The sequence below is a fragment of the Odontesthes bonariensis genome, chromosome 16, assembly GCF_027942865.1.
Source record: "Odontesthes bonariensis isolate fOdoBon6 chromosome 16, fOdoBon6.hap1, whole genome shotgun sequence".
Classification (NCBI taxonomy): Eukaryota; Metazoa; Chordata; class Actinopteri; order Atheriniformes; family Atherinopsidae; genus Odontesthes; species Odontesthes bonariensis.
The window spans coordinates 13242047-13349126 of record NC_134521.1 but is presented as its reverse complement, the minus strand read 5'-3'; the positions used below and the strand labels follow the sequence as shown (position 1 = coordinate 13349126).

General features: G+C 39.0%; 2 protein-coding genes across 4 annotated transcripts; one reads left to right on the top strand and one right to left on the bottom strand.

Moving 5' to 3' along the window:
• Positions 1-7212: 7212 nt before the first annotated feature.
• Positions 7213-93796, bottom strand: LOC142401059 (roundabout homolog 1-like). Of its 2 annotated transcripts, XM_075486294.1 has the most exons (30): positions 93736-93796; positions 87896-88024; positions 86857-86949; positions 65785-66111; positions 30971-31128; positions 28013-28133; positions 26244-26382; positions 26025-26152; positions 22966-23090; positions 22696-22867; positions 19278-19483; positions 19118-19199; positions 18849-19017; positions 18568-18734; positions 18306-18427; positions 17198-17432; positions 16887-17008; positions 16613-16784; positions 16231-16428; positions 15468-15494; positions 14742-14781; positions 14396-14550; positions 13911-14270; positions 13701-13817; positions 13472-13607; positions 12293-12849; positions 11485-11625; positions 11185-11403; positions 10940-11094; positions 7213-10778 (listed from the first exon to the last, which is right to left on the bottom strand). In XM_075486294.1, the coding sequence occupies exons 2-30, from the start codon at positions 88002-88004 to the stop codon at positions 10764-10766; spliced, it is 4767 nt and encodes a 1588-aa protein (XP_075342409.1). In that variant the 5' UTR covers positions 88005-88024; positions 93736-93796; the 3' UTR covers positions 7213-10763. The 2 variants fall into 2 exon arrangements, with proteins under 2 accessions (XP_075342409.1, XP_075342410.1); XM_075486295.1 differs by lacking the exons at positions 86857-86949; positions 87896-88024; positions 93736-93796 and adding an exon at positions 82983-83514.
• Positions 93797-98920: 5124 nt separating this feature from the next.
• LOC142401058 (protein phosphatase 1D-like) lies at positions 98921-106399 on the top strand. 2 transcript variants are annotated; one of them, XM_075486293.1, is made up of 7 exons: positions 98921-99564; positions 100170-100398; positions 100516-100640; positions 100736-100917; positions 101767-101994; positions 102299-102386; positions 104195-104278. In XM_075486293.1, the coding sequence occupies exons 1-6, from the start codon at positions 99072-99074 to the stop codon at positions 102380-102382; spliced, it is 1341 nt and encodes a 446-aa protein (XP_075342408.1). In that variant the 5' UTR covers positions 98921-99071; the 3' UTR covers positions 102383-102386; positions 104195-104278. The 2 variants fall into 2 exon arrangements, with proteins under 2 accessions (XP_075342408.1, XP_075342407.1); XM_075486292.1 differs by lacking the exon at positions 102299-102386 and having other exon boundaries at positions 104195-106399.
• Positions 106400-107080: the final 681 nt, after the last annotated feature.

Sequence of the window (107080 nt, the reverse complement as noted above, 5' to 3'; positions counted from 1 at the left end):
AGCTGACCCTGACCTTTAACCTCCTGCGTGAAAGATGTGAAAAGACAGTTTCACCTTTGAGGATGGTGGTCTGCTAGTTTGAGCATTGGATTACATGACATGTCCACGAGAAATGATTCAATATGAACTCACTTATGTTAACCAAATTCTAGTGAGAAACAACAGATAAGCAAATTCTCATTTCCTCCACGACAGAAACAGAATTTGTAAAGACCCTCAGTGAACTCAGTTATTCCAGTGCGCTTTTAGGTTCTGTCAACTATATATGGACAATTGAAAATATTCAAATGAAATCATTTCATTTTGTCAGTGTGCACTTTAAGACCTATATTCATTCCAGGTGTTTGACTTTACATGCACTGGTAGTGCTTTCGCGCAGAGCCAATAATAGAGAAAAAAGATGTCAGACAAATAAACATGGAATATAAAGGTGGATATCGTGATTGCAGATCATACAAAGCTTCAAAGTTTATTCTGGCATATGACTAACATTGGGAATCCCAAACAATGCTATTATATTTCACAGTATGAGACTCACTGTGTTCAGTAAAGTACATTTATAGTTCAGAAATACTGTACCTTTCAGTGGCACTTTATGCTGATTACACAGTAGGCTACATTTCTTTATCACCATGAAAATGGGAACTAATCACTCGCTTTTTTATATATTCTGATTCAGCATTAGCAGAAACAGTTTCTGAAATTGAAAACATGTGGTGGACAACCTTTTCAGTATAATTTTCTGTAACCTTGCCTCAAAAGGCAAATTGTGACTTGTGACATTTGACTAATTGCAACATTCAAACAGTGGTCTACATGCACCCCACCTAAGACCACGAGTGCCGCTCTGTGGCACAGATATCCCGAGGCTAAGCCAAAGGCCTGTGGTCTCACAGCATTCAGCTCCCTCGGTGACCAATTTATTTTCATCTTGTTCACCCCGGTGGTTTGTCTAGATCTTTTAGGTTGCCACTTCACATTGTGCTATAGATATGAAGCAGTGAAGAATTTCTAGGAGGTCTCTGATAGAGGATGTTTGAGTAAATACAGATCCCTGATGCAGGTCTGGATCTTGGATAATAAAACTTATATTTTAGCCTTTCTAGTGAGAACAGGGCGTGCACGGTAGTGTGGTTAGGACTGTTGCCTCACAGCTAGAGGGTTCCTAATTTGAATCCCAACTGGGGCCTTTTCTGTGTGGAGTCTGTATATTCTCCCAGTGTAAGCTCTGGGTACACTTTCCACTGTCCAAAATCATGCATGTTAGGTTAATTTGTGATTCTAAATTGATCCTAGGAGGGAGTGTGCACATGCACGGTTGTTTGTCTTATTTGTCTCTCTATGGCCTATGATGGACTGGCGACCCAACCAGGTGTGCACTGCCTCTCGCCTAATGGCAGCTGGGATTGGCTCCAGGTGTGTCATTATAGCATTTTTTTTATTTCAAAAGTCTTCACAGATTTTATTGGGTAAGTTCAGGGCTGCAGAGAGGCAAATCCAGTTCCGATACCCTCTTCTTCAACAGCCAAGTAACGTGTGCAGAATGTGGTTTTGCATTATCTTACTGATAAATACAAAGACATCCCTGGAAAAGGTGCTGTCTTCAAAACAGCATACAGTGAAATTTTCTATCACAGAGCCTGGCTTTTGCACATGTTGCTTATAACTGTCCGGATGGTCCTTTTGGTCCTTAATCTGGACCACGCAGTTTCTATTACTTCTATAAAAGATGGGTGTGAGGGACCGAGCCGGCAAAACATGAGGACACAGAAATGATTTTCAAAAAAGAAGGGGTTTATTCCCAAAAAAAAAAAAAACTTTAAACAATAGTTTACAGGGCCCTTAAAAGAGGTCAAATGAGGAAACTTAATTCAAAGACAAAAATCAAGATTTTAACATAACCTTAAGCTAACAAACAAAACTGACATGACACACAAGAAACAAAGGGGACTTAAATGTTGGCTGATCAGACCATGACACACTAAGGAAGAGGGAAGGGAAACATCAACATAAATTTAACTAACAAAAGGAAATAAACACAGTTAGCTCAAGAATAAACTTAAATGCCTAATACCTAAACCAAGTCAACAAAATAAACAAATCACAAAAGCAAAAAGAACTAATGCAGAAATTAAAAGACTCCATAGTCTTCCCCTCATAGTTGGTATCACCCAATCAATCTGGGATTGGAGTGGAGTGCTTATTTTCAGCCCAGTCCAAGCAACTGTGTGGCTGCAGGTGTGGCCATCACAATGGGATATTCTGAATCACTTAACCACATGATCCATTCCAGGTGCCTCTTAGCTCAGAGAAGTTAACGCTACCTCTGGACAAGGACATACATACACAACATAAAGCTCATTTGATTTTTTTTAAGCTACATTTTTATGGATATAATGTTTTACTGTAGTGCTTCACAAAGGTTTCCCATAGTATACCTTGTTCTTGTGGTTATATCAGCTGTTAATGAATGATGGTTCCAAAGTGTCCACTTTCAGCTGTGCACCTTTGTCTTTACACACAAATATTCTTCCAGATTCCTTTAATCATTTAATCATATTATGCTCTGCAGGAGGTATATGCTCTTTTATTTTTACGTGTTACAGGCCTGGTAGGCAGGAATGGATGTATATTAGAAATCAAATGAAGATGAGGAGACAAAATAATTTTTATTCCTACGGTCTGCAATGGAATAAAAATGTAAATGTAGGAATAACTGTGAATAAGTAAGTCAGCACCTGTGTTTTTTCTTAATGATTTACATGCTGATTATAGAGTGAACCAGAGTGAACATTTACTTGAAAGCATTTTAAAGGGGATAGACTGATAGAGAATCAAAATCGTCTTTTTCACGTTTTTGGTGTTAGTTCTGAGTCTCCCCGCTGTGGGGAGTACACACGCCGTACCAGCAAGTGTCAGAACCTCTGTTTCAAGTACTCCCCTTTTTTGAATATCCCCCAGAATATCCCCCAATCTGTTTTTGTGAAAAAGTGATGTCACTTTTTCAGCAATCGCCCCCCCACACCCAAATCCACAGCCACCCCGTTTCAGACACGCCCCTTCGGCGAGAAACAGGAACTGGTGTGCCTTCCAAGGCTGTGAAAGCGGACTACGATCCCGGAAAGCAATGTTCGCGATCAATGGCTTTTATTTATTTTTAACAGCATCCCCAGTACATACAACCGCCGACTTTTCCTTTGCTGTGCGCATTTCACGGAGTACAGTTTCACAAAGCTTGCACGATTCCGAGCAGGCTTCAGTCGGACTTTTGCTCAGTAGAGGGTCAGTTCCGACAGGGCCAGACAGACTGCAGCGAGCTGTGCGCTCCGCTGAGAAGGTGATCGGCTGCACGTCTCCAGGACTATGGGGCGAGCAGGTCGGATCACAGCTGACCCTTCTCTATTTGCACCACTCCCCTCGGGGAGGAGGCTTCGGTCCATTCGGACCAGAACCTCCCGTCACAAAAACAGTTTTTTCCCCCTTGCAGTCGGACTTATGAACACTTCATAATCACCTCATAACCTGCCCCAGTCACTTTACCATCATTAAAATTGCACTAATGAAGCTGCACTGTTGTTGCTCTGTATATTGGATACTGTGTATTGTTGTACACACCTTGTACATTTTATATTCATATATTTTTATTCTTTATTTTTTATTATTATATCCTATGTTACATGTTTGCACCTTACGCCGCAGCAAATTCCTAGTTAGTCACTAACAATGGCAATAAAATGAATTCTGATTCTGATGAGCTTTCTTTTCAGTCAGTGTATTACTCTATAGCTCTGTTTTCAGTGAGAGCAAGGGCAGCCAATCAAGCATCGGCAACCGAATAGCGCCAACACCTACCTGCATTTCATAATGAGGTTGCCAGATAAGCTCTGAAACGACGCCAATAAGGGAAAAAGACGCATTCTAAACCCAGCATAGTAACAGCTGTTTCAGAGAGCCTTTTAGGGAGGTTCTGAGCCATTACAGACCCAACCAATTTTTCTTGGGCTACATATCACATCACAGAACAAGGATTAATGCCCCATTCAACCATTCTCTATCACCTTTAAACAATGCAACTGAATATTTTGTGGGTAAATGGATACATATACAAAACAGAAAAATTTGCACAATTACAAAGCTCTAAAATCATTATAATGAAGAAAACATCTTTTGATGGGGACAAACTATTAATTAAAGGCAAATACATTTGGTTGTACTGGCTATATTTAGCTGTTGTAAAAGTGAATTCTCATAATCTTCATACCCTCAAAATGAAATGGGTGCATCCCACTTTTGGCAGAATTTCCCTCGTCCTTTTTTCAGTTGCTTTTTGGCAGATTTAATCATTCTTTCATTTATCTATTTCGTGACAGCTCTTGTTGCAGACTATAGTTGAAAATCTCTTCATATAATTTTTATAAGCAACTGTCAGATTGTGACAGTGTCCTTATGTTCCCGATGCCAAATGAAGACATGTTATCACTCTCTGTGCCTTGAGTGCAGCTTGCTGTTTGCTTCTCATCTGCCACAGTAAGTCGTCTCTTGGCATTGTAGGAGCCAATCCCTGCTAGTTCACGGTCAACAGTGATAGTGACAGACAGTGATACAGCTCCACAAACAAATTTGAGTTTACCTTTGTCGTGGGGAGCTTTATTATCTCTGACACCTCTTAATTCCTCACCAACTGCCCATTTTAAGAGAAAGTAATCTTCCTCAAACACAACTGCATTAAATTTTATATCATTTGTTTGCCTGTCTTTACTTGCATCCCTCTCAACTCGTAACTTCTCACTTAACACCATCGTTATAGTATTCTCAAGTCCTCAACTTTGGCACCTCTCTTATCACTAAGGATGTCAGTGAGAGCTGAGAAACGCAGCCTATCTCCGACACCACCTGTTTATTGTCACTCTGTGAAGCTGTTCTCGTTGCCTCAAGACTTCTTTGCTGCAACACCCCTCTCTTCACTTCTGCAGTAAACCTCATTAAGTTTGAAATACTATTACCTGAATGACTGCATGTTCCTGTTTAAGAGGTCATCTCCGAAACCTGCAATGATTACTACAACAAGTGTGGAATAATACAAGGCTGTATCTCAAAAAGTTGGGATATTCAGTAAAGCATAAAGAAAGAAAAATAGAATTTGTAAATCACTGCAGTCTCAATTGTGTTCCGATTAAATTGGTGTTTTGATAAGAGATAGAATCTTGGTCAAAGTAGACACTTATTCACAGCACAACAATAAACCATTCTGCCTCTCTAGATGTGTCCCCTTATAAAGAACTGTTGAACTGACAGCCATCAATTTAAATTTTCCTTTCAGCCTCTTTGCAATTTTGCCACATTTGCCCTCCATGCTGTGACTGCCTTTTTTGTCAACAGATTGCAGGGAATCTGCTGGATAAACACAGCAAAATTGAAAATGAAACTTGCCAGTTCATGCTCGCACATGCGCAAATACACACGCATGCACACACCGTATCTTAGAAACCAAGGCAAACACTTAAATAACCCACTGCAGTCAGTTGTCCTTGAAAAGGAAGAAAGAAGAAAAAATGACAAGAGGAACAGCATCCATTTATGCTCCTGATAAATGGTTTTCCTGAGAATAAAAAAAAGGCTAAGTCTCAATAAACTAAATCTTAGTTTGGTTGCAGTGGAGTTACTGGAAAAACTAACGAAAAAATGCTTTTTCCATATGTTAAAGTTATCTTCAAATATGCTCCGCCCAGTTTTTCAAACTTGAAAGTATAAAAAAACTCTCCTTACTTTGCAGCAATAAAAAAATGACCTTTTGTTGAATAGATTCTTGATTTTTTTTCTTTTCGTTGCGTTATCATGGGAGCACTGAAGTGGACATCACCTCCATGCCATTTAGATGTACCAGTCAAATCACTCAAGCTTGAAGTGATAAGTGGACAAACGGGGTAAAAAGAAAAAAATAGTGTCACAGCTATTGACAGGTGTATAACTGCAAAGGAGGTCAGCCATTTTTCACAAGTAGGACACACGAGATGGCCTTGCAGCTTTTATTGAAAGAGAGGCCTCACACCTGCTGTGACTCCTCAAATCCCATAAATGCGTCATTTTTGTGTTTTATCAAAGGTAATTGCACTCGAGAAGTATGTTTTTGTCTTCACAGAAAAACATTATAAATGTTCTGTTGTCATGTTGTTCTTCCTTCCTTTTACTTTTACTCTTTGCTTATTGCATTACGTGTAAAATGTACACCGATAAAAGAGTTTGTAACTTAATGAATTTAGTTTTATTAGATACACAGTAAAAGAGATCATGAGGAAACATGAGGTACATTACGTCAGAGTAATTGGAGATGTGGTGTGTTTCTAAATGCGGCGTTTGAATGAGTTTCTTACGCATGAGTGTGTGCACAGCCAACCTTTAACCATGTGTGGGTTTTGTTGTGTTTTGGTTTGGAATTTTTACTTTTGATTTCTTGGGTTTATGTCATTTTCTGTGAATATGACTAATTCAACAAGGTTAGTCTTGGTTCAGTTGTGCTGTTCCTTTTATTTTTCTCTTGTTCTGTGTTTTGATTTCTACTCTCCTCACACACCTGGTCAAAGTTGCCAATTACCACATCTGCACTGCTTTAGTGATCACTCCCATTAGTATCCTGCCCAGTTTATTTCATTCCATGTTGATCACAGAGTGTCATGCCTTCAGTGTGCTACCTTCTATACCTTGCCTCCAGTGCCTTTGGTTTTGTTTGTTAGGGAGGTTTATTAAGGTTGTGGTCCATCTATCTGCCTGCTGTCTGCATCCTCCTTTAAACGCAACCTCACAGCAAATAATTGAGTTAGCATGGAAATTTGATGTACTGATTCCAAGAGACTTGTTTCTTGTTTTTTCTTTATCATTTATTTTTTTTTTTTTTTAGATGTCGCTAATGAACATGAACTCCATAGGCACAAATCGTCACAGATCCTACAACTCATGCTTGAAAAAATGACCTCCTATTGTCTTTTCCTAAGCTCTTTTTCCTCGATCTCGAGGGAAAATGTCATGGGGTTAAGAAAAGATAGTAGGTGAAATTTGTAAGGACCTTGGAAAAGACAACCATGCTGCAATACTAATCCAACCACTCTTTCACTAAGTTGTGATCTGGGTTTGCAGCACTGAAAATACAGATGTTACAATACAATTTACAATATTTAGATATTTTGTATAATGAATTCTCATCACATTGTTTCACAAAGGTTATTTTGTATTAGAGGTCATTAAGAATTTTACTTTATTATCAAAGTTTGTAATCAAAATCTTCTTTGAAGGAACAAGTGAAATCTATCTTTTTCAGGATTTGAAGGCTGGTTTCTGAGTATCTGTGGCTTTCAAATGTAGCTCCTTAATCACTGTATCAGCAACTTAAAAGGAAAGCTGCAGGCTATCAGGTGATCTTGAAAATAGCTGCATGTATTCTATAGGATTCATATTCTTGTACCGCACAGCTACATCATTAAAAATAGCATGAACTATTCTTTTCACCTGTAGGTTGCCCTTAAAAGGGGGCTGGAGTGCACGACAGGGCAAAGCACTGTTGTCTCCTGACACTATGACCCCTAAGACAATACAACATGGAGGTGTTATTCCCATGTTAGTTTTTCAGTTAAGATCATTGTGATTTCACTTTTTTTTTTTTGTCTTTATAGAGGTACAAAGTGGAGATAATGGTGAAAAATAAAAGCTGTGCATGGTTACTGAGAAATATGTGCAGCAGCAGCTTCATGTTCATACTGAATATTGGATTTAAAGAGTAGATGGGATGGTAACTTCATCTCCTGCCTGTGTAACACCAGGTTGTGTGCAGTGTTTCGATCTGAGAGACGAGTCCAGAACAGAGCACATTTAGGTTGTGATCATTCCTTTGTTTGAGTCTGCTGGGAAAACAACCTGAAAGGTCACAGCTCCAAGAGTAGCCACTGCTGTGTGGAGCCGGTTCAGGGGGAATCACAACAATCAAAACAAGCTCCATATTCAGGTGTATAATGTTTTCTTGTTGGAATTTCAGAAATAAATTACACATCATAAATCATCACCTTCTTTCAGTTTTCTGTTATTTTCTTTTTGCCACCAAATGGGTCAGCTATTCAGAATATACCAGGTGATATGGGACGAGAATTCATTAGTTAACCTGCATATAAAACAATAAAAAATATTTCGGAGAAAGTTTCATTGTAACAAAAGAGGCACACATTAAATCTTTTCCAATTAATTCCCTCTATTCTAAGAGAAGTGCTTTCTTTTAATCCTGTAATTCTGAATTGACTTTGCTTGTTTATATTTTTAAGTGCAGTTTTCAGATGTCCTCCTTTTTTCTTCTTAAATACAACTTTTTATAGACTACACTAAGGAACCTGAATATTGTACACATGACTGAAGAGGAACAAAGTTGTGGTGTGTATGTGTCATGGGATTAAAACCTTTTGAGGTCTCTTCAAAAAGTCTGAAGCTGCTTGAAATTAGAGAAATGATGTTCTTCAGTATGAGTATTGGCCAGATTTTGCTATATCTGACTCTAATGGTCTTTTTTTTTTATGAGTTGTAGTATAGCTCACATATTATTCAAGAAATTAGATCATAGATTATTTGTTGTTGCTTAAGGTACAGCATTATTTATTAAAAAAGGTATGGTTAAAGTGACACATTTGTTTCATATGACTTACAGAATAGGGAAGGACAAAAAAACAAAACAAATTCTACAGCACAGTCTACATTCCCTTAGTTTACTTGAAGCTTGACCTGACTTTCAACATTTCTTCTGATGAATTAATTTATTCTAATTTAAAGCATTTCAAGATTTATGGATCTGAATATCTACACTGTATGCACAATGTTTAGGCATATGAGTAGTCCAACCTCTTCATTATTTTTAGGTACATTTTCCTAATATAAACCATATAGTCATGAATACCTCTTATATCCAATAATTTTCAGGAGATATATATTTTTGTAAAGTGAAAGATTGTGGCCTGAAGTACTGGATACCTGATATTAAGGAGTCTAAAAGAGAGGTTTCACTGGCACTGGAAGGTCAAACTATAAAATACCTCCCAGACAGATGGAGCAGATGTGAAATAGCTTTACTAATAAGATGCAACCACTGGACAATCAACAGGGTTGCAAAGACATTCAAGTTGAACAGAAGCTGTAACCTTACTGTCATTTAGAAAAAGACACGTCTATTAGATCTTTTCAGTTTAAAACAAATGAAAAATCCACTCCCAAACCTGTTGCCAGTTTCCAGAGCATGTTTTGCCCAAGCAATGGTACAGGAGGAATTCTGAAGCAATAAGGAACAATGCTCCATCCAGTACAAGAATTGTACTGATTGGTAAACAATCAAAGGCCTCAACGGTGAACCAATAATGGTCCCGCCCTGTTCCTAAACTGACAAAAATCATGCTAAGAATTTGTGAGCCCTTCTCAAACAACAGGGGAAGAAATCATACCTCACTGACCAGCATTTGAAGCTTCTCTGTTTATGTAGAACTTGATTGTAAACAGTACCTGAAACCTCATTCTGTCTATCTATTTAGTTATTTGTTGTAGAATAAATGAGGGAATTTGGAACAATTTCTTGTTTTACTAAAATGATGATGCATAGGATTCCTGCTGACTAACAGTTGCCTAATAACAATAATATTCTGAAGGAAAAGACTAAACTCAATTATTGTAAACAACAAAAGGGTTCAAGCACATTTTGGACCAAGTAAGAGCACTGTAATTGTTCGATAATAACATTATCAAACAAAAACAGTGGCTGTTGCAGCCACTTTTAGTTTAATCATATGTATTTACAAATTGCAACCCAAGCTAATTTATCTCTTAAAGAGATTTCTGGTTTTCTTCTTGTTTTTTTTTTAAACAAAAATCCAGCCCCACCCCTCAAACTGTGACCAAAGTCAAGGAAACACAGGGGCAGAATCAATTAACTCAGCCAAGAGAAACAATAAATGGAACCAGTCCATGACCAGACTTTTCATTATCCCAAATGAAAGGCAAAGCAGTAACAATGTTAGGCAAAAACCCCTTACTTTGAATCATGCAATTTTCTCAGTACACACAACAAATAGCTCAAATCTGAATGAAAGCAGCGCTAATGCACGCAACTGAATGCACAATCACAATTAACAATATTTTTCAGGCTGAAATGAAGTGATTAAAATGTTTAACAAGACTCAAATGATTGATTTCCTCCAGACTGGAATTCATTTAACATTGACTTAGAATAAAATTAAGTGATTGTGCTTTTATAACCAAAGTAGAACAAATAATACAAAGACAGGTGTACATCACTTAGAAAACATGAACACTGTTATATAAAATCTGAAGCACTTCTGTGGCAGTAAACAATTTACGATGGCTGGTAATGACTGCAGATCAGTTACAGTAAAATAACAGGACAACAGACAAACAAATACCATGACAACCGCATCAAGCAGTCACCATGAGCAGAAATATTTTTTAGACACTCACAACCGCCATCAAATGTGCATTCATTATACTTTACTGACCAACCAGCAACTCAGTATACTGGAAGCTGGTCACCAAAAAAAGCTAACAATAAACAAGTCCACAGACTTAAATATGAGATTACTTTTTCTTTTTTTTTAACACCTAATGAGAAATCCCAAGTAGAAAACAACATTGTGCATTGTGCAGTATTTTTTGAGCCTTGAGTTCATGTTGTAAAAGCCAAACTCCTTTGAAGCAGCTGCAGAATATTTCTCTTGTGCTCACGTCGCTTCTTAGTTTTTCAGGAACTGTTAAAAAAATAACAGAAAAAAAAAAACTGTCAATTTCTTTCTGTGCAATTCATGTATTAAGACTCTGTATTAATGTGTCACAAATACATTCACTATAAAGACATTGACACAGAAAATGTGAGAATATATCTTGTGGTGTAGTTCCTGGTTTTATTTACCTCCTCCACCTGTCCTGTAAGGGCCATCTGCTGTTCTCCCTGTTTGACCCGTGTGTCCCCACATGACTGAAAGCTGGATGAATTTGAACTCGGCTCCCTCTTAGCATGACCCGATGTGAAAGCAGGACGACTGTACAGAAGAATGTCCCCAAATTCTGAAGGACAGAAAGTAAAAACATAAGTTGGCTTAGCATTTAATTATTGATTGAAAAATTCCAAAAGGAGCTTAGTAATCCATTGAATACCTGATTGCTGTCGGTTTTTGTTATTTCCTTTTCCTGGTGGAATCTTGTTCAACTCCTGGCACTCTTTCTTTTCAGATGTACTTCCTCTGACCCTGTGAGTCCCAGCGCTGCCTCGTCTACCCCGGGCCTCCCCAGAGCCCATCCGTGGCAGTGTGGCTCCCCTCGCTTTGTAGTCGGCACGGGACATCTGGTTAGTGAAATTCAGAGGCATGCAAGAATCTGGAGACAGAGCAGATATTTAAATGTTAGAGCTATAAAGAGATATCCAGTGACAAATCTTCTTCATGGTTCTGTCTTTACCGTCATTGAATACATCTTTGGGTTGGTAGCCTTGCTGACCAGAATGGTTCTGTTTATGCCTTCTGGGCCTTTTATGTGTTATTGCAGGACTCATGTTGCTGTCTGTTGACATTGGACTGCTGGCTCTCTGATGCTGCCGGCCTGAAGTCATCACACAGTTGAAACACAAACGTTGAAAGTACAAAATACATGTGAAAATAATCTTACAGTTCTCAGATTACAAAGATGTAAACACAGTTTATCTGATCTTGCTTTTATTTACTTTTGATCATTTTTTATGAAACGCTATCCACATAAATAACGTATGCGCTGTTATTTAGAATGCTGATGATGAGAGTAAAAAGAAAACACATTTCCTTAATTAGTTTCTGAGACGACATGGTCTGTTAAAGATGGAACGGTTTAAAAGCAGATGTGTTTAGGCAGAAAGGATGGTGTACATCTGAGATTTAAGAACCACTTTTATCAAGCCATAATATATATGTCACTGAACTGGATTAAATCACTACGTAAGAAATATTCAAGATTAAAAATTCCTTTTTTAGCTTCTTCGGAAGCACTGTAGCACAATAATGGACCAATTGAAAACCTCCCTGGTAGATCCTGTTAAAAATATGCGCTTTCATTTCCATTTACTTTATCAATGTCTGGAAAAAGGTATATTAAAAACTCACTGTCACTGAGGAGCAGCAGCAAAACCTAAAACATTTAAATGTTTTTGTTTTTTTCACTCTTCCGTAATTGTATTATCTTACTCCTGTGCAAAAGAAACAAATAAAGTGGCACACAAATAAGATTTCCATCTCACCGGACTCCTCTTGGTATCTGCACATGCGCAGGCCTATGATATCCCGTGAAGAGGCGACTGCCTGGTTGAAATCGCCATCTGTAAAGAAAGATCCCTCTGAGGTGCTGACAACACTGGACCTCCCTGATGAGATGTTGTCCTCCGATGCTGAGCCCCAGCTGTTAACCATAGACCCCGTGACTGATCTGTCCAGGTCCCCAGTGCTGGAGGTTGGGGTCTGCTGCAGTCCATTGAGCTGCAGCTTTTGTGGAGAGATGTGGTGCAGCTGGTGTTTGTGTTTCTGGTGGTGGGGTTGGCTGTAGAGATTTTCAACCAGCTCTGCATCTGTGTCCTCCTCGACCTCTTCTTCATTCTCCTCCTGTTCGTCAGTGTCCACGCAGAGGGGGATTGAGCTGTACGTGTGTGTGAGATGTTCGTCTGCATCATGCAGGCCATTTCTCAGGTCTCCCTGTGACAATGTGGCAGGTGGGTGACCACAGCACACTTCAGTAGGGGACGAGGCGGCTCCTCTAACTGGAGGCGTGGGGCAACATTCTGTTCTCTCCTCTGGATCAAAGCTGATGAGAAAAGGACTGACATAAGGTCATGTGTAAAAGGAATGAGAAGTGCTAGCAGTCCTGACATATTAGTCACAGCCCATTAGACATAAATGCAAACTTCTCACCCTCCCATCAAAACACTCCATCATGGGAAAACAGAAAAAACAAACAACCACTGCTCCACAAGGTGAGTAATAACTTTCTCGAATGCAGTTCATGCACTTATTGCACATGTCATGAAATAATTGCAATTATATAAACCTGCTATAGACTATCTGACAACAACACAAATATATCATTGGTTTGGGTAAGTGTTAGATGTGACAATAAGATCTTGTTTTGACAGAGAGTTTGCTGTATTCACAGCACATCATAATTTAATCTCAAACGGTTGCTTTATTTTTATTCATTCTCACTTGATGGACAACCTTTGGCTAACGAGCATCCTAATATCTGCCAGCTGTAGCTCACCATGACACATTCAGAAGTGTTGCATTTTTTATCTTATGCGTGTGTGTTAGTCGGGGCAAAGTAATCAACTTGGCACAGACAGAAATACTCGATATATTTGGGGTATTTTGAAGTGCACTATTTATACATTGCCTTTGAGCTCCTTTTGCATGTTTTCTCCTTTGCTTACCTCCTTTCCATGGGCAGACTGTACTCATCACAGTCCCATGCATTAGCATGAGGAGGAGACAGGACTTCCCCCCAGCCTACTGCATTATGTTTTGGGATCTTTGGGGCCCGCATTCCTTTCTTCTGATTTTGACTCCCTGAGAAATAAAAAGTAAACATCAAGGTCAGCACAGACTTACTGTTTGCTATGTTAATATTAAGTGCTGTGAGAGAATAGTTGATGGCACCACCTGAGGTGCTGCTGCTGCCTCTGTCTGAGCTGTGGTGTGAGCCTCCTGTGCTGTGATCGCGGGTCTGGTTGTATGGGAACGTTTTAGGGTGGATCATTCCCTCACTTCCTTGGAGATCTGAATACAAAGCAGCATGCAAATTTGCAGCAAATTTCTTTGTACATGTAAAGTATGAAAAGCACAAATTTAAATTCAAGTTTACTACAATACCTTTAATGTTTTGCTCAACCATGTTGTATTGCATCTGTGCTGCCATCTCTTTGGGTATTGGAGGCAGGCTGGGGGGCTGTTTCCAGCAGGGTATATCCAAAGGTTCCACTATAGAGCTGCCAGTGGTTGCCTTGTTCTTAATGCTTGCCTGAATAAGCTGTGTGGTGGCATATGGAATGGGCTCATATGTGGCCGCTGGATCTCCTCCTGGACTTGCATAGCCGAAGTTGGAGTTGTTGAATGTTTTAATCTCACCGAGCTTGTTGGGGAGATCCACATCACTGTATATGGCTGTCTCAGAAGCAAGCTGTCCCCCTTTTTTGTTTTCTGGATGGTTTCCATAGTTGGCTATGCAGTCGGCTGAGTAGAAGAAAACAAATCAGCAAACGAACAAAGCAATAACACAGGAAGTCTTTTTTCTTTTTTTTTCTATTCACACAAGCTGTATCTCAGAGGCTATGAGATTATCTTTGCTTTGTACTAACCTGGTCGGCTGTATGTTGTCATATTGCTGTCACTGGTGCCACTTCCATTATTACAGCAGTTGATGCTACAGTCCTTATGATTGGCACATGCACTTGGCCAATTGTCTGGCAGCCACAGCTGGTTTAGTGGTTCGCCCATGCTGAGAGGGCCAGGTCTGCAACGAGGAGGACCAGAGAGCTGTCAATCAAAACCTACCACCTTTATATACCAATAATAAGTGAACATTCTGTGGATGCACAGTAAATGTTAAGAGCAGGGAGACATCTCCCCCTAGTGTTTCAAGACTGTAACTACATTTCTCCTGTTGGTCTTTATATAACACAAAGGGACGGAAATATCAGTCACCTGGCAGCACCGCACACAGATTCTCCTCTTTGAAATGCGACTGCAAAGACAAAGCGAAAAAAGATTCAGCTTTGGTGAGAAGACAAAAAGAAGAAGAGCCAAAGGAGGATCTGTGACAGACAGCTGGGAAGTCTGAGCAGAAATCCAAAGACAAAAGTCTCAGCATACTTCAATGAATGCTTCCATCCATATATGCAAATATATGCAAAGTCTGTCTGGTTTAATTGACACAATACTTTACCCATCTCAGTATACATGTACCACTGATTTTAAAATAATTTTTCAAACAGTTTCTCCTCCACTAGCAGTGAAATATGACATAAACTGAACTTCCATATTGTCCTTATCAAAGCAAATCAACTTAACCAACGAAGGTAGTGGATTAGGCACAAAATAATCCTTCAGATCTGTATGCAAAATATGTCAAAACAAATCCCTTTCTGCTACAGAAACGGGTCCCTTTCTTCCTGTTTTCGTTTGTTGTTTTCAGTGTAAAGATGTCAGGATGGTTTTAAATTCCAACTTCTATAGTCTTTACCATTGTGAATCTTTCAAAATTCAACATCCATATGTTATCATTTCCACAACAAAATCACTCAGTGAATTGCACATACCTGCTATAATTGTCCAAAAATATCATAAAATATAACATTCTAATAATAAAAATGTATTTACTACATACACAAATTAGGACAAATATCATCAAATAAACCAGATAGAACTTACCTGTGGGTGTGAAGGTAAATGATGGGACTGTAGGAAAAAAAAAGGATAAAAGGCTTAAAACCAGTTGCACTAACATTCTGGCATGAGATACTAATATAGTATAATGTATTATTAGAGCATAAACTTTCATAATTCCTTGCTTATATTCATGAATACCTCTAGTATGTGATGGGCATCTCGTTGTTAAACAATTCTGAGGTGTGAAGCATTTCAATAATTTAATAAGCATTTAATAATGTGTCAATGCTGACTCTTTGTCTTCAATGTCTTCAATTTCAGTGTCAAGGTAATGAGGGTGTGAGGCGACCTGACAGACACACAGGTGGAAAAACAGCAGCAATATTGTGGCATACAGACGTGGTCATGGCAGGTTGACAGGCCTCTGCCTCCAAGTCCCGTGTTATGTCATGGAAATGACACTTTACAAATAAGTGATTAAAGGTCAGTCTTTGAATGTCTGGGCAGTCTCAAATGCAAATTTGTCTCTGAGGCCTTTTTGTCAAAGAATGGTTAGACCCGATTTTTTCACCCTTTGATGTGATCTGCTTATTAGCCATTGAAAAAATTATTTAATATCACAGGAATGGTGATTGCTGCAGTGTAGCTACAACATATAATGGCTTGATCACCTCTATAATATACCATCATAAAAACATAATAACCTGCTGCTTTTTTTCTTTTCTGTTTGCATCTACTGAGCCAATAAAGGTCCAAACATACATCTTTGCATTAACCAGTCTATAATATTGACACAGTAACACACCCTTGCGGATGCCAGTGTATGTGCTGCTGAGACCACTCCTCTTCTTGCGATGACGGTAGAGCCACACACTGAAAATCATGAGAATCAACCAGCAGGTGGCGCCAATGCCAACAATAAATGCTGGCTGCTTCACCACATCTGAGATATGTGATAACGTGTCTCTTTTGTCACTGATGTCCATCATCTGCCCTGCAGAGTCTGTTCAGTAAAAGGAGAGAAATATTGATGGAGAAGCAAAGATACAAGACCATTTTTGAAAATTTGAGAAGCTTGCCAGCAATAGATTAAACACAGTGTCTGTACAGAGGCTCTGAAACTTCACAGAGGCTTTCACTTACAGACAGCTTTCAACACAACTTCTCAATTTGGTGAGAGCTGTTACCTAATTGAAAGAAAGTAACATCACTCTTGACTCCGGGTCCAGCACCATTGCATGCTGCGACCTCTACACTGTAACGGATTCCTGGTGCCAGACTGGAAATAAGCACGGAGAAGATGGAACCATCCACAGACTGGTTTACATGGTAGCGGCTCTCATTACCCAGGCACCAGATCTGCCAAAGGACAGTGACATGACAGTGTTTGCCTGAAGGTCACATCCATCAATGCAGTCTCACAAAGATACAGTTTAAATTTAAGCTGTTTTGTTTTTGTACCTTGTATTCCTGAATGACTCCCACCTCTTCTGCCTCTGGAGGTGGTTTCCAGGAAACAAAGATAGCAGTCCCATTGGCATCACTTTTTGTGACTGTAACACCCTGGGGGGCTCTTATAGGGGCTAAGACAGTGATGCATAAAGTTAACCTCGTACACAATGAGAAAGTCGCATTTGAATTGCTGATATGCACTTTAAAAAAAAAGTCAATGTTTTGCTTTTGTATTGCCACTGACATTTACAATAACTGAATGACACTAATTCCACTAATGTTACTTGATATTTAAAGAGAATTGTAAAACAAAACTATACCTTCGTCCAATGTCTTGACGACCTTCACCTCACTGTCAGCTCCCTGGAACTCATCAAAGAAGGGCCGCACCTTAAACTCATAGATGGATCCTTTCTTTAGGTGACTGATCACCACTCCATTCTCCTGTGGGGCACGTACCTCCAGGACACTCCACTGCGCCTCAGGGTGGCCATGATCAGCAGATACCCTGTAAAGCACCTTGTAACCCTGGATGTATGGGGACTGCTGCTCAACCTACGGGGGGGATGCAGTAGCAAGACATTCTGCGTTAGTGTAACATGTGTAAGCCATGATGGGCAAGTAGGCCACAGGGTTTGAGTTAGATCAGTGTGTGATCACAAAAGTATCTGAATGTGAGTTCAACATACATCTGAAAGGTTAAAGCCCCATCGTGTGTGAGAGAGAACATCCTGTGGGAAGGATCTGTTAAAACTCATTAAATCAGTTTTCCTATTAACTTTTCCCCATGTATAAAAGTGAACTCACTGTAAACCACAACATGAGGCCATTAATGATTTCCACACAGAATGGTTTGGATGGGAAATAAGATAGAGTTTCCATTTTAACCACACTATTTTGGCAAAGGGTGCCTGAAAGGTTTTCTTTAGAGGCATTTCAACAACAAATAAAGCACATACACTGAGTTTGAAACAAAGTGCAATAAATTACTAATTAATTTACAGTGCCTTAGATTTATTCCCTGCCAACTTATTAGCAGATAAGCTTATTATACAGTGCAGCGAGAAAACCTACCAGTGATGTAATTTCTACATATAGAAACCAGGGGTGTTTCTTCTAAACTATTTAGTTAGGGCAATTCACTGTAATTTGTGCTCTCTATTTTTTTTACTTCACAAAACATAAGTTTGCTGTTTAATTATATGTTTAATAAAATCTCTGTCAGCACTTTCAGTCTTGATTTTTTTTCCTAAGACCTGAGGCCAAAACTCTTGGCTTTTACATCATTTGCTAAAGTGGGAGATATGTTTACATGTACTAGCACATTTGACCTTTCCCATACTTATTTAAACTTTGACAACCATGGGTTTACGCAGTGGTACAACACTGAGCATATGCAGGATGGTCAGTATGGAATTGTGCCCTTACCGTCCACTGCACTCTGACAGCAGAAGATGAAAGGACGGTCAGCGTGTGCAAATGGATCACAACATCTCCCAGTTCTTTCTGGATGTGACGGTGGTCCACCCCCTGCATGGTGGAAGTGCTGTCTATGTGTATCAAAGGTTGGAAAGAAGTCAAACAGCAGCAAGTATTTATTCCAACTGAAATCAACATGCAGTTTTTCTGCTGTGTCTGTTAGTTGTGTAGCGATGAAGAAAGAAAGGATTGAGGGAGGCCCCACACTGACCCTGTGTTCTGACAGAGTCAGAGATTGGACTGGGATCACTGAGGCCATGAGGATTCACTGCTCTGACCATAAAGAGGTAGACAGCTCCAGGCTTCAGGTTTTTAAGGACAAAGGTCTCTGCCTTCACATGCTCTGCTACGGTCATCCATCTGTTGCCTAAAGTATAACTGCAGACAGAAGTGAGATAAAACATGACTACAAGGGGCATTTCTGTTGACATATGTGACACAAAGTGATTTAAATTATGAACTCCACTTTACATGCGCAGATAGATGTCTAACCTGAATGCCTCAATTAGGTAAGATGCAGGCGATGCCCCATTATTGGGGCTGGGTTTCCATGACAGATTGACAGATGTGCGGCTGATGTCGCTGACTTCAGGTTTAGACGGAGCACCGGGAATCAGACTAGTGTCTGTGGGAGGACCCGACTGAACAACAATTTCAAATGCTGCCATGGAGACACAAACAAATGGATATAAAAAATGACAATGCAGCACTCCTCCTTGTGTATTACCTTCTCTTGCTGTGTCTCCACATGAATAACCCACCTTCTACTTGCAAGTGTGCTGTCCAGGAAGCCTCTCCACTGGGACTGGAAGCAACACAAGTGTAGAGGCCTGAATCTCCCAGCTAAGGAGAGAAGATTCAGTGGCACACATCAGTAGATTGGCTTCTTCTTACTAACTGCAGCATTACCTCACCCCTTACCTTGGCATAGTGAATCTTCAATGATCCTGTCTCTGTTAGGGACATCCGTGTGTCCACTGGAGACACCACCACACCATCCTTCTTCCAGTGGACTACTGGAGGTGGTGTTCCAGCAGTTTGGCAATCCAATACTACAGTGCTGTCTACAAGAACAGTCTGATTGATTGGACCTTGCCTAATGACAGGAGGGGGCAAGTCTGACCCAACTAGTAGAACACAGAAGTAGGGAAGTGGAGAAATAATGGTGTTAATGTTTCCCTCTAACCCCATGAATAATATACACAACATTGCAAATTTAAGTGTGCTGAGACTGTAACTCATTCACACTGAAAACAATGTTAAATATAATACTGCAACAGTAAATCTGCAAACAAGTGAAAAAATGTAAAGGTAAATATAGCTGCCAGTGGCAGTGATCAGGGTCCAAGCATTGCTACATTGTTAGCGTGCAGATCTTGGTCACTGGAGGATTTTAATCATGGACCTTTATGTGTGGGGAGGAATATTTACAAATTGTAGCATCCATCCATTATCTTGCGCTTATCTGAGGTCTGGTTGCGGACGCAACAGGTTCAGGAGGGAAACCCAGACATCCCTCTCCCCAGCTCCTCCTGGGAGATCCCAAGGCATTCCCAGGCCAGAAGGAATATATAATATATAATCCCTCCAGCGACTTCTGGGTCTGCCCCAAGGCCTCCTTTTTTTTTTTTGGTTTGTTTTTAGTGTTTTTTTGCAGGCATGTCCAGCTATCTGTATCATGAGAGAAACTATTTTCCATACACCTTCTCACAAGGGGACATTTTAAAAGCTTTACAATACGATACTACTTCATTGTCAGTTGTTGTCATTATCATTAGCAGTAGTATTATCAGTTAACTTCACAGTTTGGATCTGGAATTGATACTTATGCTGGTGGTGGTGGTTAATTTAGTGTACATAAAGCATCAAGTTTTTATTATTCCTTCTCTTTCCCTGCATGTCCTTGTCTTTACTTACACAAGTGAGGGCATTGAGAATGGGGGGAAAAAAACTAAAAAACAATCATAAACTGTTAAAAGCACATGAGGGCATCAGAAATTGGAAGATGACGTTCAGAAAAGGTCAATGTTATAAACTGAGAGAGAAATAAAAGTAAGAAAGATGAAAGTCGAGAAAATTAAAATGAAGTGGTGAAAAGGGGCAGAAAAAGATAAGATGTGAAAGATATTGGGAGGAAAATTGGTAAAGCAGGAGAACAATAAGCTTTAGTGGCTGTGCAGGCAGTGGAGGAAAAAGAAATCAACTTTTCCCCTCCAGCGGAGGGCAACTAATCATTCATTGGGTGGAAGGTACTGCTGGAGCCGGATCCAATCATGACAGCAAAGCCCAACTAATAACAGTTCCACTTAGATAACAGAGCTTTCACTCTTACACACAAACCCTATGGATGAGTGCGAAGGGTTTGGACTGATAAATAAAAAAAAAAAAACACCCCTCAAAAAGGTGTTGGAAACATGCTCTGAAAACTGCCAAAGGTAAAGTGTGTAAGTTATTACCATACAAATGCACCACTCTAAATGGGGATGAGAGGAATATAGTAGATGGAGGGAATTTAGGGGAGGGGAGAGAATAGATAAAGTACAAGACAAAGACAGCTCCATCCAGACACCCCAAAAATAACAAAAAAAACCCACTACCCCATACCCCCAAACATATTTGTTATGTATATATGCAAAAAGACTGTCCTGCAATTGAGAAATCCACTAGTAGACGATTATGTTTTAACAAAACCTCAAGCAATTGTCTCCATTAATATAATGTACACTGCACAAGGTTACATAGACACGAGTATTCATTATCACATAGGTGTGTAATTACTGGTGTGGGCCTCCAAGCACAGTTAAATTGCTTTTCTAAAGCAATTAACATAATTATTTTATCATGTAGGATTTGGATTTGAATCCCCTCAGAGCACTTTTCAGAGTTTCTAAAAATCACATCATATGTCAATCATCCAGTCTTCACCCATAAATATATGTACTGAAATAGAACAAAGACGATGCTGCATTACTGTAAACGAAGTTAAAATAGATTGTAAAGTCAAGTAAAACAGAAGGTACATCCCCTTCCAATTTGAACGTTTTGAGTATCTGGACATGATAAAAGAAATTATTTGTGCTGTACAATCACCTTTTAGCAGCAAGACATTGTGGAGAACAATTCACTGAGGCTTGTAGGCATTTTTTATGCACAGCTCTCTTAAGGTCCCACATCACTTTAGTCAGGTTGAGGTTTAGACTTTGAATGGGCCATTGCACCACCTTGATTCTTTTCTTTTTCAATCACTTTACTGTAGTTTTGCTGATGTGTTGCCCTGTTGCATGGCCCAATGTCAGCCAGGCTTTATATGTCAAAACAGATTGCCTCCCATTTGAGTCCAGAATACTTTGATTGACAGAGAAGTTCCTGATCAGTGTAATAACTATAAATTCCCCAAATCCCGTGGCAGCAAAACAAGCCCAACTGATCACTTCTCCGCCACTGTGCTTGACAGATGTTATAACATGTTAGGAAAGGCTTTCTCCCGGCAATCTTTCCAAACAAGCCATACTTGTTCAGTCTTTTTCAAAATATACTGTCATGAACTTTAACATGCTGACTGAGGCCTGGTGAGTCTGAGATGAAGCTCTTGTTTTTGCTCCTTTTTTGGGGGGTTAACTTGCTGAGATGTTTCCCACTGTTGAATAATCTTTCTCACTGTAGATTGATGAGTTCAAATTGGCCTAATAATCCTTCCCCTACTGAAATGCTCCAGACCTGCAAACTGCTAAAACCTATTTTTTATAGAGGCTGGTGATAATAATATAATGTTGTGAATTTAGCAGCACCTAGCTGTTATCTACACTCTTGATTCCTGTGAAGGCAGTAGAAGTGCAGTTAGCTTCTGATACATTGCTTCTACCTTTTGGCTTAGATTTCCTTAACTAAATACTTACACTACATAATATGTCATGTGTTGTAGTTTATATGAAGTTGCATTTATCTCATTTCAAAACCTGGTTGAGACCAGATTTTTGTATATTACCTAATGATGCATAAAACCGTAGAAATGATAAGGGAAATACTAAATACTTTCTTTATCACATAACTAGAGATATTGATAGATTTCTATTAAATTTTCTGAAAAGATTTATATAAACAGGAGGGTTTTAAAAATATTTGAACCCAACATTTGAATAACATCTGGTGAAATGTCTCCCCTTACAATGATCAAGATCAACAATGTTACCCATAATTGCAACCACAGCAAAAGTGTAGCCTTTAAAACCTGCAAATAAATGAACACCTCAGCTGCAAAGTGGTCTGTTCAACCAAAAAACAAAATAATGAAGCTAGAAACCCTCTCATCAGCCCTCCATTTATTCTTCCCTTTACTCACTGTCTGTAACCTCCAGCAGTGCTTTGGTGATAACACTGCCAGCTATGTTGAGAGCCTGGCAGCTGTAGTAGCCGGCATCTGAGCGATGAACATCCGTAACAGTCAAACTGCCTATCTGGGATACAGACAGGCGGCTAAAGGGCTGTGGTGGCTGGTAAGAGAACAGAAGACTCTGGAGAGAGGACAAAAAAATCTGTTAGAATCCACTCATTATCTGCATTAACATTGAAAAGGGATTTAGTGTGACGACAGAGCGGGGGTCAGTTTCACCTCGCTGCCCTCCCTCTGCCAGAAAATAGCAGGCTGTGGGTTGCCAGTGGCCTCACACTGGAAGGTGACCGTCCTGCCCACTGACACCACCTGGTTCCTGGGGCGTATGGCAAATGCAGGGGGCACTGCAAAGGAAGAGAAGCTCTAATTAACTGGTAGCCTCACACATGTTCATCTTTTGCAGTTTTAGGACATCTCAGTGTGTATAAAAAGCAAAATGAATCGGTCCCAAGTGGCTCTGTAGCAAGACAAAGTCATAGTTTACCTTTTTAAATGGAAAAAAAACAAGCTAAATATCAATCATTTACCCACACATAACATGAATTACATACTGTAGTGGTGGATGGAATTACAATGCAGATAGGACAGTGACTGAGGTTCATGATTTCCTGTTGTTGTCTGATGGTGGATTAGGGATGGATGACAACTTACCAGTATTGACTATAAGAGAAAGAACACACAAAAGAGCAGTGTAATGAGTAATCATGTTGAATAAGGGGATATGCAACTGTAAGGATGCACTATACAGTATTGGAACATGCTTGGATGGGGTGAAAACAATGGAACTGGTTTGAAGGGCAGAGATTAATGATGGTATAATGGTATAATAACCCACACCCCTGTCCAACATCCAGACCAAAAGCAGCTGCAGTTTTCAGCTGTTTTGCATTTGTTTAAGGTCAGTTTACCCATTTTTGTCATATTCTAACCTCACTTTAGGGTTGTTGTGGTTATTCTACATCCCTGAAATGGTTTTGTGACTCTTTATAATGGCCTAGTTCATTTGTCTAGTTTAATGTCTCTTTGCAGTCATTTCACTTCTGTATCGCATTGCAACTATTGTTGTCTCATGTGACCCTGGAGCTATTTGCATGTGGTTTTTGGTTCTTGTTATGTACATATTTACCAAAATAGTTTGTGAAAATAAATTAATCTCTTTTAAGTTGGCAATTGTATTGTTAAGTATCCAAGTGAGGTCATTTGCATCTGCTGTGTTGGTTAAGACAGAGCGTAAAATGAGCCTGTTGCTTTGGATCGGGTATTTCCAATATTTAGGAAAAAAAAGAAAACACTACAAGAAATAAAATGCTGAAAGAATTTAGATTCATCAACACTGTCTTCTACATTTGAATAATTCCCCATAAGGGCAGCTTACACCATAAACATACATACATAAACATGTTTTCATATTCTTCATCAAATGAAACATTGGCCAAAGTACTTAATGCATTCTTTGTTTTTTTTCTTCAACAAAGGGAAGTACTGGCAAGCATTCGTTGTTTATAGCTAAGAAACAAAGCATTGAATTATGACTTCACTGATTATGTTACAATATTAGATAAAATAACTGTGATTGTAGGATTAGCATTAGTTAAAATGTAAATAGAATAGAAAATGATTATTTCTCATTATGTTTATTCAATTTATCAAACATATCCTTTCAGTAGAAAAGTGGTGGAGTATGCATTAATGAACAATGTAAGTGACACTAGTTTTATTGTGGATGACCAACTCTGTCTGTTCATACATTTTTGTATAAGAAGTAACCTGTAATTATTTTATTCATATTCATATTATGTACATGAGAGAGGATTACTTTTTTAATTTAAAAATTAACACATATCTTCTTATGTCCCAAACACCATAGAGCCCTGCTCCACAATCACAATCTGCCACAAAAACACCCACAACAAAAACTAACAACCCCAAAAACTAACTTGAAAAACTAACTAAATTTGATCCAGTAGACTTGCTGAATGTGCAATATGCGCAATTGCTAGTTAAAGTCAAAGACCCAGCAAACATCATGTGGACTATTTTTTTAATGAGGACTTCTGAGAGGAGAAGGGGGTCTGCTGGTGCTCAATGCAGGAAGCTGCTGCACTAAGTAAAAAATGGATTGAATTTCTCAAAAGATAAAAGTACTTTAGTATGAAACTCTACCTTTTTAATTAAGCTAATTATCTTATGTCATATATATACATCGAGGGAACAGATTACACTCATGTTAAAATTGTATATCTAATTTATTCTTTTTAGTTGAAGAACAAAAGAAATGTGTCTGATACATCATCTGAACTAACCTGTGGAAAATGGCTACAACTAGCATGAGCGTTGTGAATGAAAATCAGTTGTTAATCAGTTACATAAAGGGGTGCAAACTGCTGTATTTCCCAGGACAGGAAGGATCGTTTTTTATTTCCACTAAAGCAAATCATGACGTGTTCAGAGCTGAGAAGAAATCTACAAACTAGATTTACTGTGTATTGAAATGATAATTGAAATGATTTGCTGGCTGAACGACTAGTTTGGGACTCACATGACATAGCTATGTATCATTTTAAACAAGTTTCAGTTGTTCAATATTAACCAAATGTTTCAGTACACAGTAGAGTAACCATGCATATTTTAGTTTAAATAAACATAAATCCGCCCGTTTTGTTTCATCTAATGACATAGACTCTGCTCCTTTGGAATTTTCTTTTTTGGCAGAAAAGGAAGACAAAGTAATTGGAACCATGTCACTTCCCAGCAAGCAACTGTTCTTGCCTTACCTTTAATTAAGTCCCACTATCCTCACAGTATACTTCTCCCACTGCTTCACAGCAATGTGTTTAATTGTATAGGTCTGTATGTGAATTATGAGATGCCTTACTGCTTATTTCCCATCACTAATCTGAGTTATAAAGGGTGTCATTGTGGTAGGACAGCTTAGACCAAACAAATCCCTTTTCTGTAGTCAGGCTAGTATTTACTTTGCACATTGTCTTCAGTTTACAGAGAACATGGCTTTAAAATGCACTACAAACAAACTCCTGCAATGTCTTATACAACTTTTTGTTTAGAAATGGTGACTGCTGCAGACGTTCTATGACCTCCAGCAGCATCAAAGTCACTCCCAGCTAAGTTGCTACCCAAAGACGCAGGACTAGGCCTGTTAGGAACAAATTTCCCATATACATTTCCCATTCATAATAAGGGAATCTGTGGCTTTGGAAAATATACATAAGAAGGTACTGTGGGCATTACTGTATAAACAAAAGTTGATTTTCACTGACCGTGTATAGTGAGGGTGGCAGATGCTTCAGATTTCCCAACCATGTTCTCCACCACACATGTATAGGAGCCCTCATCTGAAGGGGTAACTTGACGAACAATCAAGGTATGGTCCTCTAGAATTTCAGACCTGTGGGTGGGACAAACACTCAAGGATGACACAAAAAGCTGGAACAAGAGGTTTGCATTGTAATTTACTTTAGAATGCCACTGTCAGTTACCTGCCCTTGGGCAGGTCAGAATCATCTTTCCTCCAGCGGACTGTGGGAACGGGGTCTCCTTGAACCACACAGTGGAACTCCACATTCTCATCTGCCAACACCACTACACTGCTGGGACGCTTCACAAAGGTCGGTCGCTCTAAAGGGCAGTACAGCAGCCAGAAACAAAAATATCAGCCGAATCATTATTTTCATCATGCCGACAGTGGTGCCAACAGCATAGACCAAAAGTCTGAGACCACATCCAAAATTAGTCATATTTTGATATAAACATGAAAAAAGTAAACAAAGTGAAACTATTTAAAATGAAGAGGATTGAAAAGGACCATTTAAAATGAAAATTTTAAAGCAGCATTGAGATGATAGACGGATTGGATCAACAGATCACAGCCTTGCTTATTTCCAGCACTACATTACAAAAGAAACTAGTGAATGGTAATAAAGAGCTGGATCAGGCAGGCAAAAAGAGAGCAAACCATCAAGCTTTCGTGTCAGTGAGAGAGAAAAAATCAAAATCTTAGATTTGCTTGATAAAAAAAGGCAAAAAAGTGAGTGAGTACAGACAAAAGAAAACTGTTTGGTACTAACATTAGAAGAAGAGTAGCATCTCTAAACCACCTCTGAGAAAGTGACACAAGGCCACATGCTTAAGTTTATGCCAGCAGTTCAAAGTGGATGATGGGGAGTCTTTTGAATTCAAGCTATCTATTTGATGCAGAGCAGTGATACTGCTATGCCCCCAATGAAACATAGTGAGAATATTCAATTAGGGTTGCTGTGCCTACTTGGGAATTGAAAACCTCACCAGAAATTGACCAGCCTGACCAAGGAGAGGTAGTACTTCATTATTCAGGGACATGCTGCATCTTCATTCATATTGCAGCAGATAAGTCCAAACACACCCATAAGCTTTATAGGAAGTACTTGAAGACCAATATAAAAGAAAGAACTATGGATGTTATGGGATATTATTCAACATACAACTGACCTCAGATCAATAAGGAATAACAGTGACTGTCGAATTTTGCAAAAACTCCTGCAGACCAAGTTACAACATATGCTGAAATTTACATTTTACCTTTCACTCCCAGAGATGAGATTATTTGTAAATTGTATGAAATCATACTGGAAATAATTCATTCATTCTACAGTTCAACTAAATAGTACTGAAAAGAAGTTTGTGCTTTGTAAGCCGACTTAGTGAAATAAATAAAAATAAAAATGATGGAAATTCACAATAAGGTAATTTACAAAGTCACTTATTATGGAAAGCTTCTGGAACAGCACGTGTTGACCCATCTCTGTGTTCAGCAAGATTACTCTTATAACCATGAAAGATTCTGAGGTACAACAGTGTATATGTGTAACCCAAACCAAGGTCATCTAGCCACTTTATACTGATAAGAGCACTATTGTGATGGAAAATGTTACGAGAACAAGTGGTGGATAGGACTGAGAATGGAGGGTTGAATGAGGCATTTGGGGTGGGGGAGTGAGAAGGGCAGCTCAACAGGGAGCTCTTACACTGAAAGGTTATAACATTGTTTGCAGCAGAGGTAGACGTTCAGCACTTGTTGGGTGGGAAACCTCTCCAAAGCTGCCAGGCTGGACGGCAGTGCTACATAATCAACATAATTAATAGGTTTTTATACCGTGGTGGCAACATTTTCAAACGGTGGATTGGAAAACCAAACCATATGAACTGAGAAATTAGACTAAGTGAAGCACTTTAACGTTGTCGATAGAAATAAAAAAGCTGCTAATATTACCTAGCACCGTGAGCTCGGCAGTCTCACTCTCCCTCTCCCCGACCATGTTCGTGGCAACACAAATGTATTTCCCTGCATCACTCTTCCTTGTGTTGGTGATCATCAGCTTGCCACTCCGGATCTAAAAGACAGCAGAAAAGAAAAAGAATATGTTTGCACAGTTGTATTTGCACAGCATCTTACCATCCCAGAGTGTATTGCGTTTATGAATTACTTATTGATACAGAATATTCATAAGGCATGTAAAAAGCTGGCTTCAATTAGAAAATTGTTTAAATGTTCCATGGGTCATATTTTTAATGCTTAGATCTTTCCTTTCATGTGTGATGACACCTGCATATATCTTTGGCTATCTTCCCTTTAAAAATAAACATTGTATGTGCACCTGATGGCATGACAGCTAAATCTTACGGACAGAATGTGTACTGCCTTTCAATCTGCATAGAAGGTGACCCATTATAACATTACATAATTCATATCTTGTGCCGCATAAGAACTCTAGGAACAAAGACACAGCCTCTTTGTAAAGATGCTCCTTAGATGTTCTGTCAGCCTTCTTTGCTTTTCCAAGCTTTTTACCTTCTCTATAGATGCATAGCTGAATACTTACAGACAGGCACACCCACCCACACAACAAAGAGGTTGAAGACATGTGCACTCCATGCTGTTTTCAGTATTTTCTATCCGCCACACACTCCCACAGACGATGTCAGATGTCTTTATAGTGCTTTGAATGCAAGCTTCTGTGCTGACAGTTAGCGGCTACCCTGTGTCTAAGGTCATATCAGAGCAGCGGTGAGTAGATGCGCAACAGCAGCCGGGAAGCATGTTGATCTGAAGACCTCAGAACAAACACAAAGCCGCTCCTTGCGTCTAAAACCTTCGAAAATCTTCTCCCAGGAATCGGCTTCAATTAAACTTTCGGCCCAGTTATTGTGCTTTAAGGCTGTTGCTTTCCTACCCACACTCAGCTATAGACAGAAGCTATTCATGTATACCTGCAAGAAGCACACAAAGCAGAAAACAGCTCTGCCTTTTCTTAGGAAAAGTCAGGGGCCAAGGCTGCCTGCAGTGTTGTGTCCATAAAGCAGGGAAGGTGATCCAACGTCATGCTAGACAGCACCCGGCTTAGTGCTGGTAGGCACCCTCCACTCACCAGCTTTCAGACAGACCACACCATTAAATTGCTGCTGCAGGGATGAAACCAGCAGTCTCTCATTTATTAGTCAGTCTCCTCCTGGCTAACCTTCCACCACAAGCATCTCATGCCGTCCACCAAATAAATTAGAACCAAGAGTGACCTAACTGCCGCTGACATTCCACATCTGTTGTAAATGATGTGGTTTAAAGAGGAAGATTTAAGAAATTATTGTGTGATTTGTTCTTGTGTGTACCTCCAGTTATCACAAAGAGCACGGAGGGTCTGGGGGTGAATCTTGAAGCAAGTAATGAATTCAGCCATTTCTGTCAGCAGTCAGTGAATTATTCGACGTTTGGACTTGCACGAGGGCCAAAGCAAATGCTCAACCTTTGAAAACATTTTGTCCAGTACATTTGCACATAAAATACGTTTGGATGAAATCAAAGCACAGTTTTGATTAAGATGACATTGGAGGGAATAGCATGAAATATTAAAAAAAGGGAACCTATGACATAACGACCAATTATATAGGATTCTTTTTTTTTTCACTTAAATGTCAATGGGGGCTGCATGTTGGTGTGGTGCTTATTGCCATCGTCTTACTACAAGAGGGTTTCTGGTTTGAATCCCAGTGTGTTCCTATCTGTGTGGATTTTGCATGTTATCTCTGGGTACCCCAGCGTCCTCCCAGCATCCGAAAACATGCATGTCGGGTTAATTTGTGATTCTAAATCGACCCTTGGAGTGAGCGTGCATGATTGCTTGTCTGTGTGTGGCCCTGTGACAAACTGGCAAGCTGTCTAGGGCACAATGGCAGCTGGGATGGGCTCCAGAGCCCCCTGCAACCTTGAATTGGATTAAGCAGGTATAGAAAATGGGTGGATGGAAGGAAATGTCATTGGCTCCAGTTCTTTTCCTCGTATATTTTCATTTCACAGAGTAAGCATGCGTAAGTTTTATGACATGCATTTTTGATTTTAGGTTATTGAGGTAACTTCACTTAAAACCTGGACAAAGAAATCTGTGTCTCTGATTCATCGAGCATTCTCAGGAACCATGGCAATGTAATAACTGTCCCTTTGTAGCCCAACAACAAATGCTGTGCCAGTGATGTGTTGCCAATAAAATATTTCTCAGGGACCACATGATGACACCAATGTTACTGACTCCTGTCATTCTCCTCTGCAACTTTATCATTTGCAGAACAACTAAGTTCAGCAGCTGAACTTGGTAGTTCTTTAATAACCATTAACTCACAACATATATTCAAATATGATTATTAACAATCAATACTACTCAACAATATTTGAAGTAGCTATGGATCATTTATGGTGGACTTCTTTGTTGCTTTTTTTACAATAATTACTGTTTTTGAGTAAATACCCATGGCAACAAAGATCTATTTCCATACATAAAAGATGATGATGAAGGAAAGAGACAGGCACATGGACAGTACAAAGCAAAAAGTAGCCTTTGTATTTCCTTCAGAGGACCGCCCCGCCTGCTCTGATCTGTTCCTCTCCTTAAATCAGACGTAGTTGCTCTGTCCATCACCGTCCCCCAGAGACTACCTGTCACTCCACACGATTATTGAATATTTTCCTGCATGTCCCCAAGAGCACGCACACTCATATAAACAAATCAAACACATGCACAAAAAAGTTTCACTATATTGTCTACAAAATATTACTGATCAATCAGTCAATCAAAACCAAATATAGTCGATGTAAAAATGACTGCTTCTGCTCCTCATATTTGAGGATTTGCCATTTAAAATGTGGGGATATGTGTAATGTGGTCAGAGTAGCATGTTTTACTGTGATGCGTTCGTCTCTGTCATCCAAGTTGGCACCATCTCTCCTCCAGGAGATTGTTGGTTCGGGATGTCCACGTGGGGGTTGGCACTCCAGCACCGCTGGCTCTCCCACGGCAACCATAACATCAACGGGGTTCTGTCTGAAGTCATCGCGTAAAACTGGAAAATACATAGACAAACAGAACTGTTATCAAAATAAGCTAATGGTTTCCTCGTGTGGAGATGTACTTATTGTGTAAAACAATGTTTTTCAATGCATATGGGACTTAGTTTTTATAGCTTTCACAAGATAGAAATGTAAGCCTGTATATGCACAAACAATATGACAAGGTAATTTCCTTAAATGTTAGCATGTTTGCAAATATAAATTATGTGCTTGTAACATGACAAATAAGACTAGAAAAAAACATAAACTAAACTTAAACCAGTTGAAAATATAATATTTGTTGAAAATATGACCTTTTTAGTTCTACGTGATGGGAGATTGATAAAGTTTTGCTTTCTTACTCTGTCAACTTTTTATCAGTATTGCACAAACACCCACCCAGAACACATTATATATGATACAATGCCAATTTTAGCATCCAATTATTTAGCAGCTGTGGCTCAGTGGTTAGAGTCAGTTGTCCAATAACCAGAAGGTTGGTGGTTCAATTCCCACTCTCACCACTCAAAAAGATTGGTGGAACTGGCAGCTGGAAAGGTGTCAGTTCACATTGAGCAAGGCACTGTGCCCCCATGCTCCCTGGGTGCTGTGAATGGCATCTGTCTCTATGAGTGTGTGATCATGTGCATGAGTGTGTCAACAGGTGCCAACCTGGATGGATTAGAAGTGGAGGGCAAATTTCATGTGTATGCATGACAATAAAATTTAATCTTAAATACACTTTACTGCAGTAAAGCTAAATGAAAAACTCTAGTGGACTGAGGCTGCAACTCTTCATCTTTACAAAACAAGTAGCCAATAAATTGAACGGGAGACAAAGCAAACTTATTGAGAAAAGAGTCATTTCTGGCAATTACAAACAGCTCTTTTTTGTTTCCACAATCAACAGTACATGAAGGCTTTCAGTGTGCAGCTTCCTGCACCAAACATCTTAAAGAGGAGCAGATCATGGCTACATAGTTTACAGTAGCATATAACTATTACAAAAAAATGACAGCAGTAAAGGAAATGGAACTGAAGGGTGCAGACGAGAAATGGGGCTGTCTTTGCTATGATTTCTACTCCTGATGAGGTGAACAACATGTGCCAATGTAGACGCCTGAGCGTGAGTGACTGCTGTTAAGCATTCCCAGTCTTAAATTACAAGAAGGGCTTAGAACCCGAACAAGCCAAGGGACTTGCGCCAAGACAGAGCGAGCAGAACTCAGAAGAGCCGAGTTGGGGTGAAAAGACAGGAAACAATGAGGAAAAAGCATAATCACTCCCAGATGGTAGCAACCCATTCACCTCTGGCTACGACATTCTACATAACACTGGGCAATGAAGCCAGAGACGCCTGATGAGCGCTGTGGATAAGAAAGAAAACATTGAGATGACCCTCTAATTGGAACTATTTTGGGCCACACAGCCTCTTTGGGCTCCACTCTGCTGTGTTGCCCTTCTGATCCTGTGAGCACAGTTGTGACTGACTGACTACAGTTGAATGAACACTGATGGGAAACAGCTGTCTGACAATCCCACCCCCCACAACCCTCAACACCACCATACACACACATCTCCCACCCCTACACTGCCAACACCATCATGTCACATGATAAAAGACCTTCCTCGTGGGACACAAAAACATGGCTGAGGTTACCTCAGACAGGAAGAAACCGAGACCATCACGATTCTGTGCACAGTGTGTACGTGCATGTTGATTGATTGACTGATACCATCTTATAATTCCAAACGCAATCAAGTTACACATCTGCTTTTACTATTGTGTGAGGCCCAACTGTTTCCATAGGATTTGAAACCCTGGATTATTTCCTCAAACCCTTTTGTTGAAGATTTATTTAGTTGATAGCGCTGTAGTTAGTGTAAGAAATAAAAGGAGAGAAGAGGTAGGATTAAAAGACAAGGAAGGTTGTGACTGAAAGTGAGTAAAGTTCTTGTAAGTGTGACCGTGAACTAAAAAACGTTCTCTGATATTTGTATGCTCTACTAATGTGCAGGGCAAGCATACAGACAATGTAAATCTGTTTGTACTACAAGTGACTGTTTACGCTCTCAAGATGGAAATGAATCTGCATACTAAGTTATGACAGGAAATCATAAATGCCCAAGTAAAAACCATACAACTTACACCAAAGGAAAATACTTATTCTCAGAACCTAAACTATGCTGAGACTGCATTGTTTGCTTGACAGTCTGCAGTTCCTTTTGCATTCAACAATTTCTTTCTGTTCTTGTAATCATTTGGCTAAAAACTGTTTGTATGTTTTCTATTCACCTGTAAATGTGTCCTGACAACGTATTTCCTCACAGTGATCTAACTGGAAACCACTGTCTTGCCTTTAATCACTTAAATCAGGAGCACTTGTGAAGCAAAATATGTTGTAATGGAGATAGAAGAATGCCGATTTACGGGACAAACCCCATAAATAAATCCTGATTTATCATGTCAACTATTCTCAGCATGGATTTCATTGAGCAGTCATTAATATTTCCCTTGTATGCATCTACTGATTTTAAACAAAAACTGAATCTTTGTTGTTTTCCAGTCTTCCTCTCTTCTCTTGCATCTGCATTTTAGGGCTTTGCACATCATGTCTCTCTTGATATTCTCAAATCCCACTTGTTTATTTCACAACTTTCACACACAAGAATTTCACATGTTTTTGTACCCATTCATAGCCAAGGTTCTGGGTTCAGTCAAACACAACTCCACAGCTTCTGAAGCCAACCCAGCTTGCCTTTTTAGCAGGAGCTTTGCACCTCTTGCTGTCTTCTTTTCTCCCTCCAGATGAGAATCTCACAGCTAACTTCAAAGCATCAGCCCTTGGCCTCTCTAGTCTGAATCTGACAGAGTTTGACTTGTTGTTAGTCCTCTGGAGCCTGAGCCACAGCTTGAAAGGCCTACTGCAGCCAAGCTCCAATAATCCTCTGCAGAGTCCAACTAGACCAAAATGGAATACAATCATACCCCACAAATAGGAGTTGGGTGTGGCACACACATATTCCATATCATATTACATTAAGAAAAGCCAGAGATCTCTTTTGTCACGACGGTCTGAACTTAACCTGCTTTGTAACTTTATTTTGTCTTCAAAGCCATTACTACACATTCAACTAACAAATTTAGGTGATTATTTTTGTGTTGCAAGTCAAAAATCAGAATTACTGTAAGGTACTGATGGTTTATTACAAAATCTGATAAAAGCAAGGCAACAGCTGTGTATGGTTCTGCCTTGCATATTGTAAAATTGAATGCAACTTATATATATCCACTAAAGCAATTTTCTCCTAAGTAGAACACCTTGACATTTCTGCATCATCACTTTGAGGCATCTTATGCTTTCTTATGTCACAATAATTATAATCAGACCATTCCATGACAGGTAAGTCTCTGCTAGCTTAATGAATGAAAACTGAAACTATGTTTTTTTTCACAGTGAGGTGGGAGCTTTACTTGCTGTCAATTAATAATTGGAATAATAATAACAATAATAATCTACTAAACATCTAACTAATTCATCTCTCTTTGTGAAAATATTTTCATAGTTTTGTGAGGAACAGAGACGTGAGATGAATTGTTCAATATTTCTCAAATACAGACTTTAGTGTTGAAAGTTAGGTAATAAAATTGGTTCCACTATCAAGTCTGTTATATCAAGCTTGCCAGCAGGTAGCTTGCTTAGCATACAGGGAATAAACGAGGGAAACAAGAATCTGGCTTTGAGCTAAAACAAACAAACAAAATGCTGACCAGTATCTCGTAATCTGACGTATGAATATCTGTTATTCTATTTGTAGCCTGTAAAAACTCATATGTAAATAAAAGATGAAGTTGTGGTTTAAAGGAAAATTATTATGTTTTTCTTGTACATGTTACAGAATGGTTTGACTCGGAACAGCTTTTCCATGCTTTGTTTTCTTTACAGAGAGTTACCCCTCACTGTGTGAAGCTGCGGCAACTTGGACAAGACACAACTTTGCTGTGTGTGTGTTTATTACATTGTATTGATTTAGAGGAAGTGGTTTGGGCATCTGATTAGAAAGCCTCCTACTTAGCTCCTATTGAAGAAGACCCTAGGGCAGACCCACAACTCTTTGGAGGGATTATATATACTCTGTGGCCTGGGAACCCCTTGGGATCTCCAATGAGGAGCTGGAGAGTGTTGTTGGGGAGTCAGATGTCTGAGTCTCTCTTTTGGACCAGTTACCTCTGCAACCTGACTTTGGATGGATGGATGGATGGATGGATGGATGGATGGTTGATATAGTAGATGCTTTTATCAACACGAGACATGGAAAACATAAAACCGAGTGTGGGAATTTAAGGCTGATTGATGGTTATATTTTGATATCCAAAAACACATGGTAAGGGTTAGAAAACTACATATTGTCAAAGACTACAGTTTAATACTCACTACACAACATAACTGCTGAAGAAATGCTATCTCACATTTTTGGTTTGGCTTGTGAAACTACTATGTACTGGACATGTGGATAAACGTTCCTATTTCGCAATTTCTAGAGTGGAGTGGGCTGTTCCAAAACATATTTTACTCTAATAAACTGCCAAAGAAAAAAGACATGAACTTCACACGTGAAACTAAGTGGGTAAAAATTTCTCATGACTTATGTTGACATTAGCTAAAGTCCTCTATGATTTGCTAAATACAAGTTCTCTAAGAAAGACAATTTTTGTCCAGCTGGGCTTTAAGTCTCCAGCCTCACCCACCACTTCAAGTTCCAACAGGAAACAGTAATGAACAAATGCTGATTCTGAGTCTGTCATTATCCATCGTTTATTATCTGTGTATGCAATTAATGGACACTGTGCTGAAGAATGATTTGACAGAATCAACTGAATGCCATGTTCATAATATTCCACTGGAACACAATACATTATTGATTAATGCATGTGTGATATCAGTTAGGTATTCGTATATGTCATGCACACTGGCCTCCCCTAAATTATTAAATAGTGAGAAAAACTAACAGTTCACTGATATGGTCTCAAAAAAAAAAGAAAATGATAACAGGCATAGCATAAATCTTTTTTCAAAAAACACCTGCCCACATTGTCATGTTCATTTAAAGGCAAAATTGTAGCTATTGTATAACTAAGTATAACTGTATTTTTTTTTTGTTGACAATATCTAAATACCAAAATCTTAAATGACAGCTCAACAAACTGTTACTCTGTAATTAAGGCTTAAGTAAAAAACATTGCACAATTCGGACATTTTTCAAGTGAGAATTAGTCCTCTTAAATAAGATATCTAAAATGTAAAATGATATATAGAAAGCTGACTGTGAAAATATATGAACATAACAAATACCTACAGCTAACCCTAAAAATACAGCTATCTGTCGATCCCAGCAGATTCATGAAATCCTTGACTTTTCTCACAATATATCTCCTGACCTCTCCCTACCCCCTAATTCTCTGCGTCTATCCACATCACCCCTCCTCCATCTCCTCCTCCTCTTGCTCCTGAGGAACTGCAGTCTGGAGAGACAGAAAGCTGCAGGAGAAACAGCTGCTCCACAGAAAAACCAATATGTGCAGCTCATATGTAATAGTTGGTCAGATACAGGAAACAAAGAAAAAGAAACAAACAAAAACGCACAACCAGGAGGTCCAGTGGACCCTGCGCCCCTTTGCAGGCACCTATATAACCATTAACGTAACATGAACTGCAACCATGCAAATCTAAAAAGAATAAATACATTTCCACACATAAATTAAAATACATGCAAAGCTCAGACTCATAACTATGCCACGTGAGATTTGTAAAACACACCGCATCCAGAAGACAGTGCACTCTGCTTATGAGGGAAACAAAAATTCCTTGCCTGTCCTCCCCAGGCTCCCCTATTTGAAATTCATTTTCCTCAAATAAATCATTACTCAAACAAGTCCCGGGGCAAGCAGACTTTTCTGCCTGCGAGGCTATAAATCCATCTTATGTTTGGAGAGCCAATTAACTCAACACAGTGGCTCACTTATTGGGTTAAAACTTCCAGTTGTAATACTTGTTGGGTCTTTTAACTCTTAACTTCTTCCCTCTCGGTTTCATAGAACAGACTTCTGTTTAGTAACAGTGTAGTATGGCTACAACCTCACAGATAGATACCGTTTGTGAAAGGTGTGTTGTTGTTTTCCTGTGTCATATGGATTTTCCTTTAGGTACATTTATTTGATTTTACAATTTCTTTCCAGACCTTACGCAAGTTAAAAAGACAAAGACTAGAGAACATCAGTCTGACAGAGGAATTATTGCTCATCTATCAAAGGATTTCTGTGTATTGTGGTGCTGTTGTGTGAGTGCATGGATGGATGCAGTGGTTCAGCAGTTTTTTGGAAGTTTTGACACTCTAATCCTGTTGATGTACGTGCAGAACATATCACTCGTGAGAAGCAGATACTAAAACCAGCTAAAAGGATTGTGTAACCTCCATTTTAATCTCCTCTTCTCATCCTATCCCTCTGTAAGAGGAAAAGTATTGCTGGGAATAAGGAGAGGGTAGATATGAAAAGACAGACGGCCATGAAGCAGATTAGAAGAATTAGTGAGGTGGCAGAAGAGCCGGGTGAAACAGAGGGTAAACAGCTATGACTCGGTGAATGGTTGTGTTTTCCTTCTCACGATGCCTGGAAAAAGTAGATTTTTCTTGTTTTTCTCCAGAGTTCAAAGCGGAATTTTATATTAGTGTTGTCAAGGGCTAAATTTAGTTGGCCCACAGTGGAAGCAGCAACACATGAAAGGCCCCACATTAGAACAAACTCAAACAAGTAAATACACTTGCTCTTTTGTTTGCAGTGTTCTTATTGGAGCCATTCGCATACAAAAGGTAGGCTTTTGTACTCTGGAGAAAAAAAAACAATAATCAAGGTCACTCTGTACTGTGAGCTCTCATTTCAGCCAGATTACACAATTACACCAAAGACCCTCTCTGTATGCTGAACTGTTATTAACCTAACAACAAAGATCATACCGGTTACCTGAGAAACTTACAAGTCCAGAATCACACCCATGTGGATAATGAAAGGAGTCTAAGATAAATATCGCAGGGATCAGATGATGTTGTGTTTAGATCTGAAAAAGACTTACAGATACAGTCATTTCAATCATCCCATCAAACTCTGCTAATTCTCTCTGGATACCAGAAAGTAATTTATTTGCCATTATGCAATTTGGAGCTTTCATTATCAGGAAGTGTTAACATGTTTAAATGTAGGCTTACAATACGTCATCATATGCTATTGCAACATCATAATATGGTTTTACTGCTTCTGGGCTGCAGGTGAAGACTCATTGGTTTGTAATGATCTCTATCATATCTGGGGGGTTTTCAGACCAGTCTCACATGATGACATGTTGTAAGTACCTTTGCTCAAATGCGTGTGTCACAATGAAACCAACGTGGCTGTTATTTTGCTTTGGGCAGCATTCAAGCTAAGGTATAGCCTGTGGCCGTGTATTTTTCAATATTTAAGCCATTTATTTTTATCCTTAACACTCAATCTCTAGTTTTAACCTGACCCAAACTAACCAAACCTGAAAGTGAAAGTCCGTCCAACCGCTTGAGCTCGATTTGTTCACGTGACACTGAGCAATAACGTGACAGTACAGCACCTTCTGTGACCATCCATGTATTTTTTGTGTATTTTTCTGGGTTGTCTGTTAAGTTTCCTATTGGTTTAGCCTCGCCATTTCCTCACCTTTCCTTAGTTCCCTCCTGCCAGTCGTCAGCTCCACTCCCTTCACCTGTATCAATCATCCTCAGCTGTACCCACTCTCACTAATCACTCTCCCCACAGTATTTAGTCTCTCAGTTCTTTTCAGTCAGTGTCAGATTCTCCGTCAAACTACCCATGATTTTTCCCGTCTATAGATTCAGCTTCCTTGTTTTTGTACAGTTAAGTTTCCGTTGTTTCTTCTTTAGGTGTTGTTGTTTTTCTAGTTTAGTTGGTTTAGTGGTTCTCCAGCAGTGGCTGTGATTTTCATTTATATTCATAATAAAGCCTTTAAGTTTTCCTCCTGGCTCCTGTCCTGTGTCTGCATCTGGGTCCTCCTCCTTTGTCTCCATTGCCAAGCCTTGACACCTTCAGCCTCTTTAGAAATGTTTTTGAACATCTTATAGTTGTGCAACGAATAATAAGAAAGCATGTACATCAGTACAAAAACTCCAGGTGCGGCAAATCATATCCATGTTGAAATTTCAAAGGAAAATGCAGGCTTGTTACAATTTTGTGCCCCAGAAACCTTTCAACCTTCATTTTGAAACTGGAATGTTTTGTCTTTTCGACCTACGTAGCTACGACTCATTCTGCAGTAATACTGCATAAGGTCATCTACACAGGTGCAATTGTGTATATGTTCAACCCAGACGTTCCTACAATAAAACAGACAGTCCATTCCTGTAACGATGACATTACATGCTAAGGAAGGGAGGTTATAATCTCAGTTGAAGTCATTTGAATGTGGGAGCAAACTGAAACGCATTCTACTCGTAGCAAGTTGACCTAAATGAGATTATTTCTGAAGAAAAGGTCAATTCAATAAAACAAAATAGTGTCACTAACTTAGCAGAGTTATTTCCTCAAGCATATACTGAATATGCACAATGATTTAAATTATTCAATGAGCAAATCGCTTTTATGTGTATTTTTTTTTAATTAAATCAAGCTTCCATTCATCAAAACAAATGAGGAGAGAGTTAATCAGACCCAAAAAAGCAACTTGGGCTATCTAATAAGTGTAAATGCATTCAGGAAAGTGTTTCCTTCCTCAGGGCACACAATGACTGTGGAAAGACAGAGTTCTCTGAAACATTGTAGAGAAGTAAAACTGACTAAAGATATCAAGTTCCCATCCTTTGAATTCTCTACACAATCTTTTATTTGCAATGACAGAGCACTCATTGTGGCTTCTAATAAAGCAAGCTTTGTATGATTGAATCTAAATGAAAAGGTTTACGTATGTGTCTGGGTGTTTGTTCTTTAAACACGTTGTTTTGTAAGTATTCTACACTTTGTAGATCAGAAGCGATTAACCTGCATATTATCCTGAGTACCTGCCTTTTATTACAAAGAAACATCATTTTAAAACTACCATAACATCAAATCTCAATGAAACTGTAATTTAGTTAAACCAGACAATGCGGTTTTTATTTCTTATTTTGTTGGTGTTGTTTAGTGTTAATAGAAGGTAGAAGAGCAGGACCCAAGAAGACTGGATGGATGACACTAATGAGCTGCAGGCACAGAGAGGTGTTCAAAATGGTGTTGATAGTAGCTGGTTGAAGTGGCAGTAAAGAACAGGTTAAAACCACGGCTGTGTCTCAGAGCACAGTGACCTATATGATTAAATCTATACAATCAGCTTCCCATTGGGACATGACCTTTTGCCTGGAGATGGCTTAGAATCTTGTCCCGTGGCACACACGCATTGCTTTATTACTTCTGTGGCCTATTCCATCTGTGAATAACAGCCAGTGTGTATGCTGGCAGAGACAATAAGGATATTTACTGGTTGTCATTAAGTCAGACTAAATCTCACTCTCTCTAACACTCACAACAAAAGGCAGTTTTTGCAGTTGATTGTCATCGAGAGCAGACACCTGAATCCTTCAGATAGCAGGAAGTGCATTCCAGTGAGACTGGGAATCGTACAAAACCAAATCAAGTCCTCTTCTTCTCAATAATGAAGAGAACTGGAGGCAGTAGAAATGTAGTCTTTTCACTTTGGGGCAAGAGTCGCTCTCATGAAAGCCGAAACGCCACACACACATCACCCTTTAACCTTCTCATTAGTGTAATCCTGCATGAGAAGAGTAAATTGTCATGAATAAATCCACTTAGAAGCCAGTGAATGAAAGACTTTCACTTTGAGATGCTTGCATTACCATTTCAATAAGCATGCCACGCTGCAAAACGTTGGCAGTGTTTGACAGCGTAATTGGGAACATTAACGAGTAGATAAAATATGGTTAGCGGAGGGAGGTGTGGATGTAAGTACGTGTGTGGGTGTGTGTCAATTAATTTTTTTGAACAGGCAAAAAACACATTTGTAGATTTTTCCACTAATAGGGCTAATGACTCCCCCTGAAGGAATGAGATTGTGAGAAAGTCTTTGCAGGCTTTGTCTGACAAAACAAAAGAACTGGAAAGCAGACAGTAGTCAGACCTTGAGACAAATGTATTCCAGAATTGACCAGAGAAACCTTTGTTTAAGCAGAATGACCTCGGCAATGGTGTTTGGAGAATCTCCTTGGGCTAGGCTGAGTTTTAAATAAGCAGCTTTCATGAACTGTACACAAAAAGAAAAGAGGGGCAAACTCCAGGGTATGTGCAATTACACACTGTAGACAGGACATAAATCTGACGCTTACTGGGTCACTCTTTGTGTAAATGAGCATCTACCTTAATTCCTACCTGGCCTTTGTGGAAAAAGACAGAGTGGATAGAGATAAAAATAATAAAGTGGAAAACCCAGGAGAGGTGCTCTAAGAGAAGAGTGCACACAGGTCATGCAGGAGGAGGAGGATCTGGAAGAGTTTGTGGTGGCAAGGGAAATATTTCAACAAAGAGGAAAGTCGGCAAGACAAAGACATACATACTGTAGAAGCATGGATAGGTACAGAAATGCAGACACAAAGAAACAAAGAGCTACAGTGAATGCAGCACTGAATTAGACTCTCAACAGTTGCTGTTGGCTTTAAGGTGAGGCAGGTTCCAAAATACATATCTTATATGTTCACAAAAACACACACAGCGCACACATTCATAGTTATAGTGTTCTGCATCTTAATGGACCCCAAGGTGCCTGAGTCTCTCCCTTGTCATCAATCTGAGAGACAACTCATGGCCCAGGAGAGAAAGAGGCTGTGAGCGAATATATAATGCTCTCCAGCAGGACAGAAGGAAGAACAACATAAATCAGGCAAAGATACCAAACAGAATCATGGAAGGTTCTCACATAAATGTTTGAGACAATGGCATTATATTTCTAAGGCATGCAATGCTGATTCACAAATACACATTCAGCAGTGAGATACACAATACAACAATGCTTTTATTCAAGCTGGAAAAAAAGATATGTTGTGACGGGGAAAGATGCTGACATTGCAGGTGCAGATATCAGAATCCCACAATAGATGCAACATTATATATATATTACTGCATTGTGTGAGGTGCGATACAGATGATAAAACGTGCAGCACACTACAATACAGTCACTCAGCCCCTCTGAAAACAGTTCTATCACCTTTACTCTGCTCTAAGGATCGCAACGAAAAATGAATGACTTTTATCCAAACATATCACGAACGTATCACTGCACTGTGAATGTACACAAGAGAATTTTAAGGGATTTTAAAATTAATTACTCCATAAATGCAGCATACGCACTGTTTCATATCATAAAATAGCATTGGAGCAGTAGTCCTTGGCACTTACAACCCCTTCAAGTCGTGGAGAGGCTTTAAGACCAGTGATTTAAAGAAGGAACAGAAACAGAAATCTGCTAGAACGACAAGCTTGTTTGGTTTGGACCGAGCTGCACCAGGGAGGAGTAAATGGGAAGGGAAACGAATGAGGGGTGAAAGACGAAACTTTAATGATCCCTCTTGGGAAATTGGGCCATTGCAGAAGCAGAGGGAAGAGTATAGATAAGAATAGAGTAAATGAGGGATTCTAGATGATACAAGTAATTAACACAAGGTAAACACATTAAGGATAAGTGCATAAGTCAACCTCAAAGTAAATGAAAAGTCAGATGAATGAAAACACATCCACATGGAGATGTTTAAAACATCAAGATTGCATATGGCATAATGCAAAACTGCAGAGAAAGGAGGAGAAAACAGATTGAGCAGAGGAGGGAGGAAGACCTGGCGGAGTGAGGTTCAGCCCCTTAACTGGTAGGAAACGAGGTCTCTGAATAAAAACTTGTCACAAGACAGAGCATGGCTCATTTTTCCTCTACTCGCACCGTACATTTCCCCAGAGTAAGTTGACTGACGCTAGCGCAGAACTGTGCTTCTTTCAGAGTTTCTTCTTGCTCCTCCTCCCCTTTGCACTTCCCCTTGACTTGTCACCAGCCCCAGCTGTCTGTCCTCCATCCTCTCTTGTGTATCTGCTTGTTGCTGGGACAACAAACTAAACACCATCTCATGATTTCCAAACATAACAACTGTGCTTAAAGTAGCTCCAACTGCGCACCTTCTTCTCCATCGTGTTTTTTTTTTCTTTCCTCAAACTGGTAGCCTGCAGCCCTTCGCTTATTTCTGCTTGTTGGTCTTCTCCCTAATTATCTTGCACGGAGGACAAGGTAGCCTGAACCATCCCCCACAACACTACAGCTCTGGAGCTGAGAGACCCCAATGAATAATTTCACGTTTTTCTAGCCTTCTCTGTCTCTCGTCTTTAAATTGATTATTGTAGAGAGAGCTCAGCTAAAAGAGCAGCCCACTGGGTAATTTGTCTTTCTGGCGATCAGAGTCCATGCACTGGTATGGGGGAGGGAAAAGCAGAGGGTTTGAAATGATATGCAAAGGAAAGGTGAAAAAACATGATTATATGAAAAAATTGATATTGGATATTTCGCCCGCCTTGTCTCTGATAGCTCATTCCGTTTGATGTTTTGGTCAAAGCCAGAGTTTGGAAAAGTGGACATTTGCATGCGATCATGTTCACTGAAAAGTGAGCAAAGTGAGAGGAGTACATCTCTGAGAAGCATCTATAATTACATGAAATACTTTACAAAAACACAGCTAATACAACCTTCCCTCTCTCCCATCTGTGTTTCTTCAACAAATCCCTATCACAAACACTGCTGTGGCCCCAGCCACAAACATTCATCTGTCTGTATTCAATTCTGTGTAAATATGACCAACTGCTGTATGATACAGGCCTCCAGGTGTTTTCAGTCTCCATGGTTGTGTCACTCACATAGGTTGGATTGCAGGACTCAATTGGGAAAGTTACTTAGCACAAGCTTTATCATTCGAGGTGTTCCATTAATAAGGTCTGTTGAAATGCTTGCACCTATCCTGAATCAGTAGTCATTACCATTCAGTGACTCACCTGACTGAAGGCAACAAATTAGAGAGGCACGTCAGCAGTGCATGTCATTCGGTAGAAGTACACAAACACTTACGGTTAACTGTAATGAGATCCTGAAAACCACAAACTTTCCCTTTTTCTTACAGGTTGCAACAAGCAACTTTAATTCTCCACCATCGCAAAGTAAGCTGATTCAGCCGCCCACCAACTCCTCTCATCTCTCCGTCTTTTCCTGCATGTACAACACACCCTCATCACTTTTCTTAGCCCCTTGTGTTTTCCTGTCTCCCAACTTCAATCTCTACTTACTCTCATCTTCTTTGTTTCCTCCAAGCCATGCGCTGTCTCTCAAGGCTTTTACTCCTCCCCATCTCCTTTCTCTTCTTCTGTTTCAAACATGCTGTAAAGTCTTTCAGCAAGGCTACATTTTTTTCCTTGGTGATTTTTAGGCCTGAGCTTTCCGTTTTCTCCACCAGTCCTGTTGTGCATTCTCCTTCCCCCATCTCCAACCCCCCACCCTCTTAATGGATCCCATGTCAGCAGAATACCAGAGTAAACCACACAACTGCACTGCGGCTTCATGTCTGCCTCTGCCTCAACATCTCTCTCTTCTATGTATGAAAAAAAGACAGAAAAAAGAAAAGGAAAACTGTTGGCTTGGCATAATTCTAATATTACTAATTTTTCTGTCTGATACAGTCTTTCACTAATAATAAGCGCAAATGCTACAATGTTTTTCATATGAATGTTTTGCAAACTGCTGAAGTTTGACTTTCCCTTGTCTATGAAGCCATGGAAGCTATTATTAAACTTGATAATTACCAAGGTCTTCTCTGTTCCAACCAAACTGCTGCTATTTCTTGGAGACTCAGCGCTTTCTGGGTGAATAGGAAGATTTTTTTAATTTACTTTTTTGTGGAATAACCTGTATCCCTCAGGAAATAACAAGAGAAATGGGCTTTATGACCAATTCTGTCTGCTAGAAAGGATGTTAATGTATCACTAATTTGCAACAAATGTGTTTTGGTAGTGACAAGATGCAATCTGGATAAAATTTTTTATCAAAATGACGAGGAAGCATTATTCAAAGTAATCTTGTGGCAAGATGTTGTAAATGACTATATCTACAAAATAGCTAGACGTGATTAAATTAATTGATGTTGCACTGCAGGTACTTTGTTGAGGTCAAAAAAGATTACGGTATGGTTAAATAATTAATTGCACTGAATCTTCTCAAGCAATCTGAAACACTCACAAATACGAGATGCACAATTATACACCCATTATGCATCTTAATATTATTTCTGTCTGAATAAATCTAATCCCCTTCGAGGTTGAGTGCATGACAAAAAAGAAACTCCTTCACACTCAATCCATTTTCATTTTATCAATAAAATGTGCTCTAGCTTTAACCGAACCTTTGATCAAAAAAATACATTTAAATAAATCAGTTGAATAGTGTGCAGAGATAAAAAGAGTGCTAATAATTTCCACCTGAGTGGAAAATATGTGCTCTCTTCTCCTTCAGGAAGCAGTTATCAAGTCTCAAGTACCTCTCTTCCACATCAGCAACTTCAACCGGTGATAACTTTTTTCAAAAGGTGTGAGAGCAAACAGCAGGTACTCAAACACCACACTGAGTCCGTGCCTTGCTCTCTTATATGGTGGAGTATTGAGCTGGTTGTAGTGGAAGTGGTAGTGCATGCAGGGGGCTCACGGGGACAGGTGTGATAGAGGACCTGATAACGGACTGACAAGTACAAACTGTCACATCTCTGCTCGGCTTTGCACTCCACAGGTACACGGTATCCTAGACAAGCCTGGACAGTGACAAATGGACCCAATTTCCATTTATTTATCTATGTGTTGTGTGGACCACAGAACACATGCTGGCCTGCCCCCCCATAAATCTTTATCCTGTTAACACAACTCCAGTAAAACCAACACATTAGCCCTCCCAAGCAGCAGACTAATCAGGCATACCGCCACACAATGTGTAAAGAACACGAACACATTTGCTGTGAAATTACTGACAAAATACACATCAAGAGGACAATTATAAATTCCATGCAGACAAGTGCCTTTATACTCGTGGACATCTGCACACACAAAGAATGCAAAACAGCATTTCCTTCTCAACAAATCTGGAAAGCAAAATGGAAGGGGTGCACTCAGGGGATAAATCTGGGGCCAAAACCACCTCACTTATTACACAGTAATAGGCTTCTACTTTGCGGATAGAAGGAGGCTGGAAAAAGCTTTGGGGAGCGATGGGGTCATGGGGGAGGGAAGGCACACATTTATACTGTTTAGATTTGATAAGGCCTGGAAATTGCTGAGTGAGGCCACTTTAACAAAGAGACAAGCAGCCTGCCGGTCTGTCACAATGATTCCAGCAGGGTTGACTCAGTGAGGAGGCCTCACATGACATGATGACCCCTCTGCTATTAACCCTGCTGATATAGCTTGCCTCATATACAGACACCTACATCATTAGTGGCCAATCTGACTGCCCCATCTACACACACTCACATAGAAAAAAAATCTTTCTCTTCAGTCAAGCTTTCCCACTAAAACTTCTGCAGCACCAATCACACCCTCTTTTTGCTCATGGACATTAACATACTCCCCCTCGAAAAAAAAACCCTTTCCCTGCTGATTTTGTCATATTACCTGACAGAACACCGACAGATTTTTATGCTCTGTGCCAAGCAGTCAGTGGTGTGAATGGCTGAGCTGCTGGATTTAATTAGAGCTGCGCCCATATGGATTAGCAGACAGACAGGCACACGTGTAAGCACCAAGTATGTCACATTCCCAGCTGATCAGCTCTTAACATTGCCCTTGGTGGCATACAAACACAGATGCACACATGAATACACAGCAGAGGGAAACAAAGATGGTGGGGGACTGAGCAGCTTTATAATCAGGTGATTTCTTTGCTGTAGATTTAATTGGTTTTAGCAGCAGTGCAAAGAAAACTTTAAGGTTGGCTTGTTACACCATGCGCATAGAGACAGCTGCTCTGATGGGCAGGGGATGGGGGGGAGCAAAGTGAACATACTGCTAAATAGATTATTTTAAAAAGCAGCCAGGTTGATAAACAGCATACTGTCATCCTGGCAACACAGAGAACCAGATGGATAGAGGGACACCCAAACACTTGGGCTGCTTGCACAAATTCATTCCAACTGAAGCCTTCCCAAATGACAAATTTCAATCTGGGGCCCTCAAAATGATGTCAAATATTTTTCAGTTCTAATCCACACGTTTGCATGTTTAGCTAATTCATTTTTCTGCTGTGTCACCCATTGTCTCCTCAAGCTGCTCCTCACTTCACAGATATTTGTAGCTGGGGCTTCCACTTATTTGATATATACTTTTGTTTACTATACATGTGAGTGTCTAAATGAATAGAATGAAGCAAAGTTCTATGATTCTACGATATTTTAGTTTAGTAATTTCCCCAGATGCCATAAATATACGTTTTAATTATCCTTACATATATAGGGCAGTTGAGAGGGTTGACGAAAAGACAGGATTGCTCAGACCAATGGCGCACTAGTATTTGTTCATATGGCTTCCTCCACTAAGGTGTCCATTTGTCATCTCAAGCCTAGAAGCCAGATTATGCACTCCTCCTAGAATTAGCTTCACTGATTGATCTGCTCTTTGAATGGACCATGCCATTTCCTCATTTCTACCCAACAATACCCTCAATGCCTGAGCGTAATGGAGTCATCAATGATGTGTTACAGACTGAGAGAAGGGCTGTAATAGGGTAAAAGGGTTTGCTTTTTCTTGACTCTTACCATGGCAATTGAAACTGAAGTATGCTATTTAGTTTCAGCTGTATAAATGGTGAATAATGCATATCGATTTGTGCTATGTAATGTGAAGGTGGTTAAGGCATTTATACAGCTAAGCTTCGTATGAATAAAAGGGTAATCTGTTGCAATTATGGATGGATAGCTTATAATTAACTGGCTGTAATCCTTCCAGCTGTCACCTTCTTAGTTGACTCAGCACTGACAGAGAGCGAATAGAAAGCCTTCTTTTTTGAGAATAAAATGAAGACATGTCCTTCGCATAGGGGAAAGGATCGGTGTTGAGTCGAGGTCATATTGCCCCGGCTTTAGTCGTACACACTAACACAATAAACCCCCGACGTCCACATCCTACCAAGGTTTTTTGTCCATCCATGGCTGACTTCCACTTTTTTAATCTCCAGTCGCTGTCTCACATGGCAGCATGTGTCCAAATTAATTGGTTTGTTACTGGACGCATAGTTTTCTTCCGCTCTGCTTGATATAAATATGCAACAGCTTGGGGGTTTGAATGAGAAGTGGGAGGGCAACATACCTTTTAGTAATTTACAAGGCAAGCAACAGTGAGCTTTACTGGGACTGAAACCCTTGATTAGACCCAGTAGGTGTCTATGCTGAGGGTAGCCTTTGTTTAATAGCATCCACTGAGGCATACTGACATGCATAGGCTGTTAAAGTCCTGGTGTTTGTGAGTTTGTTGTTCTGTTCAGAAACCAAGTGGGAATGAAAAGGGAGGACTATTAAACATGGTAGACTGGATATGCTGTTAAAAATGTACAGCACATTTCCCACTGTGAATGTTCGTTGGAGTGTGAAGTTTCTTCCAATTCTTCCTCTCAGATACAATTCAACCCTAGTTTTAGGAATTATCTAGGAGTGATGCTGCTTTTCACGATACATAATTCTAAGGTAGAAGACATTATCTATCATAGCTACAGTGTGTGCACTGTATGCATATAATTTGAATTCCCATCCACAAACTTCCCATCCTCCACATCAAATGTGATAAATATAGAACAGCTTCTTCTATGATTAACGGAGATATAAAACAACTTTTTTAACTGTAGCACAAAGAGACAAGATGGATCGATTTTACCAGTTTGCAGTATGGCTGGTAGCTCACTAGTCCACCTGTGTAGGACTGACTGTCATGGTCATAGTCATGCTCATCAGGAACTGTTGTCCACCACTGTCCTCACTGAGGATAATCACACTGCTACTAGCAAAAAGAGTCAATCTAATGATATTTTCTGCCGTACCTTATAAGGCCCTTATAAAACTGACTTATACTTGTCAATATTTTGGTGCAAAACAGATATCAGATTTCTGCTTCTTCTGCATTAGTGAAATGGGGGACCATGACATACTGATGTCAAGTGGGATACTGAAACAAGACATTCATGGAATAGAGTGGATAATTTCACATTATTAGAATGCTACTATTCCAGCAATTCTAGTGAGAAGAGATGTCGAACCAATGGATACTTGGAAACCCAACATCTAAACTAACTAAGAAGCTATTTCTAACCCAGTGTTCTAATATTTGGAAACTGAATCTGCTATCACAGCTACAGCTTGATGAGGTACAACAAAGCTACTATGGCAAGGGGGAGCCAGGATGACAGGTCAGGAGGATACATCATCATCCCCACCATTCGACAATGGGTACTAAGCCCCACTAGAAAGCCATGATAACCTTAAGACAAGGGCAGCTTACCTAAGATGGAGGATCACGGATAACCTGGATTCCTGGAGCCTGCGTGGCCCTTTGCCAAGGCTAAGAGACAAAGTACGTTCTGAAATTCTGCTACAAGATGTGAATGGACCATCACAGAGACGACCAATAAACTAATGTAAACCACAGCTGCAGTGATTCTTGAAATACTTGGCTACAAGATGAAGTAGCAGTAAGGGGCAGTACCCCCTCATGGAGACAAAGGTTGGAGGCCAAGATCAAAGCTACACAGAGGGAGGTTAGCCAGCTATCATTCAGAAAGGTGCAATGAAGAGGAAACTCTCTGAAAAATACAACAAACTCCCCATATCTGAGTCACTGGAGACTGCCAGACAATGACTCACTACTCTGGCTACCCACCTATGAAGGTACACTAGAGAATCTGATGCCAGGAGATTAAATAGGATGTTCTCCAACTAACCTTCCAAAGTGTACCCCCAGTAGCAAAGTAAGAGTCTCATAAGATCAGAATAGACCCACTCAGGGCTGAGACTGAACAAAACTAGAAGAGCATATGGTGAGAGAAGTATCACGTAACACCAATGCTCCATGGCCAGCGGATCTGAGAGCTGACCACAGCAATCCCCCAGAACAGGAACCAGTGACTATCACAGTGGCAGACATCCTAGAAAGAGTCTGAAGAATGGAGAGCTGGAAAGCACTGGCCCTGACATGATACACACCCAGTGGCTAAAGAAACTAACTGCACTCCATTAATGCCTTGCTGCAGTGGTACCAGTGGTAATCGGAACACTGCGGGCGGTAACTCCCAAACTGGGGGAATGGCTCCAGCAGATCCCGGGAACAACATCAGAGATTTCTGCCCAGAAGAGCACAGGTCTAGGAACAGCCTCTGGCATAGAACCCGAGCTTGAAAGAAAAGGTACTGCCCACAAGAAAGCCGAGAATACACAATGATTTAAAAAAAAAAAAATTATAAACCAATATTATATTCTGAACAAGGTATAAAATATAAACTCATCTGGAATTATTTTGCAGCAACCTTGCCTTAAAAAGGTTGGAGTAAGCCATGTTTACCACTATGAATCATCCCCTCTTCTTTTAACAAACAGTCCCATCTTCTTTTTAAGTATCTCTTACTTGTTCAGCCTATGATGTTGTGCTGCCATCTAAATCAAGATAAGCTACACTTTCTCATGAAATAGTAAAAAATTTTAATGTTTTCTGGGCTCTATTCTAAATGAAATACTGTTTAATGAAATGTGCAAATTGTTCTTCTTTTAATTGAATTTAATTTAACTTTTGTGGGATTGGGGTTGTACATGGAAGTTTCAAATGCATATATCTTTCAAGAAAGTGTCCCCATTGCTCTGTATTATTCAGAGAACTATTTAACCTGAATATTGTGATATCTCAAAACAGGGGTGAGTGAAACCAAATACTATACATATAAAAAACAAAACTACCTACATGAATAGATACCAAAACACGACAGAAAATATCTGCTCTGTTTGGTTTCGAGTCAGCTGCTTTTTTAGGTCAAAATGAAAACGATAAATGACTGGCTGCAAATCTTCTACCGGCCCGGTCCAGCTCAAGCATAGCACTAACTGCAAAATATGCCCTGAAGAGACACTATTCAATTAACTCAAACCAGGAGGGTGCGTGGACTGTGGAGTCAAACAGCTAATCAAACAGATAGGATTTCATACATATCTGCAAGTTAAGAGTGGATATTCTCATTCTTTGCCCTGTCTTCTATTTCTTCTTCTCTATCCAACACTACCTCCATTCCCCATGGCAATGTGAGGCGGACAACAGAATCTGCTCTATTACAAAACCTCTAGAGATGTCTGGCTTCTCTGCAGGCAGCAGAGGTACAAATGGTGAAACACATCTACACTCATAGCAGACACTCATAGCAGACACACACACAGTGGATACCTCTAGTCTGAGACAATCAATGCCAACAGAAAGCAGCAAATATAGAGCGGGGAGAGTGGTTGCATCTTCTCAAATAAGAAAAACCCCAGGAAGGAAATACTGAAAAGTCTAAGATTTATAAAAAAGGAAAAATAATTCCAACGTTATCTGTGTATTTCTATACATATTATCATTTATTGTGACCGCTTATCAGAATTATACCATGTGCAGGAACTGTGCAACAAATGTGAAGACAAATCAGCAAGTGTATACAAATCAAATGTGCTCCAAAAAGCATGCATGAAAACCTGAAACTTATTCTAATATGAAATATTTTTCTTTAGCTTTTTAGAGCTACTATTGCTGAAAGAAATACACACAACCAAAAACGATGACACAGTCTATTTATAAATGGCACTTTGTGTGAGTGAGAGAAAATAGGTGACAGCCAGAATGGAAGACATCAGACTGACAGCATCCTACATCATAACCACCGTCTCTACACACACTCTCAACAAACCTCAAGGAAAAAACTGACAAGAAGTTCAGATGTCCAATGACTATTAGTGCAAAAATGTCCTCATCTGTCAGAAAAGGGAAACAGTTAGTGAGCCAGCTGTCAATTAAACAACCACTCATTCTGAGACGTGTCTTACCCTCAAAGTATAGACCGGGCAAAACAGGTGTGTCTGTGTGTCTGGTTGTGTGCGATTTATTTCCTGTTGACATTTTGATGGGAGACCTTTAGCGAGACATTTCTCCAGGTATATATGACATTTATGTATTTGGTAAAGGCACATAAGAAAAAAAAAGTACCTCCACTAAAATGGCAGCAGGCAATAAAACAAAAAGACTGAATATTATATGCTGGAATTTACAGTTTTTCAAGGGCGTCTCAGTATGGATTTTGAGCTTTCCAGGATTAAGCAAGTATCTACAGGTTTGACACTATGACAAACAGTCACAGGCTGCTGATCAACACAAGATGGACACAAAAAAAAAATCTTATGGTGCTATTTTAAATGTCCTTAGTAAAAGGAAGGGGGATTTGCAGAAAACCTGGTATTTGATCAGACTAATTATCAGCATAGCGATGAATCCTGGCTCACTTCACTGGCTGCAAATTAATTCAGGGAGCCTGTAATTAGCCAGTTCTGCTTGAAGGCCAAGAACAGAGCCTAGAAAATGATGTGCTTCTTATCGGTCTGTGAATCTTTCATGAGAAAATACAAACCTGCCAGGAGGCGGTTCACTTACAGTCAATAAACTAGCAAGGTGAAAATCAGACTCACTTGTATCATAAGACACTTTCAGACCTGCAAAGTGTCAATTGCAGGGTGAGATCTCTGAGAATTAACATCTCAATTAAATAACGAAGGGGTATACTGCAATGACTCTTGTGCATACAGTCAAAGCATTAGTCAAACTGTAAATTGCCTCAGATGTGTTTTTAAGGACATTTCTGTTGTAATGATTAAAAGCAAACCAAAGTAGCGCCCAGCAGCTGAGGCAATTTGTGAATTCAGTTTAGAAAACACACCACCTCTCATTCATCTTCTATCAAACATAATACAGCTCCAGGTAATAGTGGTGCCATCAAGCAGAGAGCTTCTAAAGCTTCATTTTTTTTCCTCTTTAGAAAGGTTTTGATGGCCATGCCATTATTTTACATAATTTACAAACACATAGCTTCCTTAGAAATTATCTGTTTTAGCAACAATTTATTTCTTTCTCATCGTTTTATATGAACAAAGATAATTTGACATGATGTATTTGTCTATTTTTCCACAATTGAATGAGAATATGACATATTCTGTATCACAACTTCAACCAACGTGGGTATTATGTCAAAACATTAGACAGTGTTTATTGAGCCTTGTCATGTAAAAGATCAACAACAACAAAGCAACATTTTTGTACTCTGTTCCCTAAAGCCAGGAAGGAATTAAGATATTTGCTATTTCAAAATGTGGACAAAAAACAGACATTTTACATCTATGAAACTCTCAAGCAAAGTAAGTAGTAAGACAGATGTCCTATTTTCAACAACAGGTGGCATTTGTCTCATCTTGCATTAGTTGACTGACACAAACAGCCAGTTGTTCATCCCTCTGACCTCAAAGACCTGAGGCAGTCCCATCATCATTAGACATCTCCGAAAGCATAACTATGTTAGAAAAGGGAGTAGTGCTAAGAGGCGTGCATGACATCGACTGCCTAAACAGATAAAACTAGTTAATGATCAGATATTGGGCTACACGGGTCCCCTACCTTTCACTGGATGATCTGATAGATTAGCTGTACACATTCACTTGTCTTTTGCATGTGTGTCTCCATGTTAAAAGAAAAAACGTTTTGATATTATGCATATATTTCAAATTGACAGAAAAAAATGACCTACAAGTGTGTTTATGCATTCTTCTTGAGAAACGCTCAAGAAGTTATCCTATTAAAGCAAACAATTAATTTCAGTGGCATAACAGCATAGTTTTCATGCTTGATTGTTACAAATTGCCAGTAAATTGGTGTGATGAAAATGAGTTGAATCCTGACATGCTTTGCATAAACTGGTATTTAAAATATGGGTGGGGAAGAGACAGTGATTTATGTTCTCAAAGTAGTATGGTAGAAGGTATATTATGTGGTTTTATTATGTGTGTGGAAGGGAATGTGTAAGTGTGGAAATGAATAAGTAGTCCCAATGCTGAGGGCTATATCACTCTGAAAATCCTTTTAATTATCTCAAGTCCCTCCTCTGTGTCTCTCTGTTTTCCTTTGCATCTCAGGTTGATTCTCGCTATCAGCTCCTTATGTCTCATCTCATGCAGTCTGTATTTGTGCCTCTTTGTAATATTTCTGCAATAGTCTTGGGATGTCTTGGAGAAAGAGCAAAGGGAATTTTCCACTGAGAGAAACACAGAGAGGATGGCTAACTGCGAGTAGAGATTTACTGGCAGACTAAGTTTCCATAATGAAATATTTTATCTTTTCATATTTAATGGTACTCAAAGATAAAATACCATCATATATTTGAGATTTCATGGGATAGATGATCTACTTTTAAGCAAATATTGTGATTAGGTTTGTTGATTCTTGTACCAGAAGGGTTGTACTGAAGAGGCTTCTACTTGTTCTTATTGTCTTAATCTCACAAGAAACATCTGATGATGGAAAGAAAAAGATATTTAGTTTATGGGTGTAGGAGGAGGAGGATTCCAGTTAAACAAACACAGGTTTTGAATATGAGTAATTGTTCCATCAACACATATGAACACAATTAACAGAAAAAAATATTGATACTGCCAATTTTAATTTAGCAGTGTCAACATTACCAAAGGCTGTTGATGTTCCAAAGATAAAAGGCAGATGAAACAGCAAACTGGCACAGATTAATTATTTTCCAGGTTCTAAAATACTGACATCAACAATGAAAATGTCTCCCTTTTATTGGTTATACTGTAAATCATTGGGCACTATGTAGTTCAAGTTCAACTCCTGGCCTGAGGCCCTTTGCTGCATCTGAGTTGCTAAGCATCATTGTCTGTTGGTCTAATTCCCAAATACCAACAACAAGACAGTGGAAAGGAATGAAGAGCCTGGAAAAAGACCACCTTTGAAGACCACCTTCTCAAAACCCCATTTAGAGAAAGTTCATATACCTTTAACTTCTACCTTAACAAATGGAGCTTTGACTTTGGCTTTGAATCTTTGCAAATTGTTAACAGTCAGTCTTTTTGATTTTGTGTCTGTTCATTTCTGTTGACAAGACAGAAAGAGTACAATTTGTGTGGGACCAAGACTGCTAACTAACATACTTTGGCCCATTATTGTGGTATGGCCTCTTTTTATACTGTTGTGTTACTCTTCTTTATCATCACTGGTTTGCTGTTTAGACTGTTTAGTAAATGTCCTGGTTTTGTAAAGTTAATTATTTAGTCGGTAACTCTTTCTCTTGCTGTATGTCAGCTGAACAGCTGAATGAATAAATGTTTTGGCATAAAAAAATCCAGTAATCCAGTAATATTTCCATAACAGCGCTGCATGTTGGTGTGGTGTTTAGCAAGAAGATCCCTGGTTTGAATCTTGGCTGGGGTCTTTCTGTGTGGATTGTATGTTCTCTCATATGCATGCATATCCTCGCTCTAGATACTCTGGCTTCCTCCCACAGTCTAAAAACATGTATGTTGGGTTTTTTTTAGGTATTTTGAGTGAGTGTTAGTGTGCATGGGGGTTTGTCTTATTTGTGACTGTGTTTGCCTAGTGATGAACTGACAACCTGTCCAGGTTATACCTTGTTTGCCACTCGGTGGCAGCTTAGATAGGCTCCAGCCCCCAATGACCCTGAATAGGATACAGTGGGTATGGAAAATCAATGAATGAATTTCTATAGCATCATAATACCGTAATTCATTACTAAGAATGTCAAAAAAAAAAAGTAATAATAATGATAAATGCAGTGTTATACTTTACTTGAGTATTCTTATATGTAAGATTTTACCACATTGTGAAATATTGCAACCATTGAAAAATATTACTGATGTTACTGTTTACCAGCAGTATACACCTCATATAGTGTAATGCTGCTTCAGTATGAAAAACACAGGTACACCTTTGCTTCACTGTCTGCCTCAAATGTGTACAGACAATTTGCATATACAGTAGTGTGCATGACAAATTTACAATGGGAATTACATTACTGGTCATCAAAGCTTTCAGGAAGCAACTTCAACAACAGCAGCTCCTTCATAAGCCTGTCTGCTCATTCAAAAGTATCCCCAAGGGAGAGAGAGGGTGCATTGCTCCAGAAGAGAGAGGAGGAGGACAAAAATGGCAGAAAATAGGGGATGCAGAACTGACAGCCAGGCAGGCACAGGAATGCATGTTGTGCCTTGAAACTGTTCATCTCATTATTCAGCTTTCCATTGAGAAACCACCCCTTCTTTGTCCCCTAGTTTGCTACATGTTATAAATTACCACATCTGCAGCCCATTAGAGAAGATAGCAGAATCTTTGGTTGTGGTGGGTAAGCAGTATGAACAATACTGCATAAACAGCCGATTTCTCTGCTGCTGCATCAGCAATTATTCACACCTTACATAGCATCTGTCTGTTCTATCTGGTATTATCTCTTTTAAATACTCGATTGCTACTAAATCTCAAGTCATTTTTTTTTATCAGCTACATTATTTATGAGTGTTCTGTGTCAGTGCTCAAGTTTGAAATACATTCATCAGTATAGTGAAAATACTCATGTATATAATCATGTTATCCGCTGTGATACAGAGTTTGCAGTGTGTATGAAATGGAAAAGGTTCTGTTTATGCGGTTTTAGCAGATATGAAAGAGCACACTAAAGGTATCTTTTTTTTTTAGCAATAACTGAACTATATTGAAAGAATCTGTTAGTTTCAAGTGCCCTGCCACAAATATGTTTAAAAGCAACTAACAATATGCTGAATTTTACAGCCTTTTAGTTGTCTGGTATTTGAAATAATAGTATATATGTTTGGTAGAGAAAGAAACAAAGTGCATCTTTAGAATTAAACATCTAGTAGATTTTAATTCTAATAGACTTTAATTAGCTTCATGATAGTCCAAAATGTTGGGATTTTAATCACAAACACCAGAATTACCCAGTGCACCATCTGGAAGAGTGTTCATTTTTCATTTTCATGCCTTGAAGGGTCTGTCAGACTTGCACTGAGAATTTTTTCTTCATCTTCTTCTCTTTTTTTTCTTCACTTCGACTGGGTGATGTGATACAGTTCAGTGCAGCTGAGAGAAAGCCGGTGCAAAGCTTTGGCAAATGAAAACTGACACAAGGTTGAAAAGAAAATGCGAAACAACCTTTGACCCCCACGGAAGTTAGCATTAACCCAGAGCCCCTATGAAGCTGGTGGGTGCTGTTGACTGTGACATTATGGATTGACAGGCAGAGGATGGATAACACTAATACCGGAGCAAATTCAAAACCATTCCTCTTCTCACAGTCACAGCAGGATTAGTCTACTGCTGTAAGCCTTTAATACATCTACTCTGACAAACTCACAAGTAAGAAATATGGGGCACACAAGACACATTTTGTTTATGTCAGTACACTGTTTGTTGCAAGTTTTGACTTTGTGATGGGTTTTCACTGTTAATTAATTTCAGTTGTTAGAAACAGTTCTGCAGCTTAGCACATCAGTGCTGATTACTTCTCCCTCCGGGAAGTTTCTCTAACCACGTTACAAATCACTAAAAGAGTGGGCGAGAGGCACATGGCATCCGGGTAACCTGACACAGCAAGCATGGAGTTTCATCGGAAATAGATAAAAATTTAGCCGTATTACTATTCTAAGGGTGCAGGGAAACGCAGCCAGCACCAAAGTTCAGTGCTGAGCGGGAAACAGAGGGAAAGATTTAATGTCACTGGTACATGGGCTGATCCAAACATTATCTTACTGGCAACAATCAGAGCTGAATACATTAAAACAATAGCATGATTTGGATGGGGGAGGAGAAGATATGGAGAGATACCCAAAGCATATGCTTAATGTCACTCACATCTGGATACCCAGAAGCATACTGTAAAAAAAAAAAAAAAAAGGAATTATTTTTGAACAAAGAGTTTTGTTGATCTAAAGCTCTTCAGCTGTTGTTGTTCTCTTGAGGCATATTATCTGTCCAATTAGCAACTTAGGGCGTGCTCACACCTGTAGTTCTGTTTCTGGTCCAGACAAGACAGAAACTTATTTATAATTTACATTGTTGTTCACACTGGCATGAACGGATGCCCGATAGAAGCCAGTAATAACGTTACCCTCTGACTGGAAAGCTTCCCTGAGGTGTATTTGGTTGACAGTACTTCCAAACTTCCACCAAAACCTTTTATCTCGGGCCGAATGCAATTGTTAGATTCACATAGGATATATCATGCAGTTATTTTTACTGGCAGAGATTTAAAAGATTTATCAAAAAATAAATAAACCAGAGCCACAACTGCAATCATATTTCATTTAACCCACATAATACTTTGTTTGGAAGCAGACTTCAACTGTTCAGGAGGATGGCAGCGTCTAAACTTGTTCAAATAAGAGAAAAGTTGGCACACACTCTACGCTTAAATATATTTGTGGGGGATTGCCATTGACAAAATTGCATTTCCAAGCACCTAACTCTAACTCAAATCCTCCCAACTGAATTCCTAATCCTAACCATTACACAATGCTTACCCTAAGCCTGACATTTTGTGGAGTCAAGAATTTTTGGTCCCAAAAAACTCCCAGGTGTTGGACCCTAATGAATAAATACATACACAAAAAGCCAGAAAAGACTACTTCATTTCTTAAAGTATGTTCAGATGAACATACTGATAATTATCACACATACAGCGATCCATCCATCCATCCATTTTCTATACTAACTTAATCCAATTTAGGGTCACGGGGGGGGGGGGGGGGGGGGTGGAGATACACGACCATGCACGCTCACACTCACTCCCAGGGAAAATTTAGAGTCGGAGTAACCGGAGAAAGGCGGCGGTGCTAACCACCACACCACCGTGCAGCCCACCTACATTCAACATATTTTATGTATAAACAATTAAACAAGCTTTCTACAACGCATCTAAAAATTCTGTATTTTGCTGAAGAAAATATGTAAGATATTAAGTGGCTGTAATGTGTGGTGTAATTCTGCCAATAAAAGGGAAAAGATGCGAAGGTCGGTACTTTCTTCTCAAGTTATCCAGCATCTGTTGTTTCAGACGATATAAGTCACATATGTATGCAGCAAAATTCTGTTACAATACACCTTGCACACAGACACACGAAATATGAAATATTAAATTTAAATTCAGATTGTATTGCCACACACTCAGGAGCCATATGGTCTTTGTCAGAAGCTCTTGAATACTTCTCCTCTCTTCGCCCCTCTGCTGCAAACCAAGCAAACTCTTTCCTTTTTGTCCTGACACTGCCACAAATCTAACTCTTGGAAATGCTTAGCTGAGGGGAATATAGTGACTAGAATTGTTTAGACAATACTTGCAGTGCACTCGCCCTAGTCTCCAAACTGTAAACACAAACCAGCTGTCCCCGGAGTGTGATACTTATTCACTGACTGATCTAACCATAGGCCAACTGGGGGAGAACAAGAGCGGAAAGCAGGATGAGGAACAAGAGGCTCGGGCAGCTTTATATACCGTCAAAGACCATTGGAAAGACATACTGTTATCTGACTTTGTTTCTGGCCATGAGTTACAACATTTTAAAGCTTGTCTATCAATCCTTGTCCATATGTAAAGAAAATGACAATTTCTCTGAGATGTACTCCCTCACTGGCACTTAAGATCTTTTATATTGTTTATCCTGAGCGAATGCAGACAGGATGTTGTCAGCAGCAGTGACAGCCGCTTCAAGTGAGAAAACATTGGTTAAAGGTTAGGGGCAGGCAGAAGGAAAATTATAATTTTTCTGATAATCCACGTCTGTCTACGTTGCTACATACGTCTTCTGAACCCACCTGTTTTCAACAGAGGATTATAATTAAAGGCAGTTGGACTGAGAAATCTCTCGGGTTGATTGAGCTACGCATAACACATGATCCACTTCAGAGAGCACGATGTTGACTTGGACATGTCCATCATGTTAATGCATTCAAATAATTACCACAAGCCTTCACACGGCTTTCACCGGCTTTCACTTTTGAAAAAGAAAACAAAAAGAAAACTAACACATTCTGGAGGAAGCAAAAAGTGAGAATAAAATTCCATCTCCAAACAAATTCATATTCATGGGATATGTACATTTAAACAGATTGCAATGGTTAGTATAAAATTTGCGCCTTGCAGAATCGTGTTGTTGTAATATGTGTAAATGTGGTTCTTAAAAAAAAGGCAATATCTAAAAATCTTCAACACCAACAAGATAATGAATTTATAGTTGTACTAAAAGAGCATAATGATATCTTATTTTAGACATTTGGCCAAAATTTATTGTTATATTCATGGTGCAAAATACATTTGATTATGTGTTTTGTCATAAATGGGCTAATGAGAAAATGTTAAAATCCACATAAATTTAAGTTACATTCGGGTCATATATTTAGCTTTTATGTATTTTATTCATATGGCTGAGACACAGGACTCAAACAAAGTTAATTTAACTTTTTTTCTTTAACATTTTTTCTTTCTTGTTTTATTTTGGTGGATGTACAGCTGCTGTGTGGCTTGTGTGAATTGGGTCCAATGTTTCCCTCTGCAACTAAAGAATAGTAGTAGAACAAAAGACTCAAAACCTACATCTTCTTTCCTGTCACTCAAGAAAAACTATGTGAGACATACAGCAAACCCCTCAGAAGCTAATACTTAAGTGCCTTTGATCACAACACCAATAATGGTCTCTAGGTGCTGGCTTCACAATATCACTGACTCCACAGACTTCAAGCGAAGGTGCTTTCGCTGATGTTCAACTAACCTGCTCACTACCACAATCCGCCTTTAAAAGCGCAGATAATGGTGTTTATTAGTGTGCACTAATAATAAAGCAGACCAACCGTATGAGGGATGGCGATGACTTGCAAAAACATTTGTAATTTCAACTTTAATTATATTAAAAAAGAAATTCCAAAACAACATTTCTGAAACTCTCTCTAGGGCTGTAGGGCGAGCCCCTAAATTCACCTCAGTCCAGTGCGCACCAGACACCTGCGCCCTCTACTTCACATTTCCAGCCAGAAGAGCACATCTCAAGCGGAAAGTGTCTCGCTGTTATCTGCTTGTCTGTACAGCAACTGCTTAAAGAGACCAAATCAATTGTCTTCGCATTCTCCTGAACATCTCCGGTGTTCATGTGTGAAAGCAACTAAAGTGACAGGTTTCAATTTAGCATCATGAAGTAAACTGGTTAACATTATCTGTTGTTATCTGAGGGGACACCAGCAACTGTAAAAACAATCTGAATTCATATCTGTTGATGACTATTATATAAGTTAACATGGCTAATATTTACCATGTAATAAAGTGCTTTCCTATAAACTACCTGAATATACAAGCGGAGGACTCGGAGAGCGCATTTTTCTTTTTTATCAACTTTTCTCTCTACACTCAATTACATGACGCGTAGTGTGGCCATGTGTTTGTCTTACCCTGTGGCTCATTACTTCATCACTGCTGTGCTGTGGCTAAACCTTCAGCCCTGCCATGAGCCTGACTTTCCTCTAGCAAATGGCAATGTCCAATTAGTTTAAGTGTAACATTTATTCTGTTCTCTTACTGAACCTAAAAACAGTTCTAGCATCCAATAACCTTTGGAGTACACAGGCTGTGACTTTGCCCTCACCTCAATAAAGCGTTCCATGATTGAATCAAGTGGCTCAGGTCAACAGGACATATGTTCATTTCCCAGGGTCCTCCAGGGTCCCCGCAGGCAGAAAAATATGCTGAGTGCCTCCTGTGACATTTATTGGATAGGAACTATATTCTATGTCTTTTCTCTCCTTTTTTATAATTTCGTCTCTTTCGCTTCCAGAGAGGGCTCCATTTTTCTGTGTGTTTCTGTGTGTGTAGGGGTACGCTCGTGTGTGTGCATTGTGCGTGCTTACACAGTATTTCAACCCTCTGGTCACCCTTCAGGCACCAGCACATTCTACATCTGTCACTGCCTCAACGACGTCACCTAAATTTTCTACCGACCATTTTCATGACTGTGCCTTGAAGAACAGATGCTTCTTCCTCTCTGTCTTCTGTCCCCGTCTGTCTCTGTCACTCCTTTCCTGCTCACATCACTTTACATCTGTCAGCCTTCAACTGTCTTTTGTCAGCCATCCTCTCACTTCTCATCATCTCCCCCTTGCCCCAGTCAAAACAGCAGCGGTAGGAAACATCATGATTCAGTAAATTCATGTAGAATTAAGTCAAGGGTTTTTAACTTAATTTTCCACTGTAGCTTTCACATTTATTTTGTCCATAAGAGATCAAATGACTAATCCTCTGATGAATTCTTGTCAATTTGCTGCTGCGTCTCCCCGTCATGGGTAGCTGACTCGATGAACTCATCCCGTTATTTAAGCTGACAAGTCATTCATGACTACCAATCATGTAAATGCATTGCGACCTGTCAGTGTTTATTTTTAGGAAGAGGTGCAAAGCATAGAAAATACCCTCAATAAACTATGACCATTATACCTTCACTGCACAGCAAGTGGTGCTTCGTAAACTGTGTTTAATGAGATTTTTTTTAAATAAACAAGCTATAAAACTGCGTAATACACTTCTTATGAGAAAATGCATGATACAGTCAATATTAATTCATAATAATATAGATCATAATTGGGCAGAATTGGTTTTGCAATAGTATTCTGGCAACTTTTCTGACACAACCATGTTTCTCAGCCATTTCATTACATATAATTTGACATAATCTATTCTTACAATGAAGTAAACTGGTATTTCAATTTGAATGGTAACAGTCAAGTTAAAAGCAAACACAAATTACAGCCGCGGTGAATGTAAATGTAGTTTGTTTTATACATTTATGTTCATAAGCGACAGCATTAAACTGATCAAAAAGTTCACGGCCCTCATCTAAAAGCGGGTACATTTGCCCACGAACAAATGTTGTCACTTTCATGGGTTAAATTCATGAAATGGTAACGCATGTGTAGGCTGTTAGTTGAACTCCATCAGAGATTGTGGGCGCATGTTTAACAAATGCAATATCACTGCGTAGTCACATATTTGAGCCTTAAGCGCTGCCATGATAAAAGATGGCTTATGGTGCAAAGGTCAGGAGATCACCATAAAATGTAGGATGCATGTAGACTGTAGGATGTATTTGATGAAAATAGTGGACCTACCACTTGACAGACTATCGGGCAAACACTGCCATCTGTACTGCAAGTACACGATACAATGCAATGATGATAAACATAATCATGAATGGCCAATGCTTTATAGTTTTTGCAGTGGGATTTAACAGACATATAATTATGAGTAAACATGTCCAGTTGTGAACATGTCGCCTTCATCTCCGAGTGAGCACTGTGGTTACTTCACCATAAAAGTTGGATTATCAATCTTTTCAAGTCTTACCATCAACATTAAGATGTCATTTTCAGCACCACATAACATTAATGGATGAGAATACACAAGTCGATGTGAGACTTGATCTAGACAAGGAATTTCTCCTCAGAGGAAGCCTGTTGATTTGGTAATTACATGGATAGTACAGAAATGATTAAAACTACTGTCCTAACTCTCCTCTTCAATATTTTATTTGTTTATTTATATATTGGTCTGTTTGTTTGTTTGTTCATCCAATAATTAATTGCTTCACCTGACTGAAATAAATACAGACAAAAAAGTACAACAAATGTACTCGATTGCCTTTTGGCCCACATTTAAGGTTGCAGCAAACATATAGAAAGTAATATTTTAAACCTTTCCCATCTGGTTTGTATGTTTTACACAACCACAGCTTGCTTGTCAGGCTAACACAAATTGTCATTACAAAACTGCATGTAGTGTGAAGGGTTTGACCTCATGTGTTATACCTCACTTGATGCAAAGTCAAACATTGCAAAAATACCATTCATGTGCCGTGGACCTCTCCATCACTGTCGCTGATATGTTTGAATGAAACAGTGAGAACTAGTAACTTAAAATTAACCTCTGCCTGAATGACAGAATACTGTTGCTTTAACAGAATACCCCAAGACTGAAAATCCATATGGAATAGTGTACTTATTGTGGCATGAAGTATGCATAGGCTTATCATAATAATGTGACTGTGTAAGACTGTGTCTTGCAGAAAAATGAAAAAAGATGCTATCACTGCTTTATTCCTAGAACATCATCGCATAATTTGCCTGTGTGATTTTTGAGTGATGAATAACATGAATGTAACCTGATGTTGATTTCACAATGTATGGATGGGTTATTTGTCAAAGCAAATTATTCAACAGTTCTTTGGTACCAGATGATAACCAGAGCGGGTAAGTAATTACAACACTAGATAAAATGATCATACCATTAACAAGATGAAAAAAAAGGTTGGATACAGCTACCCACAATTAAGGTAAGTCCTCCTTTAACTGCTCCCCAGCTCCTCAGTTCTCTTCACCTCAGCAGCATTCGCCAAAGGCTGTTCTGTTTTACCATCTAGCCCCAGGGTCACCCATGAATCTGTGTGACCTCTGAAGGATGAAGGAAGGAAACATAATTCATCCAGGCAGCTTCAACAAGTCTTCTTTGTGTTCCTCCTCGACCTTAAAACCTGGCAGTAAATTCAGCAAACTACAAGTAATAAACTCTTTCCCTGGAGGGCTTAGCTTCTTCTGGTCGGAGTGCTGATCTAGCATTACCATGATACCATCTGACCATCTCCTTCATTATAATTCAAAAGGTAAAAGTTATACTGGAGGGGCATTATTATTCCAAAACCTTGATCCAAGCATAGGAGCTTGATACTGGGTAGGGCACTGCAGGCTGACACAGCTGAGCGGAGTGGGTGAGGTCATGGCTGTGGTTGTTAACCCTTGTCACCAACACCTCCTTCAATCAGTGCTGTTTTTACACATGTTATTATCCAGACTAATCTCCGTGTTTTTGGATTTGCAAAACCTGTGCTCCCTGGGGATTCACACACCATCTGCACTTACCTTATTTTGATGGTTGTTAGACCTGACCTTTGCTCTTTGCCCTCTACACAGGCTTCATTCCATCACTCTAGTGAACATACACACACACACACACACACAAACACACATACAAATGTATGCTTTGTTGCTGCATGCAACCTGATGGATTTCTGACATTCTGCAGCGAAAGGTTGTTTAACTAGCAACATCCCATACTTGACACTTCAGCAAAACTGTCACCTGTTCCAACACACTCGCCCATTGTTAAAACCTCAGGACTGAAGCAGACACAGCTGTTGCATGTCTGACAGGGAATCTCCACCTGTCTCTTAACCATAAAAAAAAAAAAAATACCAATTTTGGAACAAAAGGTGGAAACAAAAGCTGGATTTACGAATTACCTATCATGGTTTATATGTAGTTTCTGGTGCCTACACCCTGTTGGAGTTGGTGTGTGTCGCATCAGTGGTAACATGATAATCAACATAAACACACCAACATACAAAGCAGAACTTACTGGCTACTTCCAGGGACGCATTGTGACTGATCGCCTGGCCCAGATAGTTTCGTGCCACGCACACATAGCTGCCATCGTCTGGCTTGCTTCGTCGTCCGTGGATGATGCGTAAAAAGAAGAGGGATCCACTGGGGAGGAGCATACGATGGGAGCGAGGATTGTCACGGTCTGTCTCGACACGCTCTCCATCTTTGTACCATTCCACGGTCGGGGTTGGACGGCCCTCTGCCTTACAGTTGAGAGTGGCTGGCTCCCCTTTGGACACGATGAGGTCAGAGGGGTGCTCCACAATGCGGGGAGGGAAGTCTTCCTGGCGAAGACGAGACCCTGGAAAGGAAAATAAGTGCACAAATGGTCATGCATTCTCATTATTGACAAACCTGCAAAATGCCTACTGTACATACAGTATCTGTGGATATGTACATCTATGTAAGATACTTCCTCTAGGAGATTAAAAGTTCCATTCAAATTATTATTATTATTATATTATCCATTGCTGAGCAAGTACCCTGAATCAACAATAGTCCACTTTAATGATGTAATTACCACAAAAACACAGGCCCTCATAAACTGTGTATATTTTGTTGCAGCCGCTGGAAACCTGTGAGGCAATGGAAATTCACAGTTTTGACATGTGAAATCCTCTGGAATTATTATCTTTCCAAACATATCTGTCATTCAAAAATGTATTTGTGACATAGAAATATGCAGCTTCGGAACTGCAAGAATGAATTATAATGGGATTATAGTATTATCTAAAGTTACACTAAATTGTGTTTTTTTTTCCTTTCATAGACTTAAATACAGAAATGGTACATGTAAGGAAGGTATACAGTTACATCCCCATTTTTTGCTTTATGAATAGCCAGAGAAACAAATGGAAAATATAATATTAACTCTACATGTTGTACTGTGGTATTTTCCCCACCAGCCTCGTAGCTCTGGGTGTTGTATCTTGCTCATTATGAACAGGGCAGCAACTCTCCTCTGTATGTGTATCTCTATCATTTGATACACCTTTACCATTTGAAGCCAATTTCACCACAAACTTTAATAAGATGTGGAATAGAAATCGATAACTCTAACCACACTAACACAAACAACCACAAAATCACCTCTGATCCATGATGCACCACTGAGACGTCAATCAAGCTACTCCTCTGAAACAAACTGTGTAAGAATGAGTCCCAGTGAGGCCGAGGACAAAGAAAACCTCCCTAATGAGTTCCAGGTACACAACTCCAATGCCTTGTTTCATCTAACATTCCATTCATCCCTTTCCAGCTCCCTAACACAGCCAAGCTCACAGAAAACACCACTTCCATTCTTGTCCACACAAACAAACCATCATTTGCTCTCGTTCCTTTTCTTCCCTACAGTATTTCTCCTTTTTTTTTTTTTTTTTAAATATGGGGAGGATTCTAGATCAGATCCCTTGCAATCGTAATAGTGCCAGAAACTGCTAAAATCAAACCATTTGGAGAGGACAGAGATGGTGGAGAACACGTGGCTTTAATATCTGTCCTAACACTGCTATCTACCAACATCGTTTCTTTATTGCTTTCACAGAGTTTCAAACACTAGCTTTCACAGCCTTCAACAGGTCTCCCTGTAAAGGGCCAATGGCTTCGTAATAAAGATAATCACCACCATGTTAGAGAATGATATGCTCCAACATATTTGCTGTAACCAAGAAATTACCTGTTATAACACAATGTGTGGGGTAGCACCTCATAAAGTGAAATAGGATTGTACAGTGGTAGAGTTTTAGGTATTTTCACAAATCTAAATTTAGTATATTTTCCAAAAGCTTATGAAAGAAAATATTACAGGAAAAATCCCCTAATTAACACCAAAAGTCATGAACAATAGATATATGGGAGCGTATCATTAAAAAGTGAATGATATACTGGCATTTGTATGTTTTTGCAACCAAAAGTTATATATTAAATGGATGGTGGCATGGGCACTGACATGAGCACTCCCACAGCGTGAATCTTACTTAATTGTTTTTTTGTTTACCATTCACTCCCTTCTCTACTTTTTTATTAAGTGTTGTCAAGTTATTGATCCAGCTAAAAGCTCACTCTAATGAATGTAAAAGCTCATTCTAAAGAATGCTAATGAATGCAAAGTTTGACCAAAGTTGATATTTCATTAATGAATCATTTAGTCTACAGCAGATTTCTAACTGTAACTTAACTTTAACTGTAAGCTGGGGTCTGTGACAATGACACCTGATTTGCAGACTCCTATTCAAATCAAATCTTTCAGGCATAAGTTTTGGAAATGCGTGTATTAACAAGAGACCATCACGGCAGTTTTGTCCACAGTCGTGTTTGATTGTGCATATACTTTAACTTTGATTTATTTGGGCTTTGGGATTTATTTAAGATTGTTTTTTTCTTTCCCATTAAATTTTGATCTCCACCAATGGACATTGGCAGTGGATTACTGCTGTGGGGCTGCCCTGTGAGTCTTTAGCAGTGATCTGAGGACAACACTGATTATTATATGCTGTCAATGACAATGTGACTACATTAATGTTTAGTAAGGATAATGCTTTCAATGACATCATCTTAGAGTAGGATGGCGGCACACGTTGGCATTTACCATAAACCAGAGTATGTCTGTGGCTGATGGGAACATCATGGGACATGTTTTTCAGTACAGTGATAGGGATTAACTACATAGAATATGGAGGAATAACCTTGGGCATCATGACTAAATAAAAACAAGTGGCACACTGACCACTCAATTTCTTCTTCAAATTATTTTTAGACATTTTTAATGCTACCTAGTTGCCAGAAGAAAAATAACCATCCACGTTTAAAAGAACCACAAGTTATGTCAACATTTCTGTGCGAAGATGAGGCCCTTGAAGAGAAAAACTGTGCAGAAAAGGTGACACATCTTCCTTATTGTCAACCCAGCCATATGCCTACAACACATCACTGAAATACAAACTGTATAACAACAAAGAGCCCCAATGAACTCTATTAGATAATCCCTCCATGAAATTTAAAGTGCTATTCAAAAGGGAATTAGGTGTGGTGCATTATTATTGCTATGCAATTACCCTGAATTAACAATAATCCACTTTGATGATATAATTACCACACAAACACATGCCCTCATAAACTGTTTATCTTTTGTTTCAGCAGTTGGAACCTCCCCCATGAGACACTGTAAATGAAAAAAACAACATTGACATATGAAATCCTCTGTCTGGTCTTCAGAAATGTATTTGTGCCATAAAATCCAGCTTTGGAATAATTCAATGATGTTCCCATCAGCCACAGACATATTCTAGTTTAAAGTGTGCTGCCATCCTAATCTAACATGATGTCATTGCAAAAGAGTTTGTGTTACTCCCACGTTTGAAACTTTGTAAAAAAAAAAATATGCATATCATAGTGCGTGTGCATATTGTGAGATGTGGGCCCAAATACAAATTAGGAATTGGTGGAGGACTAAAGGTTGCTTTAATGAGAAAATCTAAAACTACAAACCAAGGACACTGCGAGGCAGGAATTCCGCATTCCCAAATAATTCAAGGGCATGGACGGCAAGAACAGGTATAAACAAAACATGAAATAATGCATGAAACAAAGGGAAAGATGCGATCGAGAGATCCAGCAGGGAACAAAGAAAACTCTAGACTGTATGAATATGAAGGAGAGTATCGACTAAGATGACACAGATGTGGTGGTCAGTAACAGAATCCACGTGTGAAGCAAAGACAGGAAGCAAAATTAAACAGAATGCAAAAAACAACAAAGTCTTACGGAATAAGATAGGAAGTAAAGCTAATTCACTGCCAAAAATGTTTTACTAGAAATCCAAAAACAAAGAGACAAGGTCAACGTTATTTCACATCAAATCATAATCCTTTCCTGACCCAAACCAAATCATTTTTGTGCAGAGGCCTTATTAATTCATTAGTAAGCAGTAAAGACAAAAGAAAATTAAAATAAACAAAATAAACAAATTGCAAATATATAAGACAAATCCAATTTTACACACTGTCTGGACGTCCAAACAGGTATAAGAATAATACAAACAAGACAGGCAATGTGGCCTTTAGTCCCTGTTTACAGCACACATGCTGCTTTCCTTGTTCCTAATTGTGTTGGGCTGATGCCCGGGGGGTCCATGCAACTCCCTAAGCTCCCTGGCATTACAGAGAGGCAGTATCAGCCCACCACAAGTGGTCCCCAAAAGACCAGGCTTTATCTGCAAAGGGCCAGCAGCCAGCATAAAATCAGTATGTAAAAACATGTACACAGGTGCACAATGGAGTACATACACACGCACCAAAGGTTGTTTGTAGCACCTGCGCACTCACATTTTTTTCCTTTCAGTCATTCCTGAGGCAGCCCTGTTGTCTTATGAAGATTTATGTGCAGTTTTGTCTCAAACACTGAAAAAGGAGTTGAGTCCATTTTCTCTATAATTGTGTGTCTCTTGCATTCATGTAAGAATCAAATGAAATGCCCAGAAATACAATTTCAAAAAAGCCCAAAGACGTTGGAATGAGAAATTTCACTGTAAAGAGTTTCGCTGTAACCAATGTCAGTATTTCCTGCAATCTATTTTTCCATTTTATTGCTGTATTATATCAATCAGGTTGATGTACTATTATTTTAAAGTTTATTCATAAAGAATTACAAAGTCTGCCTACTCTAAACAAATGTAACTAGTGCATTTCTAATTAATCATACTGAGTTATCTTACTGATCTTACTGTTATGTCTGTCTCACTTCTTTGAGACCAGAACACCAATGGGAATTGTTACCAATCCAGCAACCCCTTGTGTGAGTGTGGATGGGAAAAAAATACTGTATTACACTGATGAATTACAGTTGTTTATTGTTATTAGTCGACTGATTGTGTTAGCTCTGAATTTTCCTGCCTTGCTTGTAAATTAATAGCTAACTTATAAATATGATGAAATATGAGATACTGATGTAAATCCACTGTAAAATGACAGCAAATCCTTAAGTGTAGAGTTTCCAAATTGTGAATATAGAGGGCAGAAAAGAAGGCAATGGCTGCTAAACTATACGAGGAGACACAGTGGAAAAAAAGAGGTAATAAAGGAGGAAGGAGGGTGCTTTAAAATAAGCTGACCCCAGAAATTGTAGAAGCACAATGTAAATGCGATTCACCTCAGTGTTGGTGGTCTTGTATCAGCCCACCCCAGTGTCATTTACAGTACAATGCTATCTAGAAAGAGTGCTGACATGGGGCCACTATAACCGCTTGGACTCAAACCAAGGTTATATTCTGTAAGAATATCAAATATCACGACCGAATGAGCTTGCTCTGTGATGGGCACACAGGCACACAGTTTTAACTCATCAGTTGGAAACTTGGGTTAGAGTTTCCAACTCAGATTCATGCCCAAGGTCAAAAATCTCAAGATGCAATTCCCAAAGAATGTGCATAATTTTCTCTTTGTGGTTTGTGCGAACAAGAAAGCAACAGAAAAGCAGTTGGTGGCAATTACTGTATGCTGCAGACATAGTGTCATCCTTTGATGCTGCAGTAAGCTAACTGAAACAAACAGCTTACTTAGTGATTCTGTCACCAAGATGACCAGAGCCACAGTTATAGCAAATCTCCGCCTAAAGTATGTCAGGATTTCTCGTGTATGCCATTTTTTCAGGAGCTGGAGTCAGGAACAGCTAATGAAGGCAGGCGGATTTTGTGAGAGGCTTAAGAATGTGCAATAAATGGAACAGATCTGTCTTGTTAAGGCAAACCCTGTGTCTCAGTCAGTAAAAGTAATTTAGTCTTCTTTGTGACCCATGGGCTTGATCGTGGATCAAAGTACATACTTTTAATAGCAATACAGAGATTTCCAAAAGGCTCTCTAGTTTAAATTACATCACATTTGAAGAGACAGCAATCCATGGTGGACAGCAAGAGAAGATAATTAAACAAGATATATTTTGAGACTTACAGAGCATTTGAGAGACAGCTATAACAAGAAACACAAAGAAATAAATAACCACAACTACATCAAAGTGTTGCTCTGAAGGGGAAAAAAATTACTTGTAAGTAAATAAACTCTGAGACACTACTGAGATAGTTTTAAGATTTGGGGAAAATAATTAGAAAATACAAAAATATATATATAGATAGATCTATGTGTGTATAGATCTAAATATATATACATATATATGAAGCTCTATATCAAAACAGGCTATAAGACATAGCAGGGACCTGTTTATTAAAACTGTGAAAGCTTCCCAATAAATTGTCACAAGCATACAAAGAAATGTAATCAAATTCAAGCCAAAGCAATTTGTCTTAATGAGATTTGTTTCAGTCACAGTAACCCTGCTTTTATCTGTTTAACAAAAGTAAACCTAAGATTTGCTGTTGCAAATGATGACATTTTGTAGCATGTGCAGAGCTCCTAGGCCCATTTGAGTCAGTTGAATGTATACATGTAGGTGAGATTTGATTCCTAACTGCCTTGTCTGGGTGTGTTAGTCCAGCTTTCAGCTTTCTTTGGTTAGACTAACCTGTAAATAACAATATACATTTTTAGAAGTCCAGCTTTGGTCTGACTAAAACTAAAATATTTGTTTCTCGTGTCATTTAAATATGCAGATAGTGTTGGTACAAATTCTATGTCTATTCTTGGTTTTTGCAGTCAGTGTAAGCTAGCTAACTGATTGCAAGTGAAAATGTCCCAAAAATGATAATCGTTTCTGTTGCTCATTTCCTGTAGAAACGCACTCCAATCTCACACACTTATTCATTTGTAAAGTAAAACACAAAGAGCCAATAAATACCAGACATTCCTTCTCAGGCTGTATAAACTACAATTAAGTGGAACAGATGAACACTGTCATTCACCCAAGAATGTGGAGGAAGGAATGTGAGTGTGTTTCTGTGTCTGTGTGTGGCCAGGAGAAGGTGCCTATTTATACTATATACTTATATTTTTAATTTCAAATTGCTTTTGCACATGTGGTTTAAATCATAGGGCTGTTATGAACAACTCTAGTTTACTATACTGTAAATCAAAGTTTGTCTCTTCCGCCGCCCTTCCAACAGCACACTGCAGCAGAGTGAGGCAGTCTCTGGGGAGGCGAGCCAAGGTCATGGACATGATAACACCTCCCAACTGCAGCACCCAGATGTTCAGGGCAAGATATGAGCTGTGTGAAAATGTAAGCAGGGGCAATAAGCTTACAAGCTTACCAAAAATTGATTTTACTTGATGCAGACTAACAAGTGTTCTATAATTGATTTATTTTTAAATAATATTTATGAATCATATTTTAACATTAAATACCAAACTCTACTGGCTTTAAGTCGCTAATTTTAATCAAGTTTTTAAGCTTTATCTGTTGACCAAATCCGAATCTTCTTTTTTTACATTTCTGCCACTAAAAGACTCTCTGAAACTCCTTTGTGTTTATATTTATATCTATATCCATTTATCTATCTATCTGTCATGTGTTTCTTTTCAAATACCGTTTTACTGTACTGTAGCATAGGATATGAAAAAAACTTTTTGTTTGGTTGCCATCTGTTAAATGCTCACTGGAAAGGTAACAAGCAATTAGGTCCCCAGGGCATTCTCGAACCAGAACATTGCTGGTGCGCGATAAACATCTGAGCCAAGTAGGTCACCAGGACACTTTAAATGGAGAGTAAATCCATCAGGCTGCCTATGGCACACAGGGAGGGCCAAACATTGCATCCTTTGGGTGATATTACTGCAATTTGTACTAATCTAAGATTATTATGTTTTCTAAATTGTGAGACATGTTCTTAATTCAACCATGCACACATCGCAGTGAGCTGCATTGCTGGCAAAGTATCCTTGGCATATTTCCAGCCATAATGTTTTCCACATTCTGATTGCACATTAAGCTGTATTTTTCTTCAATTCAGTGAGCAAAGGTGAGCTGAGGTGGATGAGAATCATTAGCTCACCTCTTGCATTTGTGATGAGAAACACAACCGCATGCAAAGACCAGCAGCCCTTCTTAGAGGTTTGTTCTCACTCCATTACATGTTCAGTGGGAAGAAAAGTGGCTGTATAGGACATTGATTATCACTCAGGCAGAGCTTGGGAGTAAATCTTCCAATAAAAAAAAAAACAGACAATCACTTTTACAGAGTTTGTTTTTCTGAAGAAATACATCCACAAAGGGTTGCTGTTGCATGCACTGATCTGACACGGTTCGATATAGCAAAGAAAATGTAAATCACAATTTGACTGACAGTTTTAGGCCCTATCTCCACATCATTTAAAGTGCAATGTAGTCTATAGTGTTAGTATAATCAAGTAAACTGAGTACATAATGCACTGGATGTTTGATCATTACTATATTATCATGTTTGCTCTATTTTCTTTGCGGCATGTAAGTTAGAAAAATGTTATTTCACACATTTCTCACATGCTAAAGTAACTCAATCAATTATGAATTACTATATTATAGCCCGATGCTGTGTCATTACATGTACCATGTACATTTAATATCTGCATGACCTAAATTTATTTTGGTCCTAACTGTGCCCCAGGTAGTGGAAGCCCAGATGTGAACTTACTGGCAGAGTGTGAGCTGATCGAGACTGAGCCCTGAGCACAAAACTGATATATAAAATCTGTTCAGCAATGTCCCATTTCATGTATGTTATTTTCTTCTTCCACAACATGGATACTTACACAATAATCTCATCATTTTTCAGCAATATTTACCAGCCGACAATGTGCACAGCCTCGTGTTTTGTCCTGCACAATAATTAGAAAAACCAAAATACTTAATCATGGTTTGGTGTAAAATACAGACTTTCAAAACGCTGCATGTTCCTCATCAAGTATCACTATGTGATGAAGTGGAAGTAACGATGCGATCTTCTGGCAAGCATAACCGCAGGCCAATTTACCATTAAAGTGGCATGCAAATTGGTTAGAGTAGGGGTAAAAATACAGAGCAAAGAGTTAATACTTCAGTTTACATTTTATAAAAAGATAAATAAAAAAAGAAAGAATGCAGAAAAAATCATAAACTTTCCAGGTAATGTTTTTTCATTTGGATGTTTAATGTATTTTTAGAGTATGGTATTCATCACCTGGTAAGCCTAAAGAGGTGTCTGTTTTAACACAAGCCATTATATTCAATCATGTCATTTCAATGTCTGAACCTAACCAATTTGTTTCTGATGGCTAAACCTAACCTTGTAGCTCCTAATTTCTAAATGTACAAAATATTGGGCTAGATGAGAGATAGATGTGGATGACAGATGAACTTGGATCTCCAACTGGACAGCCAGGTGTACTGCAGCTCCAACAACAAACTCCTCTGACCTTTTTTGCTGGGAAAATAAAAAAAGCTTTGCAGACTGTATTTCTTTCTGCAATTGCTTTTGTGTCTGCAAGGGCGAAAAAAGACAGAATTCGGTGTCCCCAAAACACAAATCAATAGAATAAGGTTTGTGACAGTTTCACAGCCTCTCTTAAGTCTAAGTTAGCCTCTCTTAGCTTTGCCCAGTTACAGGAAAGTGGGTAAAAAACCTGCTAAACACATCTGATATTAATCCCAATCTACATGGAAAATATTATATTTCCATAATTTAGAAAATATTCTTATTGGCTTTCTACCTAAGATATAGAGAAAATATCAATCTGATCTCATCTTTGTCTATTTCACATAAAGTTAGACCCAGCAGATTAGCTAACACTGAAAAGAAACAACTAATTTGACCAGAGATAACAAACCCCTTAAATATTCATACATATAATGGACACAAAAAACAATTCCATATAGAACTAGCCAACAGTCTCATGAAAAAAGGATCACAAGATTAATGTTTACCAGGCTTAATAGGTGAAGAAGACTGTATTTGGAGGTTGACTGATGTGGTGGATGCCTGACCTGTAGTTGTACCTCATCCACACCAGTACTTTTTACACTTTATTTGATCTAAAAATATACTTTTGTTTTCACTTGGGTAGGTCTACACAAATACAACCAAAGTGTGGCGATTAACTTTTTTTAACTAAATTTATACACAGATGTGCTAGTACTTTGTATATTTGCAAAGTACTGCAGAATTTGCATTCAAACATTTCATTTCTCGAAACGGTTTTAAATCTTATGGTTGCATTGTGTTTAAAAAAGAAATGTGTGACTGACACTTTGCTACACTGATTGAAAATACAGACTTGATGCACTTAAATTAGCATTTCAAAACCACAAATTTAAGTATAATTTTTTTTAATTAATTAGACTAGCAAAAATCAGACTAATACGTATAGCGAAAAGCTTCATTTTCAAAAGTAGTGCAACAATGAGCAACATCTTTTGATGTTATTCTTCCAATAACACCTGATTAGAGTTACAATACAGCTGTTTCTGATAGAACATTTACTGATTTCTTTACAGCAAAACTGCTTATGTCAAACTCTCGTGTCATCGTATTCATAGTAAATTACTTTTCAGTTGGTTTTATAGCTGGGCCTTTTTCTTCTTTTCTACGAAAAGCAAAGAAAGAAATAAACAGCTGACCACTTAATAAGCTTTTATTTTTTTTTACAGATGTTCAGGTGATTAAATATGGTCATATGACTGGAATGGGAGAATTTATCTGATCTGTATGAACATCTTTTTCTTTGGCTCCATTTGTGGTGCTGTTGATCACACATGTTGCCACGGGCTCTGTGGTTTTTCACTGACGTAAGGTACATGCCTTGAGCCTTTACTCTCTTTTTGTGGCACTCCTAAAATTCCATAAAGCCCAGACTGTTTGCAATATGATTAGCGTTTATGGGCCCAACAGTTTTTGTATGCTTCTATATTATTCATTAGGTAAGCTGCTTCTTTGTGTGTTGAAAACCTTGAGATGTGACGCTCTTCTTGTGGAAAATAGGCTCTGTTTGACTGTTGATATGAATGCAGTCTTTCCATCTTTCAAACAACAATAAACCAGCTTTTTGAAGTGAGTGAACCACTGCAGGTACTTCTGTTGATTGGTAGTAAAGCTTTAATCTGTTCAGTTAGTTCCTCTTGCAGTGGAAAATCACAGACAACTCAAACTCAAGATGAGAGCAATGACTGACTAAGGTTTCATTTACTGTCAGTTTTCATACCAATTCAGAGCATGAATGAATTACTGCATTTTACAACACAACAACTAAAGCCTGCAGATGTCCCTCCAGTGCTCCCCTCTTGCCAACACCTTGATGTTGATCGTGTCCACAGTTTGTTTCTTACTTATCTCACTAACATGGTGCATAATTTCAAAACCTGTCATCATGCCACACTAATTATCTCACACAGTACAGCCGAAAAGAGAATTCAGTTTAAGAGGGTAAAGATCCAAGTTCTTTCTTTATCATTTATTTACCATAAATCATTCAGTGTTACTTTTCAACAAAACAAACTCCTTAGTAAAATCAGCAAATGATGAATATGTCAAAGATTCTCAGTAACTGTTGGGAAAAAGTCCTCACAAATCCTTCATTTGTGTTGGAAGGTGAGATGTGAAAAAGCATGGCTTAGGCAACTGACTACATTGGCATACAAAAAACAAAAATAGAAGAGATTTTTTTTATATATAGATTCCAGAAAATCATCCTCCTTCCAGCAAGTACTTATTATTTCTATCATGTGATCCTTGTTCAAACTTTAGTATCGGGCTAGACATCTAGAATGAAGCTGAATGGACTCTGAATGATCGAACTTTAACATTCTTTTTTTTTTCATATATCAAGTTCAAGAAAAATCTCTAAAGTTAAGTATAATCCTGTATCTACCACACCAGCAATTGATTTTGGAACTGTTAATGGAACTGTTAAATGAGAAAAGAAAAACATTAAGAATCTAACCACGGAGGGACAGCCAGAATCAACAGTAACAGTTAAAAAAAAGAATCAAAACCATTAAAAACTGCAATACTGCAACATCTACCTTTAATTCTTATACATGGTGTGTTTTCAACATTCCATACACGGTGAGTCCTGCATAGGGTACATATCTTCCTCATGCTCGATAACAAGCTCATGAGACTTACTGTCAAAATCCTCAAGATGCTTTGAGAGACTGCATTCCAATGTCAAACTCTGCCTAATAAAGGTAATTTTATATGGCCCACTCTGTAATAACAAGGTCATTCGGTCCTGACGGCATGGTGCTTATCCTGGCCTTGTGATCAACCTGGTCTCCTAAATTATTTAAGATATGCAAAGATGCCAACAGAAGAGGTGCATTTGGATCTTCTGATCAAGGCTGTCAGAATTTATTTCAATTACTAAATTTCAAGTAAGTGTCACTCACTTAACAAACAGCAACCTGCATCCATATATCTATGATAAACGTGCCATCTGTTATTATGACGGTGTTGGAAAAATATCCAACCTGAGGAGAGGCTCCTCTTAACTGCTCTTTGAGTGCATGTTTGACAGATTTTATTATGTTTTATTATCTTTGGAATAAGAAAACACTTGACTTGACCTCTCTCTTTTACAGCACATTCCTCATACAGTCTTACTGCAATGAGCATGATACTATGTAAAACCTACTGCTCAGTTGGTTAACTGGCATATTTATTTATTGAGCAGAGAATTTCAAGTACAGTGTTAGTAGGAGTGTGTCAAAGTATTCCAGGTACAATAGAGATTGTGTTTTGCTACTATTAACATTAATAATGCTTCACAGACCCTCTTGCCTTAGCACAGGTTAATCGTTCTAACAACGCAGCATTTCAAATGCTATCTAATAATAGATGTGCTAATTAAAGCAATTTATGCATGTTTTGGGCTCTTCTGTGAGACATGCTTTGATGGGAAACAGTTCTTTAAGCAGCAGTGAGTGCTTTGAACCCTGTCAGTAATGACAGGAGACAAATGAAGGAGAAAGATGAGAAGGATTGTGGAAATGGCAAAGGGATAATGTGCTCTCTCACAACATGCTGGCATTCTTTGTTCTTATTTTAGCTAATCTTAGGTTTAACAGTCAGAGCTAGTGTGAGAAAACATCTATTTTCCACATGTCTGAGCATGAATGCATAAACACTGCACAAGATCAATCAAAAACCATATTGATTCAATTGATTATTAGCCGTCTGACTGGAGAGGACATGACTCATAGAGGTAAGCTGAAGAAACAACTCTGAGGTCATAATACTGTGACCTTTAGAGTCATCTTTTGAAAATAATAATTCTACCAATCACCCTAAAACCCAAATCCTTGCTGAGTACAGCATCCCTTTTAAAGGTATTCCAAACACGGCAGAACTTCAGCCACCACTAGCATAGAAAGACGTTTGTTATGAATTAGTGCTCGATCAATAAAACTGAAGTGAATTGAACTGAATAGGTTCAAGCTATGCAGCACTTTGTTTAGTGTTGTGGTTTCTCTATAAAAATCAGCATCCCTTAGCTAGTCTTGAAAATATAGCACAACATGCATTTCCATATTTTTACCACATACTTGAAGTGCAGAATGTCAGTATTACTTATAAAACCTCAAGACAACAGAGAGCCAATTTATTCACAGAAGTAATTATCCCAAGTGCCTCAGCAAATAGACGCAGATGGACACCGACCTCAGAACAGGAAACCAAGGCAAAATGAGTACAAACAACCCAGAGAAAACCACAAACCCATGAGAGTTTCTAAGCTTAGAAGTTCTTCTGTCCAGATGAGCAAAGCTATTGCTTCACAATTTAGGGCTCTCTTGACAGTTTTTGTATGAAAACTGGGAGCAGCTTCCCAAGATTTGTCAGTCTAAATAACAGAAGTTTAAACAAATGAGCCAAAGAGTGATGCTTCGATACTAAAAATGAGTCGAGAGAGTCATTCAGGCAAGGAGCCTGCTACCTCTGTGGTTCAGGCAGACAGCGATCGATCCCACTCGTAATGAAGACTTGTGCGTGTACATGAGGCTTACGTGCGTGCGTGCTTGTGCATTTGTGTGCGTGCCTTTGTGAAAATGTGATGACCTGTGAACTCCAGGCCCGCAGGCACTTGTCAAAGCTCCCAGTAACTTAAGTCTCCTTAGGTTAGCAACCACACTCACAGCTCCAGAGGAAACCAGTGAGTAAACAAGAGAAGCAATCATGAATCACAGCTTTCAGCAGACAATCTGAAAACACTCATTAAAAACAAGCTTACGCTAACACCATTACATATGCATTCATGCACATTCATGCAGAACAAAACAATTCCTGCAACATCTGCAGGGGTTTCAGAGGACAAGCTGCAATTGTAGTTATTCTGCTTCAACTGTTCCTACCAGGCAAAGTTTCTCATGAGCAAAGACTTGTTTCATACTGCATCAATTTAGCATGGCCCAGTCATGACAAAGTCTCATTGTACGGATGTTTTGAATGACAGTCAAAGCATCATTCAAGGTTCACACTGTTTCTGCAGACAAAAACCTATAATCAGGTCTTGTATTTCCCAAAGACTGCTCAGAAAAACATTAAGCATTTAAAACTTTAGACCAATTCAAAGCTAAAAATAAAAGTGGATCAGAATACACTAACAATTTGGCACCCAGCACACATTTCTTTAGATGCAGTGGCATAAATGTGGAAAATCCCACATGCAAAGAATAAACAAGATTTTTGGAGAAGCTTTCCAAAGAAGCGGGTGTCCAGAGACTATTTCCATGAGAGAACAGAAGGATTTTTAACAATTTCATCGAACAAAAAGAGTAACTGGTGTTCAAAGTTGTCCTGTCAGCCAAGTCCTCATTAGTAGTCGGAACTAGCTCATCACTGTCACCATCACACAGACCACAGGGAGCTTTGTTAACTTAGAGTTAGACACAACATGCCAGCTTCTCCCCATCAAGCCCACGTTACTTGAGGTCCATCATTCTGTGGCAAGTGCTGCGCAGTGTTTTAAGTCACAACAGTCAACCGCATGCAGTCATGGGTGTTGGTCTCCAAAACAGCATGAGTAAGTACATGTGAACCTTGACCTGTGTACATCCGAATCCAGCAGACATGCCAGATGTCTCTGTTAAAATGTTCCCCAGAGGGTTGCTGCACACACCAGTGATGGAATTAGGCTGTGCTCTGTTGGTTTCTCTTGCACCTTCCTTTCCACTGATAACGCATTGATAAGGAGGTAAACCAAGCCTCAGAGGACTTTGGTAACCTATTGCTTATCTAATTAGATTGCTTGGCCTATTAACTGAGCTAGAACAATTAGTTTAGATATATGATGATCCTGTACTTATTTCATGGAATTTCAGTTGGTAGGGATGATGCTGTTTTACTCAGTTACATGACAGTAAATTGAAACTCATGTTCTGCACAGGGACTCTTTAGATACTGCTGATATTCAACTCTTGTGCATTTCATATACACAGTACAACTGAAATAAACAGCTTTCATTCTCATGATACCTCAGTACACTACACAAATCTGACTGCATGCCATTCCTATATTTGCTTTAGTCCTTTTTTTCCAGGCAGTATTTGCAGGCTGTAAAACAGTGCATGCAAAATGGCAAAGCAAGACACAAGATACTACTCTGGGGATGCATAATTAAACTCTGGAGGTTGAAGGGGCAAAAGCAATCTTGACACTGGCATATGCTTTTAACGACTATCCTTTAGATTACTACATATCATCCAATTGCCACTGACAGGTTTATTATTTGGACTAAACTCTCAACTGAGTAGATTTCCAGGTTTCTCTGCATGATGAAGTCATGAAACACCACAGCATGAGGAGCTTCACATTTTAAATATTAATCTTAAAGTGTTAGTATCATAAATACTGATGTGTATGTGTATATTTACAACGAGAGAAACAAAAAAGAAAAACAAATCATAAAATTATTTCTATTGCTATTTGTTTGGGATCACATTAGAGGACAGGACCATAAGCCTGCGGCAACCATCCCAACCATTTTTTTTTATCTATATTGCTCACTTTAAAAATCTTTCTCCACTTAATCAGTGAGCATATGGCAAAAGTGTGGCCCACTGCTCGAGTCATTTGACCTAAAATCATTTTGTGTGGTCCAGAAATCTATCAAATATTCTTAATATGTGGGATTCAGGTAAATGAGTTAGCTGTATGCCAATGTTGTAGAAGTTAATCATAAAAAATGGTTAACTTTGAACTCTGCTTCCAGTTTACTGTCATGGGAAACAGGAGCCTGTGTTGAAAGTTTCTGAGCAAAATGACTTATTCATTGTTAAGAACCCATTTTAATAACTTGAACTCATAACTTCCGTGAGCACTCTTCAGCTCTCTTGAGTGGATACCAAAAGAATCAAAGAAGAGCAATTGGTACATTATGCCTGGTTTGGAAAGAGTCTTCTGAAATCAATCTTTTCATAATACACCAGTATTAAATGATGTCACACCCGAGCTTTAGAATGTGTTTTCACATGTAATCTGAAGAAGGTTTTATCCAGCTATTACATGAGACAAATATCCCTCTGTGCTGCCAAGGTAAGAAAGGCTCACAGTATTTAAAGCCATCATTCACTGTCGGACACATACAATTTTAAATGCCAGACATTTTTCTTGAAAAGAAAGAAACATGTACAATGCAATTCAGAAGTTTGGACACACCTACCCATTCAATTTGAGTGAGTAGGCATGCATGCGTTTTTATGTCTAACAACCTTGGACAACTAAAAACCCTATCGGATCTGAGGTCATGTGTGTAATCCAAGGCGTTTTCTCTGTATTTGTCTTGGATTCCTCCCAATAAGAATGATGTTAAATGATGGCTGCTTTCCCAGCGAGCGGTAAACTGCGAATTTAAAGCCACGAATTATATCATCAAGCCATGAATTTTATCAAAATGTTTCCACACGTTTTATTTTAGCACACTCATAGTTGACTAATTAGGCAGATTTTTTTTTTTATTTTCTTTTCCAAAGCACTGCTTCAAAAGTAATCACTAGAATTGTAACAGCAGGGTTTGACTGTAGCAAGATGGATCATTCTCAGCAAGGCAGCAAGCAGCTGTCAAGGGCTGGGTCAAGGGCCACACACTGGTACTGGTACCCGTGGTACCGAAATTCCTAAACGGCGTTAAGACTAATAATTCACCATCCTGTTTCACTTTTCTCTTTGTTTTATAATTGTCGTGTGCATTTCAGTATGTGAAGCGCCACGACTAATATTCGGAAACTTCCCGTCCCTAAAACATGAGTAAAAAATATAAAGGTTATGGAATAAACGACTCGTACCTGAACAAATCCGTAGAAGAGCCAGTACAAAGTAAATTCCCGTGAAACAGGCAGGCATCTCTGGAGCAGCTGGAAACGGTCTTAATCCAGTCAGACTGTGTTTTCTAGTTTGCCTTTTTCATCTAAATAAGTCTGCGACCTCTACAGCAGAGCCGGTTATCAGGATGGAGGAGAGTTCTTGAACTCCACAAATTGCACAGGTAATACTCTTCAGAACTTCTACTCGAAGACTGAATATCTGTTTGAATCAAAGTTCAAATCAGTCAGAGACATCGTTGCGGGCTACTCCACTCAACAACACATGGATTTTCTCCGCTCCCATTGTCGAACACCTCTTTTCCAAACGCTGATAACTTCTCGGAATTCATCGGTGATGAGATGTATTTCCACTTCAGGAGAGCGCGACGATATAAAGAAAGAGAAGCGTTCAGTTGCACACACCTTAATGGTTTAAGTGTGCAGTGTTACCCCGGTTTCGCGGGGCTGGCGCTGGTTGGATGAGGCGCCGTGCGTCTCTGCGCTCAGAGCTGGTTTGGTTTTCCTTCCCAGTCAGAGGCTTTTCTGTTGTGCTGAAGAGATTCCTGCGGGTCAGGCACCATTTAACCACATAAGGATACATTGACAGCGAAAGGCTCCAGTAAGCTTTTCTGAAAGCGAATCCTTTTTTTTTTTTTTTTTAAATGAGGCTCCAAATAAGCCCAGTAAATGTGGGTTAAATAATAAAATAGCTCAAATAGATTGGATAGCAAACATGGCAAATTGCCTCGACAACAAGCTGTAAGAGAAACTTCCTATATTGTCATGAAGCATGCTGTAGAATATAAATTAGACGCCAATTAAACCATTTGTTCTCAGTGTCCATCATTTGGCTATCGAGTAGGTTATCTCAAAGAGAGCCTTCAATGATATTCAGATTCTATAACTACAACTTACTTAATATTTCAAAGTGTGCCTACTGTTGAAAGTGAAACATAGTGTGACCTTGATGAATGATTTATCATCTTATGCGCGTGCTATCCAGAGAGACGTGCGCTGCGTCTTTATTAGAACCAAAGTGTCGAGCTCAGGTATCACAAAAAAAGTAGTGTTCCTCCATTACCATGATGCGTCTTCATCAGAACTTTAGCAGCATGGTGCTTCCTAATGTCACTCTGTGTTTACAATCACGGATTTTTTTTAGACCAGCTCAACGACTTAAACTGATAACGAATCACTCTGTAAACTAAGTCGCCTTCTTTCAGCATTTTTCTCAATGAACCTCAAAAGTATCTTTGTTGTCTGTTGCAGTTCAGCGCTCCCTCTGCTGGCTACAGGGTGGCATCCATACTCTGGCACCAGACATGAAGGATTTCTCTTCATGTCTCATGTTTGTAAAGGTTTGGATTAAGTATTAAAAATCATATTCAACATTAAAAGTCACATTTCCACGCGCTCTAACACAACCCAATCAGCAATAAGATCTCCAAAGCCCCAAACTTAAACAGGCAACTGCTTGACACTAAACAGATACACCAACTTCAAGTAATTTCCACAAACTGATACGAAAGAGTAATGATAAATTCCTTGCATTTGAAATGCCTTTCGCCTATCAATCTCAGTGAGAAGGGATGATTCTGGACGTCTAGTCACATTTAGACACACAGAAAAATGTTATTAATGTAGTTAATTACTCAGTATCTTCCCCTGAATGCAGTCAGCTTTGCAAGCCAAGGCATCACAGGAAGTAAACAATCAATTAAATATGGTTCATTACAGTGTCCCCTGAACCCCTGTTTGCCTTTATAAAACATGTGAGCTCTTTTGGGGGGGTTCAAATACCTCTTCCACTCTATTAGGCCTTTTCAAAAAATTTTCTCTATTTTTTTTATACTCTGTGCATGCTGTTTCCAGCAGCATAATAGAACCAAAACATTAGAACAGTTGTGCCATGATTATTTGCTGCACATTACCACTGCTTTCCTTCTCCATTTTCCCAATGGGGTCTCTTTGTACACATTTTCTTTCAATTCTTGCAACTAAACATCATCCTCACTACATGGCCCTGGTAGCTAGTTTGGCTGAGTAACAGTGACTACATGAGTACAATTGCGCTCCAGAGGACAATAGGATTTTGGTTTTGCAATAATGGCACAATTATTTTTGCCTTCCATCACAGTAAGGTTAGGAACAAACCTCAATGTAATAGCAGATCCAATGTACACAAACCGATAAGGAATCTGTTATTTTCTTTCTTTTTGTTTTTTTACAATTCAAATATGAAACTACAACTTCAACATTTCCCAGAACATATGATGAAAAATGGACACAAAGGCATGCACATCTTCAAGGCAACATAGCAAATAAAATGGCAATGATTTCAAGGAGACGGTGCCAAGCAATTGGAGCTATTTATATTTATATATTTCCAGATTAGCTATCCAATTGGTTCTCATCCAGGAGTGAAATATCTCCAAAAAGAACTAAGCCAAATCTGAAAAAAAAAAAATATATATATATATATATATATATGTATTTATTTATGAAAAATATTCATGAAATCATTTGGAATCTCCTCACACTTGGCCTCAGTTGATCTTTATTTAGAAAAATACTGCATGGTTATTAAAATAATCCCCCCCCATACCTGACACCAGGATGCTGGAGAAAGGGGGTTGTTTGAACCACATGGAGCTGAATATGAAACGCATCTCTGCTATTAGCTGCCCTTTTAACACTACTTTTTCCATTACATTTTCCATGCTGATTTCCATGCTTCACTCTTGTTCCTGCATCTGACGGCTCTGTCGGCTTTTTCATTTCTTGTGTAGCAAAATGTGAGCCAACATCTCCTGCACAGGCAGAGAAACCAGTGCAATACCTTCTGTTTTTCTCCATCTCCCCCAAATTGGTCAACCTGGATAGTCACGTTGGTCATTAACACTCGGACATGTTTTCAGATTGTACAATCTCAGTGTCATCTTTCCCTCCCTACTGGGCATCATAGATTTTAAAGATGAAGTAAAGGCTTTGGTTTTTAGAGCGAAATGGAAACCAGTTGAAGCTCCATAATCGGTTCCAAGATCGAGAAATAGAAAATATAGAAAAGTAGAAAGATAGACAAGTATATTAATTTGATATTTCCTCTGTTTAGGGGAGATGAATATGATAGGATAAAGATGTTCAAAATAATGAATAAGATTCTGGGTTCAACACTGTTTCCTTCAAAGGACAAATAGAAAATTAGGATATCCTGCAGCACCTTCACACTGACAGCTGGGTTTGTCATGACTTATTTCAGATTACCCTTTACTTGACTTGACTTTTTTCCCCTTCCAATCTTGTTAATGGCACAAATCAGAGAAGAATGGTGAAAATTGGTTTAAGCTGAATGTGTAGGGGAGCATCTTTAGTATCATAACACGTTGTACCCTGCTGTATGACCACAGTGTACCATCTTCTACCGGGATGATGCACCATGTCACAAAGCTATTAGTAGTAGTGTCTCATAATAATGAGTTCCCCCTGTTGCCTTCTCAGAGAACAGATAATGATCCGAGACAGAAACTATGTGATGTTGTTGAATGGTACATTTACATAATTAAGGTGCTGTAAAAAAACTTTAATAACTGTATGATGACCTTGATGAATCAGCGCCACATAAGAATTATTGCATTTCTGAAGGATCCAACCTGATACTAGAAAGAAGAAACTAAAGAAAGTCAACACTGAATGTGCTAACTTGAGATGCACGAGTATTCTTTATCATAACAAACATGTAAAACACTAAACCTTTAATTCAAGACATCTACTACTGGATTAACATCTTTATTTTGTACACTGCTGTGACCAGATCACAGTGTATTGCATTCAGCGTTAATGTAGGCCTTTCCAGTACCTTTGTATCCAAGGCTGTTGTCTTGATCAAATTCTCTTTCTGATCCAGGTGGTTGGGTGATGACCTCACGGTTTTCTCTGTTTTTTTCTGCATCTGTTTGTATGACAACAAGAATACTGGCTTAAAAATACATCCCGTGTACACACATCCCAAATTTGTGGAGTCAAAAAAAATAGAGTGAGTGCGTGAACATGTCAATGTTGCCCTCTGAGAAAGTGAATCAAAACAGAATGGTCATAGTCAAACAACATTCTTTTTGACTTACACCTGAGCTATGGTGGATGCATCATCCCTTAGCATGTCCTGTTTTTTAAACATTTCACTGTAAATTCAAGGGTTTTGCAGCTTCATGCTTTTAGGTACAAGAGGACAGTATAGTGGCAGCTTAAAGGTTCCAGTGATTTACATAATTTATTCAATGGCTGTCAAATGGCATGACTTCAAGGGTGTTGTTTAAAAATGAAACACAAGATGGCGCCATTGATTCACAATGTGTTTTACAGTTAACGAGGAGAAGAGGCAGTAAAGGCATTCATTTGTCATATTCACACTGGAGTAAAGGTTTTTGAAAGGTAATTTAAAAAAAGGCAAATGTAAGTATGTCAGAGGTGAATAGAACTGTTATGAATAAATTTGCATAAGTGATTTAACTACAATTCAAATTTATCATATTTTAGATCAATGTACATTTTAAAAGGAAATCGCATACATTCAAAGTTCTGATGAATTTATATATGTATGTATATATATGTACATTGAAAGTTTGTGTGTGCACTGTGCAGTAATTCACTGCACTCATTTACATTTTACTACCCCCCGAGTTTGACAGAGAAATTATTTTCATTTATTATTTTCCTAATGAGCCTTATGATAGCATGTCCTGTAAATGTAAATAGAATAGTTTTGCATCTTCTTGTTTTCGGCCACAAGAGGAGAGCATAATTGTTACTAAAAGGTGTTGAAGCTGTGTTAAGTCAATAATATAATAATACAGTATTTTCCTCATCATTCCTCTCTCACTCATTCAAGTGATTCTTACCTGATGAAATGTCCGTGCCATTGCCCCACTCCAGCTGGCTGGCACAGAGCAGGTTGGTGAGAAAGAATAGTTGAATTCCCTGCATAGTCCTAATAGACCCAGTTTGCATTCAGGAAAACCATCATAAATCTGGAAAAAAAGACAGTGGAGACTGTTAACGATGTTGGTAATGCTTCATGTGTCACTCCACAGACATAACATGTATGTATTATTATCATTACCGATAATGGTTTAGAGGTTTTTATACTGTTATTTTCCCAAAGAGGCTTGTTGTCTGTGTGGGTGTGTGTCTGTGTGGGTGTGTGTGAGTGTGAAATTCCACTACAGAGGACAGAGCAAGGCAGACAGATGGATTTTCCTCTGAAACCCACCCAACATGCAGTCAATTTCTGGGTCTGCCTGTTTCAGTGTGATCCACATAGATCACTCTGTGTTTGCCTTTCCTGTAATAAACCAACAGTTTAGTGAGCTTCTAAAATTTAAACTCTCTTTATGTGCTTTGTGGAAAACTGATACGACTATGTTTTGTCCTCAAGTGCACCATAAAAATGCAATGTGCTCGCACAAAATTCAAGTCACACACCACACAAACATGCTCACAATTACCTGCTGCATCTTCCATCCTAACGCCCCGAAACAAACAGGCCACGCATTTTACACACACACACAAACACAACATGAAATACACCCTTGCTCTCAAGTGGTTATGGCGATGAGACACAATGACAGTGCCAGGAAAGAAAAAAAAAAGGGAAGTCAGTTCTACTGATCAGCCATCTGTGGTACAAACAGCTTTGCAGCTCATCCAAGCTGTCTGACAGATAGCCAGCTTTATGGGACATCTTGGCACCCTGTGGCCACTGGCTCCATGCAACATTTTAATTGTTCAGAGAAATACGCAGCAACAGCCAACTCTATGAAAATGCCACAACTTGTGCAAAAAGTGAATTAACTGCACCAAATACACAGTGATACAAACATGAGGAATTTTTCTTTTATTGTGAAGTGGATGTAAGGGTTTTGTACACGTTTTCCCTCATTTTCTGCCACTTTAAAACCAAAATTTAGATATCGCCAAGTGAGCAGACCTTCTTTATACATCTTTATCAACTTGATAATGTAAACGTCTTAAAAAGTAACAAATGAAGATCTGTAAATTTGTACATAGCAGTGATTGTGTGGTAGTCAGTTAATCCATATCTTTAGATCAAACCAGTGACTTTGGTCTTAAACAATCATCTGGCTCCACAATAAGTCTTATTTCTTTTTTATTTCTACTCTAGTGAAATGAACAGCAACAGCATTTGTTTAACTTCTGTGTAAATTTGGTACATATGAACGCGAAAATAAGGCCTGAAGATATTGATGACTTCCAATTATCTACAGAACCAGAACATAGATGATTTAATTCATTCACTGAAATATCACAGTGTCAACAGATTCAGCACGTTTAAATAGATATTGATTCAGTCTGGTGGTTCCCTCAATTTCCTCTAGCATCAAGATGGTTATCATGAGTTTCTCAACTAATAGACTTAAGGACCTAAGTCTAATAATTAAGCAAAGAAAGTGATGTCATCCTTAGGGTTGATTAAAGTTAGTGATCCCTTAACATTTCACAGGCAAGTTACTATTCTGATCATATCATGATTTTTATGTACAATTCCAAACCATACAATCCCGACTACATATTGGGTTTCATTATCGTCAGGTGATGCTTGTTTGTGCAACATAGGAGAATGTGACCTGAAGTGGTAAACAACTTTGAACACTTCAGGCGGCTTCATCACCTCAGGTAAAAATAATATTAACTGGCACAAAAACAGAAAGGAAAAAAATGCCTTTCAGACAGGGGCAATGCTCTGGAAAAAGTTAAAATACTTAGATGGACCAGCTGGACTTTATTAGGTTACACCTTGCTAGTAAAAGGTTGGACCCCCTTTTGCCTTCGGAACTGCCTTAATTCTTCGTGGCATACTTTCAACAAGGTGTTGGAAACCTTCCTCAGAGATTTTGCTCCATATTGACATGATAGCATCATCATCCGTTGTTGCTGCAGATTTGTCGGCTGCACATCTATGATGCCAATCTCCCGTTCCACCACATCCCAAAGGTGCTCTATTAGACTGAGATCTGGTGACTGTGGAGGCCATTGGAGTACAGTGAACTCAGTGTTCAAGAAACCAGTTTGAGATGATATGAGCTTTGTGACATGGTGCATTATCCTGCTGGAAGTAGCCATCAGAAGATGGTACATTGTGGTCATAAAGGAATGGATACATCTATATATATGTATATACAAGTAAATTGTATTGCAATATGGTAAATATACACACACACACACACACATATATATATATATATATATATATATATATACATATACATATATACAAATATATCCGTTAAATCTGACATATTTATAGGTACGTATAGAACGTGCACACGTTAATCTTGCCTAAAAAGCTCATTTTGCATTAAAAGGTTAAATTTCAGTTAACTTGCTTTAATTATATATATTATTATATGATAAATATACATATATATATTTGCAAGAGGATATTTTCATGGGCAGAATTGGTTATTTCAAGTTACTTATTTCTGACACGTATTCTAACAATTGAGCAGAAACAAGTGAGTTGGAAAAAAAAAACTTTTCTGTGATGTGGACAATTAATAATAGATTAAAGATAAAAATAAATGTCACCTGTGTTTTGTTTTGTCATTCAGATTTTTGACTTTTTTTGGTAGCAGAATACCTCTTTTAATCAATCCAGAGGAATGTCTTTCTGTGCAGACATTGTAAACCTGACAAACCTGAGCACATGCTAAAGTTTAGCTTGAAGTACCACTGAGACTCAAAACAATCTCACGTGGCTACCAGTTAAGCCAATTTCTATGTTGTGCTTCCTTACTTCTTGATCTTGTAAATAGTCACTTGTTAAATCCTGTAAGCCATCTCGGTCTTGGGAAATTTGTATGAGACAGTCAAAACCATCCTGTTGTGATTGAAACAAATGTTCTGCAAATCTTGTAAATATGCTGATGCTTCAAAAGCCATGAGCTGGAAATAATATATTCCACAGTAATACAATATTCAATATGAATAACATTCAGATTGCAATCTGCCTTTATAAACACATTACTGACACACTGAGCAAAGAATATTGCATTTTGCAGAGCAGTGAATATTAAATGTGGGTCTTTTGATAACATTGTGCTGTTAATTTCTATCTTTTTCAGAGCACAGACAAAAGAATGGCACAAAGTGGAAGTAGAAGGGAAAGAAATCTAATGAAAACGTAATTCAAAAACATGCCCGTGGAAAAGAAAATTACATTGGTCAGTCTGAAAATGCACAAAGGGACATGTTAAGGACTCAGGCAAAAACCCTTTCTGAAAAAGCTTTCATGTCAGAAAAAACTATAGTAGTATCTAAAATGAAACGACTAAGACAGGCACAGTTCAAATGAAAACAGAGAAATTTTGTTCTGTGGGGCTTTATGTAAAGATAAGCAGTATGTGTTAAATACGTTTGGGGAACTTTTTGCCCTGTCTTGTTGTTGGCATAGAAATGAATTACACTCAACTTGTGAAAAAAAAATCATCCATGCCCCTGCAGCCATTACTTTCAAAGCTAACCGAACAATACAGTAAAATATCTGCTTCATCTATCTGTATGGCGTTTGAGCAAACGGAAAGGGTCTGCAGCTCAAACGAGATGGCACTACTGATGTCCTTTTTCCTCTTCTGTCTGCTGGGGAGTCATCGCAGCTCAGCATCTAACACTGTCAATAAGACTCTGCAGACAGCAGACAGATCACATATTGTAGAGGGCACTGGACCATGAACGGAATCAGCTTTCAGCAGCCTCCCCCTACTTAACACACCATCTTTTCACCTTCCTAAATTTCATCTCATGTACTCATGGAGGAATTGGGAATATGCCACCAAGTGTACTATATCAAAAGTGCAATGGAGACACTATACAGAATATACGTCAATATTCACTAATTACATTAAATGCATCATAAAAAGGAAAATGAGGCATATTTCAATGCACCTGTAGCATTTCCAGGAATATATATTGTAAATGTACCTGGTGTGTAGGATCAGTTTATGGTCCTGGTGTGCATTTTATTGCATAGTAATCTTTATTTTGAGGGCTTTCTTTATTGAAATAATGATGTTTAGGCTAAACATTTCTGAGTCTGGGTACATTTCAATCCACAGCTGTGATGATTCATGAGCAGATCCATAGTATAAGAGCACCATGGTGCTAAGTGAACACAGGGGGCACAGCCAGGAAGCATGATTCACTGACAATTTTGTAGTCTAAATCAAGACCGCAGTGGGAGGTTTGTAATGGAAGAGACTCGTGCTATCAAGACAGACAGGCGCACATATTTGATGTACACAAAACACGCAACCCACCTGAATAAATTACTGTCATTCAAGTTAAGTCATACATCATATACTTGTGCAATACACAAAGCTCACCATCTTCTTCTGGAGGCGGTGTGGAGATCTGACGAGTTCTTATCAACAACCTGGCAGTTATCACTGACATATGACTGTGTCTTTTGGGGAAATGGATGGGGAGACAAATTTGGGCTTTCATCACTGTCACTATAATGTATTAAGGGAGCTATCAGAGCAAGACAAAGGATATTAAAAATATGAGAGGAAATGTCTGGGGCTCTGTCAGGCTTCAGTTTGACAAGGCATTGCCAGCTGACTGGGCAATGTGGAGCAAATAAACTACCCAGAGGGATAACAAATGATAATATGGATCAACTACAAGGAGCAGTGACCTGTGGCCCGAGAGTATGGATGACCCTGATACATCATCACAGACCTTAGACAGTTGAAAATGCTCTTTGCTGCATTTGAAACATGAGTTTAGATTGTTTTTTGATATCAGTAAATATGTGATCAGATATATGGAGGTTTTAAAGAGAATATACCCAGATGACAACACATCTAACAGTCTGCCATGTTTTATCTGCAATGGAAAAACACCTTTGGCCCAGCTGAATGCATTTACAGGTGAGAAGATTTGAAAAAAAAAAATTGATAATTGACAAGTAATTCTACATGACAAATGTAAAGTTTCAGTGACTATATCTTGTACTACCACACCACTTACCTTTATTTGCCTTGTTAACTCCATGTCTAAAGAGTTTCTAGGTTAACATTACAGTGAGATACATTAAATCCTGCAGCCGAAGCAACCCCAAATAAGAAACCAAATAAGATATGCGTTTGAATTTGGCTGAATATAATTTTAGCAATTGCTATTAATTCATAACTGGACTTGCTCAAGGTTGTAAAACCATCAGTTTACAGAATAGATATTGTGGAAAATAAAATTATTATGAATTTTGCAATTATGTAATACAGTTGGTAATATTCATTACCAAAGCAAAGTATTCAGTGTTTGAATTCATTCAATCTTTACTCAGCTCAAACAATATAAGCAATGTGAATGACTGAGCGGTGACTCAAACTGAAATTAAAAGTGAAAAGTTGTGGTTCACTTTCACACAAGATGCGGTGTAAACTCTATTATCCATCTGAGAAACAAAAGTTCTCAATGAAAGTACACGTATGGAGAGAAAAAAATACAATGATATCCTAGAATTAATGCTTACATGAACAACAATACAAAACATAGCTTACAGCAGCAAAGCTCATTGTCAATATCTGCTCTTACTCCATCAGAATCAATGAGCAGGGAAATCATTCAATTCCCTAGCACCTTCATGCAAAAAATAGACTCTCTGTAAAATTACACACCACACCTCACTAACATGAACGAGCACAACTTTATAACTTACCCGTCCAGGTTTTTCCTCCAGCATTACTGTTGCATTTTCTCTGGAAAAGCCAAGTATGAGTGTTTTTGTGGAATCCAAGTACCCAACAATGACAGTAGAAAGAGAAGTAAGATGAGAGGGGGGGGATAGGTAGGTTCTAGACCTGTTAAAAAGAAAAAGGAAAAAAGAGGGTGGTGGCTGGGGGTTGGGGGTTGGGGGAGGAGGGTGAGGGGGTCAAAAGAAAGAGCCTTTGCCGGAGGAAGAGCCTAAATAATCCATCTGTGATCCAGGAGGCGCTATCAGATGGGGTGCATACAAATCACAAACCTTCCTCTGCAGCAACCGAGGTTCAATATTCTCAGGGTCCTAAAGCTACACTCAAACGATTTACTCTTACAGACTGAGACCGACACTTCATACACTCAAGTCATTTAAGAATATTCAACAGTATTCAGACTTTTTGATGGATTATAGCTACCATTTTCTCAGCTTATTGAAAAAAAAACAAGGAAATGTTGCTTTTCTTTTTAAAAACATACTCATTAATACAATGAATGCTTAAACTTTGTTTTGCAAAATGACATTTTATCAGTACTGTGCATGCGAACACAATTTGTTGTTCAGGTTACTCACACTCTATTTCTGAAGCTTTTTCAAAAGAACAATAACAGCTCAAGCCTCTTGCAAACATGCACAGAGCACTGCAGTGTTTTGTTGCAATACGGGGAAACATCCTTCTACTGTGGTTCACAATCAGAAAAGTATCCCACAGGGACGAACGTTTACCTGCAGCAAAGCCTCTCTTTTCTCTTGCTCTTACTCTCATGGTTAAACTTAAATGCTTTTCATTCAATTTTGTTTTTCATCTTGCTCATTCCTATTCAGTGGAAATGTTGGAACCCTGTTGTGCACAGGCTAGAGAGCAGGAAAACACCCATTTCACCATAGAAATAGCACAGACCAACATATTTACACTATAGAAATTGTACGATTTCACCTGAATTGCATGTCTGAACTGTGCTCTTTTCTACATTCTCCCATGATGCCTTTTACTGTATATTTTGAAACTTTTTTAGCTCTTGTGTTCACATATAAGTGTGAGCTTTTATCATCATTGATTTTGTTTTCCTTAATTGCAAAGAGTGTCCACAATGACTGATGAGTGCATCATCTTCTGTGTAATGATGTGTGTAACAAACAGAGAATTGATCTGCCACGTTGCTCAGCAGCTATTTATTCTGTTCAGTCTACAGCAGTGGGATGGGCTCAGTGGATTGCACAAATCAAGTAGGAACAAAGTTAATTTGTCAAGGCCCTTTTGTGCTATTCAAAGAGTGCAAGAAAAAAATCCTTTTGTTTAGTCATACAAAGGCTCAATGATGATTTGTGTATAAATAACAGAAATTTGGAGGATTTAAGGCAAGATAATCCTATGCAAAGACACTGTCGATTCAAGCACACATAACAGAAGTTTATTAGTATGTCTTTGGAGCATTCTTACCTTAAAATGATGCGGAACTGTGGAGGGACATCACAGTGCATGACCCAGAACAATTTTCTTTTCAGCTGCGCTATCTATAGTCAGTGCTTTTATCAAGATCCTTCATCTAACTCAGTAGTGTGGTTTTGAATTAACCTCAAGTCGATATCATGGTCATCGATCATGCTGACAGAAGCAGACTTGTGAGTGTGACATTGGAAAGATAATCATCTCAAGAGGAAACATCGTCTCCTCTAGCAAGAATGTTGCTTCACTGATTAGAAGGACCAAGTCACTTTTGGTTTGAATCTGAGCTGAGAAGAGACAAAGGAGAGTATGTGACAGCCAGTCATGGAATAGGACATGGGATTCTGTTGAGAAGCAAATGATAATTGCATTGAAAAAGGCAGCCTAATTTGCAATTTCAACCAAGTCTAATGAAAAACTGAAAACTTTGAATATGTACTGATGAACATATATTCTTTTTTTCTGTTATGCCACCCAACAGGACTTTTAGAGTAATGTATTTCAGTAGGACATTTTATAAGTTTATGTTTAGCCAAGGGGACAGGACTTGTCAGCCAGTAATCAAGCCATTAGGTTTCCCTAACCTAAACCATATAGTTTTAAATGTGTAACCTTAACCATGCAATTTTTAATGCCTAACCCTAACCAATTATGTTGTAATGCAGCCATGGCTCAGTGAGTTTTTTATCCTCCAACTGGGAGGTTGGTGGTTTGATCCACAGCGCCTCCATGTGCTGAAGAGTTCTTGGGCAAGATACTGAACTCCATATGTCCATCAGTAAATAAAAGAAAGTGCTGCACACTGCCTATGGAGTGCATTTATATAATAAGAAGATCTGTAGGAGTGCTTGTGTGAAGGCGTGAATGAGACAGATATTGTAAAGCACTTTCTAGAACCTAGACAAGGTTAAAAAAGTGAAGTTATTTTAAAGTATAAAAGGTCGTGACTGGACTCAAACTGAGTTGTTTGGCTTAACAGTTGTGTGTGTGTGTGTGTGTGTGTGTGTGTATGTATGTGTCCAACCTGTCCAACTTTCAAATATGGACATTGTTGCCTATTTAATGTGATGCGATAGTTTTTAAATGTAACTAACTGTCATGGTAATTTGTTGAAATATCAGAGAAGATATCTACATCAAACTGTGAAAAAGGACAAACATTGAGTCATCATGTTCTTTGAATGCTGGAACCAGCATTTTCCAAGCTGCGCGGTCTTATAAATAGATAAAATATTGAAAGAATGAAAGAAACAATCACATGACAAATGCTTATGCATTTTGTAGACAACATAGGACAATCACAGGATGTAATGTAATGGCATCTTTGCATATACTTCCAGTAAAAAGATTAAATCTGGGATATGCAGAGCATACTTAGATAACTTTATTGACAGCTTGCTGTTAATGTGTTGAAATGTGTTTTGTGTTTAGAATCAAATTCATCGAGGATAGTTGGTAATTGGCATTGTGTTAAAAAAGGCAGAGACAATTGGTTTGAGTTTGCTTGAAGAAACCTGTTAACATTAGGTATTGGACTCTTTGCTCTTTGCATTATTGTTTTTCTTTTTACATTTGTAGATTAACATGTCATCTCGACTAATGGCAGCCCAAAGGTCGAGTGATATCTAAATAAAACATCCTTGACATCTTGCCCTTACCAATAAATATAATAACACTTCGACCACAGTGATGAGAAAATTATTTCGATGAGAACAAATGCTCTCACAAACACACACTGTTCCAAATAGAATTTAACTATGGTTTGCTCCCATGTGAAAAATGAAAATTACCTGCGGTTATATTAGCATAAATTTACATGGTAATACTTCAGCCATTTTCCTCTCTGCTGTTTGGTCTGGTCTGACTGACACTTAAGCATCTACACAGTCTGGAAGCCAAACAAAGCTGTTTTTTATGGATAGACCATTATACAAGAGCTGCACGGGGAATCTGTGAGAATGCAGTCCAGGTGTCATTGCCCCTTGGTAATCTCTCTCGTCTTCAGGAATTCATTTTCTCAGAAGCTTCACTTGAAAATGACATTCTGACACCATTTACATGGAAATCACATTGGCTCCTCATCTGCAATTGTGGCCTGTGCGCAGACAGGACCTCTCTGAGGGCAGGGTTATTAATGGACTTAAACAGAAGAAAGAAAGAAAGAAAGAAAGAAAGAAAGAAAGAAAGAAAGAAAGAAAGAAAGAAAGAAAGAAAGAAAGAAAGAAAGAAAGAAAGGTTAAAGTCAAGGGCAGAGCTTTTGGGTATTAAAGGATAAAGACACAATGGGGAAACTTAGGGAAAACATGATGTGGGAAATGCCTTTTTCTCCACTTAAATTTGTATGCTTTCTCCCTTGCTTGCTCTCGCTAATACATCAAAAAACACTTAAAATACACGCGCGCACACACACACACCAAAGACGAAGAGATGTAAAGATTTTTTTTCTCTCTCAAAGGTGAAGAGTAATCCTCAGGCTAAGGTCAGAGCTGAGAGAAGTTAAAGAGGAATGCTTATAAAGTATAATGTATGATTTGGGGATTTTCTCGGGTTGCAGTGAGAAATATTATGAATTAAACAGAAATGTCTCTTTCTTGTTGAGATCAGTCAGTTCTCCATGGTGGACATCACATGCCTAAAGGGTAAAACGTGTGCATGAACGTCCACAAAGACCTGCAGGGGAATGAAATTGAATACTGGTTTGATCTTTAATCGCAACAACTGTATCTTGAGAAAAATAACTAATTTACCAAATACATTGCAAACATACCACCATAATACTTGTTTACACAGTGATTTTCTTATGGGTGTCACATATTAGATACCCCTAAATGTATCCATCAAAAATATCTGCTTGAAATTGTACGTGTTGAATTTCTGTGAAGAATGGGAGCAAAACTAACAAAAGGAGTTTATTTGACTTGATTAACACTGCCTCCACGTGGCATTACTGTGGCACTGCCAGGTGGAGATCTAGGCCAGGCCGCATTAGAAGTTCAATATTGATTACTTTTTTTCTTTGTGCGCTTTTATGATCTACTCTGATTAATTAATTCATTAATTATTTCATTCATCCATCCAATCATTTCCCATGCCCTATTATTTCTCCGACTCCGACATGCACACCCACACTCCTGGTTTAACCTAATAGACATGTTTTTGGACTGTGGGAAGAAGCCGGCTTACCTGGTGAGAACTCACACTAGCATGGAGATATGCAGCCCAAGTGTATTTAATATAACATGATTTAAATGTATATAAATTCGTGATGACGTATTGAAAACAACATTGAAAAGCAGTGTTTTTGATCCAAACCAGTTTTTTTTTTTTTTTTTTTTTTTGTAATAAATGAGTCCAAAAGCCTGGGATTTTTTTTGTTAGGCTTTTGACACAAATACGTCGAAATACAGTAAATCTGAGTAGGTGCTTTTCAGTGATGGTAGGCTACGTGCCCTGATTCACGTTACTGATCACTTTTGGCCCTTAGAAGCTGTCGCTGTCTGTCGTAACTTGTGCTAAAATGGCGAAAAGAAGGAGAGCAGCTGGGACCAAATGGTCGCGTTAAAACCAGTCACGTTTGATATTGTCTGCTGTGTACTTGTTACACGTTATGGTTATTTATATGAGCTCGAGGAAAAGCAGCGTAACAGCCATTGCGTGCTATGTCTGGTTGATGGGTACGTGACGTAATTACGTAGAGTGGGACGTTTCGGAGAGGATAAACAAAAAAGGAAGGAAGCCTTCGGCAACACAGTCGCGGCAAAATCGGTTCAAAATTTTAGCTTGCAAGCTATACTTAGCAACTACATGCACGTTTTTATTGTTTAGATCGTTACATTCAGACGTTTACAATCATGGACGACTCATTACTGTTCCGTATGAGTGCGTTTTCCGAGCAAGGAGGGAGAAAATACATGGAGGATGTTATCGAGATAAGAATCGAGTACGAGCCGACGGCGTCGGCAGACGAAGATGATCCAAAGTCGCAGAGATATGGAGGACAGGGGAATGCGGAGAGGGAACCTACCGAACAGACTGGTCATACCGAATCAGGTCCAGCTACGGCTATGTGGGTCGAGAGTTTATCGAGTAAGGACAGTGGCAGCATCGGTGCCACAGTATCAAATGAAACAGACGCAGAGCATGTAGTGGACACTCGGAAGTCTGTGGCGTTTTTCGCTGTTTTTGATGGTCACGGGGGTCGGGAAGCAGCCCATTTTGCCAGTGAGCATCTTTGGGATTTGTTAAAAAGGCAGCGGGGGTTTTGGTCCAAGGATCACGGTGAAGTGTGCGCGGCTCTACGGAAAGGGTTCATCGCCTGTCACCACGCAATGTGGAAAGAGCTACGTAAGTCGTCAGCATGAGCTTAATTGTTGTTTCCCCCATTACATTGATCGGTATGTTGCTGTGCCAGTCGATCACGAGTCTTTGCATCGTTATGATGATAGACTGCCACATGAGGCAGCATCTTCTTCAGCTGGTGTTATGATGCACGATCATCTGTTGACTGGCACACCCCAATACAGGTCAACACGATGAGCTGACTGTAATCAGGGTTCAGATGATCACTAGCCCCACTGTTTTATTACTGTCATAGATTTGAGAGGAGTTTGGGATTCAAACATTGTGTTTTTTTAATTTAATTTTGTCAGCGCCGGAGCTGCTAATGAAGTGTCAGGGGTAATAACTGTGTTACCATCCCCTCTGAAATAGAATTCCATCAAATAAGCCGTTCATTTTAGCCATCAAATACAACAATTTGGCTTCTGTCAGTGCTTGAGTCAGAATCTTTATTCGGCCAAGTGAGGAAATATCTTTACTTTAGCAAGTTTTTCTTCCATTTGAGAGGTGTTTGTTTTCTCTCAGACCTGCTTACAAGCTGAACATGTGCATTGTGCTAACATGCCTGAGAGTTTCTGCTTTCATCTCTATTCACCCTTTTCCTTTTACAGCGCAGTGGCCAAAGACCATCACTGGCCTGCCCAGCACGTCAGGCACCACAGCCAGTGTTGTTGTGATCCGTGGAGCTCACATGTATGTTGCTCATGTAGGGGATTCGGCAGTTGTGGTTGGAGTGAAAGAAAACGACTCTGACATCATGCTCCAGGCACTTGAAATAACACAAGATCATAAACCTGAACTTCCTAAAGAAAAGGAGAGGATTGAAAGACTGGGTGGCAGGTGCGATGGTCCAAGTTAGAATATTTATGTTGTTTTTGCACTTCATCATTCTTGTACTGCTTTGTATATTTTGTCATGCTTTAAAACCTTGCATTGTTTTTCTCTTTTTAATTGTAGTGTTATGAAGAAATCTGGGGTGAACCGTGTTGTGTGGAAGAGGCCCAGGCTGACGCATAACGGCCCCGTGAGGAGGAGTACGGTCATAGACCAGATCCCGTTCCTGGCTGTAGCCCGATCCCTCGGTAAGGAACACTCCTTCTCCTCTTTTTTTTCCCTATATATCCATTATATCAAACTGGATATCAGGGAAGTTATCATAATTCTCTCCTGTGCACAGGTGATCTCTGGAGCTATGATTTCTACAGTGGAGAGTTTGTGGTTTCTCCAGAACCTGATACCACTGTGATGAGCCTCGACCCCAAACGGCATCGCTATATCATTCTTGGCAGTGATGGACTGTGGAACATGATGCCACCCAAGAATGCTGTTAATATGTGTTATAGCCATGACAAAATGGTGGTATGTAACGGTGTAACTAAGACTAATTATAAATTCACATCGTGTGTAATGTGGTATTCGATTGAATTTTTATAATTAGGGCCGGGCGAGTTAACTCGTTAATTATTTAACGCCGATAAAAAATTTTTTATCGCACATTAACGCAGGTTTTATTATTTATTTTATTATTGTAAAAGTGTGTTGCTCACAGGCTTTTATTTTGTAAAAGTCTGTTGCTGTCTGCTGCAGAACTGGAAAAGAAAGTATTTGGCGGATCCACCAAACATGGAGAAGGGTACGGAACTTTTACTCGGCCATTTTCATTTTAAAGTTCTTCCAGACGGCGGAGTCGACAGAACCAAAGTCATCTGTAAACACTGCCAAGTTGAATTGTCTTATCACCATAGTAGTTCCAGTCTAAAATATCCCTTAAAGGCAAAATAAGGCAAAAACAACTGATACCAGCTAGTCATTCAAGGAAACAGACAGTGGAGCGAGGCTTCTACATAAAAACTACAGAAAGATGCTGATGTTAAAAGTGTGTTTGCACAACAAATGTTATGGCACTTTCATTCATATGGCAGCACATTTAAAATAAAACTAAATGCTAAAAGCTATACACTACTTTTGAAGTAATTTTTGGGTTTTGCGTACAAATGCGATTAATCAGGGAAATCATGTGATTAATTTGATTAAAAATTTGAATCGTTGCCCAGCCCTATTTATAATCTAAAAAAAATATTAAATGTATTTTTTTAACAGCAGGATTGTTTTTGCTTTGATTTTCACAGCTTTGATTTTGATTTTCACTTGTTGCAAATTTCACCAGGACTAACCTCTCCTCTCTCCTTTTGCTCTTGCTTCCTTTAGGGACCAAAGGGAATGTCCTGTGCCCGGCGGCTGGGATGCACAGCTCTATTGTTTTGGAAGGAGCGCATGCTCCGCGCAGACAACACAACAGTCATCGTCCTGGCGCTGCAGGAACGTGGAGGTCCTCCTATCCCGATGCACAGAGATGAGATTGTTGTTGACATGGCCACAGGGATTGACCAGATTCCATACCCCGGAACTCCCTATAACACATGCGAAGTCCAAAAGGTCAGAGCCGTAGTTCTGTTGCATTTTCCTTTGGACATGTTTCATTTGGACAAACCGTGACTGAATTTCTACGTGCAGATTTGCTGCTCTATGATAAAAAATCTACTGCCCTATCTTTGTGATTGAATCTGTATTGTTCTTTCAAATATTTCAGTCCTTTTTTATTTTCTTATCAATGCTTTCACCAGTTAAATATATATTTGAGTTTGTAGAAACCGCTCGCTGTTGATCAAAGGTCACAGCAGCCATTCCACTCAGGGGACCGCTGGTTCACCAAGTCATTCTTTGTTTTCGGGGTCAACAGGCGGAGCATGAGGATGACATGTTTTATGAAGAGGATGAGATATATGGAGAAGAACATGAGGGATGGACATGCCTGGAGTGGTAGTGAGGTGACTGCTTGCTGATGAAAGTCTGTCAGATTGTCATCAGAGTTTCCAGTCAATGATCTGTTAGCTCAAGATCCAGGCTGGTCTTATTTATTCTTGTATCAAATTGAACGTTTTTCAATAGAAAAATTGCAATAAGTCTGTAGAGTTGGTTAGCTTGGGAAAATTAGCATTATCAGCGCCACTGGTAGTAGAGCTTTACGTCTGTAATAGGACTGCAGCACATTCATTTCTGTGTTGCCCAGTATAAACACAGAATGTTGTTAGTTAAAAACAGTTATCATCCCCTTGAACCTCTTTCTGATATGGATGCTCAGATATATTCTGGAGCAAGTGGACATTTAGAAGGTGGCTGTTTACTGATGCACAACAGTGTATTTCCAGGTATATTTGACAGTAATCCAATGACACGGGTAATTATGTTGTGAATCTGTGCCAAAGCTTGTGAGATTCCACCAGTGCAAAATCTAAAGTGTCAATCTTTTTCCTCTCTGAAGTTACTGCAGAATCCTAAATATTCTAGACTTTCTCTAAAAGAAAGCTTGGGAAACCACATGGAATGCAATGATTTGCTAATTATTTCAATCCAACCAGTGCGTAATTTAAAACAACAAAGATATTAAACACTAAAACAAATGTTTGATACATTTTTTCAAATTGATACTTGATTTGAATGTGATGACTCTAGCATGTCTTTGGGAACCAGTTGCTGTAGCTTTGATAATGAAAACTTTTCCGCTCTTTCCTGCTATAGGATTCCACCTGCTCGACGGTTCGGGACCTCCCTTTTCGTGCATTTTCTTTACATAATGTGGCAAATGTTATCAGTGGGAGTTGACTGCAGGCCACTTTAGCATCTGGACTACTTTGCTACAGAGCAGTGCTGTTGTGATATGCGAAGAAGATCAGATTTATTGTCATACACACGAAATGAAGCCATCCAGGTTGGCACCTGTTGACACAGTCATGCACAGGGACATGCATAGAGACAGATGCCAACCTGGGACGGTGGGCAGCGGTGCCTTGCGTAAAGGGATAGTTTGCCTCTTTTGAAATGAAGCTGTATTGACATCTCATACTAGCAATATTATTTATGAACATTTTCTTACCCCTGCTGCGTACTGTGAGCCGAGTTCCAGCCTCGTTTTGGCGTTGACGAAGGTAGTCCGGCTAGTTGGCTGGGGTCACAAATATAAAGTGTTTTGCTTCTCAAAACAATATGCGTTCAAAAGAGTGATACATTTGCATCACAAAATCGTTCATCCAGAAAAAGTCAGACCTCACAATCGCTTGGCGCTATTTTCTCTCTCCCTTCGTATCACTGCGTTCTGTGTAGACCGTGCAGACCGAAGTGCAGACCGAGCAGTCCCCTGCTTCCTAGCAGTAAACACCGTAACAGGCGCGGCTATCGGCACGCGGCAGCATGCAGTGATACAAGGGAGAGAAAATAGTGCCAAGCGATTGTGAGGTCTGAGTTTTTCCTGCACAACGATTTTGTGATGCAAATGTATTACTCTTTTGAACGCATATTGTTTTGAGAAGCAAAACACTTTATTTTTGTGGCCCCAGCCAACTAGCCGGACTACCTTCGTCACCGCCAAAACGAGGCCGGAACTCGGCTCACAGTACGCAGCGGGGGGTAAGAAAATGTTCATAAATAATATTGCTAGTATGGGATGTCAATACAGCTTCATGTCAAAAGAGGCGGGATAGTTCGGGATAGTTTGATCAATTAATGTGTATTGTTGCAGCAAATTGATAATTCAATCATTTTGATAAGGTGTTATTCTTTTTGGTTTGCTTTATTTCAGACGAGTGATCCGCTGGGTGCCCCGTTCAAAGACAGTTCCAGAACTCTGGAGCAGGCATTTGGGCTGTATGAAGCAACTTTCTGTGCCACAACACAGCTCTTACCTGACGCTGACACTGTGAGAGCCACACTGCCCGCTTCCGATGGTTCAGCGAGTATTTTCGAAAAGCAAGACCCAACCACCCAGACGGACTGTCCGACCCCTACTCCTCCATTAAAACGGCTCCGGGGCTCCTCGCACAGACCCCCTGAACTCAGAGGTCCTTCTCGTAGGCTCGGCCCGTCCCCCAACAAAAGTCTGTCTCAGAAGACATTTCACATCGAAGCAGAAAGTGAACAGTCTCTCCGGTCGCATGATCAAAATACAGAACCGAGCTCCTCTGAGGAGGACGGCACTCAATCACAGCACCACAACTCTGCCTTGTGTGTGTACTGAATTTCATCTCTGTCCTGACTCTAAAACGATGATCTGAATTGTGTTAGTTTTGCTCACGTGCTGAAGGCCTCTTGCTAGATGTATACTTTTTATACAAAGTCTTGGTTTTTGTAAATATCTGAGAAGTGGGGATTGTAAATGTGTTGCTGTGCTGACGTTTTCTTTTTGCCCTTCTTCCTGCTCCCTCTTTAAATCTTAGTGTTTGAAATTTAAACTCTTTAAATCGCTTGTTCTGTTCTATTTTCATATTTTTAAATATGTACAGTATATCCAAAGGCCTATTTTTAATCAAATGCATCACTGTTATCTGACCTAACTTTATTTCAACAGAATTGGGACCCACTTGATCTTCCAGTTTAGATTTTTATCAAACAAATGAACTACTTTAGATTAATTTTATTGAATGGATGGTGTGAGAGACCAGTCTCCTTTGACTGGAGTTAATACCTCAGATCCGTTGCTTGGACTCTATGACTAAGAGCGCTACCACACCGTTGCCTGGAACAGGTTGATGGTAAGTCTTCATCACGTTTTATGGAGTTTATAGTTTTGAAAGTACGTCCTTCAGTGGTAATGCTGTAGGCTGCAAGCAGTGATCTGAGGTGATTATGCGGGTACTGATTTTGAATTTGTTTTGTTTTGTGTTTGATTATGATGCAACCTGACGACGGCCGTCTCTCAACTGATGGAGTGTTGGCTGTAAGAAGGGCAGTTTCACCCAAATCAGAAAAAAAAGCATTAAACATGCTCTTGTTCTATATTTGCATAAACGTAGATGTGTGTGTTTTGAGTGAACTTACCATTTAATGGTTTTTACGTATTCTGTACTTTTACCCTGTATTTTATATTTCTGCATTTTTTTTACTGTGCCATTCCAAGGGCCTTCATTGAGTGATTTTTTTTTTTTTTTTTTCATCTGGCCAATGAAATTGCAGTTTCGTCATTGTGAAACCCTGGACATCACTAGAAGTCCATTTGTTTACATGGTGGTGGCAGGAATAGAGATTGTTGGCATCTGTTGGGTGTCTAAATACTGAATAAGCTAAAATCAGTTCCTGTTCACACAACTTTAGCAAGTCTTCCTTTGTTGCTGTTTTCCTTTTTCTTTGTGCTTTGCATTCATAACTTGTGCTTCAATCCGCACAGACAATGCTTTATTGTATGTAAGTGCCACATTCATGAGGAAGAAAGTTCTAACTTGTGTTCATAAGGCAGCTGAGCGACTGCGAAGCTTATTTGTTGCCTTCTTGTTACATAACAATGTCATGGTTGCCTTAGCACAATTGAATCTGAGGTACTTTTCATGTGTTTTCACATTTGGGACCCAAAAAGATGAGAAATAGGATATATTGATATATGTGTGGCTGTAGCCCAGCCTCAACCATTTATCATGCACCTTCTTTTGTATCAATGTATCAGTTTTACTGCAGAACACTGAACCTGCTCCATGTGCTCAATGTTCTTCATTTATTTCGAGCAGTTTTTGTACAGTACATCAATATGCAATAGAGGTTTGTACAGTACATTATTATGCAAAGTATCTGGGTTTTTCAGAAGTTTGGCATGCTCAGATCTACTCTGTATTTTGTGACTTGTCCACGGGTAATGGATTTTAATGGGCATGTGGTGTGTTTCGACAGTAACAATACTTTGGTCTTACTTTATATCCACTGTAGCCAATTTTCATGGCTCATCGTACAAATAACATACTTTGAAACTGACTGGATATATGATCTGTGTTGTAATAAAGTTCTCATTTTTCAGTCAATACCCTCGCGTCTACTGTGTTATTATAACTGTGTCTAGATGTGTGGAACTGTCATTACAGCCCAGTCCCACAAGAGAACATGCAATAGGAACATTTGTCCACATGTAAAAAAAAAAAAACACTCATTAATTAGTTTAAGTCAATATTGGCTCAGATGGAACTCAAACTTGTATCTCTTGCATTACATTCTGTCGTGTAACGTCACTTTTCACTCCCTCCAACCTCCTCGTAAGAAGTTTTGAACATATAATTAGGACAAAAAAAAATTGGGATTTTTAAAGGCAGATGCATGCAATATAACAACTTTGCTGCCCAGAAACTGCAGTAGTTTTTTACTAGTTTGGCACTGTGAATGTACACATTCTGGTGTGAGACTGTGCTGATTATCGTGACTTTGATTCATATTTTAAGTATGTTTTTGTTTTGTAAAGCTGGTGTTAATCAGCTTTGTGCACAGAGAATTATTACGGTTGAAAAAAAGAGGTGGGGGTTGCCCATGCAACCATGACATGTTCCAGAGGATGGCAGCAATGTTATTAGCATTTAAAGCTCGACAGTAACAGAGACTTTCCTGTGTAATATACATGCACACGTCACTTTACATTTCCAACCCATAATAATGCACCTTTTGAAATTTTTGTACTTTTAAGAATATCCTTTTATAATAGCTGCACTTTATTACA

Excerpts from the sequence above, each read along its gene's own strand:
- LOC142401058 (XM_075486292.1), top strand. The coding sequence starts at position 99,072 with ATGGACGACTCATTACTGTTCCGTATGAGTGCGTTTTCCGAGCAAGGA. Across the intron at positions 100,399-100,515 it reads ATTGAAAGACTGGGTGGCAG|TGTTATGAAGAAATCTGGGG; the intron begins GTGCGATGGTCC and ends TTTTAATTGTAG. Across the intron at positions 100,918-101,766 it reads ATAGCCATGACAAAATGGTG|GGACCAAAGGGAATGTCCTG; the intron begins GTATGTAACGGT and ends TGCTTCCTTTAG.
- LOC142401059 (XM_075486294.1), bottom strand. The coding sequence starts at position 88,004 with ATGCAAACTGGGTCTATTAGGACTATGCAGGGAATTCAACTATTCTTT. Across the intron at positions 31,129-65,784 it reads TGCGTCCCTGGAAGTAGCCA|TTTTACGCGATGACTTCAGA; the intron begins GTAAGTTCTGCT and ends TGTATTTTCCAG. Across the intron at positions 12,850-13,471 it reads AGTCTGCCCATGGAAAGGAG|CTTTGATCCAGAGGAGAGAA; the intron begins GTAAGCAAAGGA and ends TTTTCTCATCAG.